The sequence below is a fragment of the Pseudophryne corroboree genome, chromosome 1, assembly GCF_028390025.1.
Source record: "Pseudophryne corroboree isolate aPseCor3 chromosome 1, aPseCor3.hap2, whole genome shotgun sequence".
Lineage (NCBI taxonomy): Eukaryota > Metazoa > Chordata > Amphibia > Anura > Myobatrachidae > Pseudophryne > Pseudophryne corroboree.
The window spans coordinates 437,587,393-437,731,571 of NC_086444.1; the positions used below are offsets into that span (position 1 = coordinate 437,587,393).

At 45.2% G+C, this 144,179-nt stretch overlaps 2 protein-coding genes across 2 annotated transcripts in view; one reads left to right on the forward strand and one right to left on the reverse strand.

Annotated features, from left to right (window-relative positions):
* Positions 1-12,449: 12,449 nt before the first annotated feature.
* RPGRIP1 (RPGR interacting protein 1) lies at positions 12,450-70,488 on the forward strand. The gene is made up of 26 exons (XM_063946493.1): positions 12,450-12,491; positions 12,864-12,954; positions 13,077-13,136; positions 13,975-14,107; positions 19,006-19,298; positions 19,444-19,525; positions 19,598-19,738; positions 20,939-21,044; positions 21,961-21,984; positions 22,432-22,578; positions 41,944-42,017; positions 42,106-42,245; positions 42,434-42,591; positions 43,505-43,816; positions 44,215-44,332; positions 46,308-46,754; positions 47,128-47,267; positions 47,417-47,765; positions 56,590-56,713; positions 57,253-57,451; positions 58,646-58,769; positions 58,860-58,951; positions 59,941-60,133; positions 60,277-60,367; positions 68,292-68,419; positions 70,007-70,488. The coding sequence occupies exons 1-26, from the start codon at positions 12,450-12,452 to the stop codon at positions 70,147-70,149; spliced, it is 3,951 nt and encodes a 1,316-aa protein (XP_063802563.1). The 3' UTR covers positions 70,150-70,488.
* Positions 70,489-126,444: 55,956 nt separating this feature from the next.
* The window catches only part of SUPT16H (SPT16 homolog, facilitates chromatin remodeling subunit), a 162,799-nt gene continuing 145,064 nt past the window's right edge, over positions 126,445-144,179 (reverse strand). The window contains exons 21-26 of the mRNA XM_063913510.1: positions 138,192-138,267; positions 137,904-138,073; positions 136,034-136,163; positions 135,799-135,928; positions 135,195-135,272; positions 126,445-127,507 (exon numbers count right to left, since the gene is read on the reverse strand). Of these exons, the coding sequence (XP_063769580.1) occupies positions 127,401-127,507; positions 135,195-135,272; positions 135,799-135,928; positions 136,034-136,163; positions 137,904-138,073; positions 138,192-138,267 (691 nt within the window). The 3' untranslated portion in view covers positions 126,445-127,400. The remainder of the gene's footprint in view (positions 127,508-135,194; positions 135,273-135,798; positions 135,929-136,033; positions 136,164-137,903; positions 138,074-138,191; positions 138,268-144,179) is intronic.

Sequence of the window (144,179 nt, forward strand, 5' to 3'; positions counted from 1 at the left end):
AAGTACCAGCCAATCAGCTCCTAGCTGCCATTTTTCAAACACAGCCTGTGACATGGCAGGTAGGACCTCATTGGCTAGCACTTTTTCTTTCTCCATTTTATCACTCTCCAAGCGATGATGCATCTAGACTCAGTATCGGACTAGCCCACCCAGGTGTCAGGTAAATCCCCTGTCGGCTCCATTGCCTGAGAGTTCTGCCCCTTCAGGTAAAGCAGAGCTAGCACCACCCCCTCACACAGCACCACAGTGGCCCTACTCCTTCCCGTAACACTCCCCTCCACCCCCCCACCCCCCCCCCACCCCCCCCCACCCCCCCCCACCCCCCACACACCCTCCCACACTACCACCACCACCTTTCCCACAAGCCCCTTACCAAAGACCTATATGGCTCAGGAAGATTTGACCATATTGGAAATCAAATTCACTGTCAGCTTCAGTTGGCAGACTAGGAAATATAAACCATTCAGCAAAGTAGGAGTGGAGAGGCGTTGGTTTCTAGTAAAAGCAACACACATCCTAATCTCATTTTATATACAATTATTTCTTTCCTCTACTAACGCCATCCTTGACCCATTCCAATCCAGCTTTCTGTATCTTTACTGTATCAAGTTCAACTTCACTCATGTAATTAATAGCATCCTCAAAGCCAAATTTAGAGACCACTCCTTGACCTCACAGAATCATTAGACACTATTGACCACTTATTGCTCCTGCATATCCTCTGTTCCTTCAGGCTCCATGACTCAGGCCTCTTCTGAATCATCTCCTTCTTGCCAACAGCTCCTTCTAAGCCTCTCCCCCTTCTACCTCTTCTCTACTTCCCCTTCCCATCGGTGTCCCTCGAGTCTCTTTTCTTGGCTTTCTTCTCCTCTTCCTAACAGCACTCATTAGTTCCTTTGGTCTCTAACACCACATCTCTGCTGACAATTCCCACATTTATCTCTCTCCATCTGATCTCTCCCCTCCGATTCTCTCCTGTGTCACTGCCTGTCTATCATCTATCTGCTCCTAGATGTCACAATGCTTTATGGAAATCAATATTTCCAAAACCTGGACTATTTTATAGCAGCAATATAGTAACTATTTTATCCTTTAACCTGGGCTAAAATAATTAATTATTACTAAAATTCTGGCCTTACTTCCTACACTAACTTTACAATTGTAATAAACTGGACTGAATTAACAAATTGATTATAACATTGCTGTTAACATTACAGCATTTGGGGGGGAAAAAGTGTAAAATTATCACTATGTAATGGATAGGATCTGCAGATTTTTGTTAAGGTTCTACACAGTGACCAGGTTGTTGTGTGCTTGTCGGGGGCAGGTCGTGCCTTGTGCAGTAATCAGCATGGCCAAATATGTGCCGCATGGCCAGATGTATGAGGAAAACCGTGTGTATCACTGATTGTGTGTACTCAGCGTCCCTCAGTTCTACAGCAATGTTTGAGGCATGCACCTGCAGAACCTCAACTCCCAGCATGGTGCATTATGTATAATCATGGAAATTCTTAGCAGGTCAGACCTAGGCAACAATTGTAGCTGAAATATAATGGAAGGACATTTTAGAGTTTGTAGAGACCTCTCCAAGTAGTGCAAAGTAAGTGTGCACTATACCATACCTCCCAACATGACCCTCTCCAGGAGGGACAGAATGCTCTGCTCCTGGACTTCCCTCTTAATTTGTGATTGCCATCACCTGTGCTGAAATACCTTTCTTATCCATTAACCTGTTCAACACAGGTGCCAGCAATCATGAGTTAAGAGAAAAGTCCAGAAGCAGAGCATTGTGTCCCTCCTGGAGAGGGTCATGTTGGGAGGTATGACTATACAGTGTGTTGGGCGGTCTAGATATGAGCACTAGTGCCAAACCTAAGATAGAAGTGCATCCTGTGGACTCTGCAAATGGTCACCAAAAGTTCACAGTTAACCTATTTCAAGCAGTGCAATGCAGTACAGTATATCACTACATAATCTGAAATTCACAAAATATCAGAAGTGGTATTAGATCATGTACTATAGTGCCTAAAATGTGTTTAATATTCTTAGAATGTAATTGTCCTTGCCCACACAAAACAGCCCTTTGTAAACTGGTGATTTTGCTGCTCCACAATGGAGCTATAACAAACCTGTACAACAGTGCCACCTATTGGTAGCAAACACGTACAGTGTCTTTATAAAGAGAATGAAAGAAAACCCGAAGGATCATTTTAAAGCAAAAGGTAAAACACATTTCCAAACAGCTAATGTGATACCCGCTAAATGGTGTAAGGGTTTTTTTTTTTTTTTTTAAATGCTCTTAAACCTTACCAGGCCTAGATGGATCATTCTTCCTTTTCCAGGTCCTTTTGATTCTCTTGAAGTTACAGAGAGGTAAGGAGGTCTGTTTTGGTTGCAAAGAAAGAACTATTGCTAACTATTGCTTTAAATTTAGCCAATACTTTAAAGCTTTAAAGTTATTAAACCAGTTTGTATGGTCCCATTAATAGTCAATATCTAATGTCTGTTCACGCTGGAGCACATATTATTGGCTAACAATTAGAGATGTGCACCTGGACATTTTTCAGGTTTTGTTTATTGTTTTTTTTGTGTGTGTGTTTTGGTTTTGGATTGGTGTTGCCAAAACCACCATGTGTGTTTTGGTTAAAAAAAATAAAAAATAAAAAAAAAAAATATATATATATATATATATATATAGAGACACAAAAGGCGGCACTCAGAGTCTTGAAAACAATATCAAACGTGTATTAAGTGCGATCGCACTTAATACACGTTTGATATTGTTTTCAAGACTCTGAGTGCCGCCTTTTGTGTCTCTGTTCGTGTCCTGGGGTGACCCCCCAAGGGAAGGCACCTGAGCAAGTCGGTCCTGCGGGATTTCTGGAGTGCCGGAGTACATTGGTTGTTTTAAATATATATATATTACAACAGAACCCCAATATCATCATAAAACAAGCAGACAAAGGGGGAGGCATTGTCATCCTGGATAGGGATGCCTATGAACAAGAAGCATACCGCCTCTTGAACGATACATCTTCTTATAAGAAGCTTACCAAGGATCCTACGAGTACCTTCATCGAGGAATTAAGACCAATCCTACTACACTATTTCCATAATAACACTCTGGATAAGAATGAATTTCAATTCTTATTGATGACAACTCCAGTGATACCTACATTCTACTATCTACCCAAGATACATAAATCATTAACCAAACCACCAGGAAGACCAATAATCTCAGGTATCGATTCTCTTACCAGTCACATCTCTGAATATATAGACATTTTTTTACAAAAATACGTCATATCATTACCTGCTTTTTTGAAAGACACTAGCAGTGTAATTAATATCGTGTCTAATATTGAATGGAAAGAATCATATGTTTGGATTACTATCGATGTACAAAGTTTGTACACTTGCATCAAACATGATAAAGGCATAGAATCATGTAGAAGGTTTATGGATAGAGACCCCGATATTTCAACTCTCCATAAAAATGCAATATGTGACCTGATGAACTTTACACTCAGCCATAACTACTTCATCTTCCAGAAAACGTTTTTTCTACAAATTTGCGGAACCGCAATGGGGACTACATTTGCGCCCAGTTTTGCTAACCTGCTGATGGGATCATGGGAGGAAGACCACATCTACAACAACAATGAATTCCTCAAAAATCTTATAGTCTATAAAAGATATATAGACGACATACTAATCATTTGGGAAGGAGGCATTGACCTGTTTAAGGAATTTCTTGGTAAATTGGAATGTAATAATTACAACTTGAAATTTACACATGAAGCTAACGGTGAAAAAATTAACTATCTTGACCTAACATTGTCAAATAATGGACCACAGATCGTTACCAGTAACCACATTAAAAATGTCGACACCAACAGCTACCTCCATTTTAAAAGCTGCCACGCGAAAAATTGGAAAACCAATATACCCTATTCACAATTTTATCGCATAAAATGAAATTGTAGCAACAAACAAGACTGTGATAAACAGCTAGCTACATATGCTGACAGATTTAAAGAGAGAAAATATCCCGAAGCTGTGATTGAAAAAGCACTGTTAAAAACAGCTACCACATCACGACAAGAACTTTTCACTAAAAAGAGTCAAGTGAAAGATCGTAACTTCACTCCATTCATCACCACGTTTAGCAATCAAGAACAAAAAATTAAACAATCAGTCAGAAAACACTGGGACATTCTTCTGCTTGATCCAATTCTCAAAGAAATTCTTCCCTCAAAACCAGACATAGTATTTCGTAAAACTAACAACCTGAAGGACATTTTGGCTCCCAGCCACTTGCCAATTAAATCATCAAACCCCAGAAATACCATTGGAAGATGTAATGGATGTTACAAATGCGGCAACTGCAACATATGCAAATTTCTCCATCCAAACAGAAAAAAGTTCTTTAACCACAACAACACAAAGGAGTATACAATAAAAGACTTTCTGAATTGCAACTCCACTATGATTATATATCTACTAGAATGCACCTGTGGTTTGAAGTATGTGGGCAAAACAAAGCGGATCCTTAAGCTACGAATACAGGAACACATCAGAAATATTAAAAATAAAGTCGATAACCATACAGTATCCAGACACTTCACAGAAAAACATAGATCAAACCCTGAAGAAATCAACTTTAAAGCTATTGAATGCGTTAAACTTAATGACAGAGGTGGAGATATATTGAATAAACTCTCCAAAAGGGAGATGTTTTGGATTTATGAACTTCAAACATTGTCGCCACAAGGACTTAACAAAGCTTTCGAAATTGCTCCATTCCTTTAATGCTGCTTATTACTTTTTCAATATACCTGTTCATTCCTTTAGTTTCACAATCATCCTGAGGGAACATAGTCACTTTATCACTCTTTTATTAAGAATAAAAATTGAATATATATATATATATATATATATTTTTTAATAATTTAATTATTTTTATATATTTATATTTTTCTCTTTGATGATTAACTGCTATTATCATCTGGACTAATACTATTGTCCTCTTCTTTCCCCTCCTCCCCCCTTCCCCCCCCCCCCCCCTTCTCTTCATTTTTTCAGTCGTAATTTCACAAATCATGAACCACCACAAGGATAACTGAAAAATCAAACCAAAGCTGGTTTTAAATATCCTCCTTTTAATAGATGATGATAAATCTTTTTACAGCTAAAATGCTTCACCGCACTTGTAAATTACATCACAATTACCACAATCATCTTAATTCTTACTCTGCACTTTTTTTTTTTTTTTTTTTTTTTTTTTTCCCTTAAGCAATCTCCTGTTTTCCCACTTCCAAAATGGTGGGGCGTCACTACTATATAAAATTAGCGATGCATTCCACTCGTTTCTAACTCATAGATTCACTAATGTTTTTAAACTGTCAGTATTCACCTTCTTTTTCTTTTTCTATTAATAAACATTATTAGCATAATTCGCGCTGGTGATTTTTAAACACTGGTGGGGATTTTTCCGGACACTTCCGCACACAAGATGGTGGTGCGTTCCACCCATCTTCTCTAGCGGCGGAAGTGACGCATCAAAGATGGCGATGCGTTCCACGGCACATCTAGACGGCGGTGCGTTCCAAATTGCGTTCCACCGCCGCCGGATCTCTTGGACAGAATCTGCCACGTATTCTTTTCACTCTGCACACGAATTGGCACTTATTGCACACATATCTACCTTCTGCTTCATAAATATAGCATACAAATATGTAGCAATACTTCTTTTTGTCTCATACTCTGTGACCACTGTACGCATCACAACAGGAAGTGATGTCAGAGACTAACCATGTGCTACTTCCACTTGAATGGTATAAAATGGGAGCATTATGGATACACTGGTCATATCCCCTTGAAGAAGTCCAGGCTCTTGAACGGACGAAACGCGTTGGGACTATGCTGCTGATGCTGAAATTCCTCTTATGGACAGATAAGCGTTTGAACTTTTAAAACACCTGTACGCATGCATTTTGGCTTTTTTATGTATCGGGACAGTCTGCTGCTGAGTCCCTTTTAGATGGACAGATAAGCCTCATTATATCTTTTATCTTGTACGTTTTTAGTGTAGCCATCTGTATGTCTTGTATATTAAACTGTTGTCTTTTTACGTTTAAAATGTCTGGGCTATCAAATCTATAGAATTGGGAATAAGCATATTCCCTAAACTGATTGCTCTATATTGATATATGACATTTACTCGGTTGAAACAGTACACACTATGTTTTGTTATATTCTTTTTTACATGTGAATCCCAAAATGATCAACCACGGTTGGAAATTTGTGTAAAACCAGATAAGTAACATTGGTTTTAATTATACCCACCTCACTCTGTTCTTTCCCTTGAAAAGTTGTTACATCACTCCTAAGCGCTTATATTTCCCATTTCCTATATATATATATATATATATATATATATATATATATATATATATATATATAATAAAAACAGCTAAAATCACAGAATTTGGAGGTGTTTTTGTTCCTATGGTATTAACCTCAATAACATTCATTTCCACTCATTTCCAGTCTATTTTGAACACCTCACAATATTGTTTTTATCCAATAGGTTACACCGAGGTAGCTGGATGACTAAGCTAAGAGACAAAAGTGGGTGGCACAAACACCTGGCACATCTAGGAGTCGCACTGCAGTGACAGACAGGATGGCAGTTTTAGAAACTAGGCCCAAAAAAATGCTCCAAAGAGCACATAATGCAAAGAAATAAGGTGCAAGGTGGAATTGTCCTTGGGCCCTCCCACCCACCCTTATGTTGCATATATTTACCAGGACATGCACAGTTTAACAAACCAATCATTTCAGCGACAGGGACCATCACTTGTGGCTGAAATTACTGGTTTGTATGGGCCCCCACAAACAATTTTTTAGATGGACTTCCTCCATTAAGTAATTACTCTGAGGATGTACAGTGTTCCATCACACGTTGGAATGTTGCTCGTGTGTACACAATATGAATGGTATGTGATTAAATTTGTATATCCTACTGGGGTGATGAATGTAGTCTTTTCTTTATCAGCCATCTGAATTTGCCAGTAATCACTGGCCAAAGAGCTGAAAATAAGTTTACAGATTTGGGAGCGGGGAGGGACTCCTCAGTTCTGGGCAAGGGATAAGCGTCTTTGTGGGTGATGTTATTTGGTTTTGTATAGACCACACAGAAATGCAATTGACCATCTTTTTTCAGACAAGTACCATCAGAGCAGCCAAGGACTATGAATCTCCTGCAGTGGTGCAAGTAGAAATTCTTTCTTAGTTGTACTGATAGTAAAAATGGGCATGGGCATGTGTCATGAGGGGGCGTGGCCATATGAAACTAGGGGAGTAGCTACATGACAATAGGGGCATGGCCACATTATGCCACACACCATAATGCCCCTTACACATTATGCCAAACACTGTAATGCCCATTACACATTATGCCACACCGTAATGCTTATTACACATTATGCCACACACCGTAATGCTTATTACACATTATGCCACATACCGTAATGCCCATTACACATTATTCCAGACACCGTAACACCCATTACACATTATGCCACACCGTAATGCTCATTGCACATTATGGCACATACTGTAATGCCTGTTACACATTATGCCACAAACAGTTATGCCACTGACACCATTTTACAAAAATGCCCCTTATAAATTATGCCCCAGCCATATTTCTTAATGGTACCCACCATATTTCTTAATGGTACTCCGTACCACCCTACTTTCAGCACTGCTCTCCTGAATAATTCCAGTGGCTTTCATATTCTCTAACATCTGTCGAACAAGCTGATATAGAGCAGGCGTTAATGGCTGATGTCTTTGTTTTATTGGTGGTGTTATGATGCAATGTTGTATTTCTGTGACAATTCCAAGATCAGTGGAACTTTGGCTGAAAGCCTCTGGGTTCTTCTTCACTGCTTGAAGACCCCCTGTTTCTGCATCCAAACTCTGAACTTTCTTCCACCAATTGGCTTCTTATCCACTACCTAGACTATCTCTCACAGTCATATTCCTTTGGTCAGCTGCAAACCTGGGGTTCAGAACATCTTGAAAGGTGGTCCAAATTAATTTGGCTATTTGCTGATTTTGGTACAGCTTATCCATATGTTTATGAGTACTCAGTATCTCTGGAACTCTTCTGTTTTCAACAGTAACCAAGTTACTAGCTACTACTGCATAATTTCTAGCAGAAATCAAGCATCGCTCAATTAAGGCATCAGAACTTTGTCCATGTGGTACACAGCGAGCTTTCCCCAAAGGATGACTTTGATATTGGGCTGCAATTTGACTGGTTTACTGTCAGGCAGCCACACTTTTACAACTTCATCTGTACTATCTGCAAATCTTTGATAGCCTTGGAGAACTTTGATGGTGTTCTGTGAAACGTTGCTAGAGGTGAAAACACTTTGGAAAACTCACTCTTGAAAGTGGAGACCAACTCTCCTCCGTGCAATTCTGCAAGATATTTATTCCAATTATTACAGGGGCTACCGTTTCATCACAAGCGCCTGTAACGAGATGTTCTTGTCGTGGAACAAAAATCTTCCAATTTTGACTTTAGCTTCCCAGTAACCAGGACAGGAGATTTCAAGACCATTACTGTCTATTATGTGAAGAGAAGTAGGTGGCAGTCATAACAGTTGTCCTTCTTCCCAGTTTTGCTCTAAAGTGGAAAGTTGAATAGTAGTGATTTGTGACCCTGTGTCCAACTATCGTCTCAAGGCCATTGATGGAAATTGGGATAGTTGAGCAATTTCCAACTTAACGGGGCCACCATTCTTCAGGATTAGGATCTAATCTGCCTGCTCCCCCTAAGTTTAAATTCTCAGTTTGTCCACAATTTCTCTCTACATGTCCTGCTCTGACATCAGCAAATAAGTTGGTATTGAGAATCAAATTGATTCATCAGTTGTCTTGCAATAATTGAAGGTTCTTCTTCTCTCTGCTCTCCACCAGTTGTTTAATCCTGTTGTCTGCACATTTGGGTTATGCATTTCCGCCATCCCTACAGTCAACTCTTCCATCTGGCTTTTAATAGTCTGTTAAGGGGTTCATGATAGGGGTTTGAATACTCTGTACTGCTGGGTCCTTTACCTTCAGATTTTTCTCCTTATTTAAGGCAATTGGTCCTAGGAAAATACTGAATTTCTTGGAATCCTGGCATTTTAGGAAAGCCAATATCTCAGACTATGTTGGACCCTATCCCCTTGATAACCACTTCCTTGAAGTCCAAGAATGGGTGATATGGCAATTGCATCTTCAACGTCCTCAGTTGTGTCCTTATTCCTTCTCCATTGGATCCTTCAATGAGTTGGGATACCAAAGCATCATCTACATTCCTTCTCTCATTGTCGTCCACCACTTGAAAGGCCTGTAAAGCTTCCTACAGACTTAAGACATAGTTCCGGAGGGTTTCTCCTGGTTGCTGTTTATGGGTGTTAAATTTCATTTTTATTCCAGAGGTGGTCTGTGTTTCAAATGTGGTTGCCAGTCACTCAAGGACCTTGTCTACCTTCTGTTCTCTTCCAGAGGCCACAGAGTAAATTCTCTAAGGGCTGACCCCTTAAGTAGTTAAGGCTATATTCACCTTTATTAAACACAAATAAAAAATGTATAAACCTAATAAAGTAAATAGGATAAATTACAAAGGGATGAAAAATCATTACTCAACGTACACTCATCACCATAACAGGGCGGTAGAGGTCCCTGTGCTGGCCCCACTACCTGAGCGCATGATGTCATCATGTCACATAAATGGGGAGGGCCACCAGCACGGGGGAACTGCAGCACCACATAGATCATTTTGAGGATGCTTCAGGGATTCACAATGCCATCTATGCAGCCATTTGTGGGAACACTGCCACAGCAATAGTGGCTGCAGGGTGCCATTCCAGGCATCCTGTTAGCCACAAGCAAGGGCTGTGGGGCAGTGATGGTAATGCCCGCAGAGCCCTGAGCTCTGTGTGGCAGCACCGCTTGCACACTCCTAGTTATGGCTCTGGGTACACTAATAAACAGCCTCTGGAGGCTTTCTTAATAACCTAAATATTATACTACAGCAGAGATTCTCAACAGCGGCCCTCAAGGCACCTCAACGGTCCAGGTTTTAAGTTTATCCATGCTTGACCACAGGTAACAATTAGCACCTCAGTTAATTTGATTTAACCATCTGTGCTAAGCCATAGATATACCTCAAACCTGGACCATAGTGTTCCTTGAGGACCACGTTTGAGAACCTCTGTACTACAGTACTATTGAACTTTCTGTCTTGTGAGTATATTTTTCATCTATTTCCTGGTTTAGCTGTGATAAGGGCATAATGGTCTAATGTTAGTATCTGGAAACTGTTTCATATTGTGCCTATTTCATCCCAGATGCCTTTCAAGAATGCGCTCGCCACGCTATTTTATTCTCCCTCCAGGGGAGTCGTGGACCCCCACGAGGGAGAATAAGTGTCGGTATGCCGGCTGTCGGGATCCCGGCGCCGGTATACTGTGCGTCGGGATCCCGTTAGTCGGCATACTGAAGACCACCCGCCCAGCTTCAGTCTCAGACAGCATAGGGTTGTCACTGCCAGAGGTCCGATGGTGCTGAAGATGTACGTCTGATGTTCCCAATGTTTGCACTTATATACGGCGGCTGAGTTATTAGCATATTTTCACAAGGCCTCTGTGAGCAAAATTGCAGCTATACAAGCCACAGTGTGCAGCTCTGACTCATCCCACAGTGCACTTTGCTACATCCTGACATTATTTATGCATAATGTCCAGCATGTTCTAAACATTGGGTTCACTACGGTATGCCGGCGGTTGGGCTCCCGGCGACCAGCATACCGGCGCAGGATGCCCGACCGCCGGCTTACCGACAGTGTGGCGAGCGCAAATGAGCCCCTTGCGGGCTAGCTGCGCTCACCATGCTACAGGCACGGTGGCGCGCTACGCGCGCCACGCTATTTTATTCTCCCTCCAGGGGGGTCGTGGACCCCCATGAGGGAGAATAAGTGTCGGTATGCCGGCTGTCGGGATCCCGGCGCCGGTATACTGTGCGCCGGGATCCCGTCAGTCAGCATACTGAAGACCATCCCTAAACATCATATGTACCCTCCTATCTCCAGTATATAGTTCTCCATGATTCATCCTACTAACCTCCAATATGGCGTGCCCCACTACATAGACTCCCTGTCTAGAATACTGCTCTCTGTGATATACAGCTCCACAATATAAAATACATCAGTGTCCAGCTCAACAGACTTTAATTATACAGTGTCCAGCTCACCAATAAGTACTGTAGTTACCCAGTAGCCAGTTCACCAATAGCTCCCCAGTGCCTACATATGTGCAGCCCATATTATCCGTCGTAATTATATGCACATCGTACCATGGGGGTCATTCCGAGTTGTTCGCTCGCTAGCAGATTTTAGCAGCATTGCACACGCTAGGCCGCCGCCCTCTGGGAGTGTATCTTAGCTTAGCAGAATAGCGAACGAAAGATTAGCAGAATTGCGAATAGAAAATTCTTAGCAGTTTCTGAGTAGCTCCAGACCTACTCACAGATTGCGATCAGCTCAGGCCGTTTCGTTCCTGGTTTGACGTCACAAACACGCCCTGCGTTCGGCTAGCCACTCCCCCGTTTCTCCAGACACTCCCGCGTTTTTCCCTGACACGCCTGCATTTTTCCGCACACTCCCAGAAAACGGCCAGTTTCCGCCCAGTAACACCCACTTCCTGTCAATCACACTCCGATCACTTCAACGATGAAAATTCTTCGTTCGGACGTGAGTACATCTACTAAGTTTTGTGTTAAAATACTTAGCGCATGCGCACTGCGTACCATGCGCATGCGCATTTTAGCCTTAATCGCTCCGTTACGAAAATCGGCAACGAGCGATCAACTCGGAATGACCCCCCATGTTACCATCATGCGTCCAGAGTCTCAAATCATGCATCCAGAGCTGCCGGGGGAATTGAAGGGAAATCTTGCCTGGAATCGGATCGGGTGCTGGTCGTCGTAGTGTATGGCCAGCATTACTCATCTTCTTTTGCTGCATTTCAAGTTCTTGGTGATCAGGGCTATGTAGCTTCTACCATAGCATCCATTTGATACAGTGTGATTAGTATACAGTGCAGGAAGCTTCCTACCTGATTTTATGGTTATTCGGTGATGTAGTTTATCTTAATAAACAAGTAGCAGTGTATTATAATGGGATAATTCACTTTTAGATTGAACTTTTTCTATGTTAATACTATGTTGTTAATCATAATAATATAAATAATAATTATAATGTAATAAATACCACTTATTTAGATGCAGTCAACACATCCTACAGCTCTGTTCCATCAGGAAGATGTCAGAGAAGAATATTCTTGCTATTCTGTTACTAATAATGACGTGGCAACAAATGCTTAATCATGTTATTACTCTTCCATAAACGCTTTGTCGTATTCTCCTTTGTGAGGATTTGGCTCAACTAAGAGTCTGACTAACATCCTCAGTGGATTGGCCACTACATCCCCCACCAGGAGCAGATGGGGCTAAGATTATCCAGACTTTAATCCAGAAGTGTCAGAGTGATAAAGGAGACAGTGCAGGGAGAGCTACAGGAGGGAATTCACCCAGTGCATTGTAGATAAGCATAAAAGGGAAAATACTGTAGATGGCATAAGGTGGAGGCCAGGAGGGGCTGATAAGGCAAGAAGGTTTATTCATTGAATAATATATTATAGTATAGATCAACAATACACAGAAAGCTGATCAGCACTTCTTTATGCTGTACAGTAGCACATTGGCATACATAGTATTGGCTCTATCTTACTACCTGTAAGAAGGTGAATATGTCACTTCTGGATGAAACCTCTTCAGATCTTCCAGTGAAGGACACAGATTGTAGACCGGCAGTTATAACAGCTATACAAGGTAATGAATGCCTCCTCTATCTTCATTATGTATATGCCTTTTTTAATACTACCAATTGCATTTTTGAACTTCATTTACCTTGTAATCACAGTACAATTAAGCTACTGATGTTTGGTTTACAGATGTAATAAAGAGATCCCATTCTCAGAGGTATCTGAATCAAAAGTCTCACAGAATAAAAGGTACAATATATCATAGCTGTCACTGTTTTACAGTATCCTGGCTTTTAATATTGATACTGTATTTGGCGCCAAAGTAGTTTGGTTGTTGGATGCAGCAAAAAGGAAGTCTGGTGTAAAAGGTGAGCTAATTCATACATCTTAACATTTCAAATGTAAAGAAAAAAAAATCCACAAACCACCCAAATGTAACCCAGCTATTTGGTAGGACCAATGATCAGGACTATTGAGGTAAAAATGTAAATATTCTTTAGTTATTAGTTACTGTATGTGGATGGCAATTAGCTCACTGATGTCGGTCATCATATCGCAAACCTACAGTTTCTATAGTCCCATTCTAGTTAATATTTGTTTATCAGGGGGCTATTCATGATTCTTTTTGTGTTAATGCCCCAAAAATTAGCATTCCTCATTGCTGCATAGCACGGTGCCTTGTAATATAAATCAGATGCTATTTATAATGGTGCACATGCCAGGTCAAAAACTCCAATAAGAGATGGTCCAAGCATAAGGAGAATAGTAGACTGGTAACTAATACTGTCATTTTACTTCCAGATCAGCACATGTGCAAATGTATGAGTTATTGTAGCCCATAGATGGTGTTAGCTAACAGGGTATTACCTGGTGAGGCCAAGCACTGAAAAGCTAAGTCTCACTCCAAATTCCTTTTAGATTTTGTCAAAGTCACATTTGCTCCACTGAATTTGGATGGAAGGCACTGGGGTTCAGGCTACCCCCTTAAATATCTCTAAACAATCCACCCATTGACAGTTACTTGATTATGCTAGATGTATAAACCGTTCTAATTAATTATACCTATATGTCACTCTTTCTAATCTAGAGAAAGACCTGAAGACTAGATACAGAGTGTCTTTAATATCCCGCAATGAGCTAGAGGACAATTACTTGCGCCTCCATGAAGAGAATCTTCTACTCAAGGACTACGTCAGAAAGCAAGAGGACAAAATTAAGAGGTATTATGCTGTAGTCCACTCTTCAAAATAAAACATTGCTAAGTATTTGCTGTGCTTCTCACGGTATGTCAGGCTTTACTACTTATAGATGTTGTACTCTGCCAGCAAATATAGAAAATCAGTACCACTTTCCAAAGTCGTCTTATTTCAGTTATGTTCTTGCTTTGGGGGGAAAGGCAGCCATTTAAATTGCGTGTACTTTGTTCCACTTGATAGATAAAAATTAATATAAACAAATGTTTAGTAGACATGCATTAAAATTGGTAGGAAAAAATCTGAATCTATATATAATCCCTATAACTGGTGGTATCAATGCATTGTATAGCATATAACCTCGGGATATATTATATAAACTGAGTAAGTTTAATAATAAATTCCATATAAATAACAATAAAGATTTTATTATTTTTCAGTGCACAATAAACTTAAAATATACTAATTAAAAAAGGCTGCTAGCCAATTGGATAAAAATAGTTAATCTACTTCTATTAGAGTTGCTCCCATACGAGTACTCTGTAGTACTCGCTACTGATCAAAACAAGGAAAATAAGATATACAGTATCACAAGGGAGCGCTACTTTTAGTTAATAATCAAAGACAATTTATTAATATATTATACTAAAAACAATGCAATTGATAAACAATGTATTACACCATATGCTACCACTGCTCACTATTCAGTCCATAGTTCCACCAATATTGGTTATAGTCCACAGATAACTGTAATGGAGCTCCAATGCCGGATATTTAAGCACAGTATAAGTGCTATTTTGTAACTTTAAAGAGGCTGCTTAGTGCAGAGATATTAGATTGCTGTATAAGCGTGGTGGCCGTATAGCTGATGATGAAATTGTAGCAGCTCACACAATGCTTTGTGAGCCTGCAGACCCAGCGCTCTCAAAGACACCCTCCCCACCGCCAGCCAACCTCTCACGACTGTCGCTCAAATCCACAAACATTGTATTGTGTCTACTTCTTATTCAGGCCCTTTATCTTTAATAGCGTGATAATAATTATCTGTATAAATGGAATACATGTGAATTATACTAATAGTATACTATCTGTTACTAGAGACTGTATACTAATAAATCCTAATATACCAATATCTGAGATTTGTATTAGAATTCTCTAGGGAATGAGGGTATTCTAAAGGCAAAAAATCTTTTTCATGAAAAGTTTACTATTTTAATAGATACACATGTATCCTTTGCATTGCGTATGGGTTGCAGGCGGCCGGGATCCCAACAGTCAGCATACCGATGCCGGGATCATGGCCGCTAGAACGCCGGCAGGGGGGTGAGCTCAATGAAGCCCTTTGCGGGCTTACTATGCTTGCCATGCTGCAGGGTCATGGACACCCACAAGTAGGAATAGCCCCTGTTAGCCGGGGATTCCGGATGATGGCATTGTCAGTGTTCAGGATTCCGGTGTCGGTATCCATTCCTGACCACCGGCGTCCCGACTGCCAGGTAACTACATACCTTTCCTTCATCCTAGTGACCTATCCTATTATAGTAAGTGTATCTATTTTGCAACAATGCAATGGTTCCTTACTTAAATATACATTGAGGCTCATTCAGATGTGGTTGGAGTTGCCAGCAGTGATAGCGCTGTATAATGATGCAGCTGGAGGCTTCTATTACAAGTAGACACCTCCAGCTGCAGTAGGAATCCGAGCTGCATCCTAGGATGCAGCATCAGAACTTTCTCCTACCATCGGGCAGCCTATGGCACTGCGCAATCCGCCCGACACAGAGGCCAGGAAATGTCCATCCTACAATGGAGATCCTTGACCTTTTCCCACCCCCTAAATGGTGCCACTATCTCCCCACCCCCCAAATGGCAGCACCCTGTCAATCACTAACAATCTGCTGCCTCCCTGCTTCTGGCGTCGCAGGACCCGTTCATGCATGCACAAAATGAGTCCTGCGCAAGTGCAAAGTACTGTAAATCATGAAATCACAGGCACAACCGCACCTGAATGACCCTCATTGATATTCAGATAGAGAAGAAATACAAGGACAGTGTACTGCAGGTTTATGCACCTGTCTCAATACTTTTTCACGTTCTTATCCATGGGGGGGGGGGGTAAGTAATTTTTTCAAGTATTTCGCTAATAAACTCTTCATAGTTCAACCTACTATACTGTAAGTTGTCTTATACATATAATATATAATAATTTCAACCTGGGAAGTCAATACAATTAGGTGTTTGTGAAAGAGTTTTTTAATGAATTTGCATTATATGTACAAATGACCTAATTAGAAATGCCAATTTGCGGTAGTCGCAGCGTGTTTGTGCGAATTTTACACAATATGCAACTTGGAAGAAGTGCATGTAAAAGTGAGGAACCTATCCTGGACCTCAAAAAAGTGACAGCTGAGATAGCAGGAGGACCATGTAAAAGGCTGATAGTTACATAAAATTATGTAAAAGGATGGAATAAACACTTTTATGCATCAAGTTCGAAAACCCCTCTTCCATATAACACCTCCACGTTCCTGTCCCACATCATTTAACCCATTAAAATGCTTTTTAGAGAACTTCGCCAGAAAACTGACATGTCTATATTGGCCTAATTATTATATAGAGAGAGTGTGTGTGTGTGTGTGTGTGTGTGTGTGTGTGTGTGTGTGTGTGTGTGTGTGTGTGTGTGTGTGTATATATATATATAAAACAACTGTACCGAAGTTTCTGCACTGTATTCTGACATTCACAACATTATTACCTTACAAGAAATAAATCCCTACCTTTTCACCTGCTCAGGGGGTGTGCACAAAAAAAATGCAACTTTCATCTTAAAAATGAATGAGAGTTTGGAATTGGATGGCAAATATAATTCACACTGCGAGTTAGCTCTGAGAACAGCTCGCAGGACGCAACTAGCACTTAATTGGATTGACCCCGAGATTTTGGTTGCCCTATACTGCAGCCCAATTATTTATTTCTAAAACATTGTTTAGTTTATATAATATATCCTTAGATTATATGATACAGATTGATACCACTATATACTGTATTGGGATGATATGGGGAAGTAGATACTGACCTTTTCCTATAGTATATATTTTAATGCATATATAGAAAGCATTTGTTTTTAATATTTTTGTTTAACAACTGAATTAGAGGGCATCCTATTTACGTGACCCTCTTTGTCTCTTTTCTTTCCTTTGAATGTATGATTGACTAAGGTAACACCACCACTTTATATCCCATTAGATTATAACTACAGTACCTACTAACACTAAATTTGGGGAACTATGGGTCTGATTCAGAGATGTACGTTAATGCGTTGGTAACATACTGTATGTCTCCTATGGTTTGAGATCTGTGCATGTGGCGATTTCCTCTTGTGGCGTCACTCACAGTACCTTGGACACTGCAGCCTGATTGACAGGTTGTTGGTGTTCTGGGGAGAAAACTGTTACTGCACTTTTTTGTTGGAGTGTTGAGGCTAGTAACTATCTTCCCATGCAGACTTACTGGCCTTGGCAGTGGAGATGAGCTGGCCATCCTGTGTAGACTTAGGCTCACTCAGATGGCTGATGCTGCGTCCAATGGTTGCGACGTTGATCCGATTCTTTATCTTCAGATGCAGGCATCAGATCTAAGTGCTGGCAGTGGGTGTTTTTTTAACACTAAATGCAGACATTAGAAGGTCACATTATGCCTTCACCTTTGAATCAGGCCCTACAGTATATGTTTGTGCCATAATTCTTTTCATAGAGCATCACATTATAAATGCTTATCAGCGGTGCAAGTAGAAATTATTTCTTAGTGGTACTCATAGCAAAAATGGGTGTTGTCACGTGTGATGAGGGGGTGTGGTCACACAAAACTAGGGGAGTGGCTACATGACAATAGGGGCATGGCAACATTATGCCAAACACCATAATGCCCTTACACAATATGCCACACAAGTAATGCTTATTACACATTATACCACAAACCGAAATGCCCATTCCACATTATGCCAGACACCGTAACACCTATTACACATTATGCCACACACCGTAATGCCCCTTATACATTATGCCAAACACAGTAATGCCCATTACACATTATACCACAAACTGTAATGCTTATTACACATTATGCCACACACCGTAATGCCCATTACACATTATGCAAGACACTGTAACGCCCTTCACATATTATGCCACACACCGTAATGCCTATTATACTTTATGCCAGACACCGTAATGCCCCTTACATATTACACATTATGCCACACATCGTAATGCTTATTATACATTATGCCACACACCATAATGCCCTTTACACATTATGCTAGACACCATAATGTCCATTACACATTATGCCAGACACAGTAACACCCATTACATATTATGCCACACACCGTAATGCTTATTACACATTATGCCACACACCATAATGCCCAATACACTTTATGCCAGACACCGTAGAATCCATTACACATTATGCCTAATACCGTAATGCCCATTACACATTATGCCATGCACCGTAATACCTTACTTATTATACCACACACCGTAATGCCTATTACATATTATGCCACACACAGTTATACCACTAACACCATTTTATGTCCCACACACAAAAATACCCCTTATAAATTATGCCCCAGCGGTGGGCAGGTGCGTACCACCACCATATTTCTTAATGGTACTCCGTACCACCCCATACCACCCTACTTTCAGCACTGATGCTTATAACCATTCTGTGCTAAAGGTTCTGCATAAATGTAAGAAAAAACGGCTTGATAAATAGGCCACTTTATCTTCCCTTATGCAGGATTACCCTTCTTTGTTTTTCTTAGCTGAACTTTTACATACAGTAATAATATGTACAAATTTGCATAATTTAGTAAATTCATTAAATGTTGTTAAACGTGAAATCACCATTCTTTTTAACAGAATGGCTACTAAATTGCTACATTTAACTTTGGATCGTGGGCAGCAAGGTGAAAAGAGAACCCTGGGGACTAGAAAGGATGGGAGAGACCTGGAGGCTGAGGAAGCCATGGAGGATTTACAAGACCGGGTCAGGGACTTGGAACGCAGAAATGAAGCCTTAAGGCACCGAATGTCTACATACAAACAACGGCTGCAGCTGCTGGACGGTTGCAGACATTGCCCCTACAGTGCAATAATAGCACGAACAGACTCTGGTGTAAAAAAATCAGCACTGCCAGATAAATACAAGAAAGGCAAGTCTAGTATAAAATAGAGATTAACTATATCAGTGAAATTCTATATTAGATTTATACCTCCGCTGCTGATTAATCTCTAGGAATGTCAAATTGTAATTTTGGTTTAAAAACAACAGTTAATATACAGAGCTTTTAATTACAGGACTACGCGTGCAAGGGCCTGAGACTGGAACCCAACGAGTGGCAGGTGATTGTACTGACGCCAGAGCAGAGATTGATAGGCTGTAAGTATCATATCAAAATGTCCCATGAAAATGTTATTGACAAATGAGACAAACAAGACTCTTGCTCCCCAGGTTGCAGATGTTTGGAAGGCAAAGCAGCACTGTGGATGACCGATCTGTGACCTTGTTAAAGGACCTGGTTACTGTGAAGCCAAAAGATCTAGGGACAGAGATGCTTTCCTTACAGCACATGCAGCAAATTGAGGATCAGCGGTGAGCTTAATCTGATACAAACATCTTGAAATAGAGAGACTATACTCTATTCATAAAGATTTCACACACCGACATAATCTTTCCAGAGAGCTGACCACTCTTCTTGGTGAAAATTTATGTTTTTGCCGGGAAATTCAGGTATACTTAAGGCGGGCATACATTATGCAATTATCGGCATCATCCATAGATTATCAGCGGGTTGGCCTGATAATTGCATAGTGTATGGCCATGACTGATTTGCTTTTATCAGACGGTTGATCATGGAAAATCGTCCATCATACATGACTGATTTGGTCAGCCACATCTGGCAGTGTATGCACTGCCACAACTAACCACCTGACATTTCCCCAGTTCCTTCACAGGGGAGGAACAGAGAAATGTCTCCTCCCCAGGGAAGCAATGCAGATATCATGTGACCATCACTGTGAGATATCTGCTGTGTGTCAGATAAAATGTATGTCGGTCTGACAGACAATTTATCTGACAATGTATTACTCTCCAGTGATCCAAAGTGGTCAACTCGATTCCAACAATGTGCCAACCCCAGTGAATGAAAGTAATTGCGATCCTTAATTGCAATTACATATGCACAGTGTAGATGGATGCCATGGTTAGTGGCCTCGCTATAAATGATTGAAGAAGAGGTTGAAGATGAAGCAGAGGAGCAGCTCTGGCTAACAGAGGAATCATCTACACCTCTGACTGACCTGTGCCAGGCTGGCTGGCTGGCTACTCATTAAATGATGGAAGCCCGCAGAGGACACATCCTGCAGTCTCTGACCCCTACCCCAGTCAGCGGACCATTTCACTATCCACAGATGGCAATTTTTTTTTAGAGAAATGAAACTAAAAGCTGAGCTTTCCATTCTTCTCTGAATTGCCCATACTAATGTATGACATAGCAATATATACGCTAATTGGGGCATTACTGGACAAATGTGAGATTTCTCCATGGTAACCCCTTCTGTTAATGAAACAAAGCAGTGAAAGCCCTGTTATCACAGAAGGAGAGTAATAAAGGGCTTTTACCTGCTGTATCTACTGTATAGAGCCCTAAGTGTTTTAGATATGCTCTGGACTCTAACTAGACCATGACAATTATTATTTTTTATATACAGGACCTCATGATATGTTGACTGTAGGTAGAATACAGGTGCTTATACTGTTGTCAGAGAATGGTGAATAACTCTATTCTCTTAGGGCTACTATCCAGGAAAATGTGATGACTATCCGTTTGCAAAAAGAACTGAGGGAGAAGAACACAAGTCTCTGCGCTCTCAGGGAACAATTCCAGCAACTCAAAGAGGTTATTCCTTCCAGTGACTTAAGTATATTTTATCACTATATAATGAGAATATAATTAACAAGTGCAGTCATTAACCAAACAAATTTATAATTCTACTCCTTATATCTTATCTAGAACATTAGCACATTGACCTGTCGTCCACAATGTAACTACCCTCAGGTGCGCGGTATTCTCTAAACATACACAGTATATATGGTAGGAAGACAGTTGGCCACAAATCAGTTAGGTCAGGGGCACGCGGTTAGGGGTGACTGATATAGAGTTCCAAAGACTCCAGGACACACTGCTCTTTTATACAATGGGATTTTAACTACACAAGACCATTGTATCTCAGTGTAGTCAGATGCATACACATGTGCATGCCTAAAATTGGCATAAATATGCCCAAGCTTATGGGTGATCTGAGAAGAAATGATGTACACTTTGTGAACACAATTTAGGCATTCTAGGGCATAGGTCATATCTGAGCCATATCTGTTTGCATCAAGTGTCCTACAAACAAGTGTAACAATACTGAGTGTATATGCTCTGTATTGTGGTCTGGTCCCTTGTAAACTAAACATATGTCTCCAAGCTTACCAAGCTTCTCTTCTTTACTTTTTATGGCTTGCAAAGGCAGATGCTACAGGGTATATTTACTAAACTGTATGTTTTTAAAAGTGGAGATGTTTCCCACAGCAACCAATTACAATTTACTTAACATTTATCTAGCTGATTCAAGAAGATATTAGCTAGAATCTGGTTGAATGCTCTGGGCAACATCGCTGCTTCTAAAAAAAAACCGCACCTTAGTAAATATGCCCCTCTCTTCAGTGTGTCAGGCTGTAAATTTAAGTGTTATTATTTTTAATAATATTTTATATTTTTATAGCCATTACTGACATATTTTTTCCCTTTTGGCCTGTTTCATTTTCAGTCCTATGAGACAGAGCTGCAAGAGGTACGTGATGATCACATAATACATGTAATCTATAAAGTGTAACCATCAATATTATTATTATTATTATTATTATTGTATTATGTTGAATCTCTCTAACATGAGTGGCAGCCCTGGTATTGTGACTAAGCCTCACAGCCCTGAGCCCAGGATGACTGGTGTGTAATGGGGAACACTTGTTACTTTCTACATCATTGTTTTAATTTAATTTTTTATGTTGAATCATCATATTTATTATTTGCATATTTTTTTTTTTTTAAAGATGACTGCAATTGAATGGTTTGTATTCATTTACGATGTACGAGTGGAAGGCACTCATGCAAAGCTACTGCTGTGGCTACTGTACTTGGTGTGGAACTAGTGCTAGAGTCTGGATTTCTATAAGCACAATGGAAAAACATAAGTTCTGAGACCAAAGCTGGTATTAATTTGGCCTTTTCATCCTGATAGAAGCACAAGTCTCTGACACTGAGTCACAAAGCTGTGTTGGCCCAATTGGAGGATCTCAGCTCACAACTGAAAGAAGAAAGGGACAAAGTGGTGGAAATGGCGGTTGATCAGCAGAACACTGCTAACCTTCAGAGGTCTCTTCTTGAGGTAAGGCATCAGTCCAGCCTCCCAAATGAGAAGCATCAAGGACTACAGCTGACCTTTATTTCAATGATGTAATGATATGGTATATTTATTGTCATGAGGGTATTCTATAAAATGACAAGTAATTGTATAATTCCTATAACCGATGTATTAATAATATGCTTTGAAAACATTATTTGCATTGTGCATGTACGGTTGACATTTTGCAATAGTAAAAAAAAAAATGTTAAGGTGAAGGATAACGACATAGTTGAACACTTTCCAGGGAGACTCCTGAATTAGGGTCTGATAAGAGTAGATAATTCAACCTTATGGTGGGCTGTCAAGTATTGTGATGACAAAGATTGCATCATGAAGCCTCTGTACACTGGGGGTCATTCCGAGATGATCGGAGCTGTGCTAAATTTAGCACAGCTACGATCATTCACACTGACATGCAGGGGGACGCCCTGCACAGGGCTATCCCGCCCCGCATGTCAGTGCCCCCCCCCCATGCGCGCAGAAGTGCAAAGGCTTCGCATAGCAGCGATGCCTTTGCACTTTAAGAGCAGCTCCCGACCAATGCAGCTTTAGCGCGCTGGCCGGGAGCTACTCATTGCTCCCCGGCCCGCAGCGGCTGCATGTGACATCACGCAGCCGCTGCGGCCCGCCCCCCGTTCGGTCCGGCCACACCTGCATTGGCCGGACCACGCCCCCAAAACGGTGCCGCCATTCTGCCCTCGTCGCCCAGCGACCACTTCTGCCTGTCAATCAGGCAGAGGCGCCGGCGCATGCACAGTTCTGACCTGATCGCACCGCTGCGATAAACTGCAGCGTGCGATCGGGTCAGAATGACCCCCACTGAGTGGATGATGGTGTGATGATGCAATTAGTGCCATCTTACTGTACCCCGCACACTTGATGATGATCATCAAGTCATGCGCACTGTTTTACAGGCTCTCCTCCTGAAAGAATGCTATGTAGATGAGTATGTATAGCAGGGCATATCAGTGTAGCAGAAATACAGTCTCAGAAGCGCTTTGCCCCAATCGCTGTCTTCTGCATAGTCCAGGAATCTTACAACTCTTACATGCTGCCTAATGGTTGAAATAAAAATTTAAACATCAGTTTCTTTGCAACACAAAGGGTTAACTAATGTGCAACATAAAGCAACATTGTTACAACAATGTAAAAACTAACATGGATAGCCCATATTCAAAAAAGCAGATATGACAATGCTAAACTGGCCTCATACCACATCTCCCTGGGAATGTGACTGTTCCAAAGCTCAGGAACATCTTAATATACAGGCACATTGGGCAGCTGTCAAGGGCTCTACGATTCAAGGGGCCTTCGAGAAGATACTCCCCTGGGTGCTCCTTGGGAGGCAGGTAGACAATGCTGCCTGGGCTGCATTGTGAATATGCACAATATCAGCAGATAGACAGCATTCTCTACCTGCCTCCCAGCATGCAGCCAGATGATGAATAGCTGTCATCATGCTGATTGGTGGATGACTGGAGCAGAGTGCTGACAGCTATTCACTGTATGGAAGCATGTAGAGAGATGGTGTGGGACAGCAGGAGGGGTTAGTTATGATTTTTTTTTTTAAATGTATTCACATGAATGGGTGTGTAAAGGCCCCAGTGCATTGCTTTGCACAGAGCCTACAATGCTGTGAAGACGGCCCTGACTATGCTGCCCCAGTACTTTTAGTTTTCAACCAGATTTAATTTATTTGCAGATCATGTAAATAATTAGGGCATTGAAGGGAGTAAAAGCAGCACTGCACTGGATATATGCTCCTATCCAACACTATCAGGTGTTTTAAATAGAACGTGTGCACAGATAATGAGCAGATTTAAGGGGGGTACACACGGAGAGATCCGTGCTTAAAATCTAAGCAATCTTGCTAGATTGCTTAGATTTTAAGCACGGATCTGCCGTGTGTATGCCCTCCAGCGATAGCGATGCGCGGCCCCGCGCATCGCTATCGCCGGTGCTAGATTGAGCCTGCATGCAGGCTCAATCTAGCGGGTCGCTCACTTCACCGTTGTGTGAAGTGAGCGGCCCCCCGTCGGCTTTCCCCCTCGCTCAGCACATCACGCTGTGCTGAGCGGGGTGAGAGATGTGTGCTGAGCGGTCTGTATTAAGATCGCTCAGCACACATCTCTCCCGTGAGTACCCCCCTAGTGTTTGTACGTATAAGACAATAGGTCTCAAATGTGAAGCGCAAACTACAATAAGCCCCATTGCAAATAATCATGGGTGATGTAATGCACTTCAATATACGCCTGATAAAGTGCAGGGGTTTGAAGATCAAGATCTGTAGGAAGGATAAATTTGCACAATTTAATGGGAAAAGGTGGTCACAACACGGGCATTTGCTGCAGAATATGGAGCAGGCAGACTGCTAGTTTTCTAGAGCAGTGCCAGAGAGTTCATATTTGCAGAGCTAAATTAATGAAATGAGATAAAGGGGTGAAAGGGTCCATTTGAGGGTCCATTTAAATCAGACAGGGTACGCTGATAATAGAATATCATATTCTATATTTAAGAGATATATTAAAAGATGACAAATAAAAGGTCACTATTGACTATGGGCCTAATTCAGATCTGTTCGCTCGCTAGCGTTTTTCGATGCGCAGCAAACAGGTAACTACAGCACATGCATATGCATCGCAATGCGCAGGCGCACCATATGGTTACAAAGCGGATCGTTGTTGTGCACTGGTTCTAGCGAGGAAACCATTCGCACAGCCGTTTGCAAGGAGATTGACAGGAAGAGGGCGTTTGTGGGTGGCAACTGACCGTTTTCTGGGAGTGGTAGGAAAAACGCAGGCGTGTCAAAGTGTTTGCAGGGCGGGTGTCTGACGTCAATTCCGGCCTCGAATAGGCTGAAGTGATCACAGCGGCTGAGTAAGGTCAGACCTACTCAGAAACTGCACAAACTGTTTTTATACAGGGCAGCTGCACATGCGATTGCATACTTGCACAGCTAAAATACACTCCCCTATAAGCGGCGACTATCTGATCGCAGCGCTGCAAAAAATAGCTAGCAAGCGAACAGATCTGAAGTAGGCCCTATGTATTTATGCTGACAAAGGCAATAGATAAACCATACTTACCGACAATCTGGCTGCCCCCTTCGGGAGGAGGCAGCCAGGTCGGAGCAGCAGGGGCGTGGCAATGTGGCTGGATGGCGTTTAGGGGCGGGGTTGGGGCGTGGCTGCACGAACACATCATTGTGGCCCTGCCCCCTGTCTAGCAATGCCGTTAATATTGCCATTGCAAAGCAGGGGGCAGGGCCAGGATGACGCGAATCGCGTCATCTGAACTGCGCCGCGGGAGGTTTGGAAGGTGATGCAGGAGGGTCGCGGGTGGTGGGCGCTCGGCCGGGAGGCTTGCCTACTCTTCCAGGGGGCCGGGAGCGCCACACGATTTTCGGGAGCCTCCCGGCCATTGCGGGAGAGTAGGCAAGTATGAGATAAACCCAGTAAAGTGTGATAAAGCTAAATATTTATCGTATATAAAACACCTTAAGAGGTCTAAGAACACTGTACGCTATCTACGTAAGAAGTACCGTAAGGGTACGCAAGTTGTGTAGCGATCGCTCAACCGTAGTCGAGACGCTCAAGCGTCACGTTCGCTTACGGTCCAGTGATCACAGGCAGGCACGCTATTGGCTGCCGACTAACGTAATGATTCGCTATAGCGAAGCGTACGCTCGGGACCACGAAGAGATCACCAGCGGTGCAGACGCTTACAACGTTAAAACCTTTATATCTATACCTTTAACAATGAGATACACAGTATACCTTAGTGTGGAGACAGAGTGTAAGTGTAACCTGGTGTAACCTGATTAACTACAAAGCTGCTTGAGCGTCACCGACTCTCAGAGAATACTTAACCCTTATAAAGAATACACAGATACCTGGGCTTAGGGTCCAAAACCTATTATATGTATTATAACTATTATACTTGCAAAAAGGAATCACAGTACAAATGATACACTACAATATAACATAAACCAACTAACCAGATAAACTAGACAGGAAATACAATTCAATATAATTAAAGGAAAATACGAGAGAAAGAGTAGAGAGAGAGAGAGATGGCTCACAGTAAGACAATATGATTACGGAGAAAACTTACGCACAAGGGGAACGATCGCATGCGCCTCGATATCCAGCTCCCGATTATCAGCAATGAGAACCGTTGAAGAGAGAGAACTGGATACGGTCGGCCTGCCTATTTATGCCCCACCACAGGCGTGCGCAGAGACTGACTGGCGGGTGCCGCTCCGGACTTCCCCCCCTCCACGGCATTATAGTGTTCTCTCACCTCCCCTGTCCTGGATATAAACTGCTCACCTGGGCGGCCCAGGTGAGCGGACCAGGTGAGCAGTCTATATCCAGGACAGGGGAGGCGAGAGATCACTATAATGCCGTGGAGGGGGGGGGAGTCCGGAGCGGCACCCTCCAGTCAGTCTCTGCGCACGCCTGTGTGCCCCACACACAATACAATTCAATGGTCCCTACAATCTCATTGTTCATTGGACATAGGAATTCGGCTTCGTATTATAACAAAAGGTCATAGGTTGATTCATACAGGTGGGCTGTGACTATTTCTAACTGCTCAGGTGGGAGGGAAACTGGGTTTCCCGCCGCATGGGTAATAAAGTGCAAATAAAGTAAATGTTCATAAACTTCTTATGTCCATAACTATTCGCACGAGCGATTGATCTGTTTCAAACCAACACCGGAATATTTCTAATTAAATATTCTTCCGATGGATACTAAACACCACTGTATTACTCCTGTCTGACCCTTCGTATCAAACAAAGAGGGATTCCTCTGTTCATAAACATTCTATATTAACCAAACTTTCAGAATCTATCAAAGGGACCATGATCTACAAAATACATTATTAGTGAAAATATGTAATGATTGAGTCGCACGCTACGATCGCATAAACTCTACCGTAAATACGCATACCATGCGCCTGCGGGTGCCCGCAACTGTGAGTATGCGCACGTACGGGAGAGCGTACGCATGCGCAGCACGGACCTGTGTGAGGTGCAAATATGGTAGTGTGCATAGAGATATTTTTCTGACTTTGACAGTCCACCCTTTGGCAGTCAATAATAACTGCCACCTTCTAAAACATTTCAAAAGGAGAAAAATATATGTCAGGGGTTAATTCATTTCCATGGTTGGGTAAGGGAGGAGAGAGGAGTAGGTGGGAAGAGGGTATGACCTAGTGAGATAGCAGAAGCATGTGTGTATGAGTCCATGTTTGGGGGGTCATGTATCATCGTGCCGTACGTGTTGTAAATCAAGCTTCGAGGTATTGCGAAGTATACATTTGAATTCCTTCTTATCCCGTGGTACGGGTCTGTGGATGGGCTGTCAAACTTTACCGAGCTCTTTTCGGATTTGAACAAAATGGGGAGCACATTTTAGTTGATGATACATGAATGGGGGAATATGTGATTGCTGATATCTGTGCCTGTATTCCCTATACTATGTGTGTCATTACCTGAGGGTTGTAGAAATGAAGAAAAGACATAATTACGGTAAATGCGGTGGTATTCTATGTCAGGTTAATGTACATTTGTCGGTTGAAGTTTTGTTCGGTATCAGTTGAAAGTCGTCTTCTTTGCGCTGTGTTGCCCATTAGGTGTGAGCAAAAAGCTTTGTCAATGCCATTAGATTTACAAAAAATGTTGGGCTAGCGTAAGTTTAAGAATTCTAGGGAAACTGGGGATCCATGGCAAAGTTCATCAAATGTCCATATCTCAAGTGGTCAAAACTCCTTCTTTGGTCTATCCGTTGTCTGTATAGCGTCTCGTCAACTTCCTCGTCCAAGTGGGTCTTTTTATCTTGGAGAAAAACCAGAAAAACAGGTGAAAGAAACGGACCGTAGAAATCGCATTTTCATCACATCATTGTTTCTATCATTGGGTCATAAATCAAATCCAGGTTAATTACAGTTTCCTCACTCCTCAAACTCATTACCTTAGTACGACGATTGCACCTCATTAAAGCCTGACCGCATCTAAATATCAAACCGATCGTTATGATAACACCTAAGATACATAGGAGAAACTTCCCAACATCCATTATGACTCCTTGAGCCCAGTCTCCCAAACCGGAGAACCAATTTCGCGGGTTCAACCATGACACCCAACCAGTCAGCTCATTACCTACAGCAGCAAGAGTGAGATTGTGTTTTCGGCGAAATTCCCAATTCAATTGGAGAATATCGTCCATCTTTTGGTCTATGACCTCGACCGGATCCTCGGTGCTATTCGTGATATACGTGCAACACTTCACGCCGTACTGTGTTGCCAATGTAACACAATATCCGCCTGTCACTGCTGTGAGGTAATTAAGAACCATTCTATGCTGCACCAGTTCTGTTTTATAAGCTTGAAGTTCCCTTCCAGTATATCTAAACGTGTCATCATACATTTCAGTGATATTATCTAACAAATTTGCGAGCGCTGATATGTATTTATAATTTAGCACTCCTCTAGCGGTGCGGGTGAAATCTAACGCGATTAAGAATTGAATCCCGGTGGATTCACTTATCAGATCAGAGGCCGGATGCTCTGTCTTCTCTATCAGGTGCCTTTTAACAACGTGCTCGTAGTGGGTGTGAGTATAAGGAGCTTGGGCACCACGATGTATGTCTTTCATTTTGTCATGTGTTACAGTCATTACTTCAGGCAATACTTTTCCAATATAACACAATCCTTCAGAGTTTGGGGCAAGCCACTTGTATGCCTTTCTCCCGCATATGAAATATGCATCATCGGGGAGAACATATGGGACGGAGAAGGACATAACCATATTACACACCTTCCAGGTGAAATCTCCTAACCCTAATTCTTCCATCTGCTTAATACACGTATCAGGTTGTACGATATGTGCACAGTATCCTGGTGATACTTCTCCAACTCTCGTAATCCTATTTCCTAAGGTGTACCTATACCGGAAAGATTTTCCTCTACTGGCTATGTGGCGTACAAGCTCTGTATCTGTAGGCATTCTATCTGCTCTATGCGAAAAGGTCATGGTGTGGTTACTCCATGACACTTCCCAATTTCCCGGCTTTCTGGGATTGGAGATGTTGAAACATAATAGGGACCTATCCACATGGTATTGGTGGAGCTTCAAACTAGGAGGGCTGGAGATATTAAACCTCCTGTCCACCGGTCTCCCACCATTTAACTCAAGTACCTCCCCTATCGTTAAAGGAAATGGTACTAGCCCTGATTTGCTATGACCTTGAGGTACTTGAGAGCATACCCAACAATCTGTTTTGTTTAACACATTACCCACTAAGGAGTGATAGTCACTCAATGGATGCCGGTCCATATGGATATTAAAACTGGATTGGCATTTCTTAATGCACCCATCTTCGATGACATTGTTACAGAGCCTACAGATACAGTTTTCCTCAGCTAACAATCCGTCACAATTCCTTCTATGGTCAATGCTATCGGATCGTTTTCTGATACTCGCCTTTGCTTGTTGGTTAGGTTGATCTTGGAAAACTACGCCTCCATCTTTATCATCAGAACCCATTCCAGAACCTCTATCGACCTCCATGGTACTCTCGCCGGAACAGACTGCTCTGGTCAACATCATGGTCAACAGGAAAATCCGGATCACAGTCTCTTGGGGCAAGTCCATCTTATAGGAGGAAACGGAGAAGAATGAGAAGGAGGAAAAAAAAATTGAGGGAGAGGGGATGGGAAGTGGAGGAAAATAATAAAAGGGAGTGGGGAGTCGACAACAGCTCTCAGTCTTCAAGGCTCAGGTGCCGCCTCAGTCCTCCTGGAACAGACACTCTAGTGATACAACCTCTACCGTCTGTTCCTTATCACGGGACTTCTCTGGATCAGCAACCTTCTTGCAGTGGGATGAATGGACCCAAGTCTCTCTCTCAGCAACCTTTAATGCTGTAGTGCTAGTCAATAAGACCTGGTATGGTCCTTCCCATCTGTCAATAAGGCAACCTGAGCGTAGAAAATTCCGTATCATTACATAATCCCCAGGTTCAATATCATGACAATTACTATCAGGTAGATCAGGAATCACCAACTTCAGATTATCATTTTGATTCCTTAACTGTTTACTCATGTTAATCAAGTACTTTACAGTTACTTCATTGTTACATTTCAAATCATCCTGAGGGTTAATCATGACATGCGGTTGTCGACCAAACAAGATTTCAAAGGGAGACAGATTAAGAGGGGACCTGGGAGTGGTTCTGATACTATACAATACAATGGGTAAAGCTTCTGGCCATGTCAATCCTGTCTCTGCCATCACTTTACTCAATTTATTTTTAATAGTGCTGTTCACTCTTTCGACCTTCGCACTCGCCTGTGGACGGTACGGAGTGTGCAGCTTGCTATCAATTCCCATCAACTTACACATTCCTTGAAAGACATCACCTGTAAAATGGGTACCCCTATCACTTTCGATTATTCTAGGGATACCATATCTACATACAAATTCTGCACAATTTTCTTAGCAGTAAACATAGCGGTATTTGTAGCCGCAGGAAATGCTTCGACCCAATTTGAGAAAACATCTATACAAACAAGTACATATTTCAAATTCCGACAAGGGGGTAATTGTATAAAGTCAATTTGTATTACCTGGAAAGGGCCGCCGGCAGGTGGGATATGGGATGGTTCTGTAGGTATTGCCTTTCCAATATTCTTTCTCAAACAGGTAAGGCATGACATTGCTCTTTTACTCGCATGAGAGGAGAATCCTGGGGCGCACCAATAGGCTCTTACCAATTTGCACATCCCTTCCTTGCCTAGATGAGTCAGCCCGTGAGCTGCTTCAGCCAGACATGGAAGATATGCTCTGGGGGCCACTGGTTTACCATGTCCATCCGTCCAGAGTCCTGAGGACTCCTGGCCACATCCCTTTGCCTTCCAGACTGCCTTTTCCTGTGTGGAACACAAATTTTGCATTTCACACTTCTGTGTGTTAATGGTATTAAATACCATCAATTGTGTGGTGTCTGTCTGTATGGGGGTAGCAGCTGCTAACTTAGCAGCTTCGTCTGCTCGGCTGTTACCAAGTGATACCGGGTCTTGGCTATATGTGTGTGCTTTACATTTGATAACAGCCACTCTGTCGGGTTCCTGTATCGCTGTTAGAAGCCTTTTTATGTAAGCTGCATGCGCTACCGGTGTACCAGCTGCCGTCATGAAATTTCTGAGGCGCCATAGGGCTCCGAAATCATGGACTACCCCGAATGCGTATCTAGAATCGGTGTAGATATTGGCTGACTTACCCTTAGCCAATTCACATGCTCTGGTTAGGGCGACCAGTTCAGCAACCTGGGCTGAGTGAGGTGGGCCTAGCGGTTCCGCTTCTATGGTGTCTTGGTCATCTACGACTGCGTATCCAGTACACAAGTCTCCCGAGTCTGACTGTCTATGACAACTACCGTCCGTGTAGAACGTGAGTTCTGCATCTTCCAGTGGGTTGTCACTGATGTCAGGCCTTGCGGTAAAATTTTGGGTCAAATATTCCATACAATCATGTGTATCTTCCTTTGTATTAAATCCTCCTTCCCCATCACTCTCACCTTCCACCCTTTGTGCCTGACCAGGCACACCTGGGAGATACGTTGCAGGATTTAATGCACTGCATCTCCTTATGGTGATGTTTACGGGGGCCATTAGTGCCAATTCCCATCTTGTAGACCTCGCTGATGAGACGTGTCTGGTTTGGGCAGAATTCAATAAGGCTGATACTGCATGTGGCGTATGGATTGTGAGGTTGTGGCCTAGCACGACATCTTCGCTTTTTGTCACTAGCAATGCTATCGCAGCAACGCTTCGCAAGCATGTGGGGAGGGATCGCGCTACCGTGTCTAGCTGAACGCTGTAGTATGCAACTGGCCTGCTGGCATCACCGTGTTTTTGGGTTAGTACACCTGCCGCGCAACCAGCACTTTCTGTTCCGTATAGTTCAAAGGGTTTCCCATAGTCTGGCATACCTAATGCTGGTGCCTGCGTTGGGCACTGTTTGAGTCTCTCAAATGCTGTTTTGGACTCGTCTGTATGCGAAATCCTATCAGGTTTGTTTGAGGAGACCATTTCCTGCAAAGGTAACGCCAAAATGGAAAACCCTGGGATCCAATTACGGCAATACCCACACATTCCTAAAAACGTTCTGATCTGTTGCTGGGTTTGTGGCAGAGTCATGTCTCTAATTGCTTGGATTCTATCAGCGGTCAGGTGTCTCAGTCCTTGTGTTAGACAGTGTCCCAAATATTTTACCTTAGTTTGGCATAATTGTAACTTGTCTTTGGACACCTTGTGTCCGGTGTCTGAAAGATGAAACAGGAGCTGTTTCGTATCCTTCAGAGATGCTTCCAGTGAATCTGAACACAGTAATAAATCGTCCACATACTGTATCAATACTGATCCACTGTCTGGTTGGAAAGACTGTAAACAATCATGCAAAGCCTGAGAAAATATACTTGGACTATCTATGAAACCTTGGGGTAATCGAGTCCACGTGTATTGGACTCCTCTGTATGTGAATGCAAACAAATATTGGCTGTCAGGGTGCAGAGGTACCGAAAAGAAAGCGGAGCAGAGGTCAATAACAGTGAAAAATTTGGCAGTGGGAGGGATTTGCATTAGGATGACAGCTGGATTTGGCACTACGGGGAACTGACTCTCAACTATTTTGTTAATCCCCCTTAGATCCTGCACTAGTCTGTAACCCCTCCCCCCACTCTTTTTAACAGGGAAGATGGGACTATTGGCAGTGCTGGACGTTCTTACCAGAATGCCCTGTTGTAGCAAGCGCTCTATTACTGGGTAAACTCCTAACTCCACCTCTGGCTTCAGAGGGTACTGTGGGATTTTTGGAGCTATCCTACCATCTTTTACTTGTACAACTACTGGAGCTACGTTTGCCATTAATCCAGTGTCTTGTCCGTCTTTTGTCCAAAGTGACTCTGGTATCTGAGATGTCATCTCTTCTATTTGGGATGGATTCCTATTTGTCATAATGGTATGTGACATTAATTTTGATGGGGAGTCTAACATGTCTCGCACTTCCTGAGCGTGTTTCTCAGGTATGTCCAAGAATACACCTTCAGGAGTACAATAAATGACGCACCCCATTTTACACAGTAAGTCTCTTCCCAGGAGATTGGTTGGTGCCGATGCAGCCAGCAAAAAGGAATGCTTGGTATGCAAAGGCCCTATTGTAATCTCGGCTGGTTTGCTAACAGGGTAGTGCTGGACTACTCCTGTTACTCCCATGGCTGGAATTGTCCTACCAGTGGTTCTCATGCCCACTGTCGAATTTATCACTGACTTGGCCGCCCCTGTGTCTACAAGAAAGTTTAAAGTTTTACCAGCTACATTAATTGCGATCTCGGGTTCACTTCCAATGTTGGCAATTAATTTTACTGGCTGCAGATTACAGGTATGGCCACACCCCTATTGGGTATGGTGACCTCCCTGAATCCCGCTGGCAGCAACTACTTGTGAGGGAGATAGTTGGGAACTACCAGAGGCATGCCAGTCTCTGTTTGGGGGATATCTTTTTGTTTCCCCTGTATGTGGCTCATAACTCCGTTTCTGCGGACCTTGCTCCCAATGTCGTGTGTCGTGTCGTTGTCTAGGGGTTTGGTATGAGTTTCGTGGATTCTTTACTCTACAATCTCGTGCCATGTGTCCCTGTTTGTGACAAGAATAACAAGTAACCATACTTGACTTACCCACAGGATTTGGTGATACAAACAAAGGCTGCCTTGTGGTCAGGGCCTGTATACTTACTGACATTAATTTATCACCTTGTTGTTCCCTGTGTCTGGTGATGTTTCTATCGTGATCAATAGCAGCCTCTCTCAAAGTAGCCACAGACAGACCTCGCCAACATGGTTGTGTGGTCTGTACCCTAGTCTTCAATGACTCTTTTAAACCATCCATCAGTACCGATACTGCTACTTCCCGATGGTTTGTGTCTGTTTTAATGTCCTCTATGCCTGTGTATTTTGCCATTTCTAATAATGCTCTGTGAAAATACTCTGCAGCTGTCTCTGACTCCTTCTGTTTAATGGAGAATATCTTATTCCATTTAGCTACTGCTGGGAAATACTCTTTTAACTGCAAGTTTATTCTTTTCACATTATCTTGGTTGTACACATCTGTAAGAGGTACATCATGATCTAGTCCGCAATCAGCTAAAAATTGAGTTGCGTCGACATTTGAGGGTAAACATGCTCTCAGCAATATCTGCCAGTCTTTATTGTTGGGCTCTGCAGTGTTACCTAAGTCTCTGATGTATTTTTGACTGGCAACTAAGTCTTTTCTAGGGTCAGGAAATTCAGACACTATGGTCCTTAATTCCATTCGGGAAAATGGAGTGTACATGGCAATGTTCCTAATGGGAGTGGCTCCTGATGCGTCTGTTTTCCCATTTGGCACTGCTATTACTCTAACAGGTGTAATTCTAACAACCTCATTCTGTGTAGATTCTACAGGCTGTGGTGAAATAGTTTCAGCATAATGCATGGTGCCGTACTTACCAGTTGATACGACCTCACCTATCCCTCCGCTAGGGGCCTTTACTAATCTCGTGGGTGGAGCTGTGCCTACTGTGGTCTCTGCTATGGTGGCTGCTAGAGAGAGCGCTGAAATCGTTGCCGATTCGTCCTCTTGATCACACTCCTGAGGAAAGTTCAAAACAGGGTACAACTTGCACGGGTTAATACTTGCATGGGTTAATGGGTTAACATTATCATTAACATTTACACAGTTACTAAGTGATTTTGTGTTACACCTTAGTGCATCTTTCTCCGCAATCAACTTCTCTCCTGATATATATGGTGGCGGTGGGGCCGTGGCAATCAGTTTTCTGTTAGAGCCAGATCCCGCCGCCTGAGCCAAACCTCTCTGTATCTCACCTTCCTGTTGCCACAACTGTAAATAATCATAATGCTGGATTCGTCTCTTTGTTGATTTTATGAGACATATCCTCCTCCTTAAATTTTGTAACACTTCTGAGCTGAAGCTCCCTACTCTTGGGAATTTCTCCCCGTCATGTACAGTCATTCTCTCCCATTCATCACATAAAGTTTCTGTGTGACTTCCATATTTCTCACACATTATATACCTGGCCGACCCAATTGGTCGGACCACTGAATCAACCCGAACCGAGGTTGATCGCCCCCTACCTGAACAAGTGGCCCCCATAGTTCGAAAGTGTTGCTTTATTTAGCCAACCCTTACAAAAAACCAAATGTCAATAGGCTGACGGTGGCGGTTTACCGAGTACCCCACTCACTCGCCCACGCCGACCAATACGACCTGATCACACCGATATGGTGCTGGCGTACTCGACCTAGGGCCCCTGCGACCTGAACCTCTATTTACTGGAACCTGCGAGGGTTATCCGAAGAACACTTACTCTTTCCAGTAACTATTGGTTGCTGGATAGTTCCTGAGTGAGCAGCAAACTTCCCTTAAAATAAAAAATTACACAAATCACGTTAGAGTGTACAGATAGCGTTTGTGACCCCTTTACTCTAATGGTATTAGGTCAGATTACTAACTACTGCACACACTTACGTGCGGTCCAGTCGTTCAGTACACAAACAACTAAGCTTATGTACGGAAAGACCAATGGAATCGAAACTTACGACTGCGAATTCCTTCAGCCAGAGCTTATATGGCCTATATGGGTGTTGACCAACCCTTTTCGGTGTTGTGCCTGTGAACTGTATAGCGGACTTCCTTGTCGGCTGTACCTGGACCTCCTGGTCTGCTATGACCTCCTGGTCTTGTTACAGTACGACCTCCTGGTCTTGTTACAGTATGACCTCCTGGTCTGCTATACTCTAATGCTCAAAATTGTATATTTAACCAGAGATGCCTCCCTAGCCACCGTGCACGTCACTTACACGCATGTACCTCACGAGTACTCGACTTTTCTTGTGGTTCAACCTTTAAAAATTGTAAAAACACTCACTCATCACATGTACACTTTTGTTTCTATTTCTATTTCTGCGCAGAAATTTTTCTTCAGATCAGGTGTGTTACCAATTAGGAGCAGGATCTGTTAATTAAAATTTCGGACACCCAAAAATAGACTTGCGTTATTTCTCGCCTCGCGTTATTTATCGCTTTGCGTTAAAAATCAACTTATCGTGACTTGAGCTACGTGGGCGTAACCGGACGCTCCGTTGCGTAACGTACGCAGCGTGCGTCGGCCTCTGGATTGCGTACGCAAGTCTTTGTTAGAGACACGTATACGCAAAGCAAAGATCCACCGTAACACAATTTATACTTTTATCAATGTAGATGATCCTTGATCATCTACCGCACAACACACTGACTTCGCCTTATCTCCCAGGCAAAACTGTGTGTTTTGTCTATCTTTTAACTATATTACCTTTACTCTTAAACTATGAAATAACGGCAAATCTTTTTTTAGCACTTCTATCAACTATAAAACTGGCAGACAGGAGAGTGATATACGAAAATGAAAAAGAAAAGGAAATGCAGATATATATGTGTGCGTGCGTGTGTACGCAAGACAGAAAAATAAACAGTTTTAAAAGACACTAGCGTTTTGTTCTTACCTCCGGTTCCCGGATTCCTTCAGCACTCTTTACCTAAGTGAAGCAGACGCTTATCCTGTCAGCACTACGAGGGATACAACCTCCCGCCCTTTGCTGAGGGATAATGTCTGCTGATCTACCTAGTGCAGATATGTGAAGGACGGGCGAGCCGCCAATTGATAAAGCTAAATATTTATCGTATATAAAACACCTTAAGAGGTCTAAGAACACTGTACGCTATCTACATAAGAAGTACCGTAAGGGTACGCAAGTTGTGTAGCGATCGCTCAACCGTATTCGAGACGCTCAAGCGTCACGTTCGCTTACGGTCCAGTGATCACAGGCAGGCACGCTATTGGCTGCCGACTAACGTAATGATTCGCTATAGCGAAGCGTACGCTCGGGACCACGAGGAGATCACCAGCGGTGCAGACGCTTACAACGTTAAAACCTTTATATCTATACCTTTAACAATGAGATACACAGTATACCTTAGTGTGGAGACAGAGTGTAAGTGTAACCTGGTGTAACCTGATTAACTACAAAGCTGCTTGAGCGTCACCGACTCTCAGAGAATACTTAACCCTTATAAAGAATACACAGATACCTGGGCTTAGGGTCCAAAACCTATTATATGTATTATAACTATTATACTTGCAAAAAGGAATCACAGTACAAATGATACACTACAATATAACATAAACCAACTAACCAGATAAACTAGACAGGAAATACAATTCAATATAATTAAAGGAAAATACGAGAGAAAGAGTAGAGAGAGAGAGAGATGGCTCACAGTAAGACAATATGATTACGGAGAAAACTTACGCACAAGGGGAACGATCGCATGCGCCTCGATATCCAGCTCCCGATTATCAGCAATGAGAACCGTTGAAGAGAGAGAGAACTGGATACGGTCGGCCTGCCTATTTATGCCCCACACACAATACAATTCAATGGTCCCTACAATCTCATTGTTCATTGGACATAGGAATTCGGCTTCGTATTATAACAAAAGGTCATAGGTTGATTCATACAGGTGGGCTGTGACTATTTCCAACTGCTCAGGTGGGAGGGAAACTGGGTTTCCCGCCGCATGGGTAATAAAGTGCAAATAAAGTAAATGTTCATAAACTTCTTATGTCCATAACTATTCGCACGAGCGATTGATCTGTTTCAAACCAACACCGGAATATTTCTAATTAAATATTCTTCCGATGGATACTAAACACCACTGTATTACTCCTGTCTGACCCTTCGTATCAAACAAAGAGGGATTCCTCTGTTCATAAACATTCTATATTAACCAAACTTTCAGAATCTATCAAAGGGACCATGATCTACAAAATACATTATTAGTGAAAATATGTAATGATTGAGTCGCACGCTACGATCGCATAAACTCTACCGTAAATACGCATACCATGCGCCTGCGGGTGCCCGCGACTGTGAGTATGCGCACGTACGGGAGAGCGTACGCATGCGCAGCACGGACCTGTGTGAGGTGCAAATATGGTAGTGTGCATAGAGATATTTTTCTGACTTTGACAAGTGTATAATGGGGGTAATTCTGAGTTGATCGCAGCAGGAACTTTGTTAGCAGTTGGGCAAAACCATGTGCACTGCAGGGGAGGCAGATATAACATGTGCAGAGAAAGATAGATTTGGGTGTGGTGAGTTCAATCTGCAATCTAAATCGCAGTGTAAAAATAAAGCAGCCAGTATTTACCCTGCACAGAAACAAAATAACCCACCCAAATCTAACTCTCTCTGCACATGTTATAGCTGCCCCACCTGCAGTGCACATGGTTTTGCCCAACTGCTAAAAAAATTCCTGCTGCGATCAACTTGGAATTACCCCCAATAATCCATATTTGCACCCACTGTTTTATAAGACTGCAATTGTAAACATAGCTGTCATAAACTGTGTATATGTATCAAAAAACTAAATACAAAGTTACCACGAGAAAATCTTCCTGCAGTACTTTGACTGAACTAATCATTTAAGAGATACAAACTGCTGAAAGAGCTACATAATATTTGCAGCCATCATATTACAACAGTGTAACAGGCATTATTTGTAGCCATTTATATAATAACAGTGTAACAACAGGTGCATTACTCAGAGGCTGTGTGTCCTCTTAACAATGGGGGTCATTCCGAGTTGATCGCACGCTGCAACTTTTTGCAGCCCGTGTGATCAACTAGACGCCACCTATGGGGGAGTGTATTTTTGCATAGTAAGGCTGCGATTGCTTGTGCAGCCCTGCTATGCAAAGAAAGTTTTGTGTAGAACAAGACCAGGGTATGAGTTACTTACCCTGTGCAATCAATCCTGCATTGCAGGTCCCGGAATTGATGTCAGACATCCGCCCTCCAAAACGTTTGGGCACGCCTGCGTTCGCCGCACCACTCCCAGAAAACGGTCAGTTGATTGCGGCAGCGATCGCTTTCTTCGTTCTTCTTTTCATTGCCATTGCATGCGCAGAACCGACCCATTTGCACTGCTGCGAAAAATAGCAGCGTGCGAACGGGTCGGAATGACCCCCAGTATTATAAGAAAACTTCATTTAATGGGATCTTAACGATTTAGGTACGCATGAGAGTATAGCATCATTAAAAGTAGATTTGTAAGCCTACAGGCTTTAATAATATGAAGTTTGTTGAACCATTTTAAGAAATGTATAAATAAAAGTTACATTTTAAATAAATACAGGAAAAATGTGCACCCAATAATAATCCAGTTCTCTCTCTTCTAAGTATTCCATTTGAGGATGTTTCCCCCTCACACAAGAATGCACAGACATTTTTACTCCTTGCGAGCACTTGCTTTGGGCACCATCTAAGAATTGGGCAGATCTCATCTTAAACTTTTATTGTACTCTGCAAATTCAGCAGAATTTTAGGGTCACTTGCCTACATAATTTAAGACATAAGGACCTGATTCAGAGGAGAATGTGATTTGTAATACTGCTGTGTCTTTGGATGCAGCAGTGATGTGAAAATATGCTAATGCCACAGGAGGCGTCTGAAGAGGAAAGATGCCTCTTGCCGGCATCGCAGATCCAATTGCTGCTTCCAAAGATGCAGCCAGTGGCCATCTGAGTAAGCCTAAACTTACACTGAATGACCCCTGGAACTCTTCTGCCGGGGTCAAGAAATCTGCCTCAGATGATACAGAGCCTGGCCTTGTTGTGCCTGTAAAGCGGTCCCCTTTGCTGCACGCTCCACGCCTGCAAACTACCACAGTCTGTGAATCAGACTGTGGCATAGGGAGCACTGCATGCAACAGTGCAGGACCTGTTCTGCACATGTGCAGATTGGGCTGCGTGCCAATGCAGTCCCGTTCCATTGGAGTTGTATGCAAATTATCAGGTCCATATATACGGCTAAACCAGAGTGTAGAGAAAACAAAAAAACAGCTAATCCAGTGAAGAAGGAGAAAACAAAAATTACCAATGCATGAAAATAATGTGTCTAAAGTGGTCCTCTTCTCACAGGGTGGTTCTTCAAATATTCCCTCAAAACAAAGCACACTTTTAGTTTGCAGAGGTGTATCTAGGTTCCAGAAAATAGTTGTATGACTTGTAGTGTGCCGAGCTGCCCATCCGGGTGCACCAATGCAATATAAAGCGACTTGCAGGGTGCTCTTCATAAATGTGATCTTGTGGCTATGCATTACAAGAGAAATGCTGCATACATAGCACATTGTAAAACATCTCCTTTCCATCCTGCCAACCACATTTGACCAAATATCTGATTTTCCTGATAAAATAGTGTTTGTAAAGTTGGTTACATACTTAAAGATTATTATCTTTCCAACCAGAAAGCTTTACCTGGTTGGAATTAAAATCTGGTAATGTACTGTAGTATCAGGGGCCAATCAGATGTTTGTTTCCAAACACAGGAAAATAGGCAAAAATTGTTTAATCTGTTTTCTGGTGTTTGGGAGCTTATGGTCCATTGTGTTTTACATTACCAGATTTTTGTACCAACTAACCAACTCCTTGGCTGGTTGGAAGGATAATCATCAGGTGTATGGCCAGTTCAACGTATTTCGAATTCAAAATACTCCTCTTCCCTATTTGATTTTCACCTTTGCTAAAGGTGAATAAAAGTATGTGTATCTATAACATAAGCTGACTCAAGTTATCATCAGTAGATTTAACAGCGAGTGATATTCTTATCATGCACTATGAATGGTAAATGGTACTCCAGCCAATCAGCTCATAACTGTCATGTGTTCCAAAATTTATAGAATGGAGCTGATTGGATGGAGCACCATTTATCATTCATAACAAGTGATAAAAAGAATATAATTCGTTAAATCTGCTATGATAGGTAGAGCAGATGTCCTTCTCTTGCTGATGGTAAGAAGTAACTATTTTGGCACACAGTCTCTCCTTTTAGCAGAATGAACATTGGGGTAATTCAGAGTTGATCGCAGCAGCAAATTTGTTAGCAGTTGGGCAAAACCATGTGCATTGCAGGGGGGGGGGGGCAGATATAACATTTGCACAGAGAGTTACATTTACTGGCTACTTTATTTTTACACTGCAATTTAGATTTCAGTTTGAACACACCCCACCCAAATCTAACTCTCTCTGCACATGTTAGATCTGCCCCTCCTGCAGTGCACATGGTTTTGGCCAACTGCTAACAAATTTGCTGCTGCGATCAACTCTAAATTAGGCCCATTAACCAGTTACAATGGTATAAATGCCTCAGTCTTGGTGCTGTGACATTGTAGCTTTATTTCAGTGTCAGGAGCGGGTTTGTGACCTGGAGAAGGAGAAAGAACTTATCAAAGAAAACTATGAAAACCTTCTTAAAAGGTGAGCTGAGAATTGGCTGGTGAGGTAACATAAGGCATTATAGATGGACCTGAATATCGATGAGAGGTTGTTCTCATTGTTTTATCAGCTCTCTGGACTCTGAGCGTGTGAACTCCTGGAAAGCAACAGAAGCCGAGTTGAAGGCCCAGATTACAAGGCTGGAGGGACAAAATCATTGCCATGTGTTCGATATTACGCAAAACAAGGAGCAACTTCAGCATGAGAGAGGTTATCATTTATGAAGTAGACAGAAAATACTAATAACTATTATTAAAAAGCAAAAACAATTTAAATAGAACATAATTGCTGCTCAAACAAGCAAACAGTAGATCATAAGACAGATAGTGGTAATACAGTAGATATTAGTTAGTGATTGCTACACTATGTACTGTAACCATCTTCCCTGCCGTTCACAGAACAAAATATTCACCTAAAACTAGAGATCTCCCAGCTGCAGTATCAACTGCTTGAAAAGATGCAAGAAATCCACAACCTTCAGGACAGAGTTTCAACCATTTTATCTTCAGCGGCCAGTAAGAAAGTTCCTTGTGAGCAGGAAATGACATCAGTTCAGGTGAAAATAGGATAATAAAATGCATTGCTGTAACACTGTAAGTAACAGTTATTGTAAATCTAGTGGGAGAAATGAGAAAACCTGCTGCAATTTATCTTCATTCTCTGCAACCCAAGAACGCGAAGCTGTCATTTTACTGAATTGCACCTTATATGGCAAATATTCCAATCTGCTGGCATTATTTTCTTTAGTATCTTACTTCCATTCCTCCGTGTCATGGCAAACATTACTGCTGCAATTTACCATTACATACCCATCTGAGTAAACAATCTCTAAAGACGAGAGTTACTTACAGTAGATGGTAGCTTTTGTGGCCGCTGTTTAAGTCTAGTGTGTGATATGGAGAATCGGTGTAACAAGAATATTGGTTTGAGCTTAAGTGCCACTATTTAATCAGAAAAAATAAAACAATGTTTTATATTCACTACATCCACCCCGCAATGCCCCCCCCCCTCCTCCCCCACCAAGAAGAAAAAAAAAAGTGGGCAACTGTTTGGGTTCTTTTCTCAGTAATCTTTAAAACAATACAGGATGATAGAATTTATTAAAGCTATTTTTATATATATATATATATATATATATATATAATGCCATCAACTTTACAGAACCTACCGCAAATGCATAGCATACTACAATTGCCAGAACTATCTCTTTGATACATACCAAGGTAAATAAATATATTGATGGGAACATTTTTCTATATTAAAATTTTTCATTTAGCTGCATAACTTTATATTCTGTAGTAAAGTAACAATTTTTGTTAATTTAAGACACAGGCGGTTTTTATATGAGACAACAGTAACATTATGTAGTTTCATTTGTCAAGTACAGCAGGTTATTAGCTTATTCTCCATAACTACTAAGTAATTAGGAGAAGAATTTTGAGTTAATAAGATGATTCTACTTGCTTTAGGTTTGCAGTATGGAAGACTTTCGAAGAATGAGAGGAACTAGTTGTGGTGAGAATGGTCTGTTGGATGAAGGAAGAGTGAGGAACAAAGAAAAAGAGGGAGACAATACTATGCAGAGACAAACTGAGCCAGAATCTGATATGGGGTGCGCAGATCTCCAGAGAGAGAAAGAAGAGGAGGAGAGGAGAGAGATGGAGCGGGAAAGACAAAGGAAGATGAGGGAAATGGATGCTGCTCATGCTGAGACCATTCTGGAATTAGAGAAAATTCGGGAGATGTTATTCTTGCAGCATAAAATCAACAAGGATTACCAGGTAACTGAAGAAGCATCATTCACTTAGTCTCCTAAAGAAACATCAAGTTAAAATGTAACCTGGGACCTGTTGCAGGTCTTCATCAGGTGTTCGTATTAAATAATTGTCAATATATGGAAGATTTTGTCAAGTCTTATTGAAAGACTAATAGTTACCTGAAGTAGGTTCTGCTGTATAGGCTATAGATTTTATGTCCAACTTCAATCTAGACATTAATTACAATAGAGGACACTATGACATAAATAAGCAATTTGTAGTAATCTGTCCAAGCACAATATGCATGTACAATTCCTTGCATCTCTGATTAATCTGTACAGTTTGGAAATGTTCTTACATCATCTTCATGTATATTCATTTCTAAATATATTATCTTGTTCTTTCTGCCCTGCCAATGACAGGATGAGCTGAAGGCTGTGAAACTTAAGGCAGAGTGTGAAAGCCGAGAAAGAGAAGAAAAGGAGCGTGACATTGAGGCCAGACTACTTCAGCGCAACTCCAGGATCCAGATATTGGAAGGTATCATTACTGTATAGAAGTGTACAGGATAACGGACTAGGAGTCTAGTTGTGTATCATTTATTTACTAACATAGAGTCTCAAATTATTTTTAAATGTAATATATCACACATATATAGAAGTCTAAAGCAGTGAGGTGAATGGCAGGGGAGGCACTGGCTAGTATCAGAGCCAGGTTTACACACACATATGATTTGGTGGTGATTTTTGACTATACAAATGATTAGAATAATACAAAGAGATTTCTCAGTTATAAATCTCTTCTTTGTATTAGTCTAATCATTTTTATAGTCAAAACTCTGGAATACATTGTAGTATCAGAGATGATGCTCTGCTTCCCCTGCCTACCCTGACTGCATGTCATTGGTCTAAAATACTTCATGAAGGCTGAATTATGACCATGCATAAAAACTCAAACCAGCAGCAAATATAATCTTTTGTGAGACAATTCACCTGCTTTTGTGCAGACTTAGGAGTCTATTTACTAAGCCTTGGATGGAGCTAAAGTGGATAGAGATAAAGTACCAGCCAACCAGCTCTTAACTGTCATTTTTCAAACCCAGCCTGTGACATGGCAGTTAAGAGCTGATTGGCTGGTACTTTATCTCCGTCTAAAGCTTAGTAAATAGACCCCTTAAGCATGTTATGGGTATGGGCACTGTTCCTTCATGAACATGGTTTATTTGCTGGAATGAGATTATCTGTAAGAGATAAAGGAGTGCAGAGGACAGTTTTCCAGTCAGTACACTGGTGTTTCCTTATTTGTGGGTTTATTTCTCTCCCCACAAAAAGACTTGATTTTTCCCTATATATAAACCCTATGCAATTTTGTGGGAAAGTGACCTTCGACTCAGGGGCGGATTTAGGGGTCGGCCACCCTATGCACAGCATTAATGCCCCCCACCACTCAGTTTTATTATTTTATTACTAGCTTATAAGTCCTATTTTGGCTATGGTCAATATAATAATGAAACAAGCCCTGAACTATGACATTTTATTGTAGTTTTAATGATGTACTCATACTGTATTTACTAAGTAGGACAGTTTACAGGGCTTCCTTGTTGCTTTAAAAACATTTCGGCCTTACAGTAATAAAACTAAAATCTGAGTGCCTCAACCCAGCAAGAGGCACTCCTAGTAATGTGCCTCACGCCCATAATGGGAAATCTACCACAACTGCTAGTTACACTTCAAGTGATGTAATGAAAACCTTCAAACATACAAAAGTAACTCAAGTAATAAAGATAACTCCAATATCCCATCATTGTCATTTAAGACAAATCAAACTGGACCAAGCGTTATTTAGAAGAAACACATACAAGATTATTTTGATGAATAGCACGGTCATACAGTGGTAGTACCAAGGGTGTAACTACCACAGGTGCAAGGAGTGCATCCACTATGGGGCCCACAGCTGACAGAGGCCCATGTTCCTGGTGAAGTTCCATGTGCAATATACATTTTTCACCATTGAGTGGCACATTAGGGATCTTACAAAGAGTTGCTATGGGGCCCACAAGCATCTAGTTACTCCTCTGGGTAGTAGGGTAGAATTTGTAGGAATGTTTTCACTCTCTCTGCTATGTACATAATCAGGTGTATACCCAGACATACAGTAGTACTATGCTATTAGGGGAGCCCAAAGAATGGGAAACTGGATGCACTTTTTGGTTCTAATGCAGCCAAATGTGAGGAGAATGGAAGGAAACTTCAGTGAAGTACACTTAAATGTACAAATGTTTTTAATACACAAACAAATGTAAAAAAAATGTTAGTTACATCCTGTACATTTTTTGCACTTACATCTTCGTATAACACTTTCTGTTCCTGTCTATTCCTTGGTCCTGCATTGTTTGCACTTTGTACCTTAAAGATCATACTTATCATTGATTTGCTAGGGCAATACTTGACCACAATGTTAAATGCGCCTTACTATATCATCGATATGTTACATTTTCATGTCTATTTCTTTCCAGCTCAGCTGAAGGACATTGCATATGGCACATATCCTGTCAGACTTAGTACTGAAGACTCCCCCTGTTCTGAAGTCGGTGTCTCTGCACCTTCCCTACATCGTGGGGAAACTCTATTTGAGGTCAATATTGGCAGTATCTGTTTTACCCCTTATGGCGTAAGCATAATTGAAGATCCTCAACCAATCACCTTCTGTATCTACTCATTGTATGACTTTGAGACTCATGCCACTCCCGTTGTAACTGGCATCAGCCCTCAATACAACTTCACTTCTTGTTATGCGGTAACACCAGATCCTGAATTCCTGCGTTACCTAAGGGTTGGGACTCTAACAGTGGAGCTTTATCAAGTCATAGGTGGGGGGCACTGTGAACTGGCACGTGGCCGGCTGAAACTGGACTCAGTACTGCAAACTACAGACAGAGTACACAGCTCTATCACTCTAAATGGTAAATTCTCTATTATAACAATCCATGTGGACCACTGACAATAGAACGCTGACTGTTCCTTACTTCTGGATGTTGGTTTGTTGATTTATTAGTTTTACATATTATATGATTTTTCAGATTTTTTTAATAATTATTAATCCTATCTATGATGTGATATTGCTAAATATGCTATTATACTGTGTAGTAATATGATATACTGGTCAGATTTGCTGTACTTTTTATTTCACTATTTTCCTGTTAACCAACCAGTATATAAATGCGGGAGTTGGAAATTAACACTCTGATTATTCAGAATATTGACTTTCTATTTATAATGCAATTATTAAAAATAACCAGTCATTAATGCCATGATTACACTCCCTGCAATCTTTAGATGCCTCTGGAGAAAACATAGGAGAATTGGACTTCTGGCTGCGAATGCATGGACCCCTGTCTCGTTCCCAGTGTCTCCAAAGACAAAGAAGCAAAGCACATAGCTACCTATATACTGGCAGACCTGGTGCTGCAGCAAAGGTGAGAAGACAGAAAGAGACTATTAAATGGCCAGAGATTGGAGATCTAAATATACAGCAATTGAAGTCAGAGTCTGCTCAGACTGAAATAACCTTAATATATATTGACGTAGATAACTGATGCCTTTTTGTATTCTTTTTGTTCTTCAGTCGAGGACATCAGTGGTACATAGTGGCCTTCAGAATGACTTGACTATCCGGATCTGGGGTTGTAGAAGTCTAAAAGTGAGCAGTCTGGGGCACCAACCCAGTCCATATATTGTTTATCGCTTCTACCATCACCCAGACCACTCCACCACTATCATACCCTGTAGTAACAACCCTCAGTTTGGGGACGAAACTGTATACACTTTACAGTTGACCACTGACCTGGAAAGATATCTTCAGAGGGAGCATCTGAATGTTTATGTCTTTGATGATGAAGAGACACAGCCAGGAGATTACTTGGGAAAAGCTGAAGTGCCACTGCTGAGCCTGACACAGGGAAACCGCATTCATGGTGAGAGTTCAAAAGGGAACCAAAACCAAAAATGAAAATGCACAAATGTAAACGTTCAGACCTTGTTGGTGTATACTTATCTTTTTACTCAACCATCATTCGTGTACTTAGGGCCTGATTCAGAGCTGTATCAAGTCAGATGCAAGCAGGGCCGGATTGGGAACAAAAAGCGGCCCTGGAAAAATTTGTACTAGTGGCCCCACATGGGCAGCACCAGAGGTGTAAGGTCTAGCCATGGGCCATGGCAGCAGCACCCTCCCCCCAAGACTTTCCAGATAGAGGGCATGTCCAGCATCAAGGAGGAAGTTAAAAATAAATTAAATAAAATTTTATGAGCACATTATATGATACACCTTCAGAATTTAGGAAACTATATCATTCTTTAGAAAGATATATTTTCTTGCTTATTACACCAACCATATCCCAATCACTATTCACTCAATCATATATGTCAGCCAAGCAGGCAGACAGAGTATACACTAGATCACAGCTTCTCAAACTCGGTCCTCAGGACCCCACACGGTGCATGTTTTGCAGGTCTCCTCGCAGAATCGCAAGTTAAATAATTAGCTCAACATGTGGACCTTTTAAAATGTGTCAGTGAGTAATTAATACACCTGTGCACCTGCTGGGTTACCTGCAAAAAAATAGGATTTTGGTACTTACCAGGTAAATCCTTTTCTTTAAATCCATAGGGGGCACTGGAGTACTCTGGGGATATGGACGGTTCCACAGGAACTAGGCACTGAATAAATTAAAATTTGAAACTACTTCTCCCTTCCATATCCCAGAGTACCTCAGTGTTTTTTTACTGAGCCGAACAGGAGCTATAGAGGTTAATGGAGAATTACATATAACAAACGAACAACAATAAAGTTGACACATAACGTTACTGACAACTATCAGTTGACACCAACCCAACAAACTTGCTAATTTGAACCAGTTGGTGAGAGTGTGTTACCATAAGATTCTCTGAACTTACCACAAGCCAGGTAAAACTGCTCTGGGTGGGCGTCCAGTGCCCCCTATGGATTCAAAGAAAAGGATTTACCTGGTAAGTACCAAAATCCTATTTTCTTTTTCATCCACTAGGGGTTACTGTAGTACTCTAGGGATGTACCAAAGTTTCCCCCCTGGGCGGGAGAGCTGTTTGGCACCTGTAACACTAGACGGCCAAAGCTAGATGCTGATGCCGCAAAAGTATCAAACTTGTAAAAGCGCACAAACATGTGCATTGAAGACCATGTAGCCGCCCTGCAAAAGCTGTGTCGTAGAACTCCACGACCAGCTGCCCATGACATTCCCGGAGAACATGTGGAATGAGCTGTTACTGATGTAGGCGGCTGTAACCTAGCATGAAGGTAAGCCTGACGTATGGTCAGTTTTATCCATCTGGATAAGGTCTGCTTAGAAGGTGGCCAACCCATCTTGGCCGCATCATAGAGGATAACAACGTATCCGTCTTAGGAACTGTAGACGTTCAGAATACATAAACGCGTAATGCGTGTACCCCAACCAAAATTCCAGAATCTCCTGTTAACACAGAAACTACTATTGGATGATTGATGTGAAAAGAGGACCCTACTTTTGGTAGGAAAGCGGGATTCGTCCAAAGTTCCGCTCTGTCATTATGAAACACTAAATACGGTGGCTTGCATGACAAGGCACCCAAATCTGAAAACCGCCCTGCCGAAGCTAAGGCTAGGAGAGAAATTGTTTCCCAAGTGAGAAACTTAATATCCACTTGTTGTAAGGGTTCGAAATAAAAAGACTATAAGCAATCTAAAACCAGATTCAAGTCCCATGGCGCAGTAAGTGGAGTGAAATGGAGGCTGTACTTTGAGGACACCCTGCATAAAGGTGTGTACCAACGGCAATAGAGCCAATCTTCTGCAGATATCTGCACCTTTAGTGTGGATAAACGCCGACCTCCATCTAACCCCATCTGTAGACATAACAAAAAAGATGGGATAACTTGAAAGATGATGTCGGAAACTTCCGAACTTCACACCAACCTATATAGGCACGCCATACTCTGTAATAATGAGCTGCCGTAACTGGCTTACTAGCATGTAACATGGTTGGTATAACCTATTCTGGAATTCCCTCTCTTTATAAGAGGGCTGTCTCAACAGCCACTCTGTCAACGCAGCCGCGCTAAATCGGAGAAAAAGAACGGACCCTGATGTAACAGGTCCGGAAGCAGTGGGAGCGGCCAAGGAACGTCCGCGAGTAGACCGCGAAGATCCGAAACCAAGCTCTCCAAGGCCATTAAGGCGCCACTAGTATGACTGTGGCGGACTCTCTTTTGATCCGTTTTAGCAACAGAGGGAGCAGCGGAAAACGGTGGAACAGATACACGAGACTGTATGGCCACGTGATTGTGAGAGCATCCACCGCCACTGCCTTTGGATCTCTCGTTCTGGACACGTACTGGGGCGTTTGATAATTGTGGCGAGATGCCATCAGATCCACTTGCGGGTAACCCCACCTCTGGACCAACATGCGAAACACTTCTGGATTTAATGCACATTCTGGATAAAAATCCCGACAGCTGAGATAATCCGCCTCCCAGTTGTCCACTCCCGGAATGAATACTGCCGACAAAATCACCTCGGCCCAATTGAGGATTCGAGCTACTTCCCGCATGGCCATGCGGCTTTTCGTTCCTCCTTGTTTGTTGATGTATGCGACCGCCGTCGCGTTGTCTGACTGCACCTGAACAGCCTGAGCCTGCAGCATGTGCACTGCTTGTCGTAGCGCATTGTAAATTGCCCGGAGTTCCAGGACATTTATAGACAGCAATCTTTCGTGATCCGCCCAGAGACCCTGGAGCTGAAAATTTTGAACTACAGGTCCCCAACCTCTGAGACTCGCGTCCGCCGTGAGAATTATCCAATTCCAGGCGCCGAACTGTTTCCCTGCGGTTAGATTCTGTACTTTGAGCCACCAGAGTAGAGACACTCTGGCCTTTGGAGACAACCTCACCCTGCGGTGAATCAGCAGAAGCGAGCCCGACCATTGTGCGAGCACATCCAGTTAAAAAGGACGTGAGTGAAGTCTTCCAAACTGAAGCGCTTCGAAAACCGCCACCATTGTGTCTAATAGGCGAATGCACAAATGAACCGAGACTGTGCGTGGCTTAAGCACTAATTGTACCAGATGACGAATGACCTGTACTTCTGTTCGGGTAGGTAAATTCCTTGATTTACCGTATCGAGAATCATACCTAGGAATTGAAGTCGATGAGACGGAATCATTCAGAAATTCGCGTAGACAATGGTAGGAAAACAGATTCCCCCCCCCCCACCTGGTTTGTGATCTATTCTCGTCTGGAACATAGCCAACGTGGACGTTGTGTGCCACTAGCGAAGCTGAAACACAAGAACCAACTGCCAAAGTCACAAAAGCTGTAGGCAGCAAGAAGTGTAAGGGGGTCTTTATTTAGGGCAAACCTGAACTGGAGTGCCCTGCCACTACAGCCTTGTTACCTCAAACCCTTACCAAAGCAGGGCGAAGCAACAGCCATACTGCTGTGTAGGGTACACTCCGATAGGTAGTTAAACGCCCAATAATTGCAATTGTCTCTCATTGGAAATTGTTCAGCCTTTGCTGAGAACCTAACATACTGGCCTGGTGCTATGAGGGCTGGCGGTGAATCGACCGCAACAATTTAGCTGAAAACAGTAAAAAAAAATAAAAAAAAAAATTCCTCCTCTCAGGCAGTACATGCGCCCGCATTTTCCCCCAAAGAGGACCGGTAACGGTCTGTCTGTGCAGTCGTATTTGTCCGACACACTGTGTCACTGACTCTGCAGCGAAGTTGCTTGTTTGAATATGCATTAGACTTAGTGATCATGTACCCCGACCAGTAAGTACACTACGGAAGTAATCTGTGTATAAACCTGCATTACCGTGCATGTGGTTACCAGCAATAGTGAATCTTCCTGTAGAGACATGCTGTCAAAAACAATCAATAAATTAATAAATTAAATTCCTAACAACCCCCCGTCCCCAGAGGCTGAGTGTTGTAGGGCAGCAACCTCCTGCAAAGAACCAGGAAGTATTGTTAAAAATGGTGTCCTACCATGTTTTCTTTTTTTTTTTATATATATATATATTACACCTGTTAAACCAGGATCTGAACCAGTGTCCATGTAATCACAAAGTTCACTGTGGGCGGGAAGCCTAACCACTTGGCTACAGAGCCACCTGTAAAAATAATAAGCAAAGCTGCTGTTTAAACATCAACTCTGGTGATGAAATGGTTGCTGTAGTGACTTGCAATCCAGATGGGACCTGAACCCACAATCCCAGGTTTAGGAGGGCAGTGTCCTATCCATTAGGCCACTGGTGATCTGGGGAGGTGAGGCCTGAACTCACAATGTTTGCAGTGCTCAACAGATACTGTTTAATAAGCACTGTGTGCCGACCAACTGCGTCACTGTAGTCTTGCTTATTGCAAAATAGATTTTTAATGTCAGCATATTATATATATATATATATATATATATATACATACACACACACATATATACAACAACGTATATTCACACATACTCAGACCTTATAAATATATATATATTTCATATATGCATACATACACACATACACATATATATTATATACCCATATACATATATCCAGATATATCCTGATTCAGAGGTATAATAATTCTTAGAAGTCTGAACTAAATGTGACCACTCACAGGCTTAAAAAACCTGAGATGTCTGCTGCTTAACCGCAGCTTAGTTAATGGGTCCCGTATCCAGTGTGGTGTGGCTGTAGATCGACTCAGTAAATAGCACTAAGGTGTCTTTACAAATATATATCTGGCCAAGTGCAGTACACGTCAGCAGTATGCCTGGTTCCAAATTCCTCTTAACACCCCTGCGCCTTCAATGGAGGAGAGATGTAATACAGGAAATTCTGGAAAAACAACAGGAAAAATGGTTAAATATGCAGACTTATAATTATGTAAGCAGATTTAATAAGCATACTATGTTGCATTCAAACCTGCACATATATGAGCAACATGTATCCTGTTTAACAAAGACTTAATAGCCTGTTGTAATACATATGCAGCGCTGATGTATTCTAGTAAACATACTTTCTTTTATCAACAAGAGTTGAATCATCAGATTTTATCCAGTGACCCTGACATTTCTGTGTGCAGGGAACATCACTGTGGCATCAAAGTTACTCACTAGGCTATGAAGCCTGCCTTTTACAAAAACTCTCATTTGTGTGCCCCCCCCCCCCCACCCCCCGCCCTTGTGCTCCGTGTATTGTTCTCTATACACGGAGCCGGGCTATGGTGGAGAGGGAGCCGGAAGCGGCATCGAGGGCCGGGGAGCGCGCTGCATAGAGCCGTGGAGCGGCCTATGCATAAATCAACGTGGCCGGCGCGGCTCAGAGTGGCGGGGGACACAGCATAGACAGCAGAGCTGGAAACGGCAGCGGGCGGCTGAAGGCAGTGGCCCCGGCGGCCACACACACACACACACAGTATCCCACACAGCGAGGCGGCAGCGTGAGCTGACCGCCCCGTTCAACATACCTGGACCCTGTGGTGAGGGCTATGACGGGGCTTCTCTGTAAGTTCCGTCCAGCCTTTACTGCAGGTTATAGTCCTGCACGTGGTAGTGAGGGAGCTCTTTTTAGAGAGGTCCGACACCCACAGCTGCTTCAGCAGCTTCCACTATCCCGGACCCTCGCCTTTCTGGAAGGGGGAAAGGGATGTGGAACATTGAAAAATCAAAAATAAATCCAATAATTGTGGAGAAACTCCACAGGCCTAGTTGCTCGGTGAGCACCGAAAAAACACTGAGGTACTCTGGGATATGGAGGGGAGAAGTAGTCTCAAATTTTAACTTATTCAGTGCCTAGTTCCTGTGGAACCGTCCATATCCCCAGAGTACTCCAGTGACCCCTAGTGGATTAAAAAGAAAAGCACTGTGTGGGGTCCTGAGGACCGAGTTTGAGAACCTATGCACTAGATCATCTGCAATCACAGGCTAAGTGGCAAAGTAATTTATATATATGCAAATTATTTAGCATCTTATTTATTATGTCTATAAAAAGGACCACATGTCCTCAAACAAAACAGGCCCCACGGGTGCGTCGGCCCACCGGGAATCTTCCCTGTGAGCCCTATGTCCAATCCGTCTCTGGATGCAAGTCAGGCTGCTTTGCATGTATAGAAATATATGCAGATTTACATGCATCTGTGCACATTTTGAAGTAGCTATTATTACTCTCAGCTGGCATTTGTACCAGCCCTATCCTTGGTGCAGAAGATCTGTCTGAAATCATATGGAACTCTGTATACACTGCAATTCCATATACATGTTCACGACATGCTCTTAGGACACTGCAAACGCGCAGTTTTCACCATTTAGCCACAAGTGGCGATGAGACTGAGATCCATGTGACTCTGAATCACCTGCAGTTTCTCACTGAGCTGAGTAATAAACAGCCCACAAAACTGGCTTGCATATAACCCTGCAGTAGGCCTGTAATGTTTCATTTATCGTCCATGTATTACTTTGGTAAGGCTTCAGAATGTCAAACAAGAGCAATTCCTCATGTGAGGCAAGGTGATAATACATCTTATAAGGGCACAATCCTACAGTCAGCAGAGATGAGGTACCTCCCTTGCCAACGTTGGTAGCACCCTGGTCACAATATGTTGCAGATCTGGGTATGAGTCACCTCTACTCATTCCTATAATAACTCTAGCACAGTGTCTGACCTCTTGAGAAGTAGGGACAGAAGAGGAAGTATTCTCACACTCCTATACCACTCGCCATGTGAGTCAGTGAGTTACAGTAGTGAGCAGCGGTGGCCTGGGTTAAGGGAGGATGCCACTGGCCGTGCTGCCTCATCCACTCCGCCAGCTGGGTCCCAGCACCCGTACAATGGAATTGACAGGCGTCAGGACCTGCGCATGCGCAAACCCCCAGCTTCTGTAGACTGCATCGGCTGCAGCCCATAGAAGCCAGATCGGATTGGCCTGTGCAAAAGCCAGGGATTGGCTTCCCATAGGAAGCTGGCTCTCTGCTATTCGCAGCCCAGTCTGACAGTCCCAAAGGGAGGAAGCACCTCCTAGTGGAACTGCCTGTAGTGTTTTTGATTGGCAGGTAGGACTTCCAATAGGATTCCACTGCAGTCTCACAGACTGCATCTGGCTTACTCACACCGAGTTGCGTGGCGCATTTTACCTGGGGGAGCTGCATTTCTGCAATGGGAGGGTAGGTGGCTGATCTGCACGCAATATTTCACATAAATTAGCCATTCTTTTGCATCCCATGGTGTCTGCATACAGAGACACAGGACAAATGGAGCCACTCTGACTCTGGAATGTATTGGGATTTACACTGGATGGTTACTAGGAGGTAGCTAAGCAGACGCATGAAGATATTCCATCTGATGGTTGTGTCAATGGAGTGTTACAAACCCAAGACACTGAATAGCGTACATTGGAGGCCATACTATGGCAGAGATTCTATCTAGCATGGGACGGTGCAAGTCCCATTGGTGCTTCCAATGATTGTGACTGCAGAAACACAAAGTGGGCATCCCAGCCCTTGTTCACTCAGACACACACTTATACACTAAGGGAAAGGAATGTACTAGCATTAGCAAAGAGTCAAAGATGTGACTGCAACAAAGGGGGTCATTCCGAGTTGATCGCTCGCAAGCAACTTTTTGCAGCGCTGCGATCAGGTTAAATCTCTGCAAAACTGCGTATGCACCGCAATGCACAGGCGCATCGTACGGTTACAAACAGGATCTGTGATGGGCAATCGATTTAACTAAGAATCCATTTGCACAGCCGATCACAAGGTGATTGACAGAAAGAGGGCATTTGTGGGTGTCAACTGACCGGTTTCTGGGAGTGTTTGCAAAAATGCAGGCGTGTCCAAGTGTTTGCAGGGCGGCTGTCTGACGTCAATTCCGGGACCAAAAAGACTGAAATGATCGCAGCGGCTGAGTAAGTCCAGAGCTACTCAGAAACTGCAAGAAACTTTTTTGTGCCGTCGGCTGCATCAACGCTCGCACACTTGCAAAGCGAAAATACACTCCCCCATAGGCGGCGACTATCTGATCGCAGTGCTGCAAAAAATTGCTAGCGAGCGATCAACTCGGAATGAACCCCAGAAGACGCTAAAGCAGTAATAGTAGCGTGCGATTCTGAACCAGCCCTAGGAAAGCAGCAGAACAAGGGATGCATGGGTTTGCACACCTGTTTGCAGGTGCACTTGCTCTGTCTGAGCATGGTTTCTATATGCATGGCTCTGTGTTTAGCCACCCCCGTTACCCTCCAGGAACAACCAGTGAAAACCACACTCCCTAAATCCAAATCTGCTATGCACCTCCACACAGTTACAACCGGGATAAATGCGCAGAATATCAGCTTAGCTTAGAGAAACTTGGTGGGTCACCTGTTCTACTAATAGACCTTTGTTTTGTAGTTCTATGTGTCTTTGGCTATATTTAATTGCAATCATTTACAGTCACCTTATATTGCTGGTTCTGATTAAAGCACTAGTAATCTACATTTTAAAAGTACCCTCTTTCTATAATCTCTACCCCCATCTCCTTATGCAGGTCATACACTGTCAGATCAAACTTGCCATCAGACCAATTATCAGTTATTGCTATACACTGTCAGATAACTTGACTGTCTATCTGATGGAGAGTATATTTTGCATAAGGGAACGTAAATTTGGTCACTCTCAACTGCTGATTTATAAGTGTCAATAATACTTTGATCTTGTCTTTTTCCTCTATATTTTCTTTAACTATTCCTCTTCCTAAGGTGATTTTGCACTTATGAATGCCAACGGTAAATGCACTGGATCAGTGCAGATGAGCCTGGAGTGGAAATTTCCTTACCATTGCCTTTGGGAGTCCACTATCAATGATCACATAACTCCTGGGAAGCTTCAAGACGTTACAATGTCACAGGTAAGAGATAGCAGCCAGCAAGCACTATTATTAAAATAATGGGGTTATATGAAGATGCTGTCCACATTTGTGGATTTATTTAAGCATTTGTCAGCAGTATTTTATGCGGCATGTTTATTTATATGCTTTTGTTAGGGCTTGGTATTATACAGCATTGCTGAAAAGCTCTGCTCTCAGTGTATGACAGTGGGACTGGAAACAGCCATGTGATGACATAGCCAGACTACAATGCTGAACTAACACATGAAATAATGTGAAAACATACATGTCCTCACTGCATGGTTTTACTGTAAAATGCTTTCCTGCTATCAAGGTAGTAGGATCTACAATAGGTTATTATTGTACTTCTGAGGTTAGTTTGCTTATCCACTTGCTTCCATGTTTCAATACATAACATAAAAGGTAACACAACCTTATTTGATCTGTTCATACAACTATTCTTGGTCAATGATTAATCATAAAAACACGTTCTTTAAATTTACTAGCAAATATCCCATGGAAAACCAATAGCCAGAGATGCTCCAAAGATTCATTTAAGCAGATCCAGACAAACCAAATCTCGTAAGGCAGAAGAAGACCTGCACAGGGATGTGGCCTGTAGCAAAAGAGGAAGAAGAGATCCTCACGTCACAGATTATCCACGTGTAAAGGATAGAGAGAGAAGAGAGGCCTCATTACCAGCTGGCCACCTGAGTGATGAAATGAATGTGGAGGTCAGTGAGAAATAAATACAACAAAGTATAATATTAGGAAATATACATTTGCTAATGTACAGTAATAGATGTGATATCTGGTAATGTAGCCATTAACTGGGTGAGCATGAAGAACAACATTCATTCCACCACATGCAAATCTTTTATGCAGATTGGGTGGAAGCAGAAGTTGGATGATGTGTTGGATAGAAGATGAGCAGCTACTACAGAAATGCACCTTTAGTTATAACTTAGATAAAATTGTGGTAAACCAAATAACAGGTTTAAACAACCCCCTGTACCAGTTATAAGGACATGTGTCTGAGATGGTAAAAAGAAATCTAGAATTGTATGCACTTTGGACCTTGGGCCTAATTCAGTATGGAAGGCTGCTGCGGCAGTGTTTGCATGCTGAAGCCCTGTGAAGTGTGTGCAAACAGAGCCGTTCACAAGGGCATGAGTGGCTGCGTGTGATGACATGCAGCCGCCCTGAAAACACCACCGGCACTCCCCCGTTTCCCCAGGGCCGCCCTGCGAACACCTCTGCCTGTCATTCAGGCAGAGGCATTTGCAGTTAATGTGGGCCAATCGCATTAACTGGGGGCGCGTGCGCAGGACAGGACCTGCGCATGCCAGGGGTGTCCATCGCTGAAATTGCAGTCGCAATGCGATTGCAATGCAGCCTGAATCAGCCTTTTTGTCTCCTGTGTGAAACATTAGCAAAAACCTTGTGGAAGGTTCCTGAAAGCCTGTAAAACCAGTATGGATGGACTAGCTACCAATACTATATCCAATCTTTACTATGTCATGTCACATTTCATTTCTTCCACATATGGTTTGTGACTGCTACATGATTCCTTTCCATAATACATTGTCATACAAGCAGTGTTCTATTTTACTTCTTATCCAAATATTTACAGAACTGTCATTTCACTTATCAATGAATAAGTATTGTTGTGGGTCATTGCACCCACTGTATGTGGCTATATATTTTTGTCTATTTGCCTTTTTATAATCTTTAGCTTGTGGATGAGAAAAACAGAGACGTTGCTGCAATAGCTGGCTTTTGCCCAGTTTGAATACATAGTACATAGTTATATGTATTATGTTTATATAAAAGCAAATAGGCAGATTCCTTGCATGCAAAGAACTGTGCTTATATGTTTTCCAATTCAGCTAAAAGAATGACTCTATGAAAATTCTGTTTCACATCAGGATATTGCAGTAGAACAGGAATGGCAGGAAGGAACACGTATACAAGAAGTAAATGTATCAGACCAGGAAACAAGCTCGTCCCACTCTGACAAACAGGACAGGCAAACCTCACCAGAGGCAACTGGTACACAGTAGCACGCTTTGTCTGCTAATACATAGTAATGCAAAATACAACTCAGATTTAAATAAAAAAATATATATATTTTTCCCCCAGGTGATAAATCAAATGACTTGGGTAAATTACAGACCGAAGACAGTGATGAAGAAGATATTATAGTAGCAGAACCCCTAGTACCATATAAATTGGTGAGTGCATGACAGAATGAACACAACCAACGCCCTTCTCTGATTAGCATCCCCCTTTGATAAGATGATGGTTGAAGCTGTGAATTCCCGTATCTACAATAACGCAGTAATCTATGCAGGCCAGGGATAGTTTATATTGTGAGGCATGATACTGTACAACCTCCACAGCATACTGTATAGCTAAAACATTTGTTTAGAAAACGGGAGGGCAGTGCTAACGTGGAGCTTGTTGAATAAATTCATGACTAATGAGAGCAGATCTTCTTACTATTAAAGATACGCCTTTTCTATTAATGTCTAGGTCCCATTGCTACAACGGGCCAACTCGCACATGGGGGGTCATTCCGAGTTGATCGCACGTAGCAACTTTTTGCTGCTCGTGCAATCAACCTGACGCCGCCTATGGGGGGGGGGATGTATTTTAGCATAGCAGGGCTGCGAACGCTTGTGCAGCCCTGCTATGCTAAAAAAGTTTCACATCAAACTAGACTAGCCCTGGATATACTTACCATTTGCGACGGATCCAGCGATGCAGGTCCCGGATTTGACGTCAGACATCCGCCCTCAAAACGCCTGGACACGCCTGCGTTCGCTGGACCACTCCCAGAAAACAATCAGTTGACACCTTCCTCCTGTCAATCTTCTTGTGGTCGCCGCTGCGGCCGCTTTCATTGTTCCTGGCATCATTGCGCTGCGACAGCTGTCGCCGGACGACGACACACGTGCGCCGAGCTTGCGCAGTTCTGACCCGATCGCACCGCTGCGAAGAAGTGCAGCGTGCGATCGGGTCGGAATGACCCCCATGGGTTAGAGCTGTGCTTATAACCATTAACTGGCTTACATGTTTTGAGACTGGTAACTATAGAAACATAACATCAGCACAGTCATTAGACCTTTTACATTAGACTGTGTGGTAATATTATTTAGCATAATAAGTAGATATGAGAAACGGATGATGTCACTGTTTGTTTGTTTGTTTGTTTATTCAGCCATCAACCAGAATCCGGGTGGAAGTTGCCTCGCTGACCTTAGATCCATACTCAGAGGTGGTCGGTGACAAATCAGTGGAGAGAGTATTTGTGGAATTTGAATTTCCTGGTGTCCCCCCTGAAGAAACAGAGACCCCTTTGTCACTTCGCAAACCTAGGCATGGCGAGGAGATATACTACCACTTCAGCAAAGGTCTGATCAACATAGTTACATGGCAAAAGCCCAATACCTGTTGCCCTATGGTTTCATCTCTTTGCTCAGCAGAGCTGAACACTTATAGATAATGAACGTTTCCTATCAACTGTAAATGAAATGTTTTCCCTTTGCTCGCACAGTAATACATCTTGATAGCGAGGAGCATGCAGGTCGCAGACATTTCCTCTACACGCTCCTAGAGGGATCAGACACCGCAGGAGAAAGAGTCAGGTACTCTATCACTATTACAGGAAGGCACAGCTACATAGTATTATAGTCACTTATATGTTACTGTATATTACCGATGTGACCTCATACACTTCATTGTTTTGCACCACATGCCACGAGACACAAGCCGCGACACTCCACCCAGGTTGTGTGTGGAGTCATTATTATGATTATTTTTTTAATAGATCAACAATGTTAAGTTCGACAGGTACAAAAGGTCGACATGAAAATGGTCAACACATTTTTGTGTGTGTGTGTGTTTTTTTGGCCAGATCTGGTTATCTAACCACCATCCTTACAGGCGTCTAGCAGACTCGCTTTTCACACGCCATGCTTCGGGCTTGGTGGCTTGCTCTGCTCATCGCAGGTTACTATTTCCAATAGATGTCCACATGGCTAGTAAATCAAGCAAATGTTGAAAAACGTGCAACACACTGAATACAAGTGTCGACCGTTTGTACCTGTCGACCTATTGTCTGTCTACCAATACATTGTCCATCTATCATCCAGATACCGGCCAGGTAGCCATTCCCAGACTGTTGTCCTTTTTTCTAAATTTAGTATCTTATTCGGATTGTAGCAGCATAGAAGTTTCTTATAGTGTACTAGGCATTTAGGATTGATATATATTTTTGTCTCAAAGGAATGTGTATACATCTGCACATTATGTACAATGATGTGCGCTATGAAGGATGACACGGCTCATTCTTATCAGACCTCCAGCTTTTTCTTTTTACGTTCTGAGTGTCTCACAGCACCTGGATGCAATGCCAGTGCTCAGGGTACTCATGCACTGTAATTCTACTGCATTAGCGAAGCATCTTAGGGCATAATTCAGACCTGAGTGCTGGGCTGCATTTTTTGCTGCCCTGCGATCAGATAGCGGCGCGCCTACAGGGGGAGGGGGAATTCACTGTGCAAGTGTGCATTCCGATGTGTAGCAGAGCTGCACAAACTGATTTTGTGCAGTCTCTGCTCAGCCCAGGACTTACTCAGCCGCTGCGATTGGTTATTGCTGATCGAGGCCAGAGCTGACATCAGACACCCTCCCTTCAAACGCTTGGACATGCCTGCGTTTGTCCGGACACTCCCTGGAAACAGTCAGTTGCCACCCACAAATGGCCTCTTCCTGTCAATCACCTTGTGAACACCCGTGCAATCGGATTTATCGCACCATCCCGTCGCTGACCGGCCATCCCCGTTGCCTGTGCATTGCAGTGCATACACATGCGCAGTTCAGATCTGATCGCACGCTGTGTGAAAACGCGCAGCAGTGATCAGGTCTGAATTCCCCCCTAGATACATATTTTGCGGCAAGACAGACGGTATGGCTTTTGTTCCATATCATCTTTTCAAATATAAAAGGCTGGAATTATGCTTTCTTGGAGCGAATAAAAGTAGATACAATAATTAATAAGATGCTAAGAAATGTAACCGAAGGCTCTGGATGAATATTTGTACAAAGTTCAGCTTCTGTTCTCCAGATCTGCTACTAGAATGTATTTACTGTATGGTGTCAGTGAATGTAACCCTCAGGTGAAGATGCCAATATCCCTCCAGTAAGTTTAAATGAAGTAACATATTAATACAGAATTAGTGCATTCTAATGATGACATCATTAGTGTTGAGCGGGTTCGGTTCCTCGGAAACTGAACCCCCCCGAACTTCACCCATTTTACACGGGTCCGAGGCATACTCGGATTCTCCCGTATGGCTCGGTTAACCCGAGCGCGTCCGAACGTCATCATCCCGCTGTCGGATTGTCGCGAGATTCGGATTCTATATAAGCAGCCGAGCGTCGCCGCCATTTTCACTCGTGCATTGGAAATGTTAGGGAGAGGACGTGGCTGGCGTCCTCTCCGTTTATTCATTGTTGAGTTGATGCAAATATTTGTGCTTGCTTAAATCTTAATTGTGGGGACTGGGGAGCAGCTTTATATTAATATAGAAGGAGTACAGTGCAGAGTTTTGCCGACAGTGACCACCAGTATACGTTGTCTGCCTGAAAAACACTCCATATCTGTGCTCAGTGTGCTGCATATATCTGTGCTCACACTGCTTTATTGTGGGGACTGGGGACCACCAGTATAATATTATATAGGAGGAGTACAGTGCAGAGTTTTGCTTACCAGTGACCACCAGTATACGTTGTCTGCCTGAAAAACACTCCATATCTGTGCTGCATTGTGTAGTATATAGTAGTACAGTGCATAATTTTGCTGACCACCAGTATATAATATATAGGAGTACGGTACAGAAGGCCACTGCTGTACCTACCTCTGTGTCGTCAAGTATACTATCCATCTACATTCTATACCTGTGGTGCATTTCAGTTGTGCAGTTTGCTGACACAGTGACCACCAGTATATATAGCAGTACGGTACGGAAGGCCACTGCTGTACCTACCTCTGTGTCGTCAAGTATACTATCCATCTACATTCTATACCTGTGGTGCATTTTAGTTTTGCAGTTTGCTGATAGTGACCACCAGTATATATAGCAGTACGGTATGGAAGGCCACTGCTGTACCTACCTCTGTGTCGTCAAGTATACTATCCATCTACATTCTATACCTGTGGTGCACTTTAGTTTTGCAGTTTGCTGACAGTGACCACCAGTATATATAGCAGTACGGTACGGAAGGCCACTGCTGTACCTACCTCTGTGTCGTCAAGTATACTATCCATCTACATTCTATACCTGTGGTGCATTTCAGTTGTGCAGTTTGCTGACACAGTGACCACCAGTATATATAGCAGTACGGTACGGAAGGCCACTGATGTACCTACCTCTGTGTCATCAAGTATACTATCCATCTAGATTCTATACCTGTGGTGCATTTCAGTTGTGCAGTTTGCTGACACAGTGACCACCAGTATATATAGCAGTACGGTACGGAAGGCCACTGCTGTACCTACCTCTGTGTCGTCAAGTATACTATCCATCTACATTCTATACCTGTGGTGCATTTCAGTTGTGCGCAGTATATATAGTAGTAGGCCATTGCTATTGATACTGGCATATAATTCCACACATTAAAAAATGGAGAACAAAAATGTGGAGGTTAAAATAGGGAAAGATCAAGATCCACTTCCACCTCGTGCTGAAGCTGCTGCCACTAGTCATGGCCGAGACGATGAAATGCCATCAACGTCGTCTGCCAATGCCGATGCCCAATGTCATAGTAGAGAGCATGTAAAATCCAAAAAACAAAAGTTCAGTAAAATGACCCAAAAATCAAAATTTAAAGCGTCTGATGAGAAGCGTAAACTTGCCAATATGCCATTTACGACACGGAGTGGCAAGGAACGGCTGAGGCCCTGGCCTATGTTCATGGCTAGTGGTTCAGATTCACATGAGGATGGAAGCACTCAACCTCTCGCTAGAAAAATGAAAAGACTTAAGCTGGCAAAAGCACAGCAAAGAACTGTGCGTTCTTCTAAATCACAAATCCCCAAGGAGAGTCCAATTGTGTCGGTTGCGATGCCTGACCTTCCCAACACTGGACGGGAAGAGCTTGCACCTTCCACCATTTGCATGCCCCCTGCAAGTGCTGGAAGGAGCACCCGCAGTCCAGTTCCTGATAGTCAAATTGAAGATGTCACTGTTGAAGTACACCAGGATGAGGATATGGGTGTTGCTGGCGCTGGGGAGGAAATTGACAAGGAGGATTCTGATGGTGAGGTGGTTTGTTTAAGTCAGGCACCCGGGGAGACACCTGTTGTCCGTGGGATGAATATGGCCATTGACATGCCTGGTCAAAATACAAAAAAAATCAGCTCTTCGGTGTGGAATTATTTCAACACAAATGCGGACAACAGGTGTCAAGCCGTGTGTTGCCTTTGTCAAGCTGTAATAAGTAGGGGTAAGGACGTTAACCACCTAGGAACATCCTCCCTTATACGTCACCTGGACCGCATTCATCAGAAGTCAGTGACAAGTTCAAAAACTTTGGGTGACAGCGGAAGGAGTCCACTGACAACTAAATCCCTTCCTCTTGTAACCAAGCTCCTGCAAACCACACCACCAACTCCCTCAGTGTCAATTTCCTCCTTACCCAGGAAAGCGAATAGTCCTGCAGGCCATGTCACTGGCAAGTCTGACGAGTCCTCTCCTGCCTGGGATTCCTCCGATGCATCCTTGAGTGTAACGCCTACTGCTGCTGGCGCTGCTGTTGTTGCTGCTGGGAGTCGATCGTCATCCCAGAGGGTAAGTCGGAAGACCACTTGTACTACTTCCAGTAAGCAATTGACTGTCCAACAGTCCTTTGCGAGGAAGATGAAATATCACAGCAGTCATCCTGCTGCAAAGCAGATAACTCAGGCCTTGGCAGCCTGGGCGGTGAGAAACGTGGTTCCGGTATCCACCGTTAATTCAGAGGCAACTAGAGACTTGATTGAGGTACTGTGTCCCCGGTACCAAATACCATCTAGGTTCCATTTCTCTAGGCAGGCGATACCGAAAATGTACACAGACCTCAGAAAAAGAGTCACCAGTGTCCTAAAAAATGCAGTTGTACCCAATGTCCACTTAACCACGGACATGTGGACAAGTGGAGCAGGGCAGACTAAGGACTATATGACTGTGACAGCCCACTGGGTAGATGTATTGCCTCCCGCAGCAAGAACAGCAGTGGCGGCACCAGTAGCAGCATCTCGCAAACGCCAACTCGTACCTAGGCAGGCTACGCTTTGTATCACCGCTTTCCAGAAGAGGCACACAGCTGACAACCTCTTACGGAAACTGAGGAAGATCATCGCAGAATGGCTTACCCCAATTGGACTCTCCTGGGGATTTGTGACATCGGACAACGCCAGCAATATTGTGTGTGCATTACATCTGGGCAAATTCTAGCACGTCCCATGTTTTGCACATACATTGAATTTGGTGGTGCAGAATTATTTAAAAAACGACAGGGGCGCGCAAGAGATGCTGTCGGTGGCCCGAAGAATTGCGGGCCACTTTCGGCATTCAGCCACCGCGTGCCGAAGATTGGAGCACCACCAAACATTCATGAACCTGCCCTGCCATCATCTGAAGCAAGAGGTGGTAACGAGGTGGAATTCAACCCTCTATATGCTTCAGAGGATGGAGGAGCAGCAAAAGGCCATTCAAGCCTATACATCTGCCCACGATATAGGCAAAGGAGGGGGAATGCACCTGATTTAAGCGCAGTGGAGAATGATTTCAACGTTGTGCAAGGTTCTGCAACCCTTTGAACTTGCCACACGTGAAGTCAGTTCAGACACTGCCAGCCTGAGTCAGGTCATTCCCCTCATCAGGCTTTTGCAGAAGAAGCTGGAGACATTGAAGGAGGAGCTAAAACAGAGCGATTCCGCTAGGCATGTGGGACTTGTGGATGGAGCCCTTAATTCGCTTAACCAGGATTCACGGGTGGTCAATCTGTTGAAATCAGAGCACTACATTTTGGCCACCGTGCTCGATCCTAGATTTTAAACCTACGTTGTATCTCTCTTTCCAGCAGACACAAGTCTGCAGAGGTTCAAAGACCTGCTGGTGAGAAAATTGTCAAGTCAAGCGGAACGTGACCCGTCAACATCTCCTCCTTCACATTCTCCCGCAACTGGGGGTGCGAGGAAAAGGCTAAGAATTCCGAGCCCACCCGCTGGCGGTGATGCAGGGCAGTCTGGAGCGAGTGCTGACATCTGGTCTGGACTGAAGGACCTGCCAACGATTACTGACATGTCGTCTACTGTCACTGCATATGATTCTCTCACCATTGAAAGAATGGTGGAGGATTATATGAGTGACCGCATCCAAGTAGGCACGTCAGACAGTCCGTACGTATACTGGCAGGAAAAAGAGGCAATTTGGAGGCCCTTGCACAAACTGGCTTTATTCTACCTAAGTTGCCCTCCCTCCAGTGTGTACTCCGAAAGAGTGTTTAGTGCAGCCGCTCACCCTGTCAGCAATCGGCGTACGAGGTTACTTCCAGAAAATGTGAAGAAGATGATGTTCATCAAAATGAATTATAATCAATTCCTCCGTGGAGACATTCACCAGCAGCAATTGCCTCCAGAAAGTACACAGGGACCTGAGATGGTGGATTCCAGTGGGGACGAATTAATAATCTGTGAGGAGGGGGATGTACACAGTGAAAGGGGTGAGGAATCGGAGGATGATAATGAGGTGGACATCTTGCCTATGTAGAGCCAGTTTGTGCAAGGAGAGATTGATTGATTGCTTCTTTTTTTGGTGGGGGCCCAAACCAACCAGTCATTTCAGTCACAGTCGTGTGGCAGACCCTGTCGCTGAAATTATGGTTCGTTAAAGTGTGCATGTCCTGTTTATACAACATAAGCGTGGGTGGGAGGGCCCAAGGACAATTCCATCTTGCACCTCTTTTTTCTTTCATTTTTCTTTGTATCGTGTGCTGTTTGGGGACAATTTTTTTGAAGTGCCATCCTGCCTGACACTGCAGTGCCATTCCTAGATGGGCCAGGTGTTTGTGTCGGCCACTTCGGTCGCTTAGCTTAGTCACACAGCTACCTCATTGCGCCTCTTTTTTTCTTTGCATCATGTGCTGTTTGGGGACTATTTTTTTGAAGTGCCATCCTGCCTGACACTGCAGTTCCACTCCTAGATGGGCCAGGTGTTTGTGTCGGCCACTTGGGTCGCTTAGCTTAGTCACACAGCGACCTTGATGCGCCTCTTTTTTTCTTTGCATCATGTGCTGTTTGGGGACTATTTTTTTGAAGTGCCATCCTGCCTGACCCTGCAGTGCCACTCCTAGATGGGCCAGGTGTTTGTGTCGGCCACTTGTGTCGCTTAGCTTAGCCATCCAGCGACCTCGGTGCAAATTTTAGGACTAAAAATAATATTGTGAGGTGTTCAGAATAGACTGGAAATGAGTGGAAATTATGGTTATTGAGGTTAATAATATTATGGGATCAAAATGACCCCCAAATTCTATGATTTAAGCTGTTTTTTAGGGTTTTTTGAAAAAAACACCCGAATCCAAAACACACCCGAATCCGACAAAAAAATTTCGGTGAGGTTTTGCCAAAACGCGTCCAAATCCAAAACACGGCCGCGGAACCGAATCCAAAACCAAAACACAAAACCCGAAAAATGTCCGGTGCACATCACTAGACATCATCAGAATGTGTTGGGAAGAGCAGTGTTAATGTTTTACAAACACTTCTCCCGTGCTTCCTCTTTATCCTGCTATCTATGGGGGTCATTCCGAGTTGTTCGCTTGCTAGCAGTTTTTAGCAGCCGTGTAAACGCTATGCCGCCTACCACTGGGAGTGTATTTTAGCTTAGCAGAAATGCAAACGAAAGGATCACAGAGCGGCTACAAGATTATTTTGTGCAGTTTCAGAGTAGCTTCAGACCTACTCAGCGCTTGGAATGACTTCAGACTGTTCAGTTCCTGTATTGACGTCACGAACCCGCCCAGCGTTCTCCCAGCCACGCCTGCATTTTTCCTGGCATGCCTGCGTTTTTCCGAACACTCCCTGAAAATGGTCAGTTGACACCCAGAAATGCCAACTTCCTGTCAATCACTCTGTGGCCAGCAGTGCGGCTGAAAAGCTAGACCTTGTGTGAAACTACATTGGCCGTTGTGAAAGTTCGTTGCGCGTGCACATTGTGCCACATACACATGCGCAGAAGTGCCATTTTTTTGCATCATCGCTGCACAGCGAACGAATGCAGCTAGCGATCAACTCGGAATGACCCCCTATAATCCTACTGGCAGCACTTATTCATGTGTGAGAAAGAGAAATGATAACATTTTACAAGCAGGGGAAACCCCTGACTTTTTGCAATATTTTTAATGCACTTCTTTAAAGTACTTTTCATGCTTTTATTAATGTGTAAAGGGCATATGAAGAAAACAGGCAGGTGGGAATAAACCTTAGGAACAAAAACTGATTGTGTTTTTCTTATGGGTTGAATGAAGATTAAAGTTCACAGTGGTGAGTGATCCAATGAATGAAGATGATGAGTGTCGTGATGTGGGATATGCTTATCTGGACCTGCGCTACCTCCTACGGAGAGCTGTAGACCCAGCAGAGGAAACACTACACAGTGAGTATTTACATCTATAATCCGGAACATGTTTTACGGAGACAATGGGAATAACTCAGCATCAGAAATGACAGTGTTATTATTACAGGTAAAGGTGTATACTTGGAGGAGTGGGGTGGGGGGTTCCTGTGGCTTATTAGACAATGAAACTCCTCCTTGCTTAAGACATCCATGAATGTAACAGACTGCCCATCATGTAAAAGAGCATTCCTTAAGGTGTGTACTGAGGGCCTAATTCAGACCTGATCGCTGTGCTGCAAATTACACTGTCCTTCGATCAGACAGTCACCGCCCAGGGGGAGTGAAAATATTTGATTGCATCTAATGTTTTTCCCATTGTGTGCAGTGTGTGCAGTCTGCGGGTTCAGTATGATTTACCGACGGACACAATACCGACGATCATAATCCTGACAGTCAAAATACCGATATGTTCACAATACCGACATTTATTATGCAGGCATGCTCACAATGCCGATATAGTCAGAATACCGACATTTCAAAACACCGGCATGAGTTTTTCTGGGGGGGTTGTGTCAATGTCAGCATAGACACCATGAAAGTGTACCTCGCTGCGCTCGCCATACTTCGGGCACGGTGGCTCGCTACACTTGGCACACTATTGTATTCCCCCTCCAGGTCCACTGGGATGGTAAAGTATGAACAAGTCTGTTTTTGGGCAAAAATGTATTAAAAACGCATGTCGGCATTTCAAATGTCTGTATTCTGGCTATGTCAGCATTTTGAACACATCGGTATAATGGATGACGGTATTTTGACTGTGTCTGTATTTTGACTAAAGGTCAATGGCTGTCGGGATTATGACCGCCGGTATTGTGTCTGTCGGTAAATCAACTGCTATCCGTCTGTGTGTAGCTCAATGCTTACTCCTCCAGTGCAGAGGAATCAGGCTGATCGGGTCCGGAGCTGACGTCACACACCCGCCCTGAAAACGCTTGGGAACACCTGCGTTTTTCCAGACATTCCCTGAAAATGGCCGGTTACCACCAACATATGTCCTCTTCCTGTCAATCACCTTGCGATCAAAATTTTTGTACCATCCTGTCACTGTTTGGTGACACGCATGCGCATTTGCAGTGCATGCGCAGTAGTTCGATAATCGCCTGCTGCGCGAAAACGCACATCAGCGATCTGGTCTGAATCAGGCCCTTTATTCAGGAAGAGTGAGGAAATGCCATGATGGGACACATCCCCTTCCTCAGGTGTTAGTAAATGCTATGATGTGTTTATTCGTATAATGCTGTTGTTACATGTATAGCAAGTAGACAATATAAAACTTGGACACAACCCTGACCAAAAAAAAAAATAGGTTAGATTTAAGCCTTCATGGGTTTGGCTATTTTTTACAATATTATGGGTACACCCTACAAGAGCTTGTTCTATTATCGAACATTGTTTAAATAAATGGATCAACTGAGTAGACATCTATTAAGCCAAGTAGAAAATACACCCACATGCTGCACATTCCAAAGATCTAAACAAATAAGAAAAAAGTGTTTGTTGCTTAAATTGACTGGAACATCATTATAGCTTGTGGTTATTTATTAATGTACTTTATATTTTCTTTAGTTTTGGAGGCATCTAATCCACGAAAGATAATTGGTGCTCTACGTGTGGCGATAGAGGCCAGAGAAGCAGCTCGGGCTGTACAGAGAGAGGGAAGAATGAAGACCAGAGGCCCATCATCACATGCCTTATTACAAACAGATTAGGCCAACCTATCAGAAACCTGGTAGAGAAACTGTAAAATCAGATACATTAAATGTTTTAATATATTTTGTAAAACAGAGCTTCAGTACCTCAAATCTCAGACATTCATTGTGGGGCATTCTTGTAGATATATAATACATTCTATTGCTAACTATCTATTTTGGAGTACAAGAACAATGGCTCACTGACACTATTACTTTTGGCCGTTAGTGTTCTCTGCTACCACTGCCATAGAAAAGAAAGAAAGAAAGAAACAGAAGAAAAGGAGAAAAAAGCTCATGACATAATTGCCCCAAATATTTAAGATGGTTTGGGAGCGCTTCAGCAAATTGCTGCCAATGGAGACCGCTTTATAAATGCAATCCAAAGATTTATGCGTTTTGTTTCGTGGCATGTTATCTCTATGTTTTGTAATAAATAATTACATAGTGGGGACTGTATTGTGGATATTAAACATCTTACCAGAACGTATAATTGGTATTAGTAAGAAAATACATTAATTTAACAGGCACAAAACAAACCTCTGCAAGGATGCATCTTTTCATTATTGGCCATTTTGACATCCTTATAGCTAAGCAGGGGTGTAAGTTCATCCAAGTCGCCCAGAGGCAAGTTGGAGTTTGGTGCCCCCCGCCTTACAAAAGGGAAAACAAATACAGACGACTTACAGAATTATATAGATAGCACTCTCAGTCAGTCTACAGGGATGGGAGCCTGCAGTGAATTGGCAGGGCCCCAGCTACACCGTGGTACAATGGGTGGTGGGTCAGGTCAGGGCCGAAACTAGGAATTTTGTCACCCGGGGCGAGCCATTATCTTAGCACGCGCCCCCCTACACACACACACACACACACACACACACACACACACACACACACACACACACACACACACACACACACACACACACACACACACACACACACTGCATTCTACAGATGAAGAAGAAATAAAATGATAACCCATACATTGATATATACATAAAATCACACACTTATACAAATACATACTGTCCCACACACATACATTCACTCACTCACTCACATACATATAATCACACACCTGTATAAATACATATATAGTGGCACATATACATACAGTGGTACACATACAGATGGTATGTAGTTATGTGACAGCCGGTCACAATACCTCCCCCTATATCCTGCACCCTCACAATTACGACGGTCGGCATGCTGACCAACAGGGACTATTCCCACTCGTGAGTGTCCACGACACCCATAGAGCGAACGCAGCAAGCCTGCAAGGGGCTTGTTCTGCTCGCGCCCCCTCCCCCCCTACGGAATTCCGCTGCCGAGATACTGGCGTCGGTATGCTATTACGCATACCACACCCATACAGCATACCTCCCAACATGACACTCTCCAGGAGGGACAGAATGCTCTGCTCCTGGACTTCTCCCTTAATGTATGATTGCCATCACCTGTGCTGAAACACCTTTCTTACTCATTAACGTGTTCAACACAGGAGCCTACAATCATAAATTAAAAGAAAAGTCCGGAAGCAGAGCATTGTGTCCCTCCTGGAGAGGGTCATGTTGGGAGGTATGATACAGATATGTAAATATTCACATACAGTCACACACTTGCACACATTCATACACACCTATAGCAGTCACACACACATACAGTACCCCTTCCCTGAGTCATACTCACTATTTAGGCTGTGGTGCTGCTGCTCTCCTCCCCTTCTCTCTCCAATGCTGCTGCTGCTGGCTGGGATGGCATGGCATGGCACTGTGTGTACAGTGCCATTTAGCCCCGCCCCCTTTTCGGACCTCAGTTTTTTTTCCAGTGCAGCAGTGGCTGCAATGATTAAAGGCACTGGCAGTGGGGTGGGAGAGGAAAGGGTAGTAACTTGTCTCCTGCACCCCCTCTGAATCCGGCTCTGCCGTGCCGATCACAGCACGCAGGGTAGCGTCTAGTTTCTCTTCGTGGAAAGGACCTTTCCCATAACCCCCTGGGTCCATGTCACAAACTATTTGGAATAGTAACCTGTGGCGAGCGAAGCGGAGCCCAGCACGCTGCAGAGATGAAACTGAAAGTAAAGTAAAGCTCCCGGCAGCGAGGGCTGCTGGGAGATGTAGTCTATTTTCAGTTTCATCTCAGCGATGCACCCGGCAACTTCATAGGCGGCAGCTAGCATCTAGAGCAAGAGCTCTGCCGGCTCTAAGTGTCCGCTGCCGCATAGGGAGGGGGCGTTATGGGGATTAAAGTGACAGTCTCGGCACCCTCTCCAGTCCGGCGCCCAGGTCACATGCCCCCCTAGTTTCGGTCATGGTCAGGTCAGACTCACGAGATTCAGCCATCTGCAGCATGCAGAATCAGCGTTCACCAGTGGGTCCCATCTTACAGTCCAGCAGCAGCAGATGCACCATTGCTTGCTGCAGCGCAGGCTGCGTGGTACTAGACAGGAGCCGCCCTGTCCCCAATTGCAGCATGGCTACTGGGACAGAGCAGATTAACTCTGCAGCAGCAGCAGTTGCGCTGCAGAGCTCTGTTGGATCCTGCTGTTAACCATTTGGACCAATGCATGTATATCCTTAACCTGGACTCGCGGAATTCTTGTTATTGTGTAGAAACACATGTGTTGGCAGCATAGGTGCCAATTTATATTTTTGCTGGTGGGTGCTCGGCGGGAGGCAGCAACGGTAATGAACGGGCGGCCACGGCAGTGACTAATGCCCATTACACATTATGCAACACACCATAATACCCATTGCATGTTATGCAACACACTGTAATGCCCATTACACAATATGCCACACACCGTAATGCCTATTACACAATATGCCACACACCATAATGTCTATTACACATTATGCTACACACCGTAATGCTCATGACGCAATATGCCACACACTGTAATGTCTATTACACATTATGCCACACACCGTAATGTCTAATTTACACGTTATGCTACACACCATAACACCCATTATGCTTTATGCCATATGCTGTAATGCCAATTACATATTATGATACACACAGTTATGGCCCTGACACCATTTTATGCCCACACACAATAATTCCAACTTACATTGCCAGGGGTCTCCTGTGCGTTGCCAGGGGTTTCATGTGCATTGCTAGGGGTCTCCTGTGCATTGCCAGGGGTTTCATGCGTGTTGCTAGGGGTCTCCTGTGCCTTGCCAGGGGTTTCCTGCGTGTTGTCAGGTATCTCCCGGGTGCTGCCCCAGTAAAGTTAAGGAGGGTGGGTGGGGGCATCAGTGGTTACTGCTAGCCCCCGCAGCCCCCACAGTAGATTGAGATGCGCTGGGGGCTGCGGAAGCACTTCTGTACCATAGCAGTGTAAAAAAACACCCTCTTAAAATGCCCGCCGAGGAGACAGGCGCTAGAGGTCAAATGTGACCTCTAGCATCTGTCTCCTCCTCGGCGGAGGACATTTTTGGTTGTATTTTTACATTGCTATGGTACAGAAGCGCTTCCGCAGCCCCCAGTGAGTCTCAATCTACTGCGGGAGCTGCAGGGGCAGTTGCAGCTAGCTCTACTGGGGCAGAGGCTGGTTCTGTGAGTGCTCCTCTCGGTCCGTGGGTGCTCGGGCCACGGGATCGGCACCTATGGTTGGCAGTGCTGAGAGGTGTATGTGCTTGAATGGAGATAAAGAAACCACACTTAAAATCTAATCAAAATCTTAGTGACAATAATGCTTTCATGGACACGTCTATACATTCCTACAGCAGTGTACTATTAGGTCGACAGTCATTAGGTCGACCACTATTGGTCGACATTGACATGGTCACCATGGGCACATGGTCGACACATGAAAATGTCGACGTGGCTTTTTTTAATTAAAAAAAAAAGATTTTTACATTCTTCATACTTTACCATCCACGTGGACTATGATTGGGAAAAGTAACCTGTGGCAAGTGCAGCGGTAGCAGAGAGAGACACCTTTCCCGCAGCATGGCGAGCGAAGCGAGCCATGCAAGGGCACGCGGTACACTAATTGGGGTTCCTGATCATGTTACGGAAAAAATGACACCAAAAACAGTTCAAAAAACCATGTCGACCATTTCATGTGTCGACATGTCATGTGCCGACCATGTGTCCATGTCGACCATGTCAATGTCGACCAACAGTGGTCGACCTAATGACTGTCGACCATTCATACCGGAACCAGCTGGATCTCACGCCACAACTTCTGAAGTGTGGCATTCAGATATTCCTCTACTTGCACCACCAACACTGAGAAAGATAGATAGAGAAACTCAGATTTGTTCTGTCTTCCAATATTTTGCCATCTGCATCTTTTTGCTGACAGACTTTGCACTCTGTTGCATTGCAGGTGCCATATACCACCTGTGACACAATACAAGATGTTTCATTTGCAGGTTTCCGCAACACTGTTAAGGTGGGTACACACTGGCCGATGTATCGTCTTTTCTCTTGAACGGCCGATATATCGCGTGTCCGTCCGATACGTCTGTGAACTCCGTTGTTCACAGACGTATCGCATTGGCCCCGCAGCACAGCCGACGGCCAATATATCTACCGATAGATTGGCGCGTCGCTGTGTGTGTAGGGGCGGTCGGCAAACCGCCCATACTCATACTGCGATGGCCAGCGGTGATTGACAGCTGAACTGGCCTAGTGTGTCGGGCAGTGTGTATGCTCAACACACTGCCCGATCCGTCCATAGATATATCTGCAGATCAATTGATCAGCAGATATATCTATCAGTGTGTACCCACCTTAACTACAGCTCCAGCTTTTCTGTAACAATACAAGTTGTGCCAATATCCCCCAGTCTCTCTACTGCCCTGGGTATAGGTGGTGAGCTGAGTCCGCCACCAGTTAAAACGTCTCTCCCAACAGCCCAGGCTCCCAATGTCCCGCTCCCTGCTTGGAACTAGCATAACTAGTAGTTGCTGTAGAAAAACACATCCCAGCATGCCCTGCCTCAGTTTTAGCAAAACTGTTGCAGGGCATGCTGGGATGTATCGTTTCACAGCAGCTGGAGGGCCACAGGTTGAAGACCCATGCTTTAGAGTAAAAGACTTCATTACCTATGAAAACAACCACCAGAGCCGGCCATAGGCATAGGCAAACTAGGCAATTGCCTAGGGCATTTGATATGCTTAGGGGCATCAGCAGCTTCTTCTGATTAAAATGATATGCGGCATGCCTATATTCTGTATGTAGCATTTCATATGCAGATACAGCCACAGTCTCACACAGTATATAGGCATGCTACATATCGGTTTAATCAGCAGAAGCTGCTTGTGCATCCTAGCCACATAGCAATGCAAATAAGATACATTTTCATTAAAAAAAAGGTGCCCGACATTAGCATTGAGGCAAGATTATGAGGACACATCTGTATCCAAGCAGAGGCAGAGGTCACAGTGTTAGTTGCAGTGTGAGTGCTGTGTGCATGTGGGTGGGTTGGTTGTGCAGTAGTGTTCGGAATATGTGTAAGGAGCATTATGTGTGTCATGTAAAAATGCATTAATAATGTGCCACATATGTGTAAGGGGCACTATGTGTGTCATTATGTGTATAAGGGCATTAATAATGTGCGGCATATGTGTAACAGAGTACTACTGTATGTGTGTCATTATGTGTATATGGGCTCTAATAATGTGCAGCAAATGTGTTGGGGGCACTATGTGTGTCATTATGTGTATAAGGGCATTAATAATGTGCAGTATATGTGTAAGGGACATTATGTGTAAAAGGGCATTAATAAAAGGTTGTCATAATGTGTAAGGCGCATTGTGTTTATAAGGACATTAATAACGTGTCTCATATGTGTAAGGGGCATTACTGTGTGGCATTATGTGTATAAGTTGCTCTACTATGTGGCATCGCGTATAGAAAGGGCACTACTGTGTCGTCTAATGTGAATAAAGAGCAATAGGGTGTGGTGTAATGTGAATAAGGAGCAATTCAGTGTGATGTAATGTGAATAAGGGGCTCTACTGTGAGGAGTAACGTTTATAAGGTAAAGTGATACTACTGTGGGATGTAATATGAATTATGGACACTATCGCATGATCAAATGTGAATAAAGTTGCAGTACTGTGTGGCGTAATTGGAATTGGGGTTATCATTGTGGGCCATGCCCCTTGCCAGCAAAACACACCCCTTTTTGTGCTGTGCGCCAAATGTGCGAACTGTTCCTATTTAAAATATAGGGGGTACAAACACCAAAATAAGGACTGCTATTGGTGAGGGGTGATGGTGCTGGGAAAGTTGAACAAGGTCAGAGGCAGAACCAGTGGTGGTGCTAGGGGGCACCAGCCAAAATCTTGCCTAGGGCATCATATTGGTTAGGGCCGGCTCTGACAACCACTCAGTAATATGCAGAACTCTGACGAAAGTGAAGGCTACACCCTCACTAAGGAGGAATAGCACAGACTCCAGCTAGACTACAATCAGTCTATACCAGGCCCGGCCAACCTGTGGCTCTCCAGCTGTTTTTATATTACAAGTCCCAGCATGCCCTACCACAGTTTTGCTATTAGGGATTGCTAAAACTGTCTGGACCTGGTCTATACCATGTGCACACTAGTAAAACACAGCATAGGACCAGTGATCACAACAGTGTATACAGGTGTGACACAAACCAAGTTCTGACGCTGGTAAGAGTGCAGACAAATCAAACCAGACCAGGGTGACTAAAATTAATCTATTAGGATTAACAATAAGACATTAGTGTCAAGAATAGTGGTGCTGATACTACATCAGGTGAAGTAGTTGAATACTCATGCGATTTAGGGGAAAGCCATAATATACAAATTTGGTAAAGCAGATCCATAATCCAAAGAATGCATTGTGTTATCATACCTAACCATACCTCCCAACTTCTGACACAGTTGAAGAGGGACACCAACTGGCACCGAAATAGCCTTCTTCTGGCTCCCAAAAAAATAAGAATTTACTCACCGGTAATTCTATTTCTCATAGTCCGTAGTGGATGCTGGGGACTCCGTAAGGACCATGGGGATTAGCGGCTCCGCAGGAGACTGGGCACAACTATAAAGAAAGCTTTTAGACTACTGGTGTGCACTGGCTCCTCCCACTAAGACCCTCCTCCAGACCTCAGTTAGGATACTGTGCCCGGAAGAGCTGACACAATTAGGAAGGATTTTGAATCCCGGGTAAGACTCATACCAGCCCCACCAATCACACCGTATAACTCGTGATACAATACCCAGTTAACAGCATGATAACAACTGAGCCTCTCAACAGATAGCTCAACAATAACCCTTTAGTTAAGCAATAACTATATACAAGTATTGCAGACAATCCGCACTTGGGATGGGCGCCCAGCATCCACTACGGACTATGAGAAATAGAATTACCGGTGAGTAAATTCTTATTTTCTCTAACGTCCTAAGTGGATGCTGGGGACTCCGTAAGGACCATGGGGATTATACCAAAGCTCCCAAACGGGCGGGAGAGTGCGGATGACTCTGCAGCACCGAATGAGAGAACTCAAGGTCCTCCTCAGCCAGGGTATCAAATTTGTCGAATTTTGCAAACGTGTTTGCCCCTGACCAAGTAGCAGCTCGGCAAAGTTGCAGAGCCGAGACCCCTCGGGCAGCCGCCCAAGAAGAGCCCACTTTCCTCGTGGAATGGGCTTTCACTGATTTAGGATGCGGCAGTCCAGCCGCAGAATGTGCAAGCTGAATCGTACTACAGATCCAGCGAGCAATAGTCTGCTTAGAAGCAGGTGCACCCAACTTGTTGGGCGCATACAGGATAAAGAGCGAGTCAGTCTTCCTGACTCCAGCTGTCCTGGAAACATAAATTTTTAGGGCCCTGACTACATCCAACAACTTGGAAACCTCCAAGTCATTTGTAGCCGCAGGCACCACGATAGGTTGGTTCAGATGAAAAGCTGATACCACTTTGGGGAGAAACTGGGGACGAGTCCTCAATTCTGCCCTATCCATATGGAAAATCAGATAAGGGCTTTTACATGACAAAGCCGCCAATTCTGAAACACGCCTGGCCGAAGCCAAGGCCAACAACATGACCACTTTCCACGTGAGATATTTCAAATCCACGGTTTTCAGTGGCTCAAACCAATGTGACTTTAGGAAATCCAACACCACGTTGAGATCCCAAGGTGCCACTGGAGGCACAAAAGGGGGCTGAATATGCAGCACTCCCTTAACAAAAGTCTGAACTTCAGGTAGTGAGCCAATTCTCTCTGGAAGAAAATCGATAGGGCCGAAATCTGGACCTTAATGGAACCCAATTTAAGGCCCATAGTCACCCCTGACTGTAGGAAGTGCAGGAACCGACCCAGCTGAAATTTTTCCGTTGGGGCCTTCCTGGCCTCACACCACGCAACATATTTTCGCCATATGCGGTGATAATGGTTCGCGGTTACTTCTTTCCTAGCTTTTATCAGCGTAGGAATGACTTCCTCCGGAATGCCCTTTTCCTTCAGGATCCGGTGTTCAACCGCCATGCCGTCAAACGCAGCCGCGGTAAGTCTTGGAACAGACAGGGCCCCTGCTGCAGCAGGTCCTGTCTGAGCGGTAGAGGCCATGGATCCTCTAACATCATTTCTTGAAGTTCCGGATACCACGCTCTTCTTGGCCAATCCGGAACAATGAGTATAGTTCTTACTCCTCTTCTCCTTATTATCCTCAGTACCTTTGGTATGAGAGGAAGAGGAGGGAACACATAAACCGATCGGTACACCCACGGTGTTACCAGAGCGTCCACAGCTATCGCCTGCGGGTCTCTTGACCTGGCGCAATATTTTTCTAGCTTTTTGTTTAGGCGGGACGCCATCATGTCCACCTGTGGTTTTTCCCACTGGTTTACAATCATTTGAAAGACTTCTGGATGAAGTCCCCACTCTCCAGGGTGGAGGTTGTGCCTGCTGAGGAAGTCTGCTTCCCAGTTGTCCACTCCCGGAATGAACACTGCTGACAGTGCTAACACGTGATTTTCCGCCCATCGGAGAATCCTTGTGGCTTCTGCCATCGCCGTCCTGCTTCTCGTGCCGCCCTGTCGATTTACATGGGCGACCGCCGTGATGTTGTCTGGCTGGATCAGTACCGGCTGGTTTTGAAGAAGGGGTTTTGCCTGACTTAGGGCATTGTAAATGGCCCTTAGTTCCAGAATATTTATGTGCAGGGAAGTCTCCTGACTTGACCATAGTCCTTGGAAGTTTCTTCCCTGTGTGACTGCTCCCCAGCCTCGAAGGCTGGCATCCGTGGTCACCAGGACCCAGTCCTGTATGCCGAATCTGCGGCCCTCTTGAAGATGAGCACTCTGCAGCCACCACAGCAGAGACACCCTTGTCCTTGGAGACAGGGTTATCAGACGATGCATCTGAAGATGCGATCCGGACCACTTGTCCAACAGATCCCACTGAAAGGTTCTTGCATGAAACCTGCCGAATGGAATCGCTTCGTAGGAAGCTACCATTTTTCCCAGGATCCGCGTGCAGTGATGCACCGACACCTGTTTTGGTTTTAGGAGGCCTCTGACTAGAGATGACAGCTCCTTGGCCTTCTCCTCCGGGAGAAACACTTTTCTCTGTTCTGTGTCCAGAACCATCCCTAGGAACAGCAGGCGTGTCGTAGGGACTAGCTGTGACTTTGGAATGTTTAGAATCCAGCCGTGCTGTTGTAGCACTTCCCGAGATAGTGCTACCCCTACCAACAACTGCTCTCTGGACCTCGCCTTTATCAGGAGATCGTCCAAGTACGGGATAATTAAAACTCCCTTCCTTCGAAGGAGTATCATCATTTCCGCCATTACCTTGGTAAAGACCCTCGGAGCCGTGGAGAGACCGAACGGCAACGTCTGGAATTGGTAATGACAATCTTGTACCACAAACCTGAGGTACTCCTGGTGAGGATGGTAAATGGGGACATGTAGGTAAGCATCCTTGATGTCCAGCGATACCATGTAATCTCCCTCGTCCAGGCTTGCAATAACCGCCCTGAGCGATTCCATCTTGAACTTGAATTTTTTTATATATGTGTTCAAGGATTTCAAATTTAAAATGGGTCTCACCGAACCGTCCGGTTTCGGTACCACAAACATTGTGGAATAGTAACCCCTTCCTTGTTGAAGTAGGGGCACCTTTACTATCACTTGTTGTGAATACAGCTTTTGAATTGCCTGTAACACTGCCTCCCTGCCTGAGGGAGTGGTTGGCAAGGCAGATTTGAGGAAACGGTGGGGGGGGAAGACGTCTCGAATTCCAGTTTGTACCCCTGAGATACTATTTGAAGGATCCAGGGATCCACCCGTGAGCGAGCCCACTGATTGCTGAAATTTTTGAGACGGGCCCCCACCGTACCTGGCTCCGCCTGTGGAGCCCCAGCGTCATGCTGTGGACTTAGAGGAAGCGGGGGAGGACTTTTGCTCCTGGGAACTGGCTGTATGCTGCAGCTTTTTCCCTCTACCTCTGCCTCTGGGCAGAAAGGACGCGCCTTTAACCCGCTTGCCCCTATTGGGCCGAAAGGACTGTACCTGATAATACGGTGCTTTCTTTGGTTGTGAGGGAACATGGGGTAAAAATGTAGACTTCCCAGCTGTTGCTGTGGAAACGAGGTCCGAGAGACCATCCCCGAACAATTCCTCACCCTTATAAGGCAGAACTTCCATGTGTCGTTTGGAATCTGCATCACCTGTCCACTGCCGAGTCCATAACCCTCTCCTGGCAGAAATGGACATTGCACTAATTTTGGATGCCAGCCGGCAAATATCCCTCTGTGCATCCCTCATGTATAAAAGTGCGTCTTTTATATGCTCTACGTTTAGCAAAATAGTGTCCCTGTCTAGGGTATCTATATTTTCTGACAGGGAATCTGACCACGCAGCAGCAACGCTGCACATCCAGGCTGAAGCTATAGCCGGTCTCAGTATCACACCTGTGTGTGTATATATAGATTTCAGGATAGCCTCCTGCTTTCTATCAGCAGATTCCTTCAGGGCGGCCGTATCCGGAGACGGTAGTGCCACCTTCTTTGACAAGCGTGTGAGCGCTTTATCCACCCTAGGGGATGTTTCCCAGCGTGACCTATCCTCTGGCGGGAAAGGGTACGCCATTAGTAACCTCTTAGAAATTACCATCTTTTTATCAGGGGAAGCCCACGCTTCTTCACACACTTCATTTAACTCTTCAGATGGAGGAAAAGCTACTGGTAGTTTTTTCTCTCCAAACATTGGCCCTCATTCCGAGTTGATCGCTCGCAAGGCGATTTTAGCAGAGTTGCTCACGCTAAGCCGCCGCCTACTGGGAGTAAATCTTAGCTTCTTAAAATTGCGAACGAAGTATTCGCAATATTGCGATTACACACCTCGTAGCAGTTTCTGAGTAGCTTCAGACTTACTCGGCATCTGCGATCAGTTCAGTGCTTGTCGTTCCTGGTTTGACGTCACAAACACTCCCAGCGTTCGCCCAGACACTCCTGCGTTTTTTCCGGAAACGGTAGCGTTTTTTCCCACACGCCCATAAAACGGCCTGTTTCCGCCCAGTAACACCCATTTCCTGTCAATCACATTACGATCGCCAGAACGATGAAAAAGCCGTGAGTAAAATTACTAAGTGCATAGCAGATTTACTTGGCGCAGTCGCAGTGCGAACATTGCGCATGCGCACTAAGCGGAAAATCGCTGCGATGCGATGAAATTTACCGAGCGAACAACTCGGAATGAGGGCCATTATACCCTTTTTTGTGGTACCGGGGGTAACATCAGAAATGTGCAACACATTTTTCATTGCCTCAATCATGTAACGTGTGGCCCTACTGGAAGTTACATTAGTCTCTTCGTCGTCAGTATCCGTGTCGACATCTGTGTCAACCATCTGAGGTAGCGGGCGTTTTAGAGCCCCTGATGGTTTTTGAGACGCCTGGGCAGGCACAGGCTGAGAAGCCGGCTGTCCCACATTAGGTATGTCGTCAAACCTTTTATGTAAGGAGTCGACACTATCACGTAATTCCTTCCACAGCACCATCCACTCAGGTGTCGACCCCGCAGGGGGTGACATCACATTTACAGGCATCTGCTCCGCCTCCACATAAGCCTCCTCATCAAACATGTCGACACAGCCATACCGACACACCGCAAACTCACAGGGAATGCTCTGACAGAGGACAGGACCCCACAAAGCCCTTTGGGGAGACACAGAGATAGTATGCCAGCACACACCAGAGCGCTATATAACACTGGGATCCCACTATCAATGAGTGTTTTCCCTATAGCTGCTTTTTTTTTTTTTAGATATATATTACATATATATATTATCTATACTGCGCCTAAATTTAGTGCCCCCCCTCTCTTTTTTACCCTTCTGTAGTATTCTCAGACTGCAGGGGAGAGCCAGGGAGCTTCCTTCCAGCGGAACTGTGAGGGAAAAATGGTGCCAGTGTGCTGAGGGAGAAGCCCCGCCCCCTTTTCGGCGGACTTTCTCCCGCTTTTTCTGTGATACTGGCAGGGGTAATTTTACATCTATATAGCCTCTGGGACTATATATGATGTATATTTTGCCAGCCAAGGTGTTATTTATTGCCCTCAGGGCGCCCCCCCCCCAGCGCCCTGCACCCATCAGTGACCGAAGTGTGAGGTGTACATGAGGAGCAATGGCGCACAGCTGCAGTGCTGTGCGCTACCTTGGTGAAGACCGAAGTCTTCTGCCGCCGATTTTCCGGACCTTCTTCGTGCTTCTGGCTCTGTAAGGGGGACGGCGGCGCGGCTCCGGGAACGAACACCAAGGTCGGGTCCTGCGGTCGATCCCTCTGGAGCTAATGGTGTCCAGTAGCCTAAGAAGCCCAAACTACCACCTGTTAGGTAGGTTCGCTTCTTCTCCCCTTAGTCCCTCGCTGCAGTGAGTCTGTTGCCAGCAGATCTCACTGAAAATAAAAAATAAGAATTTACTTACCGATAATTCTATTTCTCGTAGTCCGTAGTGGATGCTGGGAACTCCGTAAGGACCATGGGGAATAGCGGCTCCGCAGGAGACTGGGCACAAAAGTAAAGCTTTAGGACTACCTGGTGTGCACTGGCTCCTCCCCCCATGACCCTCCTCCAAGCCTCAGTTAGGATACTGTGCCCGGACGAGCGTACACAATAAGGAAGGATTTTGAATCCCGGGTAAGACTCATACCAGCCACACCAATCACACCGTACAACCTGTGATCTGAACCCAGTTAACAGCATGATAACAGAGGAGCCTCTGAAAAGATGGCTCACAACAATAATAACCCGATTTTTGTAACAATAACTATGTACAAGTATTGCAGACAATCCGCACTTGGGATGGGCGCCCAGCATCCACTACGGACTACGAGAAATAGAATTATCGGTAAGTAAATTCTTATTTTCTCTGACGTCCTAGTGAATGCTGGGAACTCCGTAAGGACCATGGGGATTATACCAAAGCTCCCAAACGGGCGGGAGAGTGCGGATGACTCTGCAGCACCGAATGAGAGAACTCCAGGTCCTCCTCAGCCAGGGTATCAAATTTGTAGAATTTAGCAAACGTGTTTGCCCCTGACCAAGTAGCTGCTCGGCAAAGTTGTAAAGCCGAGACCCCTCGGGCAGCCGCCCAAGATGAGCCCACCTTCCTTGTGGAATGGGCTTTTACAGATTTTGGCTGTGGCAGGCCTGCCACAGAATGTGCAAGCTGAATTGTACTACAAATCCAACGAGCAATAGTCTGCTTAGAAGCAGGAGCACCCAGCTTGTTGGGTGCATACAGGATAAACAGCGAGTCAGATTTTCTGACTCCAGCCGTCCTGGAAACATATATTTTCAGGGCCCTGACTACGTCCAGCAACTTGGAGTCCTCCAAGTACCTAGTAGCCGCAGGTACCACAATAGGCTGGTTCAAGTGAAACGCTGAAACCACCTTAGGGAGAAATTGAGGACGAGTCCTCAATTCTGCCCTGTCCGTATGAAAAATTAGGTAAGGGCTTTTATAGGATAAAGCCGCCAATTCTGAGACACGCCTGGCTGAAGCCAGGGCCAACAGCATTACCACTTTCCATGTGAGATATTTTAAGTCCACAGTGGTGAGTGGTTCAAACCAATGTGATTTTAGGAACCCCAAAACTACATTGAGATCCCAAGGTGCCACTGGAGGCACAAAAGGAGGCTGTATATGCAGTACCCCCTTGACAAACGTCTGAACTTCAGGAACTGAAGCCAGTTCTTTCTGGAAGAAAATCGACAGGGCCGAAATTTGAACCTTAATGGACCCTAATTTTAGGCCCATAGACAGTCCTGTTTGCAGGAAATGCAGGAAACGACCCAGTTGAAATTCCTCTGTAGGGGCCTTCCTGGCCTCGCACCACGCAACATATTTACGCCAAATACGGTGATAATGCTGTACGGTTACATCCTTCCTGGCTTTGATCAGGGTAGGGATGACTTCACCCGGAATGCCTTTTTCCTTCAGGATCCGGCGTTCAACCGCCATGCCGTCAAACGCAGCCGCGGTAAATCTTGGAACAGACAGGGTCCCTGCTGGAGCAGGTCCTTTCTTAGAGGTAGAGGCCACGGGTCCTCTGTGAGCATCTCTTGAAGTTCCGGGTACCAAGTCCTTCTTGGCCAATCCGGAGCCACGAGTATAGTCCTTACTCCTCTCCTTCTCATGATTCTCAGTACCTTGGGTATGAGAGGCAGAGGAGGGAACACATACACTGACTGGTACACCCACGGTGTTACCAGAGCGTCCACAGCTATTGCCTGAGGGTCCCTTGACCTGGCGCAATACCTGTCTAGTTTTTTGTTGAGGCGGGACGCCATCATGTCCACCTTTGGTTTTTCCCAACGGTTCACAATCATGTGGAAGACTTCTGGGTGAAGTCCCCACTCTCCCGGGTGGAGGTCGTGTCTGCTGAGGAAGTCTGCTTCCCAGTTGTCCACTCCCGGAATGAACACTGCTGACAGTGCTATCACATGATTTTCCGCCCAGCGAAGAATCCTTGCAACTTCTGCCATTGCCCTCCTGCTTCTTGTGCCGCCCTGTCTGTTTACGTGGGCGACTGCCGTGATGTTGTCTGACTGGATCAGCACCGGCTGACCTTGAAGCAGGTCTTGCTAGGCTTAGAGCATTGTAGATGGCCCTTAGCTCCAGGATATTTATGTGAAGTGATGTCTCCAGGCTTGACCACAAGCCCTGGAAATTTCTTCCCAGTGTGACTGCTCCCCAGCCTCTCAGGCTGGCATCCGTGGTCACCAGGACCCAGTCCTGAATGCTGAATCTGCGGCCCTCTAGAAGATGAGCACTCTGCAACCACCACAGGAGAGACACCCTTGTCCTTGGTGAATAGATTATCCGCTGATGCATCTGAAGATGCGACCCGGACCATTTGTCTAGCAGATCCCACTGGAAGGTTCTTGCGTGGAATCTGCCGAATGGGATTGCTTCGTAAGAAGCCACCATCTTTCCCAGGACCCTTGTGCATTGATGCACTGAGACTTGGCCTGGTTTTAGGAGATTTCTGACTAGTTCGGATAACTCCCTGGCTTTCTCCTCCGGGAGAAACACCTTTTTCTGGACTGTGTCCAGGATCATCCCTAGGAATAGAAGTCGTGTCGTCGGGATCAGCTGCGATTTTGGAATATTGAGAATCCAACCGTGCTGGCGCAGCACTATCTGAGATAGTGCTACTCCGACTTCCAACTGTTCCCTGGATCTTGCCCTTATCAGGAGATCGTCCAAGTAAGGGATAACTAAAACTCCCTTCCTTCGAAGGAGTATCATCATTTCGGCCATTACCTTGGTAAAGACCCGGGGTGCCGTGGACAATCCAAACGGCAGTGTCTGAAACTGATAGTGACAGTTCTGTACCACAAACCTGAGGTACCCTTGGTGAGAAGGGTAAATTGGGACATGTAGGTAAGCATCTTTGATGTCCAGAGACACCATATAGTCCCCTTCTTCCAGGTTTGCAATCACTGCTCTGAGTGACTCCATCTTGAATTTGAACCTTTGTATGTAAGTGTTCAAGGATTTTAGGTTTAAAATTGGTCTCACCGAGCCGTCCGGCTTCGGTACCACAAATAGTGTGGAATAGTACCCCTTTCCCTGTTGTAGGAGGGGTACCTTGATTATCACCTGCTGGGAATATAGCTTGTGAATGGCTTCCAATACTGCCTCCCTGTCTGAGGGAGACGTCGGTAAAGCAGACTTTAGAAAACGGCGAGGGGGAGACGTCTCGAATTCCAATTTGTACCCCTGAGATACCACCTGAAGGATCCAGGGGTCCACTTGCGAGTGGGCCCACTGCGCACTGAACTTCTTGAGACGGGCCCCCACCGTGCCTGAATCCGCTTGTAAAGCCCCAGCGTCATGCTGAGGACTTTGCGGAGACGGGAGAGGGCTTTTGTTCCTGGGAACTGGCTGTTTGTTGCAGCCTTTTTCCTCTCCCTCTGCCACGGGGCAGAAATGAGGCGCCTTTTGCCCGCTTGCCCTTATGGGGCCGAAAGGACTGCGCCTGATAATACGGCGTCTTCTTAGGTTGAGAAGCTACCTGGGGTAAAAATGTGGATTTTCCAGCAGTTGCCGTGGCTACCAGGTCTGATAGACCTACCCCAAATAACTCCTCCCCCTTATAAGGCAATACTTCCATGTGCCTTTTAGAATCCGGATCACCTGACCACTGCCGCGTCCATAAACCTCTTCTTGCAGAAATGGACAGCGCGCTAACTCTTGATGCCAGTCGGCAAATATCCCTCTGTGCATCACGCATATATAGAAATGCATCCTTCAAATGCTCTATAGTCAGTAATATACTGTCCCTATCTAGGGTATCAATATTTTCAGTCAGGGAATCCGACCACGCCAGGCCCGCACTGCACATCCAGGCTGAGGCGATTGCTGGTCGCAGTATAACACCCGTGTGAGTGTATATACATTTTAGGATATTCTCCAGCTTTCTATCGGCAGGTTCCTTTAGGGCGGCCGTATCAGGAGAGGGTAGTGCTACCTGTTTAGACAAGCGTGTGAGCGCTTTATCCACCCTAGGGGGTGTTTCCCAACGTGCCCTATCCTCTGGCGGGAAAGGGTACGATGCCAATAACCTTTTAGGAATTATCAGTTTTTTATCGGGGGAAACCCACGCCTCATCACACACTTCATTTAATTCCTCGGATACAGGAAAAACTACAGGCAGTTTTTTCTCACCAAACATAATACCCTTTTTAGTGGTACTTGTATTATCAGAGATATGCAATACATTTTTCATTGCTTCAATCATGTAACGTGTGGCCCTAGTGGAAGTCACGTTTGTCTCCTCATCATCGACACTGGAGTCAGTATCCGTGTCTGTGTCTGCCATTTGAGGTAACGGGCGTTTTAAAGCCCCTGATGGCGTTTGAGACCCCTGGACAGGCACAAGCTGAGTAGCCGGCTGTCTCATGTCGTCAACTGTCTGTCGTAAAGAGCTGACACTGTCACGCAATTCCTTCCATAAGCTCATCCACTCAGGTGTCGACTCCCTAGGGGGTGACAACTCTATAATAGGCAATTGCTCCGCCTCCATCTCATTTTCCTCCTCAAACATGTCGACACAATCGTACCGACACACCGCACACACACAGGGAATGCTCTGATAGAGGACAGGACCCCACTAGCCCTTTGGGGAGACAGAGGGAGAGTATGCCAGCACACACCAGAGCGCTATATATAGACAGGAATACCACTATAAAATGTGCTTTTCCCTTTATAGCTGCTGTTAGTATTAAAACTGCGCCAAATTAGTGCCCCCCTCTCTTTTTTACCCTTTTCTGTAGTGCAGGACTGCAGGGGAGAGTCAGGGAGACGTCCTTCCAGCGGAGCTGTGATGGAAAATGGCGCCTGTGTGCTGAGGAGATAGGCTCCGCCCCCTTCTCGGCGGCCTTTTCTCCCGCTTTTTGGTGAGTTCTGGCAGGGGTTAAAATACATCCATATAGCCCTGGGGGTTATATGTGGTGTATTTATGCCAGCCAAGGTGTTTACATTGCTGCTCAGGGCACCCCCCCTAGCGCCCTGCACCCTCAGTGACCGAAGTGTGCCTGAGTAACAATGGCGCACAGCTGCAGTGCTGTGCGCTACCTTGTTGAAGACTGATGTCTTCTGCCGCCGATTTTTCCGGACCTCTTCTTGCTTCTGGCTCTGTAAGGGGGCCGGCGGCGCGGCTCTGGGACCGAGCTCCGAGGCTGGGCCTGTGTTCGGTCCCTCTGGAGCTAATGGTGTCCAGTAGCCTAAGAAGCCCAAGCTGGCTGCAAGCAGGCAGGTTCGCTTCTTCTCCCCTTAGTCCCTCGATGCAGTGAGCCTGTTGCCAGCAGGTCTCACTGAAAATAAAAAACCTAAAACTAAACTTTCACTAAGAAGCTCAGGAGAGCCCCTAGTGTGCACCCTTCTCGGCCGGGCACAAAAATCTAACTGAGGCTTGGAGGAGGGTCATGGGGGGAGGAGCCAGTGCACACCAGGTAGTCCTAAAGCTTTACTTTTGTGCCCAGTCTCCTGCGGAGCCGCTATTCCCCATGGTCCTTACGGAGTTCCCAGCATCCACTAGGACGTCAGAGAAAACCTAAATATACTTTCTTTCTAGGTGCTCAGGAGAGCCCCTAGTGTGCATCCAGCTCAGCCGGGCACAAGAATCTAACTGAGGTCTGGAGGAGGGTCTTAGTGGGAGGAGCCAGTGCACACCAGTAGTCTAAAAGCTTTCTTTATAGTTGTGCCCAGTCTCCTGCGGAGCCGCTAATCCCCATGGTCCTTACGGAGTTCCCAGCATCCACTAGGACGTCAGAGAAAACCTAAATATACTTTCTTTCTAGGTGCTCAGGAGAGCCCCTAGTGTGCATCCAGCTCAGCCGGGCACAAGAATCTAACTGAGGTCTGGAGGAGGGTCTTAGTGGGAGGAGCCAGTGCACACCAGTAGTCTAAAAGCTTTCTTTATAGTTGTGCCCAGTCTCCTGCGGAGCCGCTAATCCCCATGGTCCTTACGGAGTCCCCAGCATCCACTTAGGACGTTAGAGAAATCATGATTCACACGTGGAAACCCACGGATTATGCATAAACTGCAGCATCAATGGTTTTTTTCAAGCAAGCAACCCAATTATGTGGGTTTTTCCGCAGAGCTGCGAGGTTCAGTTCATCTGCAGGGACTTCCGCAAGGTATTCACCACTAATTGAATACCTCTGATACAGCAATTAGTGGATAATTGAATTCCCCCTTAGTGTCCCCAGCAGTTAGTTTAGTCTTATAGTCTGGGCAAAACCTAATGTATACTGAACTTTTCTCCTCCAGTTTAACTTTCATAGTGTTTCCAATTTAGACACAATGGGGTATATTTACTAAAATTCGTATTTGTACCGATTTGGAGTGAGATTCATCACGGATGACATTGAATGTGTAAATTTGCAACTTTTTGAATTTATTACGCCTCATTTACTAAGCTGCCGTATTTTAAATTTTCGTGTTTACTGATGTCGATGTCATTCGTAATTTTGAGATCCGTGCAGGTTTTCATTGTGCATCTTTAAAAAATTAAAAAGTGTAAAATTAGGGGGGGAAAATATGCGTGGGGTCCCCCCTCCTAAACAAAACCAGCCTCGGGCTCTTTGAGCCGGTCCTGGTTTACAAAATATGGGGGGAAAAATGACCGGGGTTCCCCCATATTTCATAAAGCAGCACCGGGCTCTGCGCCTGTTCCTGGTTCCAAAAATACGGGGGACAAAAAGCGTAGGGGTCCCCCGTATTTTTGAAACCAGCACCGGGCTCCACTAGTCAGGTACATAATGCCACAGCTGGGGGACACTTTTATATTGGTCCCTGCGGCCCTGGCATTACATACCCAACTAGTCACCCCTGGCCGGGGTACCCTGGAGGAGTGGGTACCCCGGCCACCCAAGGGCCAGGGGTGAAGCCCGAGGCTGTCCCCCCCCCATCCAAGGGCGGCGGATGGGGAACTGATAGCCTTTCGTAAAAATTAGAATATTGTTTTTAGTAGCAGTACTACAAGTCCCAGCAAGCCTCCCAGCAAGCTGGTACTTGGAGAACCACAAGTACCAGCATGCACGGATCCGTGCATGCCTATCAGAACACGGTAAAAAAAAGCAGGTCTATTTTAAAACTGCTTTTTTTTACGATTTGTATTTTTTCACGGCAGTGTTTGGCTATTGCCGGCAGTGTTTGTGAAATACAAATTTTAGTAAATGACCGAATTCTATAAAATAACAGGCGTATTTGACCGATGGTGTATTCATTCGTAAAATTTTTCTTGGACTTCCAAAAAAATACGAATGCCCTCATCACTGCCGAGATTTGTGCTTAGTAAATTCCCGAGATGACACTTTGAAGAAAAAACGCAAAATCGGTCAAAATCGGGAGCTTAGTAAATTTCCCCCATTGTTCCAGCAGAGATTAAAGTGAGCCAGAATGGGGCAGAACTGTGTTTTTCCGTCAGTTCCATTTGGAGATGGTACCAGTTCCGCCTCCTCTGGCTCACCTAACCCAGTGAGATGCCAGAAGCCGCAGTGAGATGCCGGGGGCCCGCTGAGATTGTGTTATTCCTTCCCCTCAGTGACAGCCGGAGGCAGGAGCTCACTCCTGAGCTCCTGCTTCCGGTTCATGCAGTGTATGGCGCTATGGAAGAGATGTTATGATGGCTCTCCCATAGTTCCAAGTAGCGGGGCTGGTGATTATTGTGTTTTGTTTTTTTTGTGTGTGTGTGTGCAAGCGGCACTACTAGAGCAGGGGAAAACCAACTGGGGCATATATCTACTGGATGCGTATATACAGGGGGCATAACTACATGGGGGTTTTACCACTGGGGGTACTACTAATGAGGGCATTGCATAGGGAGCACTTAATAAGGGGCATCACTCCTGGGGACATAAGGGGCACCAATACCATGGGCTCTACATAAGGGGCACTACCACTACAGTGCGCATTGCGTAATGGGCATTACTGAGGGCATTGTATAAGGGGCACTACTGCTGTGAGCATTGTTTATTTGGGGTGCAACTACTTTGGGCTTTGCGTATAAGGGGCACTATTGTGTGTCATAACATGAATAAGGGACACTACTATGTGGTGTAAAGTGAATAAGATTGTGCTACTGTGCGGCGTAATTTGAATTGGGGATACTATTGGGTGAACATGCCCCTTTCTTTTTGCGGCCACGCCCCTTTTTTGTGGCGCATGTGATCCCTTTATTGCACAGGCGGCGGGGGGTGGGGTGGGGGGGGGGGTTCCCCTCCTCTCCTCGACCACTTTAAGCACTGCATGTAGAAATACTAAAGTAACACATAGCATACTGTAAACACATGGCATGTATATGGTGTTTGCCATAGCATTGATTGTTACATGGTACTAGAAATGTTTTTTTTTTCTTTTATTATTACTGTTTTGTATTTGTCACATGGCTGGTGTAATGGTTAGCATTACTGCATATCAGCACTGAGGTCATGGGTTTGATTCCCAGCATGGCACCAGGGGCGAATTGGAATGGAAAACCAGCCTCGTAAATTTCTGAAAGTAGCCCTAATGCAGGTGGGGTCAGTTGTGGGATTGGAGTTTGTTGAGGGGGCGGGATTCATCCTCAAAGGTTCTTATTATGAGTAGGATGCAGTTGCGGCCTTCCTTGTGTCTTTTGCTGCAGTTGCATCTGCATTATGCTAATGATGCTACAATGTACAGTAGTTGCCTAGTGTATGTCCATGCATCCAAATATGCAAGGACTGAGATGCCCACTTTCAGTGTCTACAGATACTGCAATTATGCTTTGTGCGTCTTTAGACGGCACCATCGGTCACACCATTGAAACTTTCACCAGCCCTATGCTAGAGCAATTCAACATCTCTATATGCACCCACTATCATCAACACGCCCACACAGAATGTTACATCTGTGTCTGATTAGCCAACCCCCTGTAACCACACAGGAATACACAACACATTTCTAATACACTTCTTGGTGCATGTGATACCCCTTTTACACTCGCAGAAAAATCCCGGGATATTGCACGTGAACGCGCATCATCCCGGGATTCTTCTCAGTGTAAATGGGTACAGGGACAATTTCCCGGGACGAGCATCCCGGGATTTCATCCCAGGTCAAAAGCAGGGTTGAACCCGGGACCGTCCCGGGAAGCTGCCAGTGTAAACGGGTATACCGGGTCAAGGCGACCCGGCACCCGTTCTCTTCATAGGAGGAGGCGGTGCTTGGAGAAGATTATCTCCAAGCACCGCCTCTGGGAGACTCGGCGGTGACGTCACTGACCCGGCAATATGCCGGGTCAGCCCGCTAATGTGAAAGGGTCATTCCCGGGAATGTGTCCCGGCAAATATACCGGGACACATTCCCGGGAATGAACTTTCCTGCGAGTGTAAAAGTGGTATGACTGACTCTGTACTGCAACTCTGTACGAACACCAACTCAGATGCAATTGTAGATAAAAAAAATATTCGACAAAAAAAACAAAAACACATTGGCCCCCAAAGGAAAAATCACACACACTGGCTCCCACAAAAATTAATAAAACAAACTGGCTTCCACAGGGGTGAGGGGGGGGAATATATAGCTTTAGGTGTTACAAGGTTTCAAATTTCCACTGCTGTATGAAAGACTTATACTGCTTTTACACCGCCAGCTAGTAACACGGGTTATTGCACATGAGCGCACATAACCTGTGTTGCTGCGCAGTGTAAATGGACACAGTTGGAATAATCCAGGTCGAGTGACCCGGCATTCCAACTCGGGTTGCTTGCAGGGCTCAACACAGATTCAACCCGGCAAGCTGTGCTGTGTACACGGGAAGCGACTCGGCTCCCATTCACAGTGAATGTGATCTCCAAGTGCCGCTCCCGCCACGTCACCGCTGATGTCATCAATTTGGCAATATGCCAGGTTGGATTCAGTGGTGGGAAAGGAGCCTGAGGCGGGTTGCGCCCGGGAAGCTCCCGTGTCAGGCTTCCGGTTGCGACCCACTATAGTCGGTATATAAGTGGTATAAGTGACACCAAGAGGTTTTATAATTCTTGGCTGTAACATCTACTTATTTATTAAAATTTATGTAGCGCTAGCATATTACATTGCACTTCCTTTCAAAATCGGACAGCGGCGGATGGGGAACTGAAAGTGGCCCTGAAAAAAATCTGTATAAGTTACCTCACATGGGCAGCATCAGAGGTATACTGTGTAACCATGGCGTCAGCACCACCCCTCACATGTTAACAAACAAAATTGGGAATCTTCCCCATGATCCCTGCATGGCCATAAAAGTGTGTAGTTTGTATATTCTTCCTGTGCTTGGGTGGGTTTCCTCTGGGTATTCCAGTTCCCACCCACAATCCAAACACAAACTGGTAGGTTATTTGGGATACAGTCAGTTTACCGGCTGTCAGGATCCAGGCATTTAGGAGACCGACGCCGGAATCCCGACATCCACTGATAAACCAACAGTTGGCATCCAGCACCTGCCCGTACTTCCCACTCGGTTGGTGGGTCCACGGCACCAAATGAGTGGGAATAGGTTGTGTGGCGGTCCTCAAGAGGACTCACTGCAGGTATTCCAGCAGATGGGATGACGCTGTCGATATACTGACAGCCGGCATCCCATCTGCCAGGATATCGTATGTATCCCATTTAATTGGCTCCCAACAAAAATCAACACTAGTGTACAAATGTGTACGTGTACATGTGCAGACTAGGTATGCCAATTGGTTCTTGTCTGCAGTCACATTCTAAATTTCTATTCTCTCTTGCACTTGAGCTTGCATCCGGGAGTGTTTCATAACATGTATAAAGGGGGTGTAGTATGGTATGCCGGCGACCAGCATACCGGCGCCGGGAGCCCGACCGCCAGCATACAGACAGCGTGGCGAGCGCTCCACGCTATTTTATTCTCCCTCCAGGGGGGTCTTGGACCCCCACAAGGGAGAAAAAGTGTCGGTATGCCAGCTGTCGGGATTCCGGCGCCGGTATACTGTGCGCCGGGATCCCGAGAGTCGGCATACTGAAGACCACCCGTATAAAGGATACTACTGTGTGGTGTAATGTGAATAATGGGCACTACTGCATGGCGTCATTTGGATTGCTACTAGTCTGTGGCCATACCCCCTATTCCCACAAAGTCCTGTATCTTTATTTTTGGCGTGCACCTATACCCGTGTTGAATTTGAAGGGGGGGTAAAGTGCCAATCCTCTTTCTGGCATACAGCATCAAAATATCTAGTTGTGGCTCTGCTTATTCGAACTTCCCCATGGACTTGCTGAATGAGGGGGTGGGGGAGGGACATTGCATTCAACATCAGCAGACCCTGGCTTCAGGTGTTAGACTGAACTATTTCCAGTAATAATATATACATCAAGGTATAACATATATTACAGGTGGTAATTTGACTGTTTTTTACAAGCATCTGTAAAGAAGGAGATAGTCTCCACACAAAGGCAAGAATGGATGAACATAAAGCGCTAAACAGATAAGTAAAAAAAATGATTTACTAAAAGGTGCTGTTAAAAATAATTGAATAATCAAAAGCAATTGCAATTCATATAATGTCTACACAAGCAGTAGACATTAAACTTCAGGTAACAAAAAGAACTAAAATAAATAAATAAATAAAAAAAATTGGATTTTGATACCTACCGGTAAATCCTTTTCTCTTAGTCCGTAGAGGATGCTGGGGACACCAATAGAACCATGGGGGTATAGACGGGATCCGCAGGAGACATGGGCACTTTAAAACTTTCAAAAGGGGTGTGCACTGGCTCCTCCCTCTATGCTCCTCCGTATTAAAGACGCCGCTGTGGGGGACCCGCGGAATCGGGGAGTGCTTTTAAGCACTCCTGCGGATTGCGGCCTTCCCACAGCGAGAAGCCGGGGCCTAAAGTTGGAAGCCGACCCGGGCTGGCCGTCCGGAAGCTGGACCTGCTGCTGTGTGGCCGCTAACGGTCCCAATCTACCTGCTGTCGTCACCTCTCTATCCCCTGCACCTCCGTGACTGGGGACCATCCGTCGGAAGGGGGAACGTTGCTCCTCCGAGCCCGGGGTGCGGGCGGCGGCCGCCTCACCTGCCGTCCCCTGGAGAGATTGAGACGGAAGCCGCGCCTCTCTCCCCGCAGCTCCTGCATCTTCGCTGAAGACGGAGACCCGCGGCACGGTGCTGTGGGCTGCTCCGGCCTCACGGACCTCTCCCCCGGCGGCCGCATTCCCTCCGCTCCCTCTCTGCTGAACGCTCCGGAGCCCCGTTCGCGGGTGGCGCGGCTGGGCCTCTGATCCCCGGAGATTGGGCCCTGGTCCTGGCGGGGCTCACGCAGCGGGGACGGAGCAGGCCTGGGTGTCCCCTAAGAGGCTGGGGTCTAGAATTAACCCTCCCGACCTGTGAATCTGCAGGAGGCCGGACCTTATTTATCCAGCTGGGATCCCCTTTCTGCCCTGCAGTGCTCCTCTTGTCAGCCACCTCGCTGGTAGTCCCCCGGAGCCCCCCTGGGCCGGGCCCCCACCATCAATGCTAATCTCACCCTTGCTACCTGGCTGACCACCATCGGTGACTGAATCCTGCCCCTGGAGTTTGTGGAGGTCAGCTCTTCCTCCACGCTGCTGATTGTGGAAGCTCCCTGGATCTGCACCTGTGCTGTGAGTAACCTTTCCTGTTCTGTGCTAGCTACTGTTGCTCTACATTTTTGTGCTGCCAGCTCCGCGCTGTTCAGCTACACAGGCACCTCAACATCTGGGTGATTCCACGGGATACTGTGCTGTGACTTTTGCTCTATTTCGACCCCCCCCTTACCGTTGGCGGGGCACTTTATTGCTGGTCTGTTCCAGAGGCAAGAAAAATCAACAGGGAAAATCCGCCCGGTCTACACGCAGTACTTCGTCCCAATCGAATCTCCGATCCTACTTATCTATAACGCCTGTTGCTGATCCCTTTCCTACTACGCAGGATACAGGTATTGATTCGCCCACAATGGCTTCCTCTCCCCCGACTGAAGATCTACGGGCTCAAATGTCCCAACTGCGGGGCGAAATTGGGGAAATTTTGACCCACGTCCGCTCCCTCCCTTCTAAACAAGACATGCAAGCTCTTGAATGCCGACTCCAGAACTCTATCCAGACCCAGATCTCGTCCGTACAATCTGATATTAAACATTTGGGTTCCCGAATTGTCACTCTTGAGGAGGAAAGGGACACAGTAGAGGACCAACTACTTCACCTTCGTGACGCGGTCGTTTAGCAGGGCTCGGACATGGAGCTGATGCAGAATAAATTAGATGACCTGGACAATAGAGGCCGTCGAAATAACATTAGAGTCCGGGGCCTCCCTGAAGCGGTTCCTCCATCCGGCCTTGTTGACGCTCTCACCAAAATATTCGGCGAGATCCTGGGTCTGGACCCCGCTGACTCGATTGAATTTGACCGGGCTCGTAGAGCCCTCAGACCGAAAGCGCCAGCTTCTGATCGCCCGAGGGACGTCATCTGCAGACTCCACTATTTCTCACAGAAAGAGGAGATTCTTCGCAAGGTACAAGATTTAGAGGGAGTCGATTTTAATGGCACTCGAATCCAAATTTTTCAAGACCTTTCCTGGCATACGCTCCAACAGCGGAGGCTGTTGAAGCCTTTGACGGAAGTGCTGCGCAAACGTGACCTGAAGTACAGATGGGGTTTCCCGTTTTTCTTACAAGTGTCCCATGCTGGTAAGGTCCTCTTTCTCCAATCCCCAGTGGATCTGCCTGGATTCTGCTCTGCGTTGGGATTAGAAGATATTTCCCTCCCTGATTGGCGAGCTTTCACTCTCCCCACTCTGGCCTCTGCCAATCCACCCAGAAGAGAGAGGTGGCACAAGGTCCAGAATCCAAAACGGAAATCCAAAGGCGAAGACCCTCTCCAACCGGTGGATGCCACCTGATGGGAGTGCAACTGCAGGGCTTTCCTAGTCCTAATTCAAAATCTGTTTTCGACAGTCTCCCATGTCAGATCTACGGATTGACCCCCTTGTGAGACTTATTTGCTTGGTTTCTCTGTTGTATTTGCCTTAGGGCCTCAGATATGTGTTTTATTTTATTTTTCTCTCCCCTAGCTCCCCAAGATGTTTGACAGTAAATGTACTCCGTTTCTCACCATTGTACTATGTTATAGATGTCAACTATTGCTCTATATTTAGGCCTGGAACCTTATTCTGACGAGTTTATTTAACGAAGTCATGGTCCTCGTTTCTGTCCCTAAAACCCTTCCTCCCCTCCTTTTTTTGTTTTCGTCTCTGCCCTGAAAGGACCCTTGTTGTTATTTTTATTGTTATTATTACTACTATTATTGATATTGTTACTATTCCTGGATGGCACGGCCAACATCGGTTGCCTTGGCTAATTACGTCTCGCTCAAAATGGTGTGTTTTTTTTTAGGATGGCGGGGCCGTGGCCCCCTAGTGTACCCCCCACCACTACAGTTTTCCCGAGACAGGCACCCTTGCGGTCCCTTTTCTGTCCGGATGCAGTATCTTATTGTTCGATTTATTCTGTCATGTTGCTTTCTTTCCCTTCTGTTCCTTGATACTTATATCCTCTTTTTCCTTCTCAGTCCCCTTCCCCCCTCTCTTCCTCTCCTCACCTGGTCCGCAGTGTATATTCTTTGCGGTCTTTCACTACCTTGACGTATGGCTTCTACACTTAGGATACTCTCCATAAACGCCAGGGGTTTGAATGTCCGAGAAGAGGGCTGGAGCTCTTCGCGCGTTCCATGCAGAAAGGGCTGATATTATCCTTGTACAGGAGACCCATTTCCGACACTCCCCCTCTGCAACCCATATTAGGAATAGGTTCTTCCCCAACTCGTACTATTGTAACTATTCCCAATCTAAATCTAAAGGTGTAGCCATCCTTTTCGCTAAACATGTGCCCATTACCAATGTTGTGGTCTACAGGTTGGAGGAGGGGAGATGCCTTTTACTTATATGCTCTATTTTTAACACGACCTTTACAATTGTTAACATCTATGCTCCCAATCAAGGTCAACCTACCTTCCTCGAGAATATTATGGACAGGGTTGACACGCTGAAACAGGGGATCCTGATAGTGGGGGGGAGACTTCAACTGGGTTCTCGATCACACCCTGGACACCTCCTCCAAGTCCCCGACGGTACATCACCGTGTGTCCAGGAAGATGCGGCGCCTCCTCCACGTTCACCAGCTGTCCGACGTCTGGCGCATATTTCACCCGTCTGACCGGGATTATACATATTACTCAGTCCCTCATACTCTAGGCTGGATTATATTCTACTTGACCACAGACACCTACTCCTGGTTTGCGATGCTTCCATAGGTCAGATGACATGGTCCGATCATGCTCCAGTTAGACTGGACATTTCCTTCGGACCCCCTCCTACCCAGCATCGCTCGTGGCATTTTAACGAGTCTCTACTGCATGACCCGTACTGCAAAGCCCAACTTGAGGATGCCATTGCTATGTATATTGATTGTAATGTCTCCCTTGATGTTTCCGATTTGACAATTTGGGAAGCTCATAAATGCGTAATTCGGGGAAAATGCATTCAATTGGGCTCCTATTTAAAGAACCAACGATTAGGTCAAATTGAAGAACTTTTGCGGCAAATTGAATCCCTAGAAACCGCCCATAAGGCCTCCCTCTCCCCTGACACTTACGTAGATCTGGTTACAGCCCGCTCGTCCCTGAATAAATTACTTCTTGATAAGGTAAAACTTTCCTTCGGAAGTGTCGCAACCGGTACTACCGCTGGGGTAACAAACCGGGTAAAATGCTTGCCAGGGCTTTACGTTCTCAAAGGGCGCTCTCGTTTATCCCCTCAATAAAGGACAAGCATGGCCGTACTTTACACGACACGGATAAAATTGCGGAGACATTCTGCTCGTATTACACCTCCCTATACAACCTCCCCTCTCCCGATTCGGCTAGCGATAGGGTGCGTGATGTGGATGCTTATCTTATGAAGATTGGCTTCCCTAGACTCCCGGGGGATGCCGGGGAAGAATTCGAAAAGCCCTTTACTCTCCAAGAACTCGATGATGCCATTAAATCCACCCCTTCTGGAAAGAGTCCTGGCCCTGACGGTTTCACCATCAATTATTATAAAGCCTTTAAGGATCAATTAACCCCTCTCCTTTTGGACGCGTGCAATACAGTCTCGGATACTAACCCTTTTTCTAGGCAATCCCTTGAGGCCCACATCACGGTCATCCGTCATCCCACGGACCCCTCCCTGTGCCCCAGCTACCGGCCTATATCCCTCCTCAATGTGGACGTCAAGCTTTTCGCCAAACTCCTTGCTAATAGGCTCAAGTCCCTTCTACCCTCCCTTATACATGATGACCAAGTGGGGTTTATCTCAGGCCGAGAGGCGAAGGACAATACTTTTAAGATCATAGCTCTTATACACCATGTCTCATCAAAGGATTCCCCGGCGATCCTTCTATCTACTGACGCTGAAAAGGCGTTCGACAGAATTAACTGGGGTTTTATGGCTGGGGTGCTGAGACACATGGGACTGGGTCCGACTTGCTTACATCGCGTCCTTGCCTTCTACGCCTCCCCTTCGGCCAGAATTGTGATTAACGGTTCCTTGTCTGGATCGTTTGCTATAAATAACGGGACTAGGCAGGGCTATCCCCTGTCCCCCATGATTTTTGTCCTTTGCATGGAGGCCCTGGCTAGGGCGATTAGGCTTAATCCGAATATTTCTGGGATCAGACTTCAGGACAAGGAATATAAACTTGCCCTCTTCGCGGACGATTTGCTGGCCACAATCACAAACCCTACACTCTCCTTGCCTAATTTAATGGATGAGTTTAAGGTCTTTGGTGAGCTCTCCAATTTTAAAATAAATTACTCAAAATCAGTGGCCCTGAATCTTACAACCCCACCTACCATGGTCTCGGGCCTCAAAGCGGCACTTCCCTTCATCTGGCATAACTCTCAATTGAAATACTTAGGGACTACCATTACCAAGGATCTGTCACGTCTTTTCGATTCTAACTTTACCCCCCTCCTGACTAAATTGCGTGCAGACCTCCAGTCCTGGAATTCCAAGTCTTTCTCTTGGCTAGGCAGACTGGGTGTTCTCAAGATGAATGCTCTCCCTAAAAATTCTGTATCTTTTGCAGACTCTGCCGATCAAAATCCCTTCCACATGGTTTCGAGAGGTCCAACTGCTATTTAGAGACTTCATCTGGGGAGTTAAGAGGCCCCGCTTGAAATTTTCCATGATGGTTAGGCAGAGGGACAGGGGTGGCCTTCGTCTGCCAAACATCCAAGGTTACTACCAAGCCTGCCACCTCCAAAGGTTTCTTTGGTGGTCCAGAGCTGAACCAACGAAACAATGGGTGCAGATAGAGAGCCAGGTGCTCCTGTCGCCTACCATTTCCCATCCCACTATAGGCCCCACCTTGTCATGTTGGAAGGTACTTAGACGGTCCCCCTCCATTTCCTCACCGGCTTCCTCTTACCTATCCTTTTTATTTAATGAGCGATTTCCCCCTGGTATGGACACGCGGGCCTTCCGGTCTTGGTATGATTTAGGACTCTGGAGGATCGGGCAGCTGGTGGATGGGAGTGGGATCGTCTCCTTTTCGGATTTACAAGACAAATGGCATTTACCGCCGAGAGATTTTTGGCGTTTTCTGCAAGTTCGCCACTTCTTGGTGTCTCAGGGCTATCCTGGGAAGAGACCCCCGACCCTCATGCCGTTCGAGCGCCTCTGCGATAGCCCATCACCTCCGCCCCATTCTATCTCCTTGATATACAACCTTCTAATGGCAGACTCCAGCTCAGGTCTCCCACCCTTCAGAGACGTGGGATAGAAATCTCGGCCGGGAGCTCGGCGAGGACGTTTGGGAGAAAATATTTAAACTGGCTCATGCGTGCTCCCCTAGTACACTAATAGTAGAGACTCAGTACAAATTGATCTCTCATGGTATAGATGTCCTGACATTCTCTCTAAGATGGGTCTTGGAATCTCCAATACCTGTTGGCGCTGCTCTTCTGACCCAGGGACCCCGCTCCATATATGGTGGTCATGCCCCTTACTCCAACCCTACTGGAAGGAGATACTTTCACTTTCTGCTGAAATTGTGGGAGAAGAGGTATCAACGGATCCCCTGTTTTGGTTGTTTCATTACTCGTCCAAACCCATCTTGAGCTATAAACATTCCTTATTGTGCCATCTCAACAACGCCGCCAAAGCGGTGATTCCTGTCCGCTGTCGTTCCTCCTCCCCTCCAACCGTTAGGGATTGGTTAGATAGAGTAGATCTTTATATGGATCTGGAGGATATAATGACATCTGCTGATGGGGGTTATTCAACCTTCAGGGACACGTGGGTTCGATGGCTACTTTTTAAAGATTCCCCAACCTTTAGATCTATCATCGCCTCCAGTTCTTCCACGTCCTCTTAGACAGTCCCCTGCCTCAACTTACTGCTCCCCATTATGTAATAGGTAAGAGACTCTCGCTTTGGACCAGGTGACTCTGACTCTTGTTTCTATCCTTTTCCCCTTTCTTCTTCTCCTCTACTTCTTTCTGTATCTTTTCTTTCCTCTTCTTGTTTATCCTGTTTCCTGATTTGTGCTAATAGGGTTAACGAGACATGTTTGACCATCAAATTATTCTTTTTTACGTGTATGAGCTGTTATACAACGTTGTTTACATGTTTGCCTGCTACTGGCTATAGGAGCTAGACAGGCCCGCAGTTGTTTTGTGATACTACTCTTTATTGCAATTGTATATATATGTTAACAGTTTGTTATTGCTACTGTTTTCCAATAAACATATTTTGCACTAAAAATTAAATAAGGGCTCTTGTGAGATAAGGCCACTAATTCAGACACCTGCTTTGCGGATGCCAAAGCCAACAGGATAACCACTTTCCACGTGAGGAACTTCAACTCCACCTTCCGTAAAGGTTCAAACCAATGTGATTGAAGGGACTGCAACACCACGTTAAGATCCCATGGTGCCACAAATGAGGGTTGGATGTGCAACACACCTTTCACGAACGTCTGAACTTCTGGAAGGGAGGCCAATTGTTTTTGAAAGAAAACAGATAAGGTTGAAATCTGTACCTTAATTGAGCCCAACTTTAGGCCCGCATCCACACCTGCTTGTAGAAAATGGAGGAAACGTCCAAGCTGAAACTCTTCCGCAGGAGCCTTCTTGGATTCGCACCAAGACACATATTTTCTCCAAATACGGTGGTAATGTTTAGACGTAACTCCTTTCCTGGCCTGAAGAAGTGTGGGAATGACTTCACTGGGAATACCCTTTCGGGCTAGGATTTGGCTTTCAACCACCATGCCTTCAAAACGCAGCCGCGGTAAGTCTTGGTATACGCACGGCCCCTGCTGTAACAGGTCCGCGCATAGAGGAAGAGGCCAGGGATCACCTAGGAGTAATTCCTGAAGATCTGGATACCAAGCCCTCCTCGGCCAGTCCAGGGCAATGAGGATCGCTTTAATCTTTTGTTCTTCTAATGATCTTTAGAACTTTTGGAATGAGAGGAAGTGGAGGGAAAACATACACCGACGGAAACACCCATGGTGTCACCAGTGCATCCACTGCTATTGCTTGAGGGTCCCTTGACCTGGAACAATATCTCTGAAGCTTCTTGTTGAGGCGAGATGCCATCATGTCTATTTGAGGAATTCCCCAATGACTTGTTACCTCTGTGAAGACCTCTTGATGGAGCCTCCACTCTCCTGGATGGAGATTGTGTCTGCTGAGGAAGTCTGCTTCCCAGTTGTCCACTCCCGGAATGAAGATCGCTGACAGAGCGCTTGTATGCTTTTCCGCCCAGCGGAGAACCTTTGTGACTTCTGCCATCGCCGCTCTGCTTTTTGTTCCGCGCTGGCGGTTTATGTACGCTACTGCTGTAACACTGTCCGACTGGATCAGTACGGGCAGATTGCGAAGATGTTCCGCCTGCACAAGGACATTGTAAATGGCCCTTAACTCCAGAACGTTTATGTGGAGACAAGTTTCCTGGCTTGACCATCTTCCTTGGAAATTTTCCCCCTGTGTGACTGCACCCCATCCTCGGAGACTTGCATCCATGGTTACTAGGATCCAGTCCTGGATCACAAACCTGCACCCCTCCAGGTGGGAACCGTGCAGCCACCACAGGAGTGATATTCTGGTCTCTGAAGACAGGATTATCCTTCAGTGCATGTGCAGGTGGGAACCGGACCACTTGTCCAACAGGTCCCACTGAAACACTCTGGCATGGAATCTGCCAAACTGAATGGCCTCATATGTCGCAACCATCTTCCCCAGCAACCGAGTGCATTGATGGATTGACTCTCTCGGCTGTTTCAGAATTTGTTTGACCAGACTCTGAAGTTCCCGATCCTTTTCCACTGGGAGAAAAACTCTCTGTAGTTCTGTGTCCAGTATCATTCCTAAAAATGACAACCTCGTCGCCGGAGTCAACTGTGATTTTGGCAAGTTTAGGAGCCAACCATGTTGTTGAACTGCCAGGGACAGTGCAATGTTTTCCACCAACTGGTCCCTGGATCTCACCTTTATCAGGAGATTGTCCAAGTACGGGATAATTGTGATTCCTTGCTTGCGAAGAAGAACCATCATTTCCGCCATAACTTTGGTGAAAATCCTCGGAGCCGTGGACAGACCAAACGGCAACGTCTGAAATTGGTAATGACAATGCTGAATTGCAAGCCTCAGGTAAGCCTGATGCGGAGGATATATGGGAACATGCAAGTAGGCATCCTTTATGTCCACCGACACCATAAAATCCCCTTCCTCCAGACTGGAAATCACTACTCGGAGAGACTCCATCTTGAATTTTAATTTTTTTAGGTAGAAATTGAGGGACTTCAGGTTTAGGATTGGTCTGACACAGTCATCCGGCTTCGGGACCACAAACAGGCTTGAATAAAAGCCTTCTCTCTGTTGTGACTGGGGAACCCGGACGATGACCTGATTTTGACACAACTTTTGTATTGCATCGCAAACTACCTCCCTGTCTGGAAGAGAAAATAGGATTTTGGTACTTACCAGGTAAATCCTTTTCTTTGAATCCATAGGGGGCACTGGAGTACTCTTGGGATATGGACGGGCTTCCGTAGGAACAGCACTGAATATTTAAATTTAGAACACTCCACCCCTCCATATCCCAGAGTACCTCAGTGTACTACCTCAGTGTTTTTTACTGAGCCGAACAGGAACTATAGAGAGGTTGACAATGGAGAATTCCTATAACATAACGGACAACAACAAAGTTGACACATAACGTTACTGACAACTAAACAGTTCACACCATAACCGATAAACCTTTATAATTTGAACCAATCGGTGAAAATGTGTTACCATAAGCTCCTCTGAGCTTAATACAACCCAGGTAAAACTGCTCTGGGTGGGCGTCCAGTGCCCCCTATGGATTCAAAGAAAAGGATTTACCTGGTAAGTACCAAAATCCTATTTTCTTTATCATCCACTAGGGGTCACTGGAGTACTCTTGGGACGTACCAAAGCTTCCCCCATGGGCGGGAGAGCTGTTTGGCACCTGTAACACTAGGCGGCCAAAGCTAGATGCTGATGCCGCAAACGTATCAAACTTGTAAAAGCGCACAAACGTGTGCACTGAAGACCATGTAGCCACACGGCAAAGCTGCGTCGTAGAACCTCCTCGACCAGCTGCCCATGAAGTTCCCACAGAACGTGTGGAATGAGCGGTTACTGATGTAGGTGGTTGTAACCTAGCATGAAGGTAAGCCTGACGTAAGGTTAGTTTTATCCATCTGGATAAGGTTTGTTTAGACGCTGGCCAACCCATCTTGGCAGCATCATAGAGAACAAACAACGTATCCGTCTTACGAACTGAAGACGTTCGGGATACATAAACGCGTAATGCGCGTACCACATCCAGAGTTCCAGAATGTGCTGTCAACACAGGAACTACTATTGGTTGATTGATGTGAAAAGATGACACTACCTTTGGTAAGAAAGCGGGATTCGTCCGAAGTTCCGCTCTGTCATCATGAAACACCAAATACGGTGACTTGCATGACAAGGCACCCAAATCCGAAACACGCCTTGCCGAAGCTAAGGCTAGAAGAAAAATTGTTTTCCAAGTGAGAAACTTTATATCCACTTGCTGTAAGGGTTCAAAATATGAAGACTGTAAGAACTCTAAAACCAGATTCAAGTCCCATGGCGCTGTAGGTGGAATGAATGGAGGCTGTACTCTGAGGACACCTTGGAGAAAAGTGCGTATAGACGGCAATAGAGCCAATCGTCTTTGAAAGTAAATTGACAAAGCAGATACCTGCACCTTTAGTGTAGATAAACGCAGTCCTTCATCTAACCCTGTTTGTAGAAACAACAAAAGGCGGTATAACTTGAAAAATGATGTCGGAAACTTCCGCGCCTCACACCAACCTATATAGGCACGCCATATTCTGTAATAATGAGCTGCCGTAACCGGCTTCCTAGCTCGTAACATGGTTGGTATAACCGAATCTGGAATGCCCTCTCTTCTTAAGAGGGCGGTCTCAACAGCCACCCCGTCAAACTCAGCCGCGCTAACTCGGGGTAAAGGAACGGACCCTGTTGTAACAGGTCTGGACGTAGTGGGAGCGGCCAAGGATCGTCTGCGAGTAGTCCTCGGAGATCCGAGAACCAAGCTCTCCGAGGCCAATGAGGCGCCACTAGTATGACTGTGACAGACTCTTTTGATCCGTTTTAGCACCAGAGGGAGCAACGGAAACGGTGGAAACAGATACACAAGACTGTACGGCCACGCGACAGTGAGAGCGTCCACCGCCACTGCCTTTGGATCTCTTGTTCTGGACACATACTGGAACGTTTGGTGATTGTGTCGAGACGCCATCAGGTCCACCTGAGGATAACCCCATCGCTGAACCAACATGTGAAACACTTCTGGATTTAATGCCCATTCGCCTGGATGAAAATCCCGACGACTGAGATAATCCGCTTCCCAGTTGTCCACTCCCGGAATGAACACGGCCGACAACATCACCTGGTGGCATTCCGCCCAATTGAGGATTCAAGCTACTTCCCGCATTGCCATGCGGCTTCTCGTTCCTCCTTGTTTGTTGATGTATGCGACCGCCGTCGCATTGTCTGACTGCACTTGGACAGGCTGAGAGCGAAGCATGTGCACTGCTTGTCGTAGCGCATTGTAAATTGCGCGGAGTTCCAGGACATTTATAGACAGCAATTTTTCGTGATCCGCCCAGAGACCCTGGAGCCGACAATTTTGAATTACCGCTCCCCAACCTCTGAGACTGGCGTCCGTAGTTAGAATTATCCAATTCCAGCCTCCGAACCGTCTTCCTGCGGTTAAATTGTGTTCCTTAAGCCACCAGAGCAGAGATACTCTTGCCCTTGGCGACAACCTCACCCTGTGGTGAATCTGCAGATGCGAGCCCGACCACTGGGCGAGCACATTCAGTTGAAAAGGACGCGAGTGAAATCTTCCGAACTGAAGCGCTTCGAAAACTGCCACCATTGTGCCTAAGAGGCGAATGCACAAGTGTACAGACACTGTGCGTGGCTTGAGCACTAATTGTACTAGATGGCGTAGAATTTGTACTTTCTGCTGTGGTAGGTAAATTCTTTGATTGACCGTATCGAGAATCATACCTAGGAATTGAAGGCGTTGAGACGGAATTAGATGTGATTTCTTGAAGTTGACAATCCAACCGTGGTGAACCAGTACATCGTATGTTAGCAGCACATGTTGGAGAAGTATCTGTTGAGACGGTGCTTTGATGAGCAGATCGTCTAAATACGGAACTATTGTCACTCCCAGGGATCTGAGATGAGCTATCATCACAGACATCACTTTGGTGAATACCCGAGGCGCTGATGACAGGCCAAACGGTAGAGCCTGAAACTGGTAATGGTTTCTGATGAGGCTGCCAAATTGGAATGTGTAAGTACGCATCCTTGAGATCTAGCGCAATCATAAATTCCTTTGGCTCTAAACCCGCAATCACCGAGCGCAGAGACTCCATTTTGAATCTGTAGTAAGTTACGTACTGATTGAGACCCTTTAAGTTCAATATTGGTCTGACTGAGCCATCCGGCTTTGGTACCACAAACAGACTTGAATAATAACCCTGACCCTGTTGGTGTACAGGGACCGGAATCAAAACTGCCGAATCCAGTAGGGACTGAATGGCAATTTGCAGAACCGTCCTCTTGTCGTCCGACAGAGGCAATCCTGTCTTGAAAAACCGCAGAGGCGGAAGACAGTCGAACTCTATTTTGTAACCTTTTAACACTAAATTGCGGATCCACCCATCCGCGGATGTGTGGAACCACGCCAAATGGAACGTCTGAAGGCGTGCTCCCACAATCGGAGAACCGAGATGGGCTGGTAGCCCGTCATGCCACTGGCTTGTCGCCTTAGCGTCCTGGCGAGTTGTGTTGGTTTGTTGGAAACCACGTCCTCGACCACGTCTAGCAGGCGTGGCTGTTCCTCTGCCACGTACTCGAAAGGGCTGAGGTCTAAAAGATTTGAACGAAGGTCCAGCGTACCTTCTTCTTGATACCGGTGGAGGCAATGTAAGAAAACAGACTTACCTCCCGTAGCCTCAACAATCCATGCGTCCAATTCAGGACCAAACAACTTCTTGCCATTGTAAGGCAACGCCTCTATACCTCGTTTGACCTCTGCCTCCGCATGATAAGCACGCAGCCAGAGTGCTTTTCGTGCCGTTACTAGCGACGATGAAATACGAGAAGTGAGCTGACAGACGTCAGTAGACGCTGTGCAGAGATACTCTACAGCCTCACTCATTTGATTTACAAGTAGTATCAGGTTTTCGTCATGTAAAGCAGATTTGAGTTCTGTAACCTGCTGCTACATACATGGATTTTTTTTTTTTTTTGTCGTTTAGTAAATACGACCTGATCATTTGTGAGAGGCTCCTCAGTTTCAGTAAACTTCAGAGACTGACGTACCGCTCTGATGAGATCATCAATGCCGGAACTGTTAAAATCCTCGCCATCTGACTCCACTTCGCCCTCCTCACCCTCATCTTGTTCCGTGAGGTCTGGCATGGAATCGTCAGAGTGCAACATAGCAGAAACTGGAAAATCATAAGACATATGAAATTTATCCCGTTTACCCAAAATGGATTTGGACCTTACGCAAGGCTGAGACGCCTCCGGTAGTTCTGGCGGTCTCACCCTAGACTCAGATCTTGCCGTTTCCCGCTCCTGACGAGCGGCGGTCAATTCTGATTGTAACCTATCTAGTACATTTACTAACATACCCCACGGAGGGTCCGGTGAGGACATTGGTTGTAACACTGGAGCAGAAATGGTATTCTGAACCGAATCCACAAAACATACTGTACATGTGGTAGATCCATCCGGTAACACACTGCTACACTCTGCAATTATGCTTTTTAGTTTTTGCTGGTGCCTTACTCATTATGGCGACAGACAACACAATACACAAAAACAGACACTTGCACGACTCAGTAAAATAGCAGTAAGGTGTCTCTATATATATATCTGGCCAAGTGCAGTACACGTGGCCAGTACTATGAAATGTGATCCCAAATTCCCACTAACACCCCTGTTCAAAGTAATTGTGACTCTTAGCCACAGAGCTGTTACTACTTCGAGCACAGAAAAAACACTGAGGTAGTACACTGAGGTACTCTGGGATATGGAGGGGTGGAGTGTTCTAAATTTAAATATTCAGTGCTGTTCCTACGGAAGCCCGTCCATATCCCAAGAGTACTCCAGTGACCCCTAGTGGATGATAAAGAAACTGGTATGGCCGATTTGAAAAATCGGCGAGGGGGAACGTCTTGATACTCCAGTTTGTACCCTTGGGATACTATCTGTAAAGCCCATGGATCCAGGTCCAAACAAACCCAGAACTGACTGAAGAGTTTGAGACGTGCCCCCACCGGTGCGGACTCCCGCAGAGGAGCCCCAGCGTCATGCGCTGGATTTGGCAGAAGTCGGGGAGGACTTCTGCTCCTGGGAAGCCGCCACGGCTGGTGATCTTTTACCCCTTCCCCTTCCTCTAGTAGCAAGGAAGGAAGAACCTCGCCCTTTCTTGTATTTATTGGGCCGAAAGGACTGTATTTGATAGTGGTGTGTTTTCTTTTGTTGTGAAGGCACATAAGGCAAAAATTATGACTTACCCACGGTAGCCGTAGATACCAAATCAGCGAGGCCATCACCAAAAAAGACACCACCTTTACATGGTAGAGATTCCATATTTTTGTTGGAGTCAGCATCTGCATTCCATTGATGAATCCGTAATGCTCGCCTAGCTGAGACTGCCATGGCATTGGCCTTTGATCCCAAAAGGCCAATATCTCTCACGGTTTCCTTCAGGTAAGCTGCAGCGTCCTTGATATAACCCAGCGTCAAGAGGATGCTATCCCTATCTAGGGTATCTATATCAGATGACAAGTTATCTGCCCACTTTTTGATAGCACTACTCACCCACGCAGATGCAAGACCGGTCTGAGTAACGTACCTGTGGTCGCATAAATGGATTTTAACGTACTTTCCTGCTTACGATCTGCAGGGTCTTTAAGGGCTGCCGTGCCAGGTGACTGAAGAGCCACCTTTTTAGACAAACGCAATAGGGCCTTGTCTACAATGGGGGGGTGACTCCCACTTTTCCCTATACCCAGATAGAAACGGATAAGCCACCGGAATTCTTTTGGGAATCTGAAACTTTCTGTCAGGACTTTCCCAGACTTTTTCAAATAGTGTGTTCAGTTCATGAGAGGGAGGAAATGTTATATCAGGTTTCTTTTCCTTATACATACAGACCCTTTTATCAGGAATAGCAGGGTCCTCAGTGATATGTAATACCTCTTTAACTGCCACAATCATGTACTGAATGCTCTTTGGCAATTTTGGATCTAATCTGGAATCACTATAGTTAACACTGGAATCAGTGTCCGTGTCGGTATCAGTGTCAGCCAACTGGGCAAACGTACGTTTCTGTGACCCCGAGGGGACCTGTAATAACATACTCCACAGATTTCTTCCATGCCTGGCTCTGAGACTCAGACTTGCCAAATCTCTTACTAATACGAGCCACATTAGCATTCAAAACATTTACCCTATCAGGAGTCGGCGGTGCCGACAGGGTCACCCCCACAGCCTTTTGTCTCTCTAAGACAGCCTCATCCTGGGAAGAGCACTCGGCCTCAGACATGTCGACACACGAGTACTAACACCCACAGACACCGGGCAAAAAAGGGGACAGACCCACAGTAAAGCCTGTCAGAGAGAGAGGGAATTTGCCAGCTCACACGCCAGCTCCAAATCAAGGGTATGAAGCGACTAATAAAATGCTCCAGACCTGTAGCGCTTTTAATATTAAGTATATTGCACCAATTATCCTGTGCCTCCCCCCGTTTCGCACCCTGATACTTGTCAGCAGTATGAGGAAGGACCGGCTTCTCTGCAGCCTGAGGAGAGGAAATGATGCCGAGTTAGCTGTGAGGATGAAGCTCCGCCCCCTTAATGGCACGCTTCTGTCCCGCTTATTTCAATAAATGATTATACGGGGGTTAGGACAGTGCCTTGGCACTAATGTCCCCTCTTGCCAGTGTACACTGAGGATTTTTAGCTGCCCAGGGCGCACGCCCCCCCTGTAGCTCTGTGTGCGTGTGGGAGCCAGGTGTGCAGCGTCCATTCGCTACGCGGTACCTCAGAAATGCCGTCACTGAAGTCTTCTTTTCTTCTGCTACTCACCTGTCTTCTGACTCTGTAAGGGGGTGACGGCCGGCTGCGGGAGTGAGCATCTAGGCGTACCCAGCGATCAGCACCCTCAGGAGCTAATGGTGTCCTGTAGCCAGAAGCAGAGCCATTGAACTCACTGGAAGTTGGTCATACTTCTCTCCCCCAAGTCCCACGAAGCAGGGAGACTATTGCCAGCAGTCTCCCTGAACATAAAAACCTAACAATAAGTCTTTTTTCAGAGAAACTCGGTAGAGCTCCCCTGTAGTGCATCCAGTCTCAATGGGCACAATTTTAAAACTGGAGTCTGGAGGAGGGGCATAGAGGGAGGAGCCAGTGCACACCCCTTTTGAAAGTTTTAAAGTGCCCATGTCTCCTGTGGATCCCATCTATACCCCCCATGGTTCTATTGGTGTCCCCAGCATCCTCTAGGACGTATGAGGAGAGAAAAAATAAGATTTTACTTACCGGTAAATCTATTTCTCGTAGTCCGTAGTGGATGCTGGGGACTTCTTAAGGACCATGGGGAATAGACTGGCTCCGCAGGAGACAGGGCACTTTAAGAAAGAATTTGGATACTGGTGTGCTCTGGCTCCTCCCTCTATGTCCCTCCTCCAGACCTCAGTTAAAGAAACTGTGCCCGGAAGAGCTGACAGTACAAGGAAAGGATTTTGGAATCCAGGGCAAGACTCATACCAGCCACACCAATCACACCGTATAACTTGTGATAAACTTACCCAGTTAACAGTATGAACAACAATAGAGCATCAGATCAACCATGATGCAACTATAACATAACCCTCATGTAAGCAATAACTATATACAAGCATTGCAGAAAAAGTCCGCACTTGGGACGGGCGCCCAGCATCCACTACGGACTACGAGAAATAGATTTACCGGTAAGTAAAATCTTATTTTCTCAAACGTCCTAGTGGATGCTGGGGACTCCGTAAGGACCATGGGGATTATACCAAAGCTCCCAAACGGGCGGGAGAGTGCGGATGACTCTGCAGCACCGAATGAGCAAACACAAGGTCCTCCTCAGCCAGGGTATCAAACTTGTAGAACTTTGCAAAAGTGTTGAACCCGACCAAGTAGCTGCTCGGCAAAGCTGTAATGCCGAGACCCCTCGGGCAGCCGCCCAAGAAGAGCCCACCTTCCTCGTGGAATGGGCTTTTACTGATTTTGGCAGCGGCAATCCCGTCGCAGAATGAGCCTGCTGAATCGTGTTACAGATCCAGCGAGCAATAGTTTGCTTTGAAGCAGGAGCCCCAAGCTTGTTGGGTGCATACAGGATAAACAGTGACTCAGTTTTCCTGACTCTAGCCGTTCTGGCCACATAAACCTTCAAAGCCCTGACCACATCTAGTAACTCGGAATCCTCCAAGTCACGAGTAGCCACAGGCACCACAATAGGTTGGTTCAAATGAAAAGACGACACCACTTTTGGCAGAAATTGTGGACGGGTCCGCAATTCCGCCCTGTCCATTTGGAAAACCAGATAGGGGCTTTTATGTGACAAAGCCGCTAATTCTGACACACGCCTAGCTGAAGCCAAGGCTAATAGCATGACCACCTTCCACGTGAGAAATTTTAACTCCACGGTTTTAAGTGGCTCAAACCAGTGTGACTTCAGGAAACTCAACACCACATTAAGATCCCAAGGTGCCACTGGAGGCAGAAAAGGGGGCTGAATATGCAGCACTCCCTTTACAAACGTCTGAACTTCAGGCAGAGAAGCCAGTTCTTTTTGAAAGAAAATGGATAGGGCCGAAATTTGGACCTTAATGGAACCCAATTTTAGGCCCAAAGTCACTCCCGACTGTAGGAAGTGAAGGAAAACGGCCCAGCTGGAATTCCTCCGTAGGGGCATTCCTGGCCTCACACCAAGCAACATATTTTCGCCATATACGGTGATCATGTTTAGCCGTCACGTCCTTCCTAGCCTTTATCAGCGTAGGAATAACCTCATTCGGAATGCCCTTTTTCTGCTAGGATCCGGCGTTCAACCGCCATGCCGTCAAACGCAGCCGCGGTAAGTCTTGGAACAAACAGGGCCCCTGTTGCAACAAGTCCTGTCTTAGAGGCAGAGGCCATGGGTCCTCTGAGCATTTCTTGCAGCTCTGGATACCAAGTCCTTCTTGGCCAATCCGGAACAATGAGTATTGTTCTCACTCCTCTTCTTCTTATGATTCTCAGCACCTTGGGTATGAGAGGAAGAGGAGGAAATACATAGACCAACTGGAACACCCACGGTGTCACTAGAGCGTCTACAGCTATCGCCTGAGGGTCTCTTGACCTGGCGCAATACCTCTGTAGCTTTTTGTTGAGGTGGGATGCCATCATGTCTACTTGTGGCAGATCCCGACTTGCAATCTGCGCGAAGACTTCTTGATGAAGTCCCCACTCTCCCGGGTGGAGGTCGTGCCTGCTGAGGAAGTCTGCTTCCCAGTTGTCCACTCCCGGAATGAACACTGCTGACAGTGCACTTACGTGATTCTCCGCCCAGCGAAGAATTCTGGTGGCTTCCGCCATCGCCACCCTGCTCCTTGTGCCGCCTTGGCGGTTTACATGAGCCACTGCGGTGATGTTGACTGACTGAATCAGCACCGGTCGGTCGCGAAGCAGGGTCTCCGCTTGACGTAGGGCGTTGTATATTGCCCTTAGTTCCAGGATGTTGATGTGAAGACAAGTCTCCTGACTTGACCATAGACCTTGGAAATGTCTTCCCTGTGTGACTGCTCCCCACCCTCGGAGGCTTGCGTCCGTGGTCACCAGGACCCAGTCCTGAATGCCGAATCTGCGGCCCTCGAGAAGGTGAGCACTCTGCAGCCACCACAGGAGAGACACCCTGGCCCTGGGGGATAGGGTGATCAGCCGATGCATCTGTAGATGTGATCCGGGCCACTTGTCCAACAGATCCCATTGAAAGGTCCTCGCATGGAACCTGCCGAAGGGAATGGCCTCGTATGATGCCACCATCTTTCCCAGGACTCGCGTGCAGTGATGCACCGACACCTGTTTTGGTTTTAATAGGTCTCTGACCAGTGTCATGAGCTCCTGAGCCTTCTCCATCGGGAGATAAACCCTCTTCTGGTCTGTGTCCAGAATCATGCCCAGGAAGGGCAGACGAGTCGTAGGAATCAACTGCGACTTTGGAATATTTAGAATCCAGCCGTGCTGTTGTAATACTTCCCGAGAGCGTGCTACGCTGATCAGCAACTGCTCTCTGGACCTCGCCTTTATGAGGAGATCGTCCAAGTATGGGATAATTGTGACCCCTTGCTTTCGCAGGAGCACCATCATTTCCGCCATTACCTTGGTAAATATTCTCGGTGCCGTGGAGAGACCAAACGGCAACGTCTGGAATTGGTAATGACAATCCTGCACCACAAATCTGAGGTATGCCTGATGAGGTGGATAAATGGGGACATGAAGGTATGCATCCTTTATGTCCAGAGACACCATAAAATACCCCCCTTCCAGGCTTGCGATGACCGCTCTGAGCGATTCCATCTTGAACTTGAACCTTTTCAGGTATATGTTCAGGGATTTTAAATTCAATATGGGTCTGACCGAACCGTCCGGTTTCGGTACCACAAACATGGTCGAATAGTAACCCCTTCCCTGTTGGAGGGGAACCTTTACCACCACCTGCTGAAGATAGCTGCAATTCACAAATTGTAGCTAACACTATTTCCCTCTCTAAGGGGGAAGCTGGCAGGGCCGATTTGAGGTAACAGTGAGGGGGCATCTCTTCGAATTCCAGCTTGTATCCCTGGGCCACAATCTCTATAGCCCAGGGATCCACCTGGGAGTGAACCCACTTGTGGCTGAAATTTCGGAGAGGCGCCCCCACCGGGCCTAGCTCCGCCTGTGGAGCCCCAGCGTCATGCGGTGGATTTAGTGGAAGCCAGGGAGGACTTCTGTTCCTGGGAACTAGCTGTATTGTGCAGCTTCTTTCCTCTACCCCTGCCTCTGGCAAGAAAGGACGCACCTCGGACTTTCTTGCCTTTTTGTGATCGAAAGGACTGCATTTGGTAATACGGTGCTTTCTTAAGTTGTGACGGAACATATGGCAAAAAATGTGACTTTCCAGCCGTAGCTGTGGAGACCAGGTCCGAAAGACCGTCCCCAAACAATTCCTCACCCTTGTAAGGTAAAACCTCCATGTGCCTTTTTGAGTCGGCATCGCCTGTCCATTGCCGAGTCCACAGGACCCTTCTGGCAGAAATCGACATTGCATTTATTCTAGAGCCCAGTAGGCTGTCTCTTTGAGCATCTCTCATATATAGGACAGCGTCTTTTATATGCCCCAGGGTCAGTACTATAGTATCCTTGTCCAAGGTATCAAGTTCCTCAGATAAGGTATCTGTCCATGCTGCTACAGCACTACACATCCAGGCCGACGCAATCGCCGGCCTTAGTAGGGTACCTGAATGTGTATAAATGGACTTCACGATACCCTCCTGCTTTCTATCCGCAGCATCTTTTAGGGTGGCCGTATCCTGTGACGGTAGGGCTACCCTCTTGGATAAGCGTGTTAAAGCTTTGTCTACCCTCGGGGAGGATTCCTAGCGTAACCTGTCCATTGGCGGGAAAGGATACACCATAAGCATCCGTTTGGAAATCTGCAGTTTTCTACCTGGAGATTCCCAAGCCTTTTCACATAACTCATTTAACTCATGTGAAGGGGGAAAGGTCACCTCTTGCCTTTTTTCCCCATACATATAAACCCTCTTGTCAGGGACTGGGGTTTCCTCTGTGATGTGCAACACATCTTTCATTGCTATAATCATGTAACGGATGGCTTTAGCCATTTCAGGCTGTAACTTTGCATCATCGCCATCGACACTGGAGTCAGAATCCGTGTCGACATCTGTGTCAACAATTTGGGATAGTGGGCGCTTCTGAGACCCTGATGGCCTCTGCGACATAGGATCAGGCATGGGCTGAAACCCCGGCTGTCCCAAGGCTTCAGCTTTATCCAACCTTTTATGCAAGGAAGTAACATTATCATTTAAAACCTTCCACATATCCATCCAATCGTTGAGTTGGCATGAGGTTGGATTTCTGGAAATTCACAATCCACCCATGTTGAATGAGAAAATCATGAGACGTCTGAACATCCTTGATCAACTGTTCCCGAGAGGATGCCTTGATTAGTAGATCGTCTAGATAAGGTATAATCGTGACCCTCAACAGTCTCAATTCTGCAACCATTATTGCCATGATCTTTGTAAAGATTCTTGGGGCCGATGATAGACCAAACGGCAAAGCCTTGAATTGGTAGTGATCCGTCACCAGTGCGATCCTTAAGTAAACCTGGTGAGGGGCCCAGATTGGGATATGCAACCTTTATGTCCATGGATACCATGAACTCGCCTTGTTCTAAGCCTGCAATGACCAACTGGAATGATTCCATCTTGAATTTGTAGACCCTTAGAAACTGGTTTAAAACTTTTAAATTGAGTATCGGCCTGATCGGCCCGTCTGACTTTAGCACGACAAAAAGATTGGAATAGAAACCCGTTCCTCTCCGAGAGGCGGGAACCGGAATAATGACCTCTGACCATAGCAATTTTTTAATTGCTGTCAGTAGTGCTTTTGCTTTCTGAGGGCACCGAGGCAATCCAGTTGTAAAAAACTGACTGTGAGGCCTCTGTTGAAAATCCAGTTTGTACCCCCTGGGAGATTAGGTCGTTTAGACAAAGCTCTGGTGAGGTTTTGGCCCAGATGTCCCGAAAACCTTCCAGACGTGCGCCCACCAAGGGGGACCATGCCACGGTTTTGTCAGCAGGTTTATCCTGCTTTCTGTTTGCTGCCTGTGAGCGGCCTCTACCTCTGCCCCCACGTACTTGTGTACCGAAACCTCTTCCTTGGACTCGTAAGGATTGTGATCTAAATGAATTAAACGCTGGTCCCGAATAACCTCTCCTAACCTGTGGAGTGGCTCTCGTATAAGGAGTAGGCAGATAAGTGGGCTTCCCTGCTGTAGCTTGCGAAATCCACTTGTCCAACTCTGGACCGAAAAAGCATCTCACCCCCAAAGGGGATGGAGTCTACCGCCTTCTTGGTGTCAGTCTCCTTGCCATTCTCTGAGCCATAAAATCCGTCTAGCCGATATGGCTGATGCGCGATGCTATCCTGCTAATATCCTTAGAGGCTTGACACAAGTATGAAGCCGATTCCCGAATGTGTTTCGCCAGTTGAGTAATTTCTTCCAAGCTATTTTCCTCCTCGATAGCCTGTACAATACGTCCAGACCATGCTCCCATGGCCTTGTTAACCCAAGCATAGACGATCGTAAGTCTCTGTGCTGCACCAGCTGCTACAAAAATTGACTTTAAAGCTGTGTCAACTTCACGATCTGAAGCATCCTTTAAAGTCGTTACATTAGGTATTGGTAAGATTGTCTTCTTTGACAACCTTCCTAGGGAAGCATCCACTACTGGTGGAGTCTCCCACTTATCCATTACACCCTTAGGTAGAGGATAAGTTACTTGAAAGCTCTTCGGAAATTGAAAACATTTGTCAGGTTGTTTCCAAGCTTCCTCCATCTGAGATTGGAGGGATTTAGGAATGGGAAACACTGCTGAACGCGGTTTTTGGGATTCGAACAATTCGAAATCCTCTGGCTCCTTTACCTTTTCTACCTTAAAGTTTAAGATCTCCTTTACCAAGTCAATTAAAGACTCAGAGATTGCTGTGTCCTCTTCCGGAAAATCGGCATCTAGGTTGGATTCAATTAACTCACCTTCTTCTGTATCAATGAGAAGACCCTCTTCCTCCTCTGATTCCGGTATAATAGGAAGAGGTCTTTTAACAGCCTTGCGCACAATCGCTTCTGCTTGTGCGGGCGGTGTTAACCTGATGAGAAATTCCTCCATCGTCTTTGAGAATCCCGCAGCCCATTCCGATTGCTGCTTGCGTGATTCTGCCATCTCCTTGGAAATTCTATTTGCAAGGTTGTCTACCAATGACCTAGCCAGACCACTGTTCCCAAGTGGAGCGTCCTTGTCTAAGCAGGAGTCGCACACCCTGGAATTGCCAACCTGTGTGCTCTTCCTGTTACACTTCGTACAAACATAACAGGTCTTGGTTCGTGCTTTAGACATGCTGTTTGAAACCCTTACCAGGGTATTACGCAGCGCTTTCACCCTTTAAACTAGGAAGATAAAGACTGTGAGAGATGACGGAAGCAAAGGTATCGGATCCGGCTGGAATTATTTTTCCCGTCCTTATATAGAAAATGGAAAAGGGCAAAAAATAAAATAAATGTAATTAAAAAAATAAAAAGTTGTTTTTTTTTGTTTTGTTTTTTTAAAACACCAGCCGACTTGCAACCCTCACACCCCAACTGTAAATCAGCTACGATGGTAGAGTTGGTATCCGCTTGCTTCCTAATATTTTCTTCGGGATCTTTGTAGAATTCCTTTGAAAATATCAATAATAATTATTTCTCAGGAGATCCTCACAGTACAGAGGGAGCTGAAACTATAACAAATACCTCTGATACTAAGTCTCTGACCGCAGTTCGGCAGCAGAGGGAGCTGTTGCCATCATAAAAGTCCCTCTTCCATCCTATTTGTTAATACAGAAGAGGGGGAGGGCTGTTATTTCATATTAGCCCCTGTGTGGGATCATTAAGATGGCCGCTATTGGAATAAAGTGGACACCTAAACATAATTCCCCTGTTGGTCCCCACTGAAACTGGAGCCCTGGCGCCAGAGTCCGCACTCGCGCTTACACAGAGTGCTATGTCTCTGCCTCCCCCCTGTGCTCTCAATACCCCCCGCAAGCGGCTGAGGGATCTCCTCAGCCGCGCTACACCACACACTGCAGCGGCTCTCCCCGCCGGTAGGCGCGCGCCGGGAACCGCTCTTACTATGTCCCATAGCGGCACCGCACAGCGCTCATGCCTCCAGTGTAAGACTACCGCGCTAAATGCAGCTGAGAGGAGGAGGAGGGTGTGGGGGGGCTTTCAACCGCCGGCCGGCACGCTGCTGCGGGGATCTAACGGTCTTAATATACATTGTGGCGCCTTATGTAAAAACTAGCCATTTTAGTCTAGGGAATAAAACAAAACAAAAAATTAAAACTAACAGTACATTTCTCTGTTAGTCCTGTACTCACTCAGATGCTGTGAAATGAAGGAACTCCTGTTGAGAAATACAGGTCCCTTCAAAAGGGATCTTTGTCTCTCAAATATAAGCTGGCTTTGTCTCCCTTTTCTTAGGTGGACGCAGCACATTAATCAGATATTCTAGTCAGGAACTCAGTGCTCCACGTGCTGTATCTCCAGCACGATTTTTCAAACTAAGGGAGGAGGGATGTGAAGGGGGAGGAGCCAGCTGTGCAGACAATGCTAATTTTAGATTGTGCCACATCTCCAGTTGCAAGCTTCACACCCCTACTGTATAAGACTCCAGTGTCCCCTAGTGGATGAAAGAGAAATAGAAAAGACAGGGCCTGTGCCACCTCTAGTGCAGTTCAACAGGGGAAAAACATGAACAAAAGTTCTTTTTACCCACAGCCCTGTCTTCTAAAGCATCGCAAGTGCAAAAGCGGTATACTGTATAGAGAAGAGAGAGAACATTTACCATTTATTTTCTGGAATATATGGAGCATATACACTGCTCAAAAAAATAAAGGGAACACTAAAATAACACATCCTAGATCTGAATGAATGAAATATTCTTATTAAATACTTTGTTCTTTACATAGTTGAATGTGCCGACAACAAAATCACACAAAAAATAAGATTTTACTTACCGATAAATCTATTTCTCGGAGTCCGTAGTGGATGCTGGGGTTCCTGAAAGGACCATGGGGAATAGCGGCTCCGCAGGAGACAGGGCACAAAAAGTAAAGCTTTTCCGATCAGGTGGTGTGCACTGGCTCCTCCCCCTATGACCCTCCTCCAGACTCCAGTTAGGTACTGTGCCCGGACGAGCGTACACAATAAGGGAGGATTTTGAATCCCGGGTAAGACTCATACCAGCCACACCAATCACACCGTACAACTTGTGATCTAAACCCAGTTAACAGTATGATAACAGCGGAGCCTCTGAAAGATGGCTTCCTTTAACAATAACCCGAATTAGTTAACAATAACTATGTACAACTTATGCAGATAATCCGCACTTGGGATGGGCGCCCAGCATCCACTACGGACTCCGAGAAATAGATTTATCGGTAAGTAAAATCTTATTTTCTCTATCGTCCTAGTGGATGCTGGGGTTCCTGAAAGGACCATGGGGATTATACCAAAGCTCCCAAACGGGCGGGAGAGTGCGGATGACTCTGCAGCACCGAATGAGAGAACTCCAGGTCCTCCTTAGCCAGAGTATCAAATTTGTAAAATTTTACAAACGTGTTCTCCCCTGACCACGTAGCTGCTCGGCAAAGTTGTAATGCCGAGACCCCTCGGGCAGCCGCCCAAGAGGAGCCCACCTTCCTTGTGGAGTGGGCCTTTACAGATTTAGGCTGTGGCAAGCCTGCCACAGAATGTGCAAGTTGGATTGTGCTACAGATCCAACGAGCAATCGTCTGCTTAGACGCAGGAGCACCCATCTTGTTGGGTGCATACAATATAAACAACGAGTCAGATTTTCTGACTCCAGCTGTCCTTGCAATATATATTTTTAATGCTCTGACAACGTCCAGTAACTTGGAGTCCTCCAAGTCACTTGTAGCCGCAGGCACTACAATAGGCTGGTTCAGATGAAATGCTGACACCACCTTAGGGAGAAAATGCGGACGAGTCCGCAGTTCTGCCCTGTCCGAATGGAAAATCAGATATGGGCTTTTGTAAGATAAAGCTGCCAATTCTGACACTCTCCTGGCAGAAGCCAGGGCTAGAAGCATGGTCACTTTCCATGTGAGATATTTCAAATCCACCTTTTTTAGTGGTTCAAACCAATGAGATTTTAGGAAGTCCAAAACCACATTTAGATCCCACGGTGCCACTGGAGGCACCACAGGAGGCTGAATATGCAGCACTCCCTTAACAAAGGTCTGGACTTCAGGGACTGAAGCCAATTCTTTTTGAAAGAAAATTGACAGGGCCGAAATTTGAACCTTAATAGATCCCAATTTGAGACCCATTGACAATCCTGATTGCAGGAAATGTAGGAATCGACCCAGTTGAAATTCCTCCGTCGGAGCACTCCGATCTTCGCACCACGCAACATATTTTCGCCAAATTCGGTGATAATGTTGCACGGTTACTTCCTTCCTTGCTTTAATCAAAGTAGGAATGACTTCTTCCGGCATGCCTCTTTCCTTTAGGATCCGGCGTTCAACCGCCATGCCGTCAAACGCAGCCGCGGTAAGTCTTGAAACAGACAGGGACCCTGCTGAAGCAAGTCCCTCCTTAGAGGTAGAGGCCACGGATCTTCCGTGATCATCTCTTGAAGTTCCGGGTACCAAGTCCTCCTTGGCCAATCCGGAACCACTAGTATCGTTCTTACGCCTCTTTGCCGTATAATTCTCAATACTTTTGGTATGAGAGGCAGAGGAGGAAACACATACACCGACTGGTACACCCAAGGCGTTACCAGCGCGTCCACAGCTATTGCCTGCGGATCTCTTGACCTGGCGCAATACCTGTCCAGTTTTTTGTTGAGGCGAGACGCCATCATGTCCACCATTGGTCTTTCCCAACGGGTTACCAGCATGTGGAAGACTTCTGGATGAAGTCCCCACTCTCCCGGGTGAAGATCGTGTCTGCTGAGGAAGTCTGCTTCCCAGTTGTCCACTCCCGGGATGAACACTGCTGACAGTGCTATCACATGATTCTCTGCCCAGCGAAGAATCCTTGCAGCTTCTGCCATTGCCCTCCTGCTTCTTGTGCCGCCCTGTCTGTTCACATGGGCGACTGCCGTGATGTTGTCCGACTGGATCAATACCGGTTTTCCCTGAAGCAGAGGTTCTGCCTGGTTTAGAGCATTGTATATTGCTCTTAGTTCCAGAATGTTTATGTGAAGAGACGTTTCCAGGCTCGTCCATACTCCCTGGAAGTTTCTTCCTTGTGTGACTGCTCCCCAGCCTCTCAGGCTGGCGTCCGTGGTCACCAGGATCCAATCCTGTATTCCGAATCTGCGGCCCTCCAATAGATGAGCACTCTGCAACCACCACAGAAGAGACACCCTTGTCCTTGGAGACAGGGTTATCCGTAGGTGCATCTGAAGATGCGACCCTGACCATTTGTCCAACAGATCCCTTTGGAAAATTCTTGCGTGGAATCTGCCGAATGGAATCGCTTCGTAAGAAGCCACCATTTTTCCCAGGACTCTTGTGCATTGATGTACAGACACCTTTCCTGGTTTTAGGAGGTTCCTGACAAGCTCGGATAACTCCTTGGCTTTTTCCTCCGGGAGAAAAACCTTTTTCTGAACCGTGTCCAGAATCATCCCTAGGAACAGCAGACGAGTTGTCGGCATTAACTGGGATTTTGGAATATTCAGAATCCACCCGTGCTGTTTTAGCACTTCTTGAGACAGTGCTAATCCCATCTCTAGCTGTTCTCTGGACCTCGCCCTTATTAGGAGATCGTCCAAGTATGGGATAATTAATACGCCTTTTCTTCGAAGAAGAATCATCATCTCGGCCATTACCTTTGTAAAGATCCGAGGTGCCGTGGACAATCCGAACGGCAGCGTCTGAAACTGATAGTGACAGTTTTGTACAACGAACCTGAGGTACCCCTGGTGTGAGGGGTAAATTGGAACGTGGAGATACGCATCCTTGATGTCCAAGGATACCATAAAGTCCCCCTCTTCCAGGTTCGCTATCACTGCTCTGAGTGACTCCATTTTGAACTTGAACTTCTTTATGTACAGGTTCAAGGACTTCAGATTTAGAATAGGCCTTACCGAGCCATCCGGCTTCGGTACCACAAAAAGAGTGGAATAATACCCCTTCCCTTGTTGCAGAAGAGGTACCTTGACTATCACCTGCTGAGAGTACAGCTTGTGAATGGCTTCCAACACCGTCTCCCTTTCGGAGGGGGACGTTGGTAAAGCAGACCTCAGGAAACGGCGAGGTGGATCTGTCTCTAATTCCAACCTGTATCCCTGAGATATTATCTGCAGGATCCAGGGATCTACTTGCGAGTGAGCCCACTGCGCGCTGTAATTTTTGAGACGACCGCCCACCGTCCCCGAGTCCGCTTGAGAAGCCCCAGCGTCATGCTGAGGCTTTTGTAGAAGCCGGGGAGGGCTTCTGATCCTGGGAAGGAGCTGCGTGTTGCTGTCTCTTCCCTCGACCTTTGCCTCGTGGCAAATATGAATAGCCCTTTGCTCTCTTATTTTTAAAGGAACGAAAGGGCTGCGGTTGAAAAGTCGGTGCCTTTTTCTGTTGGGGAGTGACTTGAGGTAGAAAGGTGGATTTCCCGGCTGTAGCCGTGGCCACCAAATCTGATAGACCGACTCCAAATAACTCCTCCCCCTTATACGGCAAAACTTCCATATGCCGTTTTGAATCCGCATCGCCTGTCCACTGTCGCGTCCATAAAGCTCTTCTGGCCGAAATGGACATAGCACTTACCCGTGATGCCAGTGTGCATATATCCCTCTGTGCATCACGCATATAAAGAAATGCATCCTTTATTTGTTCTAACGACAGTAAAATATTGTCCCTGTCCAGGGTATCAATATTTTCAATCAGGGATTCTGACCAAACTACCCCCGCACTGCCCATCCAGGCAGTTGCTACAGCTGGTCGTAGTATAACACCTGCATGTGTGTATATACTTTTTTGGATATTTTCCATCCTCCTATCTGATGGATCTTTAAGTGCGGCCGTCTCAGGAGAGGGTAACGCCACTTGTTTAGATAAGCGTGTTAGCGCCTTGTCCACCCTAGGAGGTGTTTCCCAGCGCTCCCTAACCTCTGGCGGGAAAGGGTATAATGCCAATAATTTCTTTGAAATTATCAGCTTTTTATCAGGGGCAACCCACGCTTCATTACACACGTCATTTAGTTCTTCTGATTCAGGAAAAACTATAGGTAGTTTTTTCATACCCCACATAATACCCTGTTTAGTGGTACCTGTAGTATCAGCTAAATGTAACGCCTCCTTCATTGCCAAAATCATATAACGTGTGGCCCTACTGGAAAATACGGTTGATTCGTCACCGTCACCACTGGAGTCATCGCCTGTGTCTGGGTCTGTGTCGACCGACTGAGGCAAAGGGCGTTTCACAGCCCCTGACGGTGTTTGAGTCGCCTGGACAGGCACTAATTGATTGTCCGGCCGTCTCATGTCGTCAAACGACTGCTTTAGCGTGTTGACACTATCCCGTAGTTCCATAAATAAAGGCATCCATTCTGGTGTCGACCCCCTAGGAGGTGACATCCCCATATTTGGCAATTGCTCCGCCTCCACACCAATATCGTCCTCATACATGTCGACACACACGTACCGACACACAGCAGACACACAGGGAATGCTCCTAATGAAGACAGGACCCACTAGCCCTTTGGGGAGACAGAGGGAGAGTTTGCCAGCACACACCAAAAGCGCTATATATATATCAGGGATAGCCTTATAATAAGTGCTCCCCTATAGCTGCTTTGTTATATAAAAATATCGCCATAAATTTGCCCCCCCTCTCTGTTTTACCCTGTTTCTGTAGTGCAGTGCAGGGGAGAGACCTGGGAGCCGTCCTGACCAGCGGAGCTGTGAGAGGAAATGGCGCCGTGTGCTGAGGAGATAGGCCCCGCCCCTTTTCCGGCGGGCTCGTCTCCCGCTATTTTGAGAAATCAGGCAGGGGTTAAATATCTCCATATAGCCTCTAGGGCTATATGTGAGGTATTTTTAGCCTTTATAGGTACTATTTTGCCTCCCAGGGCGCCCCCCTCCCAGCGCCCTGCACCCTCAGTGACTGCCGTGTGAAGTGTGCTGAGAGGAAAATGGCGCACAGCTGCAGTGCTGTGCGCTACCTTTAGAAGACTGCAGGAGTCTTCAGCCGCCGATTCTGGACCTCTTCTGTCTTCAGCATCTGCAAGGGGGCCGGCGGCGCGGCTCCGGTGACCATCCAGGCTGTACCTGTGATCGTCCCTCTGGAGCTTGATGTCCAGTAGCCAAGAAGCCAATCCATCCTGCACGCAGGTGAGTTGACTCCTTCTCCCCTCAGTCCCTCGCTGCAGTGATCCTGTTGCCAGCAGGAATCACTGTAACATAAAAAACCTAGCTAAACTTTCTCTAAGCAGCTCTTTAGGAGAGCCACCTAGATTGCACCCTTCTCGGCCGGGCACAAAAATCTAACTGGAGTCTGGAGGAGGGTCATAGGGGGAGGAGCCAGTGCACACCACCTGATCGGAAAAGCTTTACTTTTTGTGCCCTGTCTCCTGCGGAGCCGCTATTCCCCATGGTCCTTTCAGGAACCCCAGCATCCACTAGGACGATAGAGAAATGATCAATGGAAATCAAATTTATTAACCCATGGAGGTCTGGATTTGGAGTCGCACTCAAAATTAAAGTGGAAAAACACACTACAGGCTGATCCAACTTTGATGTAATGTCCTTAAAACAAGTCAAAATGAGGCTCAGTAGTGTGTGTGGCCTCCACGTGCCTGTATGACCTTACAACGCCTGGGCATGCTCCTGATGAGGTGGTGGATAGTCTCCTGAGGGATCTCCTCCCAGATCTGGACTAAAGCATCCGACAACTCCTGGACAGTCTGTGGTGCAACGTTGGTGGATGGAGCGAGACATGTCGTCCCAGATGTGCTCAATTGGATTCAGGTCTGGGGAACGGGCGGGCCAGTCCATAGCATCAATGCCTTCGTCTTGCAGGAACTGCTGACACACTCCAGCCACATGAGGTCTAGCATTGTCTTGCATTAGGAGGAACCCAGGGCCAACCGCACCAGCATATGGTCTCACAAAGGGTCTGAGGATCTCATCTCGGTACCTAATGGCAGGACTGTGCGGCCCCCCAAAGAAATGCTTCTTGCCACAGCTCGCATTGATGTGCCATCCTGGATGAGCTGCACTACCTGAGCCACTTGTGTGGGTTGTAGACTCCGTCTCATGCTACCACTAGAGTGAAAGCACCGCCAGCTTTCAAAAGTGACCAAAACATCAGCCAGAAAGCATAGGAGCTGAGAAGTGGTCTGTGGTCACCACCTGCAGAACAACTCCTTTATTGGGGGTGTCTTGCTAATTGCCTATAATTTCCACCTGTTGTCTATTCCATTTGCACAACAGCATGTGAAATTGATTGTCAGTGTTGCTTCCTAAGTGGACAGTTTGATTTCACAGAAGTGTGATTGACTTGGAGTTATATTGTGTTGTTTAAGTGTTCCCTTTATTTCTTTGAGCAGTGTATTAGTAATTGTACGTCCTTATAATTAAACAATGTCAAAGATATTTTGTATAATAATTATACAAACCTGAGCACAGAAATTTTTTAACAAAAAATTCCAACAAACATGTCAGCTTTATTTTTCTTCCTATGGAACTTTCATTTGTAGTGCTCTCACTGGTGATAATGTTAATAAGTAAATACATTAGAATCCTATCAAAATATGGGTCAAGTTAGAGCACTTTTGAAGCGGTAAATAGTCAAAACAGAACCCATACACCAAATGGCATTGTATCCCTGAGGAATCTCATTTTATTGTTTAGAACAGGACTGAACAATCCAAGTGTCATTTACAAGTGCTGCTCAACACAATCTGAGTGTTTAATAAAAATGGTCTGAAACTACCACAATCTCAAAAAATAGCAACCGGAAGGGGGAGAAAGAAAAAAAAAGGTACAAAAAGTTTTTATTTGTTTACATTTCTCCAAGTTCTGAAAAACACCATTTACACCTCACTACTAGAGAAAGGGAAATTAGAAAGAGGAAAACGCAGGTGGAACGGGGGGGGGGGTTAAATCCCCTTTAGCCGATAAAGAGGTGGAAGTGCGAAAAGAAAAGCAGCCATAGTGAGGACATACTTAGGTGATACTTTTAACAAGAGAACATTTTGTAAATAAAAAAAAAATAATAATAACATTTTACAAGAAAGCACAAGAAATAAGAAAACAGCAGGTTACTGAATGAGACAATGGAATTGGTCAAATGCACAGAGGGAGATAGGCAAACCACCCAGCACTATAGACTGGCCGGGCCATTTTTCTCTTTTTTTTTAACCATTAATCTGCTACACAGCATCACAGAGTCCATGGAGCAATGGAAAGGTTTATAAGTACAATGATAATGTAAGTTCAGGTAAAAAGACTTATTAAATGGGTTATGAAAATGCATTATGGTTTCAACTTTGACCAGTCCAGTTTCAAGAAAGCGAAGAGGAAAAGTAATAAAAAAATGCCATATTGGTCCATTTCACTATCACATAGCATCCCGGCAGTCTGTAGCAGCAAAAGCACAAGTGATGCACCGCAGACTCACAGGGCAAATGAATTAGATATTCTGAATTCAGGGAAGAGCTAACAATGAGGAATGAGAAGGGGGAGCGGAGATTTTCTTCAAAGAAAATAAACTAAAAAGAGCTTCAGAAAGAGTGCGAGTGGATTAGAGGGAAGTATTAATGTTGGGGTCACTTCCTCCTCTTTTTCGATGGAGTGGGAGCATGTCCATGACCCTTCCTCTTCTTACTAATAATAGTCTGTTCTTCCTCCTCTTCATAACGACTTTCACGGTCAGCTGCAGAGTAAGATGCACCATTAGACTTAACAAGCACAACTACTCCAAAGCACATAAGGAAAGCTACAAGAACTCAGAAATGTAATAATCTTGTTACTGAAAATATCCATTCCTATAGATTATCACCATGATTAACTTGAACTGGTTCTAAAAGGTTTTGTTTAACCTTTGTCCTCTTTCCTTTAGTTCTTTAATAATATAAAAGCACCCACCTCGATGTAGTATTAGCACAATCCAAACATATTACACACTAACACTGAAGAGAGACAGGCTGAAAACTAACAGTTCATAAACTTCAATCATAACTATTAGGCACGGCTGCTGCTTTATGAAACCATGCTGCCCATATCAAATTATTTTCTACAAGATTTCAGAACTGTATACCTCAATCCCTACAAATAAATTTCTCATCTTCATCTAATGGGAGGACACTGGAACATTGGGGTATACATAGTGGGTGGGATGTGTTGAAGACGTTTACTAGTTACAGCGGCCTCCCACCTTTTCAGGTAAGACAATAGCAGCTTGTACTAGATTGGGGATACAGCCCTCGTTAGAGACAGGAGCTGTCCCATGGTTCAGTAGTCTAGGAGGTAGAGCTCTTCCTGTACGTCACTTCCTCCTGCCCGCTGAATCCTTCCCCGCAGACACCAGCAGCTATAGTCTGCAACAGAGCAGGCTATTTCATGCAGAGTTGCTGGCCTTTTATTCCTCCCGAGTTCTCCTGCTCCACTATACTTTGTATTATAGTTCTGGGGTCGGGAATTGCATCTATACTTTATATCAACCAATGAAATTCATTTACTATTCGTGACAATCTTATTCAGAAAATGTTACACTATAGAAGTATGCTGTTTGTGTATGAACTTTTCAGTTTTCACTCCTATGCCAATCACTTTCTTCCTCCCTTTGTTCTTTAATGTCTGCCTCATTGATAATGGAAGTGTAGTGGCAAAATGTTTTGCTTGCTCAGACTAACTTTATAGAGGCTCTGTACAGAGAAGTCCGTCTGTGCGTCATGCGAAGTGGATGGTAAGTGTTCGCACTTGCCTGTCGGTCAGCTTCAAAGTGTTTCTTCATCAAGGGATGAGAACAGTCTTGCCTTGAAAGTAGCTATCCAGGCTCTATCTTCAGGGGTGGTCATTCCTGTCCAGAACTACCCAGAGTTGTTGGATTATTTATAGAACTCTGTGCCCCCTATGGAATCTAAGAAAAGGTTTTACCCAGATAAGAACATAAATCCTATTTTTTATTCCATCCACTAGGGGTCACAGAATGTCCAAAAGCTGTCCCCTTAAGGGCAGGGATACCCCTGAGCTGCACTGAGAACCGAACGCCCCAAAAGCTACATTCGAAGACATAAAAGGTATCAAAGGCAGAGAAACAAAGAAAAATGTGGACAGTACACTATGTGGCTGCTTTACAAAGCTGCTCTGCAAAAGCACCACACTGAGATGCCCAGGAAGCACTGACCGACAGGGTAAAATGAGCAGTCACCCCCGCCGGAACAGGGAGATCAGTCGCGGAGTAAGCGTGGCTGATAGCCACTTGGCCTAGATTTGTTTGGAGGCCAGCTAGTCACACAGGATCCGGTCTGAAGATCGACAGTGTCTAGGTCGACCACTATATGTGGACAGTCACTAGGTCGACATGTTTTCAATGTCATGGTTTGTAGGTAGACAGGTCAAAAGGTCGACATGAGTTTTACACATTTATTTCCTTTTTTTGAACTTTTTCAGAAATAATGATCCACGTGGACTATGATTGGACGGTAACCTGTGCCGAGCGCAGCGAGGCACCTTGCCCGAAGAATGGCGAGGGAAGCTAGCCATGCGAGGGATACGGTGCACTAATTGGACTTCCCAATCACTGTACGGAGAAAACGACACCAAAAAAAAATGAAAAAAAAAAAAATATGAAAAACTCATGTCGACCTTTTAACCTGTCGACCTAGAACATGTCAACCTAGAAACCCTGTCGTCATTCAAACCCTGTTGACCTAGACACTGTCGATCTAATGATCCACACCCAGTCACAGAATCTGACTTGCGCAGATCTCTGGTCCTGTCTATATAAATGCGAAGAGCGTTCACGACATCCAAAGTGTCTCTCATAAGCTGGTACCACAATCTCCAGAATGATGTGGAACCGCAATACAACTCTGGGTAGATAGCCCAACGAGGTCCGGAGAACAGCCCTCTCTCTATGAAAGATGAGAAAGGAAGAGCGACAAAATAACATGATCATGTCGGACACCTGCCGGGCCAATGCAATAGCAAGCAGGAAGACAGTTTTCCAAGTGAGCCAATGCAAATTCACTGTGGCAAAAGGCTCAAAGGGAGCAGCAGACTGTAGCACCCAAAGAACCAAGGACAGATTCCATGTAGGCACCAGAGAAAGAAACAGCAGCTGAGACACCTTGAAAAAAAACTAAAATCTTGTGAGAGCAATCTGTTTCTGAAAAAGGACTGAAAGGGCAGAGACCTGTACTTTCAATGAAGAAAGCCTAAGGCCTGCCTGTAGAAAAGAAAAGACAAGTGATCCTATGTCCAGTAGACCCGCAACCAAAAGACAGCTGGATGCAGTGCCCATTCGCTGGCTTAGAAAGTCTGCCTCCCAAATCTGAACACCTAGAATGAACACTGCAGAAAGAGAATTGCAGAATTTGATGGCAGATAAACCACTTGGACCATCTAATCTGGCCATGCACACACACACGTATGTGTTCATTATTGTTGGTAACCAATTAACCTACCAGTATATTTTTAGAGTGGAAAGTGAAGTGCCTGGAGGAAACCCACGCAAGTATGGGGAGAATATACATACGCCACACAGTTATTGCCATGGTGAGAATCAAACCCACAACCTCAGTGCTGTGAGGCAGTAATGCTAACCATTACACCAGCCATTAAGAGCTCCAGGACATTGCTCGGCAACTAGAACTCACAAGGTGACCACCAGCACTGGAATGTCTGCTGTCCAGACACTGCCCCCCACCCCCAAAGACTTGAATCAGCGTTGAGCAGGAGCCAATCCTGGATCCCTAACAGGCACCACAGGTGAGACCGATGCAGCCACCACAAGAGGGAGTGGCAAACCGCTGCAGACAGAATTATGGTCTGAGCCTTGATGTGCAGAAGCGACTTACTGCACCGGACAGGACTTCCAGTAGCAGAGGCCGGGAGTGGAACTGGACATATTCCATCATACCGAGCATGTAGACTAAAGTCCCTAGGAGACACATGCAAGCATGGAAGGAAGCCTGGTAAAGTGCCAAGAATGTGCAAACCTTGGATTGCAGGGCCTGAATCTGGTCTTCCGGGAGAACTCACATCCAACGGGTCAGCTATAGTAATTAATGCAGTACTGTAGATGCAGACACCTTAGACACAAATCCCAGAGTCAACAGCGGCTTCTCCCAAGTAGGCACTCAGACAACTACTGCTTGTACAGGAGTGGAGACCATCCTCCAGATCCTCGGCCCAGTGGCCAACAGCTTTAGCCACCGAGACGGTTGCCAGAGTTGGACGTGCGATACACGTTGAGGTAAGTTGCTTTAAGAAAGTTCTCAAGCTTCAGATCTGTCGGATTCTTAAGGGAAGAAGCATTCGGAATAGAGACGACAGATGACTTAACTAGGAACTAGTGTTGTGGTCTGATGAAACGTTTGAATCAGACTCATCCGCAGATAAGAAAGTACTGAAGCATGCTTCTTCCTGGAAGGTCCACGCCTGGAAGTCCTATACCCGTCTAGCAGTTGCTCCAACCCCTGCACTGACTGCGCAAACAACTGCATCCACGGAGGCGCCACAGTGGCAATATGGCTTGCCTGTAACAGTGGAACGTTGAATACTGGCGCACACGCCACTAGCAGGGCTGCCGCTGGAGCTGCAAGGCAGTCGAACAACGGAGACACTACCTACTTCCCAAACAGGTTCCTGAGTGGATGGCACGGCTGAAGGTGTCTCCCACAGCGAAGCAACGGACACAAAGTCCATCGTTGGCTGGATCCTGGTGAGAGAGAATGTTAGTACAGACTCTACAAGCGCATGGCACCAGAGCACACACCTCCTTGGGAGGTTTGTTCTTGGAAGACATAGTAATGCGGGTGGTCTTCTGTTTGCCGGCGGTCGGGCTCCCGGCGCTCAGTATACCGGCGCCGGGAGCCCGACAGCCGGCATACCGACAATTATTTTCCCTCGTGGGGGTCCACGACCCCCATAGAGGGAGAATAAAATAGTGTGGCGCGCGTAGCGCGCCACCGTGCCCGTAGCGTGGCGAGCCCGCAAGGGGCTCATTTGCGCTCGCCAAGCTGTCGGTAAGCCGGCGGTCGGGCTCCCGGCGCCGGGATGCTGGTCGCCGGGAGCCCGACCGCCGGCCAGCCGTAGTGAACCCAGTAATGCAATCCAAGTGCAAACCCACACACAAAAGCTGAAGTCAGAAGTGTATATGTGAAACAGGGTTGCAAAGTGTGTGAAGCGCACCCAGACATTAAACAGACTTTGTAGACAAAAGTGACTGGGACACGGACAGTAAATAGATCAAGCGTTTATTATCAGTACTTTGCAGTAATCACAGCACATGGTGGACCTACAGACACCCTTCTTGGCAAACTGTCCGCAAGTTCCTGAACAGCAGCAGGTGGTATGTTTTGTCATTCCACTTTAAGTACAGTGACCAACTGCGACACAGAAAAAAAGTGGAGTCTGTCTAGAACGCACCCATTGCTCCAATTCGTTCCAGAGGTTCTCAATGGACTCTGAGCTGGTCAGTCCAACCGGGTTACTGAATTTTCTGCATACCAGTCTGGCGTCGCCCTGGAAACCTGACATTGCACACTCTGCGATGATCCCAATTTCAAACTCTGTTAGCTCCTTCCGGTAGTCCATTTTATTAGCAAATCTAATCCGTGCCCCTCTATCCATTTTATACTTTCACAAACAAGTCTGCTGCAGTACCACACCATTTTGCTTGCTTGGGAAGGTGGGGAGAGGGGTCCAAACATTTGTCAACCTAGTGTAAATGGGTCAGCTATAGTAATTAATGCAGTACAGACATATCATGGAAGTCAACACAGAACTGCATGTGCATAGTGTGACAGTTATCAGCATGACACTCATACACAGGGACACCAGAACACTAAGTGTGTAGAATAAGTGGGCAAATATACTCAACAGTCCAGCTAGAAAAGTAGGAAGGAGTTTGTATAATAAAATCAGGCTGCTTTTGAGCGAGGTATGCAGGAGACAGGAGCCCAGCTTCTCTCTTGTTCCGAGCTGAGGCAGAAATGCAGTTAAAATGACTGCCAGCGTTTATGGGGAGGAGATAGCTTGAGACAGGCAGTCAACTGGGTTGCGAGCATGCTCAGGAGCAGGGCTAACAGGGGAAGCCTCTGGTATGGACCTCAAGGCAAATGTCCCCACTGTTGTAAGTGGTATCCTGTTCTATAAATGCCCTTGTAGTCTATGTTCAGAGCGCGGACCTCTGGAGCAGTCACTACCAGCACAGCCGTTGCCAAGGTGTCCGGCTGCAGGAGTCACCGGGAGTGGCATGTACAGACATCCCCTGAGTGGAAGTCACTGATATAGTCACCAGTGCAGCTGCCACCAGCGCTGGCTGTTGTAGCGGCTTTGAGAGCATCCTATAGAATGTCTGATACTGCCTGCTCAGCTGTAATAAAGTAACAAATTAATAAAGTAACAGGACCACCACCTAAATTAGCCCTCCTAAGAAAATGGTGCCCACTCCTATCGGCACCAAACAAACTAGCTTGCTGGTGGCTGGGTATAGCAGAGAGGGAGTCTGGGGCTGCAGGGAAAAATATAGTTAGACTCTCACCTCTCCAGGCTATAACCAGTGTCCCTGGATGGAAGAAGAAAGCAAGATGGGCCCTTCAACACCATTCTCCACCTGCAGACTGTTCATTAATGTGCATAGAAATTCAAGAAAAGTCATTGTGGTCTGGTCAACTGCATGAAGCAGGGAGAATTTATGGTGCCCATGGTTATCAGAGATGCCTACCTACATGTTACTGCAGGAGGGATACCAGTAACTCTTCCGTTTGTGCAGACTTCAGCACTTACAAAACCATGCCCTTCACTTATGACAAGTTATAACCGCCCACCTCAGTACCGTGGAAGGGGAGAGTCATCCCATATCTGAGTGATCAAGGCTCCCTCTCGACTTACAACTGGCTAAGGTGCAAGTGACAGAATTCTAGAATCACATGGTTGGGTCATACATTTTTCAAAATATTAAATCATTTTATTTATATAAAATGTAAATATCCAACCTGGTTCCATCCCACATGATGGTAGTCTTAGGGATGCTATTTAAGACCTAACTACTGTACAATGGGTATTTCGCCATAGGAAAAAAAAATAAGTCCCTGCAGACTATGGTCAGGTCTGAGCTGAAGCAGAGACTGATGTCTGTGCACTTCTGCATGGTGCTGTTGGGTAGGATAGCTTCCACCTTTGAGGTGGTACAGTTTTCACAGATTCCATTAAAGGGAGTTCCAGATCAAGCACCACTTAAGTCTGGCGCTGATTTCAGGAGTCCAGACCTTCCTGCAAGGAGTGCTCCATGTGATGATTCCTTGTGTTCCTCCTTTGGGTCCTTAATCTGTCATTGCAGAAGGAACTGTTCAAACCTTTGGATTTGATGGAACCGATGTTTCTGATGTGGAATAGTCTTTCTCCTGGCAATAGCATCTGCACAGTGTTTCAGAACTTAAAGTGCCATGTTCCTCACACCACTAGCTATACCCCAATGTTCCACAGTCCCCCATGAAATGAGAAAATAATTTACTGATAGTACAAAATTCCTACTGTCCACTACCAAAATCGGGACTACAGGTATAATCAACTCGTTCATATATTTTTTTTTTGTTTATTAAACACTGACACCACACCTATTTCCACCAATCTTATCTAGCTAGTTCCTTTACCACACCTGGGGGGCAGCCTTATGCGGGTGTGCGCTATGCCTTCATCTTGTTTACGTAAGTAGTGCACAATTTAAAATGTTCATTGACATTTTGGAACTTACATGAATGTTTTGCTTAAAAATACCTGTAACTAGAACGTTATCAGTCCTTGTTTAAGTATGTGTTGTTTAATCTATTTGCAGTACATGCCCAACTGTACTTGTGAGCTCTTAGGACTCAAACTAAAAAGTTTCACAATCCATGATGATGTTTTACAGTTAGTAGGTAGCAAAAATAAAAGTGGCTTTCCTTTTTATATATATATATATATATATATATATATATATATATATATATATCTCTCTGTTCCACGCTCTCTATGTACCCCATCTGTGTCACCCGTCTGTCTACCCCTCCCCTTTAGATTGTATGCTCTCACGAGTAGGGCCCTCTTCCCTCATGTGCATATCCTTTTTCTTACTTTAATATTCTTCAGCTGCACCAAATCCAGCAGTCTTCTGCCACCTGATACTTATTCCAGTGTCATCTGCTGAGGTAACTGTTTATTTACCCTGTTCTTGTCCTATACTGTCATCAACTGTAAGTTGCTGTTTTCCTGTTTATTTGTTTATGTACTCTGTAATTGGGCGCTGCGGAACCCTTGTGGCGCCATATAAAGGATAATAATTATTTGTATGGTCATCTTAAAACTCTAGTATTCTTCACTTTACAATACATTTCATCACACCAAATACTTACCTTTTTTAGCTTCTTCTTCTAGTTCATCCCAATCTTTACCACTCTCTTCATCACTGCCTAGAGAGTCCTCACTATAAACTGGGAATGGAAGGAGAAATTATATTTCAGTCAGCACCAGTTCATTTACCATTACCTTGATACCAAATGCCTCATTTATTGCATTACCAACAGTATCTTTGTGTAAAAACTTCATCTAAATACCCTTTACCCCTCCCCATGATACCACCAAACTAAATTACCATTGCGCATGATCTGTAGCTGGGCAAATGGCTCTACAGGCGACTCAGAGTTATACGTTTGTCAGACCCACTAGTTTACTTGCAAATGAATGGGCATAAATGGGTGGCAATGTGGCCTTTGTACATTTGCTAAATTAAGGCAGTGCGTGCATAATTGCAGGCTGTGCCAAGTGTTGCACCAGGTATAGGGTTGATAATGACTTCTACTATTTGAACAAGCAGATGGATATGGGCTGTGCAGATACATAGATATGTAAAAGGGCATATGGGAAAATATCTGCATTTTATTCCATGCACACAATGCAATTACAATTGCAGCTAATATGTGTGCAGCTCTAGTAATCCCCATAGTCTACAATCCATACCAGACTCTTCTGTTTCATCAGAATAATCTTCATCACTATCCTCCTCCTCTTCCTCCTCTTCATCCTCAGTGGGGTTGAAGGTCTCATCTTCTATTTCAGACTCTGAACCACCAGCTTCTGCATCACTGCCCTGAGGAACACAACAAACGATGTATTCACAGAAGTAAAATGAGAGAAGAACAGTGAAAATGCATATATTATTTTGATTACAAATGGAGTTCCATTGTCAGCTCACCTCTCCCTCTGGTTCAAGGAAAGACCAACCACCCTGTTCAAAGAAACCCTCCGGGTCATCCACAATGGTTTTCATGATTTTAGTCCAGTTCAATGACTGAACTCCCTCGGTGTACTTGAGATCACATGAACTGTGTGAAAAGAATACACTTAGTGGCAAGGATGTCAATATGAAGAGGGAGAACGGATACTGTTAAACTGGTAAATTAAGGCTCCCTCATGCCATGGTCAGGAAGCTATTGCTCTTCCTCTCTCGGTAAGCTCAGAGTTGAGCAGGCATCATTAAAGCAATGTGTGTTAGTAGTGGGTGGCAGGCGAATTAGGAGTTATTTCTCAATTATAGCAGAATAGGGAAAAAAAATAGTAAGATGCTGGCGCTACTGTATTCAAATATAGATGAGTATTCAATCACAGATGGATCCTCTCCGACGGAGAGGATCCAACATGTCAGTAGCGGGCAGTTTCCCCTCCCATTCCGACGATTCATTTCTGCCCTGTCTTATGGGCGAAAATGAATGGTCGAATACGTCCAGTTTTCAACAGCAGCGGGGTCGAAAACACATGGATGAGCAGAAGAAGGGCACTTCAATTGAATACTGAAGTGTCGGAAAGTTTCGATTATCGGCAGAAAGTGCCGTCTTTCCACCCTGTGGGAACTTCCTACTGTGATTGAATACTCACCATAGTTGTAATTACAAGATATATAATTCACTTAAAGATGGAAAAACAATGACGTGTTCTATTTCAGGACATGCTTCAGAATTTCATTAAAGGCAAAACCACTGTAAACACAGTAATTTACTCTTCAAGTGAGAGAATGTAGAGATAATTGTATTCTCAGGAATAAGGTCTTAACTGATGTATACTTTAACTGACATATTGTATATACCTTGCGAAACGGCTATCCCACTTCCAGCGATATTACCCCGCAGGATTAAAATAAATCATCATTATACATTTCCTTATGTAAGATTCCACAGCATTGGAATACATTTTGTAATCAGTGTACTACACTTCAGTCACTTCTAGCTTATACTATAGGTCAGTCCAAACCTCTCTTCTCTCCCTTGACAGTGGCTGCTGCTCTAACACTTTTCTTAAGCCTTTTACCTACAGATGTTGTCTTTGTGCATTTTTTTTGTTGGAAGAATTTTACTAGAGTTTTGGGCTCACTTAAAGCTCCCATAAGGCTTGCACAATGCGTTTTCCTAAACACACGTGGTTAGATGATGTTTTTCAAGAACTGGCACATAAATGGTACATTACAGATACACTTTTAAAAGTGATAGTCTGTTTGTGGACACTAACAATGGATTCTAGTATCATCCATGTTTTTATAAATTTTCCTAGGGTTAAAAAACGCATGTAAAATTAATGCCAGTGGGCAGGCGACTGACAAAGTAATGTGCTGGATGCGGATGTTGCTCTGTTAACGTAATTTACCGGGGCTAATTGTTCCACCGGGGGCTAGCTAATTAGCCCCGATAAGCCGCGGCACGCGCCGGCTTATCAGGGATTTTGTTTCACCTGTCTCCGGCAGGCGAAGCAGAATCCCCAGAAACAGCCCTGTTTTCGTCCAAAAATGGGGCTGTTTCACATGAAAACCACACAGGTTTCACTGAACCTGCGTGTTTTCGGGAGAAGGGTTTTGTTTTTTTCAGGCGATCCATCTGGATAACCTGTAAAAAAAAAAAAGAAAAAAAAAAGAAGATCAGAAAAAAGTCTGAAAAACGGCTGTTTTTCGGACCCGATGTTTTACCGGGGATAATTGGATATCCCCCTTAGAGAGAAGAATATTAATTAGAAAATTAGAACAGTTCTAGCTAAAATGGACAATATGCCTTTCACCATCTTCTCATAGATATACTCACTTCAACCATTCCTTGATTGGGTCAAGCGATGCCACAGGGATGGCATTAATCATTGTGACCTTCTTGTTGTAGTCTTTGTAAACTATGACCATGTCAAAGTTCTTCAAGTGAAACTGGACTCTCTCGAAATGTACAAGTTCCACCTCATCTAATGTTACAACAAATGGCGGCTATGGAGTCAAAGTAAACAAAAATGTAAAAAGCAGGACCATTTTTGGGACAACTCAACAAAGCAGAAGTCTGTATTCCAAGTTTGTATTTACGGTTACTCAAAGGTTGAAAACTCACCCATTCTGTGGTGTTTACCAGAGCACTGCTAGTCGGTTGCAGGAGACAGGTGCTTCTATATGGAGCTCCATTGAACCTGGAACATGGACACAAGATCTTTCATTTCAAGACAATAAGTGTATTGTATAAGTGATTTTGACCTTAAATTGCACATATAATGCAAGACCAAAAGGCTTGTACACATAAAAGTTAACACCTCCCAAAATTGTTATAGTCTGTTTTTTAAAGTGGAATTTTGTACACAGCATTAAATTAATTTCTCTGAGGCTGTAGAAATACACAATGGTGGGTTATGTTTCACCCTTTGGAGGAAGGATAATGGAAAAATATATGACGACTCCGGCCTATAACTTCCCTGTACCTTTTCAGCATACAACTTACACAAAAAGAAGAACAGAGACTACATATTGCTGAAAGGGTTGGCCCATGTTCACCTTAGCCTTGAAAAAAGCTAAGTACAAAAATCACCTCTTCACCTTCAACGTTGTAACAGTCTATATGATGTCTCAAAGCCACCCTAAGAAAAAACAACTGCCTGGAGGACCTCTGTACACGCCACATTCTGCTATGGATTTGTGAAACTGCTGTAATATTTTGAAAAAGAATGTGGGGATAACGAGATTTCCTTCACAAACCTGGCCACTGCATCTTCAAGCTGTACCACTGAAAAAGGGCCAACCACTATTAAGCGTGTTGCCAGGCCAGAGGGAGCAGGGCACAAAGCCTACGGAACAGGCCTATCTGATTGGGTGGCCTGATATAATGGGAGATCGACTGAGCAGAGGCAATGCATCTCTTCCTTTGGCCTCCTAAAAAGGAGCCATAGGAAAACCAAACTAAAAATTGAGAGGACAAACAGGACATTCAAAATAAGATCCTGGCCTCACGAGAAAAAGGTGAAAGATAGAGGTAGCCGAACATGGCACACTACTCTTAAAAAAAAATATAAAAACAAAAACAAAACACATTAACAATAGACATGAGACTGAGAAACTTGGCTAACCGAGAACCTTAAAAGGCACCCTGGATACAAATGAAAGATACAAAACGTAGTGGTGTTGACAATGTCCATTTCATTTAAGAAACATGGCATCAAGAGGCACTCATTTTCAGATAATCAAATTTTAAACGAATCGACCCTAATATAGATTATTTGGCCAAAGGTTGGATAATTGAATTTATAGATTTGCATAGTACGAGTGTCTAAATCAGAGACTGAACAGGTACAGCCCTTTTGAAGAATCATAAGAGTCAAAGTGGAATAAGCAACTGAACTACAAGCATACTGGGGAGACTTGCCTCCTGGCTCCAATGGTGTAAAGGAAGAACTAATGATTTAGTAACAGTTGAAAATATCCATTTCAAGTTACCTCCACATGCGTGCAAATTCTCCAACTTTGGGATGAAAGTATCATGGGCATGAGTCCAGGTGTCATCTGCACAGAAAGCCCCCTTGCAGAGGTAGATGACAACTGGGCAGACTTTGGTCATTTTAAAATATAAGATAATTCCCTCATGGTCAGGGTGCTTTCAGTAGCCAATGATGTTCACATAAGCCACTGTCATGACATGGTAGGTCTGACGTTAACAGTCCTTGAGGAACAATTTACAGACCCAGATGTTCTTAAGTGTTCCAGGAAGTGGATCAGTAAGATAATGCTTGATACCAACTCAATGTAACCAGCCAAAGGTGAACTTATAAAATACCACATTAACAAGACAGGCTTCATCTGAGGCAGTAATGTGACCCATGGAATAAGTGGATCAATTAGTGGTAACTAAACAGGATGAATCAAGACTAGATCCTGGAAAAGACTGGAGTAGAAGGCACGTGGACCACTGGAGAAATGTTAACTGTACAGGAGTTGTTATTCCAGCACTATTTGTTGGTCCTTTGAAGCAAGAGTCTCTAAAGCAGTGGTTTACAACACCAGTCATCCACTTATGTTCACAGAGCCTGTGGTAAACATTTAGCTGACTATTTAGAAAAGTCTTTAATGGTGGATTAAACGCCTCGGCACAGTCAAAAAATAAAATAAAATAAAAAATACACTGAATCTCCTGAAGTAGATCAGAATATTTATATATTGTACAAGTTGCAGAAGAGACCAGGGTCAATTAAAAGTGTGGACAGACTATATGTAGCTCAGTAATTCTGGTGCCATTGAGTCAATGGGATCTCCTATAAGCTTCACTGGTCAACTAGCAATGAGTCTGGCGAGATCTGAGAAGACCCAAGGTCATTTAACCATGTAGTGGTGAACATTCTATTGAAACACATCGGAAGTAGACAATACTTGAGGCCCACCTTCTCTTCAAGATTCCCTCTTTCTGGATCAAGTCACTGTTTTATAGTATGAACTATTAAAGATCTCATTAAGAACAGGAAAGGATTTACAGATGTCAATTTAATCTGGACACTTAACTGTATGAATCTTTTTCAGTATAAAGAAGCTTCTAAGTACTAAGTACTGGTTCAGTGACCAAAATTTATGACGTTGTTTTTGTGGGCACACTTGCTACAACTATTCTGCCAGTGGATGGAGGTCCACAGAAGGATACTATTGAAAGGGCAATGGTAAGCATTTAAGAAAACAGGCTTCCTCAAAAAAGTTGTTAAGTCTAGTATGACCATGGCTTTAGTCTGCAGTCTTACATAATGTAGGAACACAGACCCTTTATGAGGTTATGCAAGAGAAAACAAAATGTACTTAAAAGCAAGTAAAGCACGAAAGCATTGGGCAGAATGAAACTTCACAAAGACAGTCTGTCACCAAGATGAAGATGCCAACATTTCTACTGTATATCAGTTTCTCAGATTCTTGCTTCTCCAATTTGGACAGACCTCTTATCCACAAACCTGTACCAAAGTACTGGTAGTTCTCATGGCTGCTCTCCAGAAACAGGGATTCATAGTATGACCTTATATGGCTGATGTTTTTGTAACCAGAAACTGAGAGCAAGTGACATAAAACAGCTCAAGGGATGAAGTTCCGACCTACAGGAATATCGCTGGATTCTCGATACAGTGAAAAGCGGATGCCTTAACAGCTAGTCATAGGGCTATATGCAATTGCGGTCGAATTCCCGAAAATGTCGAAAAACGGGACATTTTCGCCAAAAAAAAAAAAAAAAAATATAGACAATGCAATTCAGTACTTTTCGTCAAAAAAACGGACTTTCCAAATTCGACTTTTTGAAATTCGACATTTGTCAAATTCGACATTTCTGCAATGGTACAAATGCGGCAATTCGACAAAAGTATATTCAATTGAAGTTTGTAAATTCGACAACAGTGCTTTTAGACAGTAAATTCGTCATTTTCAATCCGCCACACTTTGCTGGCGGAATCTAATAAAAAATTTAAAAAACATGTTTTTTTTTTTTGTTTTTTTTTTATTGGTAATAGCATATCTATTTATATTAGAAGGGATTAGGTACTTGGTTTGTCTATTTTGGAGGCACAAGTATTATTTATATATTTTTAAAAATATTATTTTTTTAAATGGAATGTTAAAAATCAGAAAAAAAATTGCGTGGGGTCCCCCCTCCTAAGCATAACCAGACTCTGGCTCTTCGAGCCGGTCCTGGTTCTAAAAATCCGTGGAAAAAACTGACAGGGGATCCCCCGTATTTTTAAAACCAGCACCGGGGCTCTGCGCCTGGTGCAAAAAATACGGGGGACAAAAAGAGTAGGGGTCCCCCGTATTTTTTTTACACCAGCATCGGGCTCCACTAGCTGGGTAGATAATGCCACAGCCGGGGGTCACTTTTATACAGCGCCCTGCGGCCGAGGCATTAAATATCCAACTAGTCACCCCTGGCCGGGGTACCCTGGGGGAGTGGGGACCCCTTCAATCAAGGGGTCCCCCCCCCCAGCCACCCAAGGGCCAGGGGTGAAGCCCGATGCTGTCACCCCCATCCAAGGGCTGCGGATGGGGGGCTGATAGCCTTGAGAAAATTGAAAGAATATTGTTTTTTCCAGTAGTACTACAAGTCCCAGCAAGCCTCCCCCGCAAGCTGGTACTTGGAGAACCACAAGTACCAGCATGTGGGAGAAAAACGGGCCCGCTGGTACCTGTAGTTCTACTGGAAAAAAAATACCCAAATAAAAACAGGACACGCACACCGTGAGAGTAAAACTTTATTTCACACATGTCGACACACACATACTTACCTATGTTCACACGCCGACCTCTGTCCACTTGTCCAAGTAGAATCCACGGTGCACCTGTGAATAAAATTATACTCACCTGATCCATTGTCCTGTGGTCTTTTATTATAATCCACGTACTTGGCAACAAAAAAAAAACGAACCCCCGGACCAGGCGGACTGAAAGGGGTCCCATGTTTACACATGGGACCCCTTTCCCCGAATGCAGAGACCCCCCCGTGACTCCTGTCACAGAAAGGTCTCTTCAGCCAATCAGGAAGCGCCACTTCGTGGCACTCTCCTGATTGGCTGTATGCGCGTCTGCTGGCAGACAGCGCATCGCAAAGCTCCCTCCATTAGTTTCAATGGTGGGAACTTTGCGGTCAGCGGTGGGGTTACCCGCGGTCAGCCGCTGACCGCGGGTGACCTCACCGCTGACCGCAAAGTTCCCACCATTGAATATAATGGAGTGGCTTTGCGATGCGCTGTCTGACAGCTCAGACGCACATAGCCAATCAGCAGAGTGCCACGACGTTGCGCTCGCTGATTGGCTGAAGGGACCTTTCTGTGACAGGAGTCACGGGGGGGTCTCTGCATTCGGGGAAAGGGGTCCCATGTGTAAACATGGGACCCCTTTCAGTCCGCCTGGTCCGGGGGTTCGTTTTTTTTTTGTTGCCAAGTACGTGGATTATAATAAAAGACCACAGGACACTGGATCAGGTGAGTATAATTTTATTCACAGGTACACCGTGGATTCTACTTGGACAAGTGGACAGAGGTCGGCGTGTGAACATAGGTAAGTATGTGTGTGTCGACATGTGTGAAATAAAGTTTTACTCTTACGGTGTGCGTGTCCTGTTTTTATTTGGGTATTTTTTTTCCAGTAGAACTACAGGTACCAGCGGGCCCATTTTTCTCCCGCATGCTGGTACTTGTGGTTCTCCAAGTACCAGCTTGCCGGGAGGCTTGCTGGGACTTGTAGTACTACTGGAAAAAAACAATATTCTTTCAATGTTCTCAAGGCTATCAGCCCCCCATCCGCAGCCCTTGGATGGGGGGGGGGGGGGAGACAGCCTCGGGCTTCACCCCTGGCCCTTGGGTGGCTGGGGGGGGGGGGGGGGGGGGGGGGGGGGGAGAGAACGACCCCTTGATTGAAGGGGTCCCCACTCCCCAGGGTATCCCGGCCAGGGGCGACTAGTTGGATATTTAATGCCACGGCCGCAGGGCGCTGTATAAAAGTGACCCCCGGCTGTGGCATTATCTGTCCAGCTAGTGGAGCCCGATGCTGGTGTAAAAAATACGGGGGACCCCTACTCTTTTTGTCCCCCGTATTTTTTGCACCAGCACCAGGCGCAGAGCCCCGGTGCTGGTTTTAAAAATACGGGGGATCCCCTGTCAGTTTTCCCCCCGGATTTTTAGAACCAGGACCGGCTCGAAGAGCCCGAGGCTGGTTATGCTTTGTGCTTTGGAGGGGGGACCCCACGCAATTTTTTTTCGGGTTTTTTCCCGTTTTTTAAAATCTAATCAAAATCCGTCAAATCTGCAGTTTTTCGACAGCGGGACTGTCGAATCCGTTTTTTATTGAATATGTTGAATTCCGGCACCCACTTGCCGGAATTCGACGGTCGAATTGTGTCGAATTAAAAAACGGGCGAAAAATTGCCGCGATTCGCCGGTAATTGCATATACCCGATAAGGTTAGCTAACAAAAAAGTTTTTTTCAAAAGACAGGCTTGTCAAAATGTAGCGTAATGTCAGTAAGTAATGGCCTCTCCAGCATTCAGGAAATTATAGTTCCTTCTCTCTATCTGCAACCAATGAAGAAAAAGAAAAAC

What these genes read in the sequence shown, in the direction of transcription:
- RPGRIP1 (XM_063946493.1), top strand. Translation starts at nt 12,450, where the DNA reads ATGTTATTACTCTTCCATAAACGCTTTGTCGTATTCTCCTTT. An exon ending in CAGCTCTATCACTCTAAATG is followed by an intron (nt 46,755 to 47,127) that starts GTAAATTCTCTA and finishes TGCAATCTTTAG; the next exon opens with ATGCCTCTGGAGAAAACATA. An exon ending in ACCGCAGGAGAAAGAGTCAG is followed by an intron (nt 60,368 to 68,291) that starts GTACTCTATCAC and finishes GGTTGAATGAAG; the next exon opens with ATTAAAGTTCACAGTGGTGA.